The following is a 144,179-nucleotide window of genomic DNA, read 5'->3' as shown; positions in this document are numbered from 1 at the left end:
CTGTTCATATCTGCCTAATGAATGTTAAGATGAACTCAGACAAAATGTCAGAAAGAACACAGTATGGAAGAAATCCAGCAGGGATACTGGGAAATGGCAGTTTTAACTGCTACAGTGTAATATTGGTTTTGGTGGCTGGTTAGACATATGTCCCCATAAGCATGTTCTGGTAATATGGGACAACATCTGGCATCATTTGAAGTATGAGTCCTCAGGCAGTCATTTGTAAGAAATCTTAGCCATCTCAAAATACCTTGTCTCATCTCATAATTTGTTGTTCCACAATTTTATGTCAGTCATTACTGTGCCGACCAACCATCAGCAGATAACTCACTTCAGCTATACATATTTCTCTTGCTTTCCACCTCAGAGCTTCCATGTCACTGCAAGCTGGGAAGCTTACAGAAATCTGTTAAGTGCTCTGCATGCATGGATACTCAACGATATGTGATGGAGGCAACAACTAAGGGAACATCTTTAACACATGCGGGATAGAACCAGTGAATGAAAATGGATTATGGCAATAGCATATATTATTCATCTGTTTGCTTCTGCCTTCTCCTTCCAGTATAATGTGAGTTCTATGAATATTCCTATGAATGTAAGAATGTAAATTTCATGGGTATTTTTGGAACACAGTTATGTGTTTAGTTACTATTCTGAATACATTGTGTTGTTCACTGTACCCCTTTTGCCTAGAACAATGTGGAAGTACTTATTCTGTTTTATGGAATGCAATTTTGTGCAATTCTAGAATCAAAAATAAAGCTAATTAAGATCTTTTTGAAAACACACATAGCAGGTGTTCCATGAATATTTGTTTTTACAATTAATAAATACACAGAGAACAGTGGTAGGTTCTAGAGAGAGAATAATAATTTGAGCTTTTTGATTTAGCTGAACCAGAAGACCTACATTGGGACTTGAGATTTCATAAGACAATAAGCTCTCACTTTTGACTGAGCTGAGTTTTAGTTGGATTTCCAGGAAGAATCCCAAGCAGCAAAATGGTAAAACCATTATAATCAGCACAACCTACCTCAATAGGCCTGTTTAACATTAGTGAGACTCAAGTGAGTTACTATATATGGAAGCACATTGCTGACTTCAACCTAGCAATTGCTACCCTTGTGGAAATAATAAATCTTAGCCTTAAAAGGAATCTTAAGGCTGGGAAGTCATCTTACTTATGAGTTATCAAGAAGTCATTCTGGCTGCCTAATTTTCACCCAGGGACAGGACACAATGAGTTCCACTGAGTAAACTTAAAAAGGGATGATGGAGAACCCAGGATAAAGCTGTTTTACAAGTTTGAAAAGAGAGGAGGGTAGTGGTAGTGAAGTGGGGAAAAAAATAGTGGGATTTAAAGATGACCGGGCTCAGAGCTCTTCCTTTCATCAAAGAATTCAAGAAAATATCAGCTCCTTGTTCAAAGTCATACAGCTACTTTTAGTGGCAGACTTGGGACCAGAAATCCAAGTTGCTTGGCTTTTAATCCTGTAGTCTTTCCAGTACCACAAATGTACAATTTTATTCTTCTGATGTTTTTTTCTCTTTGTTTTCCCTTCCTCTAAATTTTTGGAAATGAATTGTAGCTTTGGAGATCAAAATGTAAGACTCTTCCATTTCAATATTTGACCTATGGAACAATTTGTAGACAGGGAAGTAGAGAGAGTATAAAGAAGAAATTCTCTTTCCAGTATTCCAGAGTTTCCCTGCCCAGAAAATCTAAATAGTTCAAGCCATTGGCTGCCATCTATGCTTCAAAGGCCTGAAACCCTTTCTTCCAAAGTCTTTTGGCTCTGGGGGCTTCAAATTACCTTGGTCTTGTATTAATTCCTAAAGGCTTTTTCATAAACACTGAACTATGTAATAAAAGAAGAAAGAAATCAACTTTCAAAGTAAAAGGAAACACATTCATACAACTGTGTGAAATGTGAGGAGTACATTAAGGCATTTAGGTGGAAGAGAGGAGTTCATAGCAATGTTTGAAGATCTGGGGGTCCATTCTTCATGGAACCACTTCCAGGTGAAGGACCAGTCCTTACTAAAATTGTGAAGAAAGTTATGCAGGCTTTGATACTCTAGCCTCTGTCTTCTGTGACCTTTTTACTGCCATTGTCATCTTGCTGTCTGTGTTCCCACTCCTGGCTCTAAAAGTTCATATGTGAGACAATGTAGGAATGGTCAGAGGTTAAATGATTAGATCACATGATCTATAACCTAAACATTTGATGGGTTAAAAATGTGAATGGACTATTTGGGTGGTAACTACAGGCAGGTAGAATGCAGCTGGAGGCAATAGGTCACTGGGAGCATGACTTTGGAGTTTATATTTTGTCCCTGGTGCATGTCTTTCTCCCTCTACCCCCTCTGTGTGTCGCCTGGTTATCATGAACTAAGTGACTTTCCTCCACTATACCCTTTGTCGTGATATTCTGCATCACCTCGGGGCCAGAGCTACATAGTTGATTGTCCTCAAACTGAACCTCTGAAACTGTGAGCTCAAAATAAACTTTTCCCCGATAAGTTGTTCTGGTCAAGTATTTTAATCACAATGACACAAAGATGACTAACACATTTGGTCTCATGGGACCCTGAGTTCATTGCCAAGAGAAGAATTTTTATAAATATAAGCCTGGCTCTACCATTTTCTGGCTTCCTATATCACAATATGATCTCTCATTCTCATACAGGGTCCCACCTGATCTTGGATTTTCTGCCTCCAAAACTGTGAACTAAATAGACTGCTTTTCTTTATAAAATATCCAACCTTAGGTATTTTGTTATAGAAATTTGAAACAGATATTTCCTTCCAAGGACAGCCCACACCCAATGACTCATCAAAGATCCACTATCTTGGTAAGACTCAGGACAACTCTGAAGGCCCATTCTGGCTTCTGAATTTCCCATGGACTGACTGAGTCTATCACTAGTATTGTGTACTAGTCTACTTTATGTTGTTATAACCAAAATATGTCACACACACACACACACACAAAAGGGGGGGGAGGTTTATTTTGGCTCATTGTTTCAATTAATTGTTAAAAGGTTCCATTGCCATGGACCTGAAGTGAGACAGAACATCACGGCAGAAGGGCATAATTGAGGGACAATTGCTCATGTAGTGGCATCTGGGAAGTACAGGAAAAAAGGAAGAGATTGGGAAGAAGATAAACCTGTACAGAGCACACCCCCAATGATCTACTTCCTTCGGCTAAATCCCACTTTCCAGTAGTCCATTCAGGTATCAATGTATTAATCCACTGAAAAGGATTAATCCACTGAAGATGTCAAAACCTTCATGATGCAATCACTGCCTAAAAGCCTCACTTCAAAACTTGCTACATTGAGGACCATGCTTTTAATACAAGATTTTAGGGGGACATTCTAGATCCAAAATTATAACACTTCACATTGCAGCTCTCTCTGCCCAATTTGCTCCTTTCCCCTTCTCTCCTCAGGCATTGAATGCAAGGACACCTCATAATAAAATTCTGCACACTGAACGCCATCTCAGAGACTGGTTTCCAGAAAGCCCATACTGTGGAATGTTCCGTCATTTCCTTCTTGTTTTGGCTATGTGCCTAGGTTTCTGACTATCTTCCCTGGTTCCTTACAGCCTTGTGACACTTAATCCCACTTTTGCCAAAACTAACTTGACACCTTGTTTTTCTGTTCAGCATTTTCCAGAACTTTTCACTCTAGTCATTCTCTGTAGGTCTCAACACCAGAAAACACCCTCAGTTACCTGGTGAAATCTTCTACCCTAGATTTTATTTTCTGGGTCCATGACATTAGCACCTTGGGACAGAATGAGGACTAACTCTCCTACTTGGGTTGGACAAACCAAAAGAATATATGGTGGTGATTGGGAGGCTAAGTACCTGGAAGGCTGAGACAGAAAGATCGCAAGTTCAAGGCCACTCTGGGCAACTTAGCAAGACCCTGACTACAAAATAAGATTTTTAAAAGGCTGGGGTTGCAGCTCCAATGTAGGGCACTTGCCAAGCATGTGTGCGGCCCTGGGTCAGTCCCTGATAACACCCTCTCCCTACACACACACACACACACACACACACAAAGAATTTATAATGGTAGATAGTGAAATAACCATTGTATTTGCTGAAGTGGGGGTAATCACAGTACAATCTCATGGGATCACTGTTGTATGTGTGATATTTGACCAAAATGTTGTGTGACACATGACTCTATTTATTTTCTCACTGATATTTAATTATTTTAATTAATTTACAATGTGACCATAGGTAATTCACTCCCTCAGTTAAGTTATGGTATTTATAAAGTGTTCTAAAAACTATTTCTTTGGTTTAGTTTTTGGAAACAAACTTTTTTTAAATTTAATGAATAAATGTGTATAGATAGGAGTGGCCAGACTATGATGCTAAAATCATGGTTTGAGTTCCTGGATCCCACCTTGACCAGGATCTACCCCTGAGCTTTTCAGTTAGATGCCTATATGTTCTCCATTTTGCTTGTGCCAGTTTGAATTGGGTTTTAGATAAACTTGTAATTAAAAAGAAATTTGGTGTACCATGTAACTTTGGGAAATTCACTAAATGTCTGCAAGCCTTTTTCCCAAACAGTAAAATGATAGAACTATAAACCCTGTCTACCTTGTATGTAACAGATTCAATTATAACCCCTTGAGCACTTCTACCACAGTACAGGCCCACCTAAATCCCAACTACCAGCATCTCAACCTATTTGATCACAATTTCTTGGCTAGACCAGACTCTGCTCTACTCTTTCTTAGGGTAGGATCACTTCAAAGTGACTATTGTGTGCTGTCCCCAGGAGTACCTCAGTAGGATTAAACTCCAGTTGTCCAGAGCTGTAATCTGCCTATCAATAAACACACCCTGTAGACTTCCTTCCCTGCCTCACTCTCTACTCCTACATTAGCCTTTCCTGGATCACATCCTAAATAGACTATAGATTTTTGTCTCAGGGTCTGTTTCTAGGGGAGTTGAAATTAATAAATTTAGACCTTTCTAATGCCTTTTAAAAAAAACCCAACCTCATCATCAATGCATACAGCATAGAGCTGTGATAACGCAAGTCTAAATAACCTTGTTAAACTATTCCTCTTATTCAGTATACAATTGTGTTTATTTTAAAAATAACTCTCTGAAAATGTTCTCTTGAAACTGGATAAGTATTTATTGTGGCTTAGAGAGGCTTTTGCTCATGTGAGAATGAGAAGATGACTCATTTTAATGAGCCTGAAAACCAACTGTACCTAATACCAGACTGAGTAGCAATCACAGCCCGAAACAAAGAGAAAATCCATATGTTTCCAGTGTGAGAAGTCTGCTGGGTGCCACTGGTCTTATGACACCTGCACTTCCAGCTGGGGAGTATTACTGGTGGTGTTATCTTCAAAAGCAGAGGACAGCAAATACAGTACAAAGAAGAACCAAAAATGTGGGCAGATGGGGTTGGTAGCTTGCTGAGCAGGCTCCCTGCTTAAGGAGCTGGACTGGAGCCATCCTGCCCTCTGTTTCCTGTGCTGGTGACCCCAGTACTCATTTTGGCAGCCACCCATTCTTCACACAGTCTTCGGAGAACTTTCTCCCTCACCACTACCTTCTTGCCCACCCCCATTCTGTCACTCTCCTCCCAGATGATGCATTTAGATTTTACTTAAGTCAAGGCAGTGAATTATTGTCTGTTCATTGTTTGTTTGCATTTCTATAACAAAGGACCCAAACCTGGGTAATTTCTAAAGAACAGAAATTTATTTCTCACAATTCTGGAGGCCTGGAAGTCCAAGACCAATGTACTGTCGTTTGCTTTGGTGATGGTGTTCAATAGCAGAAGGCAGAAAGGCAAGCTGGCTGAAAACTGAGTAGAACTCCTTTCATAAAGGCACCTCATAGCCTAATCACCTCTTTAAATCCCCATGTCTTAATACTATCACATTGGCAACATTTTGGAGGGGGTACATTCAAACTATATCATAATTTAGCCAGGCTGAGGCAGGATGATCACAAGTTTGAGGTCAGCACCAGCAACTTAGTGATATTATGTCTAAAAACAAAACAAAACAAGAACAACAACAAAAACTGCACCATAATTTATATTTTTTCTTGCTGCTTTGCCTCAATTTCCACCATTATTCATGGACTCATAGAATATGAGAGCTGCAGATGCAAGTTTGAAGGGAAAGCTTCCCCATCCCCCTCTGAGAGTTCACTGACATGAACTGACAATAAACAGATTAATAAAAGAAAAAGGCATAGAAGTCTATTTAACACACACAAACAGAAAAATCATGAGTGTGATTACTTGACAATCCAGTGAGAATTAGAGGTTTATCTATTTTTCTTTAAAGGGTGGTGGGAAATGGGGGAATGTAGGTGACTTTAAGGAGTAGTACATGACTTTAGAAAAGTTGAATGGACCCAAGAAACAGAAATTTCCTTGTAAATGATTCTCTTTGGAATTTGAATGAACCTCAAAGACTGATGATATCTTGTGATAAAGATTATGGGGTACGTTTCTATTCCTCTGTCTCCTGTTCCTTCATAGATAAGGAAATTTCAAGGAGGGAATGGGTGTTCTCTTTTGTGAAATGGTTTTAAGACAGATAAGGGAATTCCAGAGGGAGTCCTTCCCTTTATGGGAGAAGGTTAGAGATTCCTTGTTTATAAAAGCTGGGAAGGATAGGGTATAGGCGGATAAGAGAGGTAAGATGACAAGTATTTAAGATGCAGTTAAACTGAAGGATTAATTGTGGTGTTCTCTAACACAGTAGAATGACTATAGTCTACAGCAACTTATGATATATTACAAAATAACTCAGAGTTACCAACACATAGAAATGATGAATGCCTGAGGAAGTAGAAATGCTGATCCCTCTGATTTGATCATTATATATATGTGTATGTAGTGAAATATTGTTATGGATCCCATAAGCTTGTACAAATATTATGTGTCAATAAAACAAAAATAAAATTGTAAAAGAAATAAAGTCCTTTGCTCCCAGAGGGGAGGGTACGAAGGGTTGAACCCAAGTCCTCACACATGCTAGGCAAATGTTCTACCACTGAGCTACATCCTCAGTCCATTTATTTTATTTTGAGACAATTATCTGAGCAATTTGTGAGAATTTGTGATCCTTCTGCCTCAGCCTCCGTAGTAGTTGGGATTATAGACAAGTGCCACTGTTCCTATTTTTACAATTTCTTTTAATTCAAAAGATCTCAGCATGTTAAAGCATCAGACTTTTGAGTTATTGTTTTCTGACCCCAAAATATGCTTCCTTAAAAACAAAACGATAATATGAAAACACACACACACACACACACACACACACACACACTAGATATGTAGAGATGGAGGAAAGGAAGGAAGGAAGCTAAGAATGTGGAGCACATGCTTAGTTTAGGTGTAAGATCCTGAGTTCAATCTCTGTCCCTCTGCCGCACACTTGAGGGAGGGAATAATCTAGCAAATTTAACACAAATTTAGCAATTGGGGAAGATGGGTGAAGACTATATGAAAGTTCTTTATTCTTCTTACAAACTTACTAGTAGTCTGACATTATTTTAAATTAAAAAATGAAAATGTAAACCAAGTATAAGAACACTATAGTAATTATTTGTGATTATGACCACATTTAGGCAGTATTTTTAAATCGTTAAAAATCTATTGTTACTTGATGTGGTGGCGCACAACTGTAATCCCAGCGGCTCAGGAGGCGGAGGCAGGAGCATCAAGAGTTCAAAACCAGCTTCAGCAAGTTAGTGAGGCACTAAACAACTCAGTGAGACCCTGTCTCTAATAAAATACAAAATAGGAGTAGGGATATGGCTCAGTGGTCAAGTGCCCCTGAGTTCAATCCCTGGTACCCCCCTCCTAAAAAAAAAAAAAAAAAAAAAAAAACCTACTGTTGTTTGTAAGAGTAGAACACCTAAAATATTTTTTAAAGGTTTCCTTTTCCTTTACTTTTCATTTTCACTGGCTCAAGATTCACATAACATAAAATTAACCATTTTGACATGAATAGTTCAGTGGCATTTAGTATTTTAAAATGTTATGCAATCTCCATTTCTATCTAGCTCCAAAACATTTTCATCATCTCAAAAGAAAGCCCTATTAAGCGTTATTTCTCATCCATTTTTTTCTCTCAATCTCTAGAAATTTGTGTTCTGTTTCTATGAATTTGCTTAATCTGGATATTTCATATAAATTAAATTATTCTATGTTTGTCCCTTTATGTCTGGCTCATTACCTTTAGCATAATGTCTTCAGTGTTCATTCATGTCATGGCATGTACCATTACTTTTTTTCTTCTTATGGCCAAATAATATTCCATGGTAGGGCTATGCCACATTTGTCTATCCATCATCCGTTGGGGTATCTATGGTTATTTTGTTTCCACCATTGTGAATGGTGCTATAAACATGGGTGGTCACATGTCAGAACACAGGAAATCTCGATGCTTGTTAATATCTACTGAGGACTTAAAATATAAATTCATGCCTGAAGCATGCCTAAGCTTAGATGTCTCAGGTACATGAGTAAATTCCGGTTTGTGCCTAAGCTAGTTTGTATTGAGTTTCTGTTGAAAGAATCCTGACTACTATAATATTTTAAAACATCCAAATGCAGTCTTTGGATCTCTTGGGGGGAAAATATGCTCATTAAGAATACCTTTTTGAAATAAGACCAAGTCAAATTTTCTGAAGTTCAAAGCTCTCTTGTCCCCAAGGAAACTTGAAATGAATAAGAATCTGAAACATTTCTGAGTTAGAAGAATGAGCTCAGCTAAGTAGAGAACATTCCTGAAGTGTGTCTACCACCACAACGGGATAATCATAACATGGAGTCTTGAACCAGAAGCTTTTTGTGTGCGCCAGAGTTAAAAGAAATTCACAGCACTTTTATTTGAAAGAATCATAATTTTTAAAACCAGATCTTTCCTAAATCAACAGGTAATCATTTTTAGCAATTCATCTGAACAGAAGTCCTCAACCACTCATGCTGTTCTTTATTTCTCCCTTCCCCATTTGCTTCCTGTCATCCATCTTTCATCTCTTGTGGTCAAAGGAATTTTAGAATTTTATTTTCAAAAGGCTTCTAGGAATTGCCTTTGGTTGGTTTGGTGAAATCCTGTACCACATACACTTCTTCAATAGAACATTGCTTCTTCTTGTTTCTGTTGAAGAAAAACCAAATAATAATGTGTCTTATCTGATGACAACCTATCTTCTACTTCAGTTTTTTTTTTTTCATCGCCTTCAGTTCATTTTAATTACTGGGGTCTGTGACTCACCTGGTTAATCAGGATGCTAACTTGATCTGAGATCTGTCCAGCTTCCCTCTGTATAACTGCTATAGTTGGTAGGTCAGCAATGGAGTGTGGATCTCCTGCCTCTCCAATCTCTCCACAATCTTAGTCTCCCCTCTAGGCTACAAGTAGTAGATTGAACCAATCAAATTCCTGCCTTCAGAAATGTGGTATTAGGGCAAGACATTCTAATTCAATGTGGGCGGTTTGCTGAAACTGAGGTGAGTTTAGGAACTGTCAGTCATTTGGGGGAACCATATTCGACTGTATGGTCAGCGAGCACTGTCCAAAGAGTAAAGGGAGAGGGGGAAAGGAGAGCAGAGGATGAGGGAAAAAAGAGGAGAAAGAGGAAGGAGGTGTAAGAGACAGGAGGTATAAGAGACAGGAAGACAGAGATGCAAAACAGGGAAAGAATGGCAGGGTGGGGAGAGAAGGAAAGAGGGATTTTATTGGCTCGATTAACTGAAAAGATAGGACTCTCTTTTCAGGAAAGACTTGATTAAATGAATCAAAGATATTATCGGGGACCTGACTTTTTTGCTTCTCTCTCTACTCTGCCAAGGTCAAGATGATTGCCACAGCCCTCAGAATTACATGATTGCTTTGCATCATCTAGAAGAGAGTCAGGATTCTCATTAAAGTTCATGAATCACTTTGAATGGACTGACAAAAGTCACTTGCCTCTTTCACCATCAACCACTGCAGCCATGGAGTTGGGGAACAGAATGAATTATGTTGATTTGGGGAGGTTAGGCCCCATGTTCCATCGAAGAGTTAGAACTGAATTCAGTGTCCCCAGATCTACCCAGATTTTGGAGGAGAAACCTCCAACTACTAATAAGGAAAGTATATACCAGGAAGGGAACATATGACTACTCATCATGTTAATCTTCCAGTTTGGCCAGACACCTCCATATAGTAATAATTCCTCCTTTTTATTTACATTAGCATGAGTTGACTTCTGGTAGTCAGAGCCTAAGAGTATTATCTAAGATATGCTATTAGAATAGTGAAAGAAGAAAAATGAGCAATAGTGTAAGTTTCAGGGGAGAGGTTGAACACAGTCGGGGTGAAGCACATGAATGCTCAGCTTACATAAGAGGACACGAGGGAGGGCTGGGGTTGTGGCTCAGTGGTAGAGCACTTGCCTAGCATGTGTGAGGCACTGGGATCAATTCTCAGCACTGCATATAAATAAATAAATAAAAATTTAAGTCCCCAACAATTGAAACAAAAAAAATTTAAAAGAAGAAGAAGAAGAAGAAGAAGAAGAAGAAGAAGAAGAAGAAGAAGAAGAAGAAGAAGAAGAAGATGACGACGACAACACAAACAGTTTAACTTGCTGGAGAATCTCTGCTTGACTTTCCATTCTTCAAACAAGATGGCAGGTATATGCCATCAGCTCTCAGCTGAGATGCTGTGTTCTTGCCAGTTATATGATTCCAGTATACATTTCATAAAAGATGACTCTTCAGTAGTCACTAGTTTAACCGATACCCAAGAAAAAGAACAGAAATGGTTGGAAGGAGAAAGGGCCTAGCAGTATTTACTGAGTATGTCTTTCTCCAACGTGGCCCATTTCTAGAGAACTCCAAAGATAACTTTCCTAAGAGGCTTTCAAGGAATATTCTTTTTTTCATTTTTGTAAATTTTAATTTGTTATATATATTACAGTAGAATGCATTATAATTCATATTACACATACAGAGCACAATTTTTCATATCTGATTATACACAAAATAGAATCACACCATTCATGTCTTCATACATGTATTCAGGGTCATGATGTCCATCTCATTCCACCATTTTTCCTACCTCCATGTCTCCTCCCTTTACTTCCCTCCCCTTTTCCCCTTTGCCCTATCTAGAGTTTATCTAATCCTCCCATGCTCTTCCCTCCACATTATGAATCAGCATCCTTAGATCAGAGAAAACATTCAGCATATGTTTTTGGAGGATTGGCTAACTTCACTTAGCATTATATTCTCCAACTCCTTTCATTCATCTGCAAATGCCATGATTTTATTCTCTTTTATTGCTGAGTAATATTCCCATTGTGTATATATACCACATTTTCTTTATCTGTTCATCTACTGAAGGGAGTCTAGGTTGGTTCCACAGTTTAGCTATTGTGAATTGTGCTGCTATAAACATTGATGTGGCTGTGTCCCTGTAGTATGCTGTTTTTAAGTCTTTGGGGTATAGACTGATTAATAATGGTGGTTCCTTTCCCAGTTTTCCAAGGAATCTCCATACTTCTTTCCATATTGGCTGTTCCAATTTGCAGTACCACCAGCAATGTATGAGTGTACTTTTCCCCCCACATCCTTGACAACACTTTTTGTTATTTGTATTCTTAATAGCTGCCATTCTGGCTGGAGGGAGATGAAATCTTAGAGTAGTTTTGATTTGCATTTCTCTAATTGCTAGAGATGTTGAACATTTTTTCATATATCTGTTGATTGATTGTATAGATTGTATATCTTCTTCTGTGAAGTGTCTATTCATTTCCTTGGCCCATTTATTGATTGGGTATTTGGTTTTTTGTTTTGTTTTGTTTTTTGTTTTTTGGGTGTTAAGATTTTTGAGTTCTTTATATATCCTAGAGATTAGTTCTCTATCTGACATGTGTGTGGTAAAAATTTGTTCCCAAATTGTATGCTTTCTATTCACCTCACTGATAGCTTCTTTTGCTGAGAAGAAGCTTTTTAGTTTGAATAGTTTTAATCCATCCCATTTATTGATTCTTGATATTAATTCTTGAGCTGTAGGAATCTTATTAAGGAAGTAGAGGCCTAATCTGACATGATGGAGATTTGGGCCTACTTTTTCTTCTAATGGACGCAAGGTCTCTGGTTTAATTCCTAGGTCCTTGATCCACCTTGAGTTGAGTTTTGTGCATGGTGAGAGATAGGGGTTTAATTTCATTTTGCTGCATATGGATTTCCAGTTTTCCCAGCACCATTTGTTGAAGAGGCTATCTTTTCTCCCATGCATGTTTTTTGGCACCTTTGTCTAAGATGAGATACCTGTAATTATGTGGGTTAGTCTCTGTGTCCTCTATTCTGTACCATTGGTCTACCAGTCTGTTTTGGTGCTAATACCATGCTCTTTTTGTTTCTGTTGCTCTGTAGTATGGTTTAAGGTCTGATATAGTGATGATCACTTTTTCACTCTTCCTTCTAAGGATTGCTTTAGCTATTCTGGGTCTCTTATTTTTCCAGTTGAATTTTGTGACTGCTTTTTCTATTTCTATGAGGAATGTCATTGGGATTTTGATTGGAATTGTCTTAAATCTGTATAGTGCTTTTGGTAGTATGGTCATTTTGACAATATTAATTCTGCCTATCCAAGAACAGGGGAGATCTTTCCATCTTCTAAGGTCTTCTTTGATTTCTTTCTTTAGCATTCTGTAGTTTTCATTGTAGAGGTCTTTCACCTCTCTCATTAAGTTGATTCTGAAGTATTTTATTTTTTTGAGGCTATTGTAAATGGGGTAGTTTTCCTCGTTTCCTTTTCAGAGAATTTGTCACTGATACACAGAAATGCCTTTGATTTATGGGTGTTGATTTTGTATTCTACTACTTTGATGAATTCATTTACTAGTTCTGTAAGTTTTCCAGTGGAATTTTTTGGGTCTTCTAGATATAGAAACATATCATCCGCAAACAGTGCTAATTTGAGTTCTTCTTTACCTTTCATCTGCCTAATAGCTTTGGCCAGTGTTTCAAGAACTATGTTAAATAGAAACAGTGAAGTAGGGCATCCCTGTCTTGTCCCAGTTTTTAGAGGGAATGCTTACAATTTTTCTCCATTTAGAATGATTTTGGCCTAAAATATTTTTATATTACTTAAAATACTTTTGTTTGAGGAAAGTTTTGTTAATTGATAGGATTCCTCCATACCTAGACAGAACACCACCAGAAAGTTAAGAAAGCAAATCAGTGGAAGAGCTGGAATATCACTGTCTGCCGCCACCAGCGTGGCCAAAGAAGCAGGTTCCAGCGAGGGGTGATGGGAGATTGGGTAAAGAGTCACACTTGCAGATCTTGAAGATAAGATAGCTGGGGTCTGGTGGAGCGCTGCTCTCTGATGGAAAAGCAGGTCTAAAGAATTACACCAGCAATCTTTATTATATATGTCTCTTAATCAGATTAAAGACTATGCAAGCATTATTCTTTGTATTCATGAAGGTTACGGAGTTAGCAACAGTATGCAGGTATTCTTCAGTTACATTCTACAGTTGCAATGTGCAATGTCAAGAGCATTGTGCAGCTCTCAAGAAAGTTCATTGTTTAAAGCCACTAATTTATGGGCCAATTCAGGAGCAGTGGAACTGGTGAAACATTGTGGTTACCTTAGCAAGGAAGTTCCTTCATTAGCAGGAGCTGCCGTGCCTGAGAATAAGGACGAAGCTGATAAGACTGTAGCATGGAGGACATCTTCATAGCAACCCGGCATCCTATGCCTTTGACGGAAACTTTCCCAGTCACCAAGTATTCCACAGCCATGAAGTCATCAGAGATCCCAATTTCAGACACTGGTCTCCCAGTCACTGTCACCGCTCTCCACAACTCCTTACAAGCCTGACCAGTTCGATGGTTTGACCTATATTAACCAATTATTAAAATGGATCTTTGCACACGATGTATCATTAATAAATACTGTAAAACAAATACAGTTGTTCTGGGTACATTGACCATACCTGGTGAAATTATCTGGACCCAGCATATGTGAATGTGGTTTGGGGGCATTTCACAGTAGTTCAGTGAATAAAGAGAGGCGTCATAACTTCTGGTGTCCTTTTTGCTATGAACTATTTGTGCAATCTGGGGAATGTTACATAAATTCTCTGAGTCTCAGGTTTCTCCAAGGGTAAAATGGAAGGAAAAATGCTTACCGTACTTGTTTTTCAGAGTTATTAAAAATATGTGGCCTGTGTTCTCTTAGGCAGCAGCTTGATGTCATTTAGGGCAGAATGAATGATATACAGAAGGAAAATATTCAGATGGAAAAAAAATGTCAGTGCTTCCACAGATATCCAAGTGAACAGTTTATCCTGTCTAATGTGCCCTTGGATGTTAATATAAAATAAAGTGCAAAAATACAATCCCCACCCCCATGCCAAAAAGCATAAATCTGCCAGAACCCTGTAGCAATCCTAAGGGAGATCATATTATTTCTAATGCTATATATTTTGACAACTCCCAGTTTATGATCTTTGACCCAAAATGCTCAAAAGTGTACATTATGAAAAATAATCTCTGCTCTCCAAAGCAAAACCCAATTCTAAATCAAACAGTGAAAGAGACATTGGGAGCCAGCCACCCACATCTAAATTTTCCAAGCAGAGAAAGTAAATATAGCACAACCTGCTTATTGGTGAACCTGGATGTTGTGATTTCCACTGAGGCACACTGAGGTTTAGGTTGTTCCAGGCAGAGCTCAATCTGGGATCACGGAATCTCTTCTTCTGGTAAAATAGCTTTTCAACTTGAAAATTTTAAAGGTGTATCTTTTCTGCATCAACCTAAATACTGTCTTCAGGGAGCCACATGCCTCTCATAAGAGTTCAACAAGGCTTGGGAAGCTAAAACCTGTCTTCTGCCCTGTAAGTGGACTGCCTCCCTCTCTTTCTATCATTCTGGGGGAATATTTAAGATTCAAACCATAACAATAATCCTCAAGCCTGGCTGATTGACCTCATTTCTCTATCCCAGGAAATACTTTGTAGACATTCAAAACATATTAATTTACTTGGTAGACACTCAATAAAAATAAATTCCCAAGAATCATTTGGTAAACACTCAATGAATATCTTTTCCCCTTCAGAGAATGAATACCACTTGTATAGAAAAGGATCTTCTTTTTCTTCCTTCTAATGAAGCAATATTTTTAGCCCTGATCTCCACAAATATAAGGAAGAGAAATACTTCCATTTGGATGAGGTATATTTCCAGGAGAATTGAGAAATTCTCAGATCACTTTGGTAAATCTGTAAGATTTAAACCAGATCAACACTCTTTCTTAAATCAATATACTTCTGTGGCCATGAAAAAGGTATTCACTTTCATATCCCAAAGGTTGCAATATATTGTTTATATATATATATATATATATATATATATATATATATATATATGAAGAAAAAATAATAAAAATCATTTAACTTTCAAACTTGGAGCATGGGCTTGGGTTGCCACCCTATATTAATTTGGTTTTAAATAAAATCTAAGTCTTTAATTGAAAGTGAATTAAAGTAGCATATACCACTTCTTGGTTTGTATCCAAAGGAGTTAAAGTCAGCATTCTACAGTGAAGCAGCCACATTGATGTTTATTGCAGTTCAATTCACAATGGCTAAGCTATAGAACCAGCCTAGGTGCCCTCCAGTAGACGAATGGATAAAGAAAATGTGACATAAATACACAAGGGAATACTACTCACCCATAAATTAGAATGACTTTGTGATATTTGCTCGTAAATTGATGGATCTGGAGACTTTCATGCTAAGTGAAATAAACCAATCCCCCCAAATCAAAGGTTGAATGTTTTGTCTGATACATGTGTGCTAACACAAAACAAGATCAGGGAGAGCACAGAAGTGCAATGGATTAGACAAAGGGGAATAAAGGGAAGGGGGGATTGGAATAGGAAAGACAATGGAATGAATCTGACATAACTTTCCTATGTACATATATGATTATGTCACAGTGAAACTCCACATCGTGTACATCCACAAGACTGGGATCCTCATTAGAATAAGATATACTCCATGTTTGTATAAATGTGTCAAAATTGACTCTACTGCCATGTATGACAAAAAAAGAACAAATTAAAAAAAAATTCTCATGTTTTGGCACCAAGAAAAAAAAAGAGGAAAGGAAAGGGGGAAAATGTAGTGGCTGAGTTATTATCCTTTGCCTCTCTGCATTCTTCTACTCCTGGGGAAAAAAACCAACCTTCCTTATCCCTTATTAGTGAGGGTTAGGGACAAAGGGTATGGAATAGATGGGATCACCTGTCCCACAATAGACCAATTACATTTTCTCTTTTAGGATTATGCCACTTGAATAGAGTTGCTAACATGTAAGACAGTTCTGAGACAACGAGATTCTTGGCAGAAGGTTTCCAGCTACTGTGAAAGAGTCTTAGAGGGACCTGAGTCTTGTCATTTGGTAGGCTGTTTAACTGTTCCTTTGAATGCATGAGCTATGCATTATACTATCACTAAATCTCTTCATTTACTTGCAAATCATAAAACTTTAACTGACCTGGAGTTGAGGCCCAGCTTTGCCCAAAGATGAGATGAAAAGATCAGTATAATCTGAAGGCATGCTTTCTCTTTTCAAAGAGGTAAAGGTGGAAAGACAGAAGATTTTCGAGTGACCAATAACAATTGGACTTTGCAAAGATCTTCCTGCCATGGCAATCTGTCTTCCTAGCCTCCAGATTTCACCATGCAAATTATTGACACCAAGGAGCCAGGGAAATGTACTTGTGACACACTGCTTAAGTTCTCATCCCTAAAATGGTGGACACCACGGCCATTATGTAGTTTATATTAATAGCTTCTAGATCTAAAATTTGAGTAAAGTTTATCTTTCTCTTATTCTGTACCATTCAGCAATACTAAGTTTGAATCCTAAACGAGTTTAACTAATATTTTCACATTCGAATTTGCATACAATTATCTCAAGAGGAATGACCAGTGGCAAAATTAGGCTCCAAGTCAAGGAAGAAAAAGAACTTGATAGCTTATGTCAAAGTGAAATGAACTGGGGGAAAAGAGGGCATAAAGAATATTTTTTGAAATGTGATAAGAATAACAAGATGAAATACTGTATTTAATTCTTGAAATTGTTCTCTGAAATAGGTACTTGTTTCAGTCAGTTTCATGTTGCTGTGACCAAAATACCCAACAAGAACAACGTAGAGGACAAGTTTATTTTGGCTTACAGTTTCAGAGGTTCAGTTCGTGGTAGGCATATTCCACTGCTTTCAGCTTAAGGTAAAGCAAAATATCATGGTGGAAAGGCATGGCAGATAGGAAGAAGAGAGAGGGAAAAAGGAAGGGATAGGGCCCCTCCAGGTCATGCCCACAGTTACCTACTTTCTCCAACTTGGTCCCACCTCCCAGTAGTCCATTTAGCTATCAATGAATTAATCCATTAAGTGGATTTATCCACTAGTTAGATATAGTTCCACTGATGAGGTCAGAGCCCTCATAATTTGTTTTTTAATTTTTATTTATGTTTTATGTGGTGCTGAGGATCGAACCCCATGCCTCGCATGTGCTAGGTGAGTGCTCTACCATTGATCCACAACCCCAGTACTAGAGCCCTCATGATTTAGCCATTGCCTAAAAGCTGGACTTCTGAACCTTTCTGCATTGGGAACCATGCTTTCAACACATGAGCTTTTGGAGGAACATCAGATTCCAACCATAACAATACTAATAAGATTACCATATTAATGTGTAAAAAGTAAGGTCTGAAGAGGTTAAATCACTGGCTCCAAATCATTTGTAGTAAGTGGCAAAGCTGGGATTCAAAACCAGGTTGACTGACTCCAAATTCTACACTGATCACCACTATGATAGTTCCTACACACCAATTCTCATGAGGAATGCTATTCTTTGTCTTGGGTCTTAAAGCTTATTTTTACCATTGTCGAAGTTTTATTATGCCAGACTTTTGGACACTGAACTACAATGACATAGCATCAAGGCACATATCCCAATATCTGCCCACCATAGTATAATGTAATCTCTCACTGAGTCACAAGAAAAGTTGTCTCACAAGTAGGTCATTATAATGAAAATCAAAATTCTTATAAAAATAATAAATAACATGTAATTTTAAGCATGAGTCAAGTTCCTAGGGGAAAAAGAAGCTTTCCTTGTTTGTACACATAAAAGGTCAGGAGGAAGAAGCAGCCCAGAATGGTAGAGTTGAGGCAAGGAGACATCCTCAGACAAGATGGACTAGGTTGTGTGGCACAAACAAGTAATTCCCAGTCTAGAGGACTTAAACAAGATTGATTTTTTACATGAACAATATAGTGGCTGTCCATCTGACTCTCAGAGTGACACTGGGAAGGGGAGGAGAATACAACAAATCCTATACTATATTTAAGGTTTCCATGTAGGCATGACATACTCTCTTTTGTTTATATTTCATTGGCCAGTGAAAGTCCAATGGCTACAAAGAACTTCAAAAGGTATGAGAAAGTTCACTGCTCAGTGCTCAAAAGATGGAGAAGCAGACATAGGGCCACCAAAATTAATCATTACTTGGTGGCCTGTGAAAAGTAAGAGTTGATTGTGAAGATGAAACAAAACTACCCACTACTTTTCCTTCTTATCCCTTTCCTTTGAAAAGGAACAGACCATATTTAAACGCCAGAGGCCACCTGAAAAATTTCCATACTTGATGATAATTTGGGGGAAAGACACTCTTCAGAACATATTTGGATGCTTCCATCTTGAAAAGGAAACTTCTTGAGTAGTTTTAAATGAGTAGTTTTAAATGATCATGCTTGATTACATCAGATAACTTTAACATTCTTTAGTGGTGATGAGACATGGCAAATGAAGATTACGGTTTTATGGGAAATGCTGTAAAAGCCAAAAGGAGGAAAATCCCTGCTGTGCAGCTGTGTCCAATACTCCCAGGGAGATAGGAAGGGAACCCTGCAGGATAACAAAGCAGGGAGGAAGGGACAGAATGAGCATAGCTTATGAATTAATGAGAAACATGAATGATTTTCTGATTCTCATTGTACTCCAAAATGTTCCACGGTCGAGGTTATTTATTGTCCAGGGCAGAGAATATGATACAACTTCATCTGCAATCACTGGAATAGGATTTTCACCAGGAGAGCAGAGGTAAGGACAGTATGAGCACAGCCTGGAGTTCCACATTGGATGCTTTTTTGAATCTGGACTTAGATCCCTTCCACACACACTAGTGGAGATAGATCCCAGCAGTGCTCTACCTCTGCACTATATTCCAGCTCTTTTGTTTTTAAATTTTGAGACAGGGTCTCTATACATTGTCGAGATTAGTCTCAAACTTGAAATCCTCCAAGCCTCACTCTCCTGAGTCCCTGGGATTACAGGTGTGGTTAATGCCCCCAGGTTGGTCATAGATTTTTTATTGCATTTCATAAAGCTAATGCCCTAGCCCTGGACTCTTTCTTAAAGAAGAAAAGAGAGAAACTAGCAAGGTTAATGAATAAATATTGATAAGTTACCAAAAAAAAAAATCTAACAGTACATGACCAGTGAATCATGATAAAGTCTACTGTCAGCACAGGGACATCTACTGGAGCATTTTCCCAATCTCTGTTTTTGAAACTGTTCAGAGAACTGCCTCCTGGGCCTGCTGACCACAGGTAATGAAGTGAACAGTGGACACAAAGTGAGCCTTAACCTTGCCCATTCACATTCTCCATACATATTTAGAACTTGGGTATTTAAAAGACAACTTTGTTTTGTTAAAATAAAAATCTCAAACATACGGAAAAGTTGCAAGATGTACAGATATTTTTCTAAGTCATATGAGAGTAAGCTACCACACAATGATCCAGTATCCCTAAACAATTTAATGTTTATTTTTTTCAAATATATTAGAGAATATATTTTATAAAAATAATAAATAACATGTAATTTTAAACATGAGTCAAGTTCCTAGGGGAAAAAGAAGCGAGCCTTTAAAATTAGAAAATTAAATTCAGCCATTAAAATTAGAAAATTAACATAGTCCAGGTGGAGTGGCGCAGGTCTGTAATCCCAACAGTTTGGGAGGCTGAGCCTCAGCAAAAGCAAGGTGCTAAGCAACTCAGTGAGACCCTGTCTCTAAATAAAATACAAAATATGGCTGGGGATGTGGCTCAGGGGTGGAGTGCCCCTGAGTTCAATCCCTGGATATCCTCAACCCCCTCCAAAAGAAAGAAAATTAACACAGATCTATCATTACCAGTTAATATTAAAGCAAGCTCAACCATCATCCCAATGATATGCCTTATCAAAAGGATCCAGTTCACATTCATTTATTGCATGTCTCTTTATTAGAGCTTAAACTATTTAAGGAAATTTTAAAAGTTATTCACAGTAAAACAAAACCATACAAGGAAGTATCTGGAGAAAAGTAAGCCTCCTCTCTCTGTGCTCCCTGGTGGCAATCCTTGTTACCAGTTCATGCTTCCAAACATCCAACATACACAAGCATACATGTGTACATGGTCAAAGAGGGATGTCTATGCCCCTCTAGCTCCAGGCAAAATAAGATCACACACAGAAGTTCCTCCTTGAAGAATATTAAGTGACTATGAAGAATTTTATTGTGTGCCATCAAGACAAAGGTTAAAACAGTTTCTAAACAAAAACATTTCCCCAGATTTTTTTAACACAAAAGTCATCATTCACACAGAAAAGATAAACATTCTTCAGTTTTCAATGGATTTAACATTTATCTCTCTTTTATAGACACAAAAGATCCTTTGTCACTTAGGCTTTTTTTTTTTTTTAACCCAGGGCCTTACACAAGCTAAGCAAGTACTCTACCACTGAGCCATAACCTCAGCCTTCACTTAGTTGTTTTAAGTGCTCAGACCATCTTCTAGGTTATTACTTAAATCACAAAATAGTAGTCAGAAAATTGCTTTTAAAATTGTTTTAGTATGTAGTATTCACAAGTAAATTTTCTGTTTTTCTTAATGTTGTATTGTGTACAATAATATACAATTATTATATAGTACATTAGTTTTAATGGCATCCAGATGAAAAATTCAAAATTTATTCTTTAATTTTAAATATAAGGCAAAACCTTTTCTTCGTCGCCCTCGCCCCCAAATATTGGGAGTTGAACACAGGGTACTTTACCAATGAGCTACATTCCCAGCCCTTTTTATTTTTTATTTTGAGACAGAGTCTCAATAAGTTGCAGAGGTTGACCTTGAACTTGCAATTCTCCTGCTATAGCCTCCTATAGCTGAGATTATAGCATGTGCCATCACACCCACCTGCAAAAAAATGGACCCAAAATGTGAAAACTCTGGTGTGGTTGTTTTATTTCATCGGCTCAATGGACTGAGAAGTCTTTTGGCAGTGATATGAGTAAACAAGATGAATAAAGGAAAACAGAGATGAGTGAAGGGGCATTCCTGGGAATATTATAGTTGCTACTCCCTGTCCCTTCCTGAGCACTGCCTTTATATTCTGTGCTACGAGACTCTACAGGTGACTTGTAATAAATATCCATTTCCACATACTTCGACATTTTTGCTTGAGCTAGTTTGAGTTGGTACTGTGGTTTGAATGTGTCATGTGCTAGAATTTTGGTCCCCAGTGTGGCATTGTTCAGGAGGTTGGGTCTTTAAGAGATGGAGCCTAGTGGGAGGTAATTTGGTCATTTGGAGGTATTACCTTTGGAAGCGATTAATGCTGTTTTTTGACGGAGTAAGTAAGCTTTCATGAGAGTGAATTGTTATAAAGTGAGGCCACCTGTGCTTTTGGCCTCTTCTGGTTGAAGCCTTTTCTTTCCCCTTCTGCTTATCTATCATGTGTGACCCAACCAAGGGACACCTCACTAAAGACTAAACAGATAAGGCCGCTCAATCTTGGACTTTCAACCTCTACAACTGTAACTAAATACATCTCTTTTCTTTACAAGTCACAGAAAATGGACTAATACAGTTGGTTTATGTTATGTGCAACAATTCTAAGGCAATGGATAGGGAAACTGAGGTTCACTCAAACACAAAGAAATGCTAAGGAACACAACAATTCCTAGATGGTTTCTGTTACTTCTTGGGTTCTCCAGAAGAACACTAAAATTGTCATAGAACTCCAAGTCCAGATAATAGATCCAAAAGGAGGAACATGTAAATCAGATCATAGTTTCCATAGCTTTTATTTAGTCAATTAATGAACTCCTATCAGAATAAACCTGTTCCAAGATGGACCTAATAGCATATACCTATAATCCCCGATAGTTGAGAGGCTAATGTGGGAGGATCACTTGAATCAACAAGTTCAAGATCAGCCTGGGAAACACAGCAAGACCCTGTCTCAAAAAAATAAAATAAAAATCCTGCTTCAGTTTTTAGTTATCCTACTTCTAACTAAAATGTCTTTCCTTCCCAACTCTTAGTTTAGTTCGAATTTTTTTCCAAAAAAGTTTTTAATTTAATACATTCTATTGACCACTTCCTGCCTTGCTCATCAGATGAACTTTTTGAAATATGATAAGGTGTATTATTTCCAACTGGTCCGAGTGAAAATATACTAATTAATTTCAGATTTTAGTAAAAAAAAAAAGGCTCAAAAAACCCATGACAGCTTATGCAAGAGAAATAGCACATGTAGTGATGATCGATAATGATTCAATTTTAATTTTTAAAAATTAATGTAGAGAACTCATAAACCCCAAAGCAGACATTTCTCACAACTTTCCCTAACACAATATAATCTGTTATTCTATTTGCTTTGGCACTGTCACACAATGTGGAGATTCCATCCCCATATTTTGGCAAAATTTGAGTAATGTAGAAGCCACACTTAAGGCTGGGCACAGCTTCTCACCCTTTTTCATTTTCCCATGTGTCTGATTCTGGCTTGCCTTTGGCAAATGCTCCTTTATAAACTTTTAGAGGAAGGTGATAATGTGAACTCAGAGACGATGAAAATAGTTTGTAACTATAATGGCAGTAGTGCTTGTAGAATAAAGGTCCCAACTGCCTTCTAAGGGGGTTTATCTCACTTCTTTTGACTCATGTCCACATCCAGAAATCTGGGAACCATAGAGTACTGAGCATCATATTCCAGCAATTTCAAGTTGCAAACAGTGTGACCACAATGTAATAGAGTTTCTTTAAGAATATGAAGAAATGATCTGAAATATTCTCAAAATAGATCAAGATAGTTCACAAAGACTATAGCCCAATGCCACACTATAGTTGTCTTTGTATTAATTAAGATATAGATGGAATAGTAAATAACATAGACCTGAGAAAGAGGCTTACACAAGATGGGGTTTGATTTTTCTATCACTGTCTTAGAAAAGATAGTTCATGGGCTGGGACTCAGTGGTAGAGTGCCTGCCTTGCACACATGAGGCACTGGGTTCGATCCTCAGCACCATATAAAAATAAATATATTGTGTCCATCTACAACCAAATGTGTGTGTATGTATGTATATGTATATATCTATACATATCCATACATATATATAAGACAGTTCATGGATGAAATGGTGACGATGCTCTACAAAGTCTTCACTGATCCAGCTTTTTCCAGTTTACTACTGATAATAGAATGTATAATAGAATAGAAGTAGAATGCAACTTTTGTCTTCAGGATCCAAGATGCCTGCTAAAGCTCTAGCTATTGCATTTGTATTCCAGGAAGTAAGAGTCAAAGAAGAGCAAAGAGACAAAATTTGCTAGTATGCTGACTTCAAAGATTTCTAGAAGCTGTCATTTGTTTCTACACCAAGTTGTAAAGGAGAATGGATAAATCTTCATTTATGGAAAGCACTTTGCTTCACTAAATGAGTCTATTTCTATGGAAGATGGAAAAAAGGAAACAGTGTTTTCATTTATAGACACAGTTCCTTGGGGACCTTTCTCAATCTATCCTGCTCAATGATCCCTTGTACTTTACTTTAGCTTCTGTGCAAAGTTTTCTCTAAATATTATGTAATAATATTACATAATAATCTGCTAATTATTATGTAATCTCTATTTTTGCAAAAAATAAAAATTTAGGTAATCTCAAATAATGGAACATTTACTGTCATATACAGTCATTCTTTGGTATTCCAGAACTCACTACAGATATCAAAATCTATGCATGTTCAAGTCCCTTATAAAAAATTGTGCAGTATTTGTATATAACCTATACACATCCTCCCATATAATTTAAATCATCTCCAGATTACTTAGAATACTCTGCAAATGTAAATGCTAAGTAAATAGTTTTTATAATATTATGTAGGGACTAATGACAAAAAAAAAAATTCTGTACACATTCAGTACAGACCTAATTTTTCTCCAAATATTTTCCATCCAGAGTTGGTTGAATCTGAGGATGCAGAGAATACGGAGGGCTGACTATAATACATTTTTTTTAAGGTAGGGGTAGATTTTCATCAAATGTCAAATGTAGCAGATGTCATTTTCCAAAAATTAGTTAACAATATTGCTGGGCAGATATTGTCTTTCAGAACTTTGTCACTTCATTAGGGGGTGTGTTTTACATCCTCTCACTTGGAAAGACCTGTTTAACTGCCTCTGCTAATAGAGTATGAATGGCAAAATACTCCAACTTGTGAGACTAGATCATAAAAAGTGAGAGTTTTCATCACCATTGAAACTCAGCCACCATGATCCCAGCTAACAGCCAGCACAAACTTGCAAGCCCTGTGAAGGCACCACCTTGGATGCAAACCCTCCAGCTCTCAGCAATAACCCCAGCTGATGCCAAGGAGGGAATAGGTGAGTCTTCTCCAGGAAGCTCTATACAAATCTTGTAATAATCAATTATCAGGGTTTGTTTTAAGCTGCAAAGTTTTGAAGACTACAAGCAATAAGCAACCAGTAAAAACCCAGTATGGTCCAGGTGACTAGTTTATCTTGGTATGCTTGAGTACCAGTGAGGATCCAATCATGAGATAGATAAAATAATTTAAACAGGGAAAGTTCAAAGAGTTATCCATTGTAATGGAATTAGACTAAAAGGATTAACAACTAAGAGGTAACTAGGGAAGACTGAACTCTTAGGAATTGTGAATATAGGAAATTGCCAATTCCCAGGGAAAGGGGAGGGAGGGAGCGAGAAAAGGAGGGAGGGAGGGGGGGGGAGAGAGAGAGAGAGAGAGAGAGAGAGAGAGAGAGAGAGAGAGAGAGAGAGAGAGAGAGAGAACATGTACAGCTGTGGCCTGCTGGATTGTGGGAAATTTATTTCTGGGATGCCACACTGCCAAGACTAGCTAGAAATCTGGCTTCTGGAGAGCAGGGACTGTCTTTTCACAGGAGTTGGATAAAGAAAAGCATCTGAGAAAAATGAGTCAAACCAATAGCTGTTTCTTCAAAATTAATAAGTAGAATTAATAACTTTCTATGAAGACTGGTCAAAAAATACATGGCAAAGCCACAATTTACCAATATTAGGAATGAAATGGGGGATATTACCATAGATTCTCAGGATGTTAAAAGGATAGAGAACATTGCAAAAAAAAAAAAATCACATCATTCCATCCATAATTTATATGGAATAATGCCTCCTTACAAGCTATGAAAATTTACTGAATAGATAATCTGAATAGTCCTGCATGTATTGAAGAAACTGGACTTGTATTTAAAAGTTTCCTATTAAGAAAACTTCATGGTTTCATTGGCAATTCTCCCAACATGTAAGTTAGAAATAACACAATTCTGCACATTCTTTTCCAGAAAATTCAAGTATTCATTCCTCTTCTCACTCCATTTTATGAAGTTGTACTTATCCTGATATCAAAACTAGACAAAAAACATTACAAGACTACAGACCAATTTACATTCATGCAAAGTGTGTAGTTTATTCTAAAGTTAAATATAAACCAACCATATGACCCAGAATTCTACCCTTAGTATTTCCCCAAGAAAAGTGCAAACCTGTTTCACATACAAGACTGTACATGAATAGCAGCTTTGTAGTTGCCCCAAACTGGAAACAACCTTGTTTAATATTGCCTGACAGATGGTTAAGTTCCCTTTCCACAGAAAAGGAAACGAAAATCATTTGTAGATGGTTTTAATTGTGACCTTTAATTTGCTTATGGCTTATTGTATGTATATCCCTTTGCTTTATAACGTTGTCACTTGTTGATTTGGGGTTTGGCCCTGTGATTTGCTTTGGCCAACAAGAACAACAGCAAATATGACACTGCGTTATGTAAAAACGTTCGTGTATTGGGACTTTTGATGTAGTTGAGAACACTCTATCACCATGCGAAGAAGCCTATTATAGGTAATGGGAGAGAGAGAGATCCTTTAGCCAACATGGAGGCATCTCAGTTGAGTGGAATCTAGTTAAGTCTCAGCTGAGCTGACCCTCAATCCTCAGTCAACCCAGATTCTTTATTTTTAAATACTTTTTTTTAGTTGTAGATGGACACAGTATCTTTATTTATTTATTTTTATGTGGTGCTGAGGATTGAATCCAGGACCTCACACGTGCAACACAGGCGCTCTACCACTGAGCTACAGCCTCAGCCCAACTATAGATTCTTAATATGTTTGCCTTGTCAAGCGACTGCACTTTGAGGTGTTTGTTAAACAACAAGTGCTAATAGGCACAGTTAATATTAAGTTCATTTAAGTCTCTGATCTGGTGAACCCCAAAGCAAATTCCTTGGGTCTCCTTCCTTCCAAAGAAGTGGTTCTCAACCTTGGCTGCACAATAGAATTACCTGGGAAGCATTAAAAAATATCAATGCCTAGAACCTACCAGGATTATTGGGTCTGGGGTACAGACTGGGCCCCTGAGATTTTTAAGACACACCAAGCAATTCTAATGAACACAATCTAATATTGTCCTACTCTGTAATGAATCTGGAATGAGTATAATCTTCACTTTTCTGCTAGGTCTTTCTAATGTATTTCCCTCTAAGAATAAGTAGCAACTATACCCTACATAAAGCTGATCCAAGATTTTCTATGAAATTCTGAGAAACTACAGCTTCACCAGTAGAGTCACCAATTAAGATCCTTTTTAGATGTTACTGTTGATAGTAGCTACTCTTCATGGTTCCAACAATAAAAAATCCAAAATGTGACCTTCAGAGTCACCAAAACTACCCTCACTTATTCACTGAATTGTTACAGTGGCAATGTTTAATCCTGAGTTTTATCACCAGCAATAATTTGAGAACTCAATAATTTGAGAATTTTTGGTGTAGTTTATTTAGCAGAATTTGGTATCTGATAAAACTGTTCTCATTTTTTTTCCTACATAAAATATATCAACTCTTTGAGAAAATGAGTCAGGCCTGTGTACATGTTCAACTTATCTATTATAATTCTGTGCCTGACTAGCAAAATGAGATTTTATAATTAAATATAGTGATTTAAAAACAAAATGTTCAAAAGTAAAAATCCAAAACAAGCCAAACCACCAAAAGGCTCAGTTTAACAGGAACCTTAAAATCAAACTGAGTAATAATCCCTACCCTATGATTAACAATTTAAGGGAACAAAACTTCTTCCTTAAAAAGAATGAAATAAAAAGAATTATTGAACTGTTTATAGACTATACTCAAACATATTAAGATTCATGACTACTCAGTGATGAGAAAAGACTGGGAATTCAAGTATGTATCAAAGGAATGTTTTATTTGGCTGAATAACCTAACGATGTTTTATAAAAAAACACAATTCTGTTCAGATGCTCTGCATTTTCCTCCCTGTCAGAATGAACAATTAAATGTCCTCTTTTCTCTTCCCTTTCAGAAACCATTTAAATTCTCTCATTATTTTGAAATTGCTCTGACTTTTTATCCTCTCACTCTTTAAAACATATGCTATATTATTAAGTTTGAATTTTTATACCCAAAATGTTAAGTTTACTATTAACCATATGCCTGGCCAAACACCTACTGCCGTTTAGAAGGTACCATATTTATAATTTGCTCCAAGTGACTATTTTGGTTTTATTTCCACTTACTTATATATAGCACATCTAATTTTCCTGTTCAAGTGGTCAGTTAATAATTTATAAAACTTAGCCCAGATGAGATCTAAGATTATTAAGGCCTTGAAGGTATGTTTTATTTTAATTTTAAAAAGAATTAAGTTTTCCTTAAACTCTATAGCAGCATATCCACCCTTATAAAGCATTCCAAAAATCTGAAGGACAGAAGAATTTTTTGCTGCTACAAATAGAAAAACCACTGTAGACCTCACGAATATTTCAAAAGCAATTATGAGCAATGAAAACTTGGAACTGCCTTTTCATGGAGTTGTCCTCTTAAAAAGAGTTAAAGCTACATTTTCAGATATTTTTTTCCAGAGAGCAATTTACTTGAGGTACATAAAGTGAAACAAATCAGTTCTATGCAAAATAATAAAAATATTTTGTGCTTTTATTTATAAATTAATTCCATAAACAAACTACTAAGCATGACAAACAACAAAGCTCTTGGCTTCCATCCTTTATAGCTAGAAAATAAATAACTTGAGTAGCTATCTAAATTTGCCTCTTGCTTTCACAGAAATAAATGTATTATTACATATCCTTATTTTCAAATTGTCACTAACCTGTGACATGGACTTAAGAGTAAATACCACTTTGTTTTTACACAGAATTGTAAAGTCTTTTAAAAAGAAACTAACTAACTTAGAGTAACTTTCTATTAGTAGGAACTAAACTTCATAAAATATAAAATTGTTATAAATCCTATAATTCAGGTAATTTAATTAAGATTAATCTGTGGGAATACTGGTACAAATCTGCCATCCACAATTAGGTACAATAATTATGTACAGAGAAAAATTTTAGTATGGTCAGAAAAAGTTTTCATATTCTTGAAAAGCAGTTTCTCAGTATTCATTCTGTTTCTGTACACATCTCCATCAAAAAAGAAACAAGATCATCATTTGACTTTTTGTTTTTTTCTTGCTTGAAACTGTTCTGTTTTGTTTTTTACAGATTTAACCAGCATTGATAAGGCAGGATCAATAGACTTCTTTTGTGATGTCTTTTCAAATTCACTCTCTTTTCTCTTTATTAAAGCCTGAGTGAGTTCTTCTTTTTGTTCTCTTTGCCGGGCTTTCTCCTCAAGAATTTTTTCCATAGCTTTTGTTTTCTTGAAGTTAGGGTCTGAAGGATCCAAATTGAACAAGTGGGAAGTATACATTGCCTGAAACCGTGCATCACTAACATTTACCTGCAAATTCAAAAGAAATAAATAAGTAAAATAAAAATTAGTAAACAAAAGGCCCAGACATGAGGCCAAATTTAGAAAGGTAGCGTGTTGTTGGTCATATAAAATACACATCTGAGCATTTTGCACTGATTTATTATAAGAATTTCAGTGAAGTTTTAAGGCCTACCTTTGGACCATAAGGTGAAGGGCTTGTCATTCTTATTGCATAAGGACAATCTACTTAAAAGGGAACTATAGTGGTCCATACACTGGCTTTAAACTACAATGACTACTTTGACTATAGGAATGATACCCCTTGTTTACAGCATGAAATAGATTTCTGTCCAGCATCAATTAGCCAATCAGGATGTCTCCTGCTGAGTTTTGTACAAAATTATTACACTCTGAGTACCTTTGAAGAAATTTTTAACTTGGTGTCAAGATAAAGTAGCTACTGAAGATGACTCATGAATCAAGATTTAACAACCTTGATGAGAAGGAATTCACCCCAAGACAAAGATCTAGTAAGATACAGGCCTCAAATTTATCTTCCACCTTTCTATAAAAACATTACAGTTCCACATTTAAGAGTGTATTCTTCACTTCAGCCAGGATTTTGAGTATTGCCAGGAATAAGGGTGACCAGAAAGAGAAACATGAATCTACTTGGAGATGGATCATAGTAAGGTCAGATGTGATACCAAAAACAACAAAGAAAATCTCATGAAAAATATTTTTATGCATGATTATTAATGTGTAAAGGTAGCTCTTATTATAGGAGATTTGACTACAAATCATTGTTTTTTTTTTTCATTAGAAAATCAATTCACCAACAACTTCAGTGAAACAAATGTAAAACTGACTCATACAAATTGGAGCCTCAAGAGGCCTCCCAAGTCCTTTTTCATGTTAATCAGAAGTTATCTATATACTACCCTCATTCTTTAAAATTTCTCTATCTTCTGGGTCTTTTCTTCTATGTTAATTGTTGGAAATCTTTTCAGAAGTTATCTATATACTACCCTCATTCTTTAAAATTTCTCTATCTTCTGGTTCTTTTCTTCTATGTTAATTGTTGGAAATCTTTAAATAGTTAATCTTATTGGCTGTTTGTAAATTTTCTGTAGAGGGCTCAAAGTCATGCATAAGGACTCTGTGGCCATTAGGATTATGTACTCAGCAAAGAGGAAAAAGAAGGAGTGATGGAAATAAGAGAACAATAATTAAAAAAGCATGGGCTACTGTGCTGGCACTATACACAGCCAGAGTGTAACCCAGTGTGACATGAATCTGTTATTCCTCTGCTGGGCTTAATGAAGCAAGCCTTTCCCAGCATGAGCATCCCTGAGTGTGGGTTTAACAATAAAAGCTACATATTTTTTAGATACAACATGGCTACCAAAACTAAGTCAACTATTTCACCTACTGCTTATTAACCAAAGAAAGAGTGATTTGATCTACACTGGGGATGACCTATGTTAGCTTGTAGCTTTGGCTCCATCATGAGCCCTTCTCAAGACATTATTAAGGGTAACTTAATTTCTACCTCCACAGTTGACTTTAGACTCAATTCTACCTTTAAGAAGCTAATAACTTGTATTCTTGGTTACCTCAAAGTCATCTTCTACTAATTCCTTCTTTTTCATAAGTTGCTTTTTCTTCTTTTTGCTCAGATTCTGGTGCTCCACAATCTTGTTATAATTAAAGTGTTTCTTGCTGTCCTCCTCCTCATCCATCATGAGCAAAGCCATTTCAGCCTGTGGAGAGAAGAAAAAGTTCAAATGTAAAAAAGTGGGTTTCTTTTATCACTGTTATTTTAAGACTATTATTTATATACTATGAATATAGAATAGAAAACCTCATCAAGATGCCGGCTTACTCACAGACAATGATATGAACCATCAGCCACAGGGTGGGGAGAGACATGATAGCTTGCTCTTTTTAAGCAATAACACTAAATCTACCAAAAGACACTAAATCTATTTTGTGATGCAAACTGTAGTTTCCAGATGTGCACTTTAACAACAGGAGAATTTCTTTTGCTTCTGTTGCCTTTACTTTTTCAACACTGACACTGTTTTTGAGGGTACAATCTTAACATTTGCTTCTGAAATCTAGTATGTCTGTTTTCACCAAACACACACACACACACACACACACACACACACATTTATCAAACATGGTATTAAGTTTTTTAAAAAATGAAAAGAATCAAACAAGTCAGGCATGGAGGAACACACCTGTAATCCTTGAGGCAGGAGGATTGCCAATTTGAGGCTAGCTTCAGCTGAGGATGTGGCTCAGTGATAAAGAACCTGTGGGTTCAATACTCAGTGCCTCCACCCACCAAAAATCAAGTAAACAACTTCATATACTAGAGAAAATAGAGTATGCTCCCTGACCTTTGCAAATCTTCCTATATTTCCACTTTGGATTGCTTTGACTTCCTTCATTTCTGGAACTGGCATTTACCGGTGAATTCTTTTCAGAGCCATTTTCCACAAAGATTTTCATTTCTTTTTAGTTTTTAAAATTTTTACTTATTTATTTATTTTACTTGTTGATGGACCTTAATCTTATTTATGAGGTACTGAGAATTGAACCCAGTGCCTCACACATGCTAGGCATGTAGCTACCTACTACTAAGCTATAACCCAGCCCGCTTTGTTTCTCTTTAAATAATCTTATGAGTATTACTTATATGCAATGAACAGAAAATAGAAAAATGCATTTAGATGCAGCATTTTGGCAACCTGTGACTCACTTGTAGACAATGATGTGAACACCAGTTACAGGGGCATGTTGGTTCCAATTCCTTCCTCAGCAAAGAATACATAAACTATGGACCTTTGGAGTCACTGAAGCATAAGATCCACTGCAGTTTTGATGAAGACTTATATAAACAGAAATTAGCATTCCACAAGCCATAATAGCAAAGTCTGTGTTACAGGGTGGATTCAGATTAAATTAAAGCTAACAGTAATATTTTTAGGTTTCAATAGTAAAATTTTCCTAGTTATAGTACAAATTTTTAATAATGAGAAGATTTTCTCTTAATCATAAAGGGATATACTCTGGGCTTTAGGCATTATACTAGTTGAAATACATTTGGCAAAGATTTTATTTATTTATTTATTTGGTATCAGGGATTAAACCCAGGGGTGCTTAACCACTGAGCCACATCCTCAACCCTTTTCAATTTTTATTTCATTTTTAATTTTCTTCCTTTTAGTTGTCAATGGAACTTTATTTATTTATATGCAGTGCTGAGAATTGAATAAGAATTGAACCCAGTGCCTCCTACATTCTAGGCAAGTACTCTACCACTGAGCCACAATTCTAGCCCCTTAATTTTTATTTTGAGATAGGTCTTGCTAAAGCGCTGCAGCTGGCTTTGAACTTGTGATCCTCCTGACTCAGCCTCCCAAGCTGCTGGGATACTGCTAAAATATAATTACATAAAATTTATGTATAAATTTCATCACTAAAATCATTTATTTTTAAAATTAGGAACAATAAAAATTCACATGAACAACTTCAATTAAATTGCACATTTCAAATATCTACTAAGCATGTAACAATGACCACATTTTACCTTTTGTCTTTCTGTTTCAGTTTCTTCCTCCAGAGATGTACCATCTTTTGCAGATTTCACTGATTTTTTCTTTATACCTGGCACGAAAACCAATGTAAGACGATTAAAAATTATAGAACTAACAACAATAATCTGTTTATGCTATGAATAAAAATGCAAAATATCTAGGAGTAATTTTAAAAATCAATGTGTCACCTTCTCAAAAGAAGAAATACATATAATCAACAAATATATGAAAAAATGTTCAACATCTCTAGCAATCAGGGAAATGCAAATTCAAACTACCTGAGATTTCACCTCATTCCAGTCAGAATGACAATTATCAAGAACACAAATAAATGTTGGCAATGAGGGGGGAAAAACGTACACTTATCCATTGTTGATGGGACTCAAATTAGTACAACCATTCTTAAAAGCAGTATGGTGATTCCTCAAACAAACAAACAAACAACAAAAAAAACCCCACATGACTCAGTTATCCCACTCCTTGGGGTTTATCCAAAACATTCAAAATCAGCATACTATAGGGATGCAGTCACATCAATGATTAGAGTAGTTCAATTAACAAAAGCCAAGCTATGGAACCAAACCAGGTGCCTGTCAACAGATGAAGAGATAGAGATATGTGATATATACACACATGGAGTTTTACTTAGCCATAAAGAAGAATGAAATTATGGCATTTTCTGTTAAGTGGAGGAAACTGGAGAACATTATGCTGAGTGAAATAAGCTAGACCTAGAAAGTCAAAGGTCCAACGGTTTCTCTTACATATGGAAGCTAGACCAAAATAAGGAGAATAAATAAGGGGCAGGAAGGAATCCCACAAAAACAGAAGGAAGATCAGTGGAGTATAGGGGGATGATGGGGAGAGTAGAAGGATAGGAAAGGAGAAGAATGGTGGAATGAAACTGACCAAAATATCCTATGTATATATATATATATATATATATATATGAATACAGCACAGTGAATTTCACCTATATGTATATCTATAATGTACTAATTTTTTTTATTTTCTTTTAGTTTAAACAAGATTAAATTTTTTAAAAAAATATGTTCTAATTAGTTATACATGACAGTAGAATGCATTTTGATACACTGTATACAAATGGAGCACAACTTTTCCTTTCTCTGGCTGAACATGCTTAGTGAAAGAGTTCTGCCTAGCAAGAGCAAGGCCCTGGGTTCAATCCTCCTCCTCCATAATCAACAAATAAACAAACAAAAAAGAAGTAAAATAACCAAAACATTCCTATTCTATGTAAGGAAGACAACAGAACAATATTCTTTGTACTTTTCAATGAAAAAAGAAGAGATTATTCAATAACAGGTGCTGGGCAATTTGTTTAATTTTGGAAAAAATTAATTAGGTTATAGTCTTACCTCATGATATACAGGAAAATAAAATGCAGGTGTATTTAGAAGTTAGACATTAAACACACACACCTACCCAAAAAACCCTATAGAACAGGGAACAGCTACTTGGTCATAAACAGAAGAAATATTCGCATAAAAACACTGAAGAAATCAAGAAGTGTGGGGAAGGACAAGGGGAAACCAAGCAATTTGAATATATAAACTCTTTAATACCACACATAGAAAGTCACTTGCAAAATGAAAAGAACTTAACTTTATGATAACAATTTGACGGGTCTCTATCTGTTAAGTTTAACAAAACCCTTTTGCTTTCTCTAGAGACAAATATGATCTTCAGCTAATTTTCTGGCTGTATTACTGGGCAAAACTATGTGTGGTAAAAGTGGCTCCTGATTTAGGTATCTCAATGCTCTTGGCTTTCGTGGATACAATGACTCTTTTAAAAAAATTTTTTATTAGTTATTGATGGGCCTTTATTCATTTATTTGTTTATATGTGGTGCTGAGAATCGAACCCAGTGCCTCACACATGCTAGGCAAGCGATCTACCACTGAGCCACAAACCCAGCCCATAGTAACTCTTATAACTGGTATAAAGTCTGATATGCAAAGATCTAGAAGTCATGTGTAGGAGCTGTTGAAAAGAAATCAGTTTCTATTTGGGACATTATAGAGATGACTATTGAATATTCTGTCTCCTTTCTCTATGTCTGAGCTATTCTACTGAATTGACTGCTGTGAAGACTTGCACTAGAGAGAAACATGCAATGCTGCCCTGATGTGCCTTCTGGCCTGAATCCCTGTGGGTGCCAAGTGTGACACATTTGAGTCCTTTGAGTTTGCCTAGCAGAGCCTAAGATCCCTGTTGGGTACTGTGCCACTTCATCAAGTGGTCTTTGGAACATCTGACATTCATTGCTCACTGATGTGATATGAATTAAAGATTATTATGTGATATGAATTAAAGCATTGCCTAGGATATACTCCTGCCAAAAATATTCAATATAAATCTAACCAAATAACTAGTCTAACTTCTAGCTTACTACAAATACAGAGGACAGAGGGACAAGAAACTATTAGAAAAACTAGAATGTGAGACCTTCCAAATGATCACTAGCCTGGGCTTTTGAAAAAGCAAATGTTATAAAGGAAAAAAGCACACGGTTCTTTAAAACTATAATCAATTAAAGAGATAAAAATAAAAATATTGTGTGAACCCTGACTGAATATGAGTTTGAAAAAAAAGCTACAAGTCACCAGTGTAACTGAAAATTCAAACATTAGATGCTATTAGTGTTTAATATCTTTTTGTTATATAGCTTTATGAAACACGATAAAAATATATAGGTAAAACAAAAGGCAAAATGTTTTGGACAACTAATAATAAAAAAAAATCCTTAAAAATAAATAAATAAATAAATAAAACCCATAAAGCACGGAAAAAAAAAATTGTGAGCAAATGATCTTTACTGTTAACTTTCAAATTTTCTGTTTATACATTTTCATATTAAAAATAAATGGTTGCCCAGACCTTAAACTACACTACAGAGCAATGGAAACAAAGAGATCATGGTATTGGAACCAAAATATACCTGTAGACCAATGGTACAGAATACAGGACTCAGAGACTAACCCACATAATTACAGTTATCTCATATTAGACAAAGGCACCAAAAACATATATAGGAGAAAAGATAGCCTCTTCAACAAATGATGCCAGGAAAACTGGAAATCCATATGCAAAAAATGAAATTAAACCCCTATCTCTCACCATGCACAAAACTCAACTCAAAGTGGGTCAAGGACCTAGGAATTAAACCAGAGACCCTGTGCCTAATAGAAGAAAAAGTAGGCTCAAATCTGCGTCATGTTAGATTAGGCCCCAACTTCTTTAATAAGACTCCTATAGCACAAAAAATAAAATCAAGAATCAATAAATGGGACAAATTCAAACTAAAAAGCTTCTCAGCAAAAGAAACAATGAAGTGAACAGAGAGCCTACAGAATGGGAACATATTTTTACCGCAAGCACATCAAATAGAGCACTAATCTCCAGGACATACAAAACCCTCAAAAATCTTAACAGCAAAAAAACAAATAACCCAATCAATAAATGGGTCAAGAAACTGAACAGACACTTTGCTGAAGAAGATATACAGTCAATCAACAAATATATGAAAAAATGTTCAACATCTCTAGCAATTAGAGAAATGCAAATCAAAGCTACTCTTAAGATTTCACTCAAGTCAGATGGCAACTATTAAGAATAAAAACAATAATAAGTGTTCGTGAGGATGTGGGGAAAAAGGCACACTCATACATTGCTGGTTGGACTGCAAACTGGTGCAGCCAATATGGAGATTCCTTGGAAAACTGGGAATGGAACCACCATTTGACCCAGCTATTCCACTCCTCCATTTATACCCAAAGGACTTAAAAACAGCATTCTACAAGGATATAGCCACATCAATGTTTCTAGCAGCATAATTCACAGTAGCAAAATTGCAGAACCAACCTAGATGCCCTACAGTAGATGAATGGATAAAGAAACTATAGTATATATATACAATGGAATGTTACTCAGCATTAAAAGAGAAAAAAAAATCATGGCATTTACAGGTAAATGGATGGAGTTGGAGAATATTATGCTAAGTGAAGTAAGTCAATTCCAAAAAAAAAAAAAAAACCAAATGCTGAATGTTCTCTCTAATATGAGGATGCTAATCCATAATGGGGATGGGGGCGGGAAGCATGGGAGGAGGGGAAAAACTTTAGATAGGGCAAAGGGGATGAAGGGAAGGGGGCATGGGGGTAGAAAAGATGGTGGAATGAGATGGACATCATGACCCTAAGATTTCACTCAAGTCAGATGGCAGCTATTAAGTATACATATGAAGACACGAATGGTGTGACTCTACTTTGAGTACATCCAGAGATATGAAAAATTGTGCTCTATATGTTTAATATGAAATACATAACAAATTAGAATAAAAAAATAAATGGTTGCTAATACTATGACACCACTTTTTTTTCCAACATAAAGATATCATGTTGAGAATATTAATCCTTAAAGGCTGAAAAAAGAAAAAATGGCTTTATGGCATTTGCTGATAAGTGGGATGGAACTGGAGATTATGATACTAAGTAAAATGAGCCAGAATTAGAATGTCAAAGAGTGAATATTTTCTGATATGTGGAAGCTAATCCAAAATGGGGGGGGGGGATAAAAAAATAAAACTGTAAGTAAATAGCAGAAAGGAGGGAAGGAAATGGGGAGAGGAGAGGAAAAGGGAAGTACTGGGGACTGAATTAGAACAAATTATATTCCATGCTTTTGTAATTATGAATCCTATTGTTATGTTAGAAGAACCAATAAAAAACATATTAACACTTAAAAACAGAAAACAGGTAATTAAGAGATAAAAGGAAACTGTCAATGAACAAAAGAAAATTATTTTTTCTATCTCACAAATATTAACTGATACCTATTATGTTACAAGCACTACTTTAGGTGCTGGTGCTATAAGCAGTAAACAAGACAGTCAAACCTGTCTCATCAAGTTTACTTTCTAGTAGGGAGGATGTGGGTAAAGGAGAAAAAGTTTGGAGACTGAATAGGGAAGCTGGTTTAGTTAGGGTGATTAAGGGAGTCCTCTTCAAAAAGGTGACATACAAATAATGACCTGGATAAAAAGAGGAGGTAAGACATGACAACACTTGAAGAGTAGAGTATTCATGAAAAGAGAATGACAAAGATGTAGCAGGAAGGTTTGTGAGGCTCTGTGGAGATAGGGTGATGGGGATAGACAGTAAGATCAGAGAGAAAGGAAGTTCATATCCAAAACTCACACCTACCCTGATCTCACTCATAACCTTATTTCCTATTTTTGCTAAAAAAAAAAAGAAGCAATAAAAAGTGAACTTTCAGAGGTTGCCACAGGAAAACTCTATTGTGCAGGACCATGTGTTTTAGAGCTAGAATGCCAGCGTAAGAAACTTAGTATCACTGTTCAACTTCTCCGTAGTTCAACATAGTCATCCAAAACAAAGATGGTAACTGTTATCAACCACACAAGACTATTAGGAGCATTACATTATTAAAATAAGTAGAGTGCTTAGAACAGAGCCTGGTACAGAGTAATCATTGTGTTTTGATTATTATTACTTGCATGAATGAACTGTATTGTTCTAATATAAGTCAGTCCCCTGCCTGTAAATGGATTTTATCTCTTCTTGCCACTTCAGACCCCATTCTAGTAATTAATCCCCTTTTCTCTTCCCCTCCCTATTAAATTATTCACATTGGCACACAAAACTCATGGATCTTTCAACTTAAAAAACAACCATTATTGCTTTTCTTTTCTTTCTTTTTTTTTTTTTAATAATTTTTCAGTTGTAGATGGACACAATACCTTTATTTTATTTATTTATTTTTATGTGGTGCTGAGGATTGAACCCAGTGCTTCATACGTTCGAGGCAAGTGCTCTGCCACTGAGCCACAATCCCAGACCCCAACCACTATTTCTTGACACATTATTTTCACCTGGCCTTTGGGTCACTTCCCTCTCTTTCCTCCTCCTTCACCATATTCTTGGGGTTCCTTTACGGGTTCTTCTGCATGTTCTTGACCTGTAAATATTGTACGACCTTGGGACTTAGTCCTCAGATCTATAGTTTACTTATGCAACTCTTAACATTCTTTCATCCAGTCTGGTTACTTAAAACATCTCTATGTTGTTAATTTTTAAATTTTTATTTCTAGCTCTAATTCCTCTCAATTCCAAACATTTATTTCAACTGCCTACTTGAGGTTTCTTTGGTCCACAGAATAAAACTATAAAAATATATTTGTAGATTTAGTAATTCAATGGTAGAGCATTTGTCTAGCATGTGTGGAGCCCTGGGTTCAATCCCCAATGCAGGGAAGAGGGGGAAAAAAAAAAAAGGAACATACTTCCAAGAACTTTTAGAAATCCTGCAGCATTGAAACCAAATTATTTAAGTAAATTACATTAATTAAGAATTAGCAATTCAGGAATGAAACAGATATAAATAATTTACTGCAAATATTTTTACTGGAATTATCAATGATGACTTGCACTTCTGACTCAAACTTTTAGCCCACAAGATGCTCTCATTCTGAATAAAAGGTAATAAAAAAAAGTGCAGCAATTAAGGACACCTGGCTTTGGAGAAGTTGGCTTCATTTCAATTCTGAAACTGCCACATTCTAGCTATGGCAGTTTTGTGCCTGTCCCTTTTCTATAAAATGAGATTTTAATAATGGCAGTTACCTTTTAAGGGTTTAGTAAGGACTTAATGGCAGTGAATTGGAAAAATGTAGTTAATGTCTGGCACCTGGTGCTACATAGGTGCTTGCTATTATTTTCATTTTATTCTTACTATACATAAATGTCTTGGATTCCTTGGTGATCATGCTGATATTGTGATTTTTTTTTTTTTTTCTTTTCACTTGTATGTCTGTGTTAGTAGTAGGGTTCAAAGGGAGTTGGAGTCAGGGTGCTGGAGTATGAAAGATCAATCTCTTCCAGTCTGAAGAGTTGGAAGGGAAGGTTCATTATCTACAAAGCCATGTTCTGTTACTCTTGAATGGTATGGTCCTATCTAAACTGCTGAACATGGTCTTCTTTGAATAAACTGTGCTCTGCCTTCCATTGTAGAGAAACCAACAATCTCTATAAGTGGTAACAACACTTATATTGTGTTTACTATGTGCCAGGCAGTAGTACTGTTCTATTTACACACACACACACACTCTCTCTCTCTCTCTCTCTCTCTCTCTCTATATATATATATATATATATATATATATATAATACACACACATATATATACATATATATGTTAATTTTCACAACAACTCTATGAGATTTTATTATTTATTATTATAATCCTTATTTTGTGGATGAGGAAACTGAGGCATAGAGAGGTTAAGTGATTTGTTTCAGGTTTAGTGAGTGAAAGAATTTTTATTTATTTATTTATTTTTTTTGGTCTAGGATCTTGCTGAGGGTCTTACTAAATTGCTGAGGCTAGCCTCAACCTTGCCATCTTCCTGCCTTAGCCTTGAGTCACTGGGATTACAGGGATAGGCCATTATGCCCAGCAAGTGAAGGAATCTGACTCAAACCTAATCATTATGGCTCAGGCTCTCTACTGATAATCACTACAATATCACTTGGCTATCAAATGTCATTCTCCCTGTAATAGCCTTTTCAATTTAAAATGCATTTCTGATTGGAGAAGATGGCGGCGAGGGGAGTGCATTACCCCTGTGTGCTGCTTCACTGTGTGGGAGTATGACAAGTCAGGACGGCTAAAGGATATCTTGTTAGGAATTTCCAGCAATAGTGGGGTGCGCCGGAACCTGGAGGAAGGATTTCCATCGCACGAGGATCGGCTACGGGGACTCAAACGCGAGAGGTTTGTCGCACGGAGGGTAAAACTGCTTATTCAGCAAATCGCCCCGCGGCTAGAGTCTGCAACGCGCGCTGGGATAGAGACGCAGGGTTACAGTGCTGCAGTTTCTGCCAGACGCGCAAGCACCGCACTCAGGGCTGAATTCTGGGTTCGAGACGGGGGAAGGAAGCGGTCCATCTCGGTTCTCCACACCGGTCAGACCACAGAGGAGGCCAGCAGCCACCATGTTGGTAAACTGACGTCACCATACCTGTTTTTGACTGACCGCAGCTCATTCAGCCATAGAACAGGTAATTTCAGGCTGCAATTCGCCTGTGGCTCGCAGACAGATTGCTAGGGTTCAGCGCCTGGGTGCTTCTTAAAATCTGATCTTATCGGAGTGAACACCGAACGCGGGGCGGCCGAGTTCCGGCTCCCGAACCGTCCCGGAACCGCCCTGGCTCAGGGCTGCGGAGCCTGCGGAGGCTGCTTCTTGGACCCTGCTAATATCAGAGCAAACACCAAGCACCAAGAAGCCGAATTCCGGCTCCCGGAACTGAGCCCGCGGGGACTGCTTCTTGGAGCTTACACTTATAGGAGCTTACACCGAGCACGGAGCGGCCGAGTTCCGGCTCCCGGAACCGTCCCGGAACCGCCCTTGCTCAGGGCTGCTGAGCCCGCGGAGGCTGCTTCTTGGACCCTGCTACTATCAGAGCATACACCAAGCACTAAGAAGCCGAATTCCGGCTCCCGGAACTGAGCCCGCGGGGGCTGCTTCTTGGAGCTTACACTTATAGGAGCTTACACCGAGCACGGAGCGGCCGAGTTCCGGCTCCCGGAACTTCCCTGGACCGGGGCTAGGAGCCCGCGGAAACTGCGTCTCGGTCCGGGTCCTGCTGAGGGCCGGTCAGGACTCACCCGTTGCTTGGGTTGCCCGGCAAGGGGAACAAAATGCTGCCATTCGCATAGGATACCAACATGGCAGAGATCTGATGTCAGCAGAAAGCGGTGGAGGAGAGATCTTCATCAATACCAGCGGTGACATAAGCAGTTGGTCTCCTGGTAAGGGGGGTGAGGCTCAGTCACCCGAGTCTCCTCAATTTGTCCTCGAGCCAGAGGGAAGGAGCCGGGCCGCCGCCAGCCCCCGGAGCAGGCCCAGCGGCTCGCCAGCGTGGTGACCGCGTGACCCCAATTGGAGAGGGGGCGGAGCGGAGCCGCCCCCCACACCCGCCAGGTGGGCAGACCCACGACCCAGTAGTACATGGGCGTGGTAGGAGGGGCAGGGCAGAGCCGCCCTTCGCGCTTGCAAGGTAAACAGACCTGTGACAGCCTGGCGGGTCAGGCCCAGTGGCCTGCCAGTGTGGTACACACGTCACCCCAACTCGAGTAGGGGCAGAGCAGATCCTTCTCCCACGCCCGGATCAGGCCCTGCCGGTGTGGTGGTCACGTGACCCCAATTGGAGTGGGGGCGGAGCGGAACCGCCACCCGTGCCCGCAGGGTGAGCAGACCAGTGATCAACCTGCAGATCAGGCCCAGGGGTCCGCAGGCGTGGTAGGAGGGGCAGGGCAGATCCGCCGCCCGCGCCTTCAAGGTAGGCAGACCTACAACAGACCGGCGGATCAGGCCCAGGAGCCTGCCGGCGTGGTACAAACACCACCCTAATTGGAGTAGTGACAGAGCAGAGTCGCCTCCCTTGCCAGGAACAGACCCAGCGTCCTGCAGGCGGGGTAGTCACGACACCCCAATTGGAGTAGGGGCAGAGCAGAGCCTCCACCCGTGCCCGAAAGGTGGGCAGATCTGCGACCGACCAGCGGGACAGGCCCAGTGGCCTGCTGGTACGACAGACACGTCACCCCATTTGGAGTAGGGGCAGAGTAGAGCTGCCGCCCGCGCCTGCAGGGTAGGCAAACCTGCAACCGACCGGCGGATCAGGCCCGGTGGCCTGCCGGCGTGGTACACTTGTCACCCCAATTGGAGTAGGGGCAGAACAGAGCCGCCACCAGCTCCCAGAACAGGCCCAGTGACCTGCCGGCGTGGTAGCCACGACACCCCAATTGGAATAAGGAGAGAGCAGAGCCGCCGCCCGCACCTGCAGGAAAGTTACGCAAGCAGTATGAAAAGACAAGGAAAGAAAGGACCACAAGCAATGCAGGTCAACGCAACTTTAGAAGAGGTAACAGCTGCAGCAGATGGAATGTCAGATAAAGAATTCAGGATATATATGCTTCAGATGATCTGGAGTATCAAGGAAGACATTAAACAGCAAAATCAGACAATGAAAGATCACTTCGACAACGAATTACGCAAACAAATCCAGGAAGCAAAGGATCAACTATACAGGGAGATAGAGGTTATAAAAAACAAGCAATCAGAAATCCTAGAAATGCAGGAAGCAATAAACCAACTTAAAAACTCAATGGAGAATACTACCAACAGAGTAGAACACTTAGAAGATAGAACATCAGACAATGAAGACAAAGTATTTCAACTGGAAAAGAACATAGACAGCTCAGCAAGACTGTTAAGAAACCATGAGCAGAACATCCAAGAAATATGGGATAACATTAAGAGACCAAACTTAAGAGTCATTGGGATACAGGAAGGTACAGAGCTCCAAACCAAAGGAATGAGCAGTCTATTCAATGAAATAATACAAGAAAACTTCCCAGACTTGAAGAATGAGACAGAATCACAAATCCTAGAAGCCTACAGGACGCCGAATGTGCAAAATCATAAGAGATCCACACCTAGACACATTATAATGAAGATGCCCAACATACAGAATAAGGAGAGAATTTTAAAAGCTACAAGAGAAAGGAAGCAGATTACATTTAGGGGTAAGCCAATCAGGATAACAGCTGATCTTTCAACACAGACTCTGAAAGCTAGAAGATCCTGGAATAACATATTTCAAACACTGAAAGAAAATGGGTTCCAACCAAGAATTGTGTATCCAGCGAAATTAAGCTTCAGGATGGAGAATGAAATTAAAACCTTCCACGATAAACAAAAGTTTAAAGAATTCGCAGCTAGAAAACCATCTCTTCAAAACATCCTCGCCAAAGCATTACAGGAAGAGGAAATGGAAAATAACAATGAAAACCAACAGTGGGAGGTAGGACAGTAAGGGGGGGGGGAAATAATCAAAGAGGAAAACAAACAATGTTTAGTAACAGAAATAAATAAATATGGCGGGAAGAACAACCCATATCTCAATAATAACCCTAAATGTTAATGGCTTAAACTCACCAATTAAGAGACACAGGCTAGTAGAATGGATCACAAAACAAGACCCAACAATATGCTGCCTACAGGAGACGCATTTGATAGGAAAAGACATACATAGGCTGAAGGTGAAAGGTTGGGAAAAATCATATCACTCATATGGACTTCAGAAACAAGCAGGCGTGTCCATACTCATATCAAATAAAATAGATTTCAAGCCACAGTTAATCAAAAGAGATAAAGAGGGACACTACATACTGCTTAAGGGAACCATACACCAACAAGACATAACAATCATAAATATTTATGCCCCAAACAATGGTGCAGCTATGTTCGTCAAACAAACTCTTCTCAAGTTCAAGAGTCTAATAGACCACCACACCATAATCATGGGAGACTTCAACACACCTCTCTCGCCACTGGACAGATCTTCCAAACAAAAGTTGAATAAGGAAACTATAGAACTCAATAACACTATTAATAACCTAGACCTAATTGACATATATAGAGTATACCACCCAACATCAAGCAGTTACACTTTTTTCTCAGCAGCACATGGATCCTTCTCAAAAATAGATCATATATTATGTCACAGGGCAACTCTTAGACAATATAAAGGAGTAGAGATATTACCATGCATCTTATCTGATCATAATGGAATGAAACTGAAAATCAACGATAAAAGAAGGAAGGAAAAAGCATACATCACTTGGAGAATGAACAATAGGTTACTGAATGATCAATGGGTTATAGAAGACATCAAGGAGGAAATTAAAAAATTCTTAGAGATAAATGAAAACACAGACACAACATATCGGAATCTATGGGACACATTGAAAGCAGTTCTAAGAGGAAAATTCATTGCTTGGAGTTCATTCCTTAAAAAAAGAAAAAACCAACAAATAAATGATCTCATACTTCATCTCAAAATCCTTGAAAAAGAAGAGCAAAACAACAGCAAAAGAAGTAGAAGGCAAGAAATAATGAATCAGAGCTGAAATTAATGAAATCGAAACAAAAGAAACAATTGAAAAAATTGACAAAACTAAAAGTTGGTTCTTTGAAAAAATAAACAAAATCGACAGACCCTTAGCGATGCTAGCGAAGAGAAGAAGAGAGAGAACTCAAATTACTAGCATATGGGATGAAAAAGGCAATATCACAACAGACACTTCAGAAATACAGAAGATAATCAAAAACTATTTTGAATCCTTATACTCCAATAAATTAGAAGATAGTGAAGGCATAGATAAATTTCTTAAGTCATATGATCTGCCCAGATTGAGTCAGGAGGATATAGAAAACCTAAACAGACCAATATCAATTGAGGAAATAGAAGAAACCATAAAAAGACTACCAACTAAGAAAAGCCCAGGTCCCGATGGGTATAGAGCAGAATTTTACAAAACCTTTAAAGAAGAACTAATACCAATACTTTTCAAGCTACTTCAGGAAATAGAAAAGGAGGGAGAACTTCCAAATTCATTCTATGAGGCCAACATCACCCTGATACCTAAACCAGACAAAGACACTTCAAAGAAAGAAAACTACAGACCAATATCTCTAATGAACCTAGATGCAAAAATCCTCAATAAAATTCTGGCAAATCGGATACAAAAACATATCAAAAAAATTGTACACCATGATCAAGTAGGATTCATCCCTGGGATGCAAGGCTGGTTCAATATACGGAAATCAATAAATGTTATTCACCACATCAATAGACTTAAAAATAAGAACCATATGATCATCTCGATAGATGCAGAAAAAGCATTCGACAAAGTACAGCATCCCTTTATGTTCAAAACTCTAGAAAAACTAGGGATAACAGGAACATACCTCAATATTGTAAAAGCAATCTATGCTAAGCCTCAGGCTAGCATCATTCTGAATGGAGAAAAACTGAAGGCATTCCCTCTAAAATCTGGAACAAGACAGGGATGCCCTCTCTCTCCACTTCTCTTCAACATAGTTCTCGAAACACTGGCCAGAGCAATTAGACAGACGAAAGAAATTAAAGGCATAAAAATAGGAAAAGAAGAAATTAAATTATCACTATTTGCAGATGATATGATTCTATATCTAGCAGACCCAAAAGGCTCTACAAAGAAACTATTAGAGCTAATAAATGAATTCAGCAAAGTGGCAGGATTTAAAATCAACACGCATAAATCAAAGGCATTCCTGTATATCAGCGACAAATCCTCTGAAATGGAAATGAGGACAACCACTCCATTCAAAATATCTTCAAAAAAAATAAAATACTTGGGAATCAACCTAACAAAAGAGGTGAAAGACTTATACAATGAAAACTACAGAACCCTAAAGAGAGAAATAGAAGAAGATCTTAGAAGATGGAAAAATATACCCTGTTCATGGATAGGCAGAACTAACATCATCAAAATGGCGATATTACCAAAAGTTCTCTATAGGTTTAATGCAATGCCAATCAAAATCCCAATGGCATTTCTTGTAGAAATAGAGAAAGCAATCATGAAATTCATATGGAAAAATAAAAGACCCAGAATAGCAAAAACAATGCTAAGCAAGAAGTGTGAATCAGGCGGTATAGCGATACCAGACTTCAAACTATACTACAGAGCAATAGTAACAAAAACAGCATGGTACTGGTACCAAAACAGGCGGGTGGACCAATGGTACAGAATAGAGGACACAGAAACCAATCCACAAAACTACAACTATCTTATATTTGATAAAGGGGCTAAAAGCATGCAATGGAGGAAGGATAGCATCTTCAACAAATGGTGCTGGGAAAACTGGAAATCCATACGCAACAAAATGAAACTGAATCCCTTTCTCTCGCCATGCACAAAAGTGAATTCAAAATGGATCAAGGAGCTTGATATCAAATCAGAGACGCGCCGTCTGATAGAAGAAAAAGTTGGCTACGATCTACAGTCGGTGGGGTCGGGCTCCAAATTCCTCAATAGGACACCCATAGCACAAAAGTTAATAACTAGAATCAACAAATGGGACTTACTCAAACTAAAAAGTTTTTTCTCAGCAAAAGAAACAATAAGAGAGGTAAATAGGGAGCCTACATCCTGGGAACAATCTTTACTCCTCACACTTCAGATAGAGCCCTAATATCCAGAGTATACAAAGAACTCAAAAAATTAGACAATAAGAGAACAAACAACCCAATCAACAAATGGGCCAAGGACCTGAACAGACACTTCTCAGAGGAGGACATACAGTCAATCAACAAGTACATGAAAAAATGCTCAACATCTCTAGCTGTCAGAGAAATGCAAATCAAAACCACCCTAAGATACCATCTCACTCCAGTAAGATTGGCAGCCATTAGGAAGTCAAACAACAACAAGTGCTGGCGAGGATGTGGGGAAAAGGGTACACTTGTACATTGCTGGTGGGACTGCAGATTGGTGCAGCCAATTTGGAAAGCAGTATGGAGATTTCTTGGAAAGCTGGGAATGGAGCCACCATTTGACCCAGCTATTCCCCTTCTTGGTCTATTCCCTAAAGACCTAAAAAGAGCATGCTACAGGGACACTGCTACATCGATGTTCATAGCAGCACAGTTCACAATAGCAAGACTGTGGAACCAACCTAGATGCCCTTCAATAGACGAATGGATAAAAAAAATGTGGCATTTATACACAATGGAGTATTACTCTGCATTAAAAAATGACAAAATCATAGAATTTACAGGGAAATGGATGGCATTAGAGCAGATTATGCTAAGTGAAGCTAGCCAATCCCTAAAAAACAAATGCCAAATGTCTTCTTTGATATAAGGAAAGTAACTAAGAACAGAGTAGGGACGAAGAACAGGAGAAGAAGATTAACATTTAACAGGGATGAGAGGTGGGAGGGAAAGGGAGAAAGAAGGGAAATTGCACGGTAATGGAAGGAGACCCTCAGGGTTATACAGTGGAGGGGGTAGAGAGAGAGGAGGGGAGGGGAGGGGAGAGGTGGGGAGGGGGGAGGGTGGATGATGGGAAAGGCAGCGGAGCACAACAGACACTAGTATGGCAATTTGTAAATCAATGGATGTGTAACTGATGTGAATCTGCAATCTGTGTATGGGGTGAAGGTGGGAGTTCATAACCCACTTGAATCAAAGTGTGGAATATGATATGTCAAGAAATTTGTAATGTTTTGAACAACGCACAATAAAAAATTAAAAAAAAAAAATAAAAAAATAAAATGCATTTCTGTTGTGAAATAATGATATTAAAGTCACAGAACACATAATGGTGGCTGAATAACTATAGCTAAGGGAGGATAGTAAGATAAGGAAAGCCTAATGTCAAGACTTTAGAAACTGCTTCATGTTTATTAAGTGTGTGCTGTACTCATGCAGACCTGTCTGTGGGCATGCCCAGATGAGAGAACATTCCAGCATAAAAGTGTTGCCAGGCTCATCTTAATGCTACTAAGGGATTTGTTTTGTACTTCTTCTAAGAAGAAATATTTATTGTATGTATCCTTTCTTCCTAAATCTTAATTAGTCCTATCTGAAATGTTTTTCAAGGAATGATTTTAACCTTTTCTCTTTGTGTATGCATTATGTAAGTATTATGTAAGTATCAAGTTTCTACTTTCTTAGGGCCTGAACTCCATCTCCTCTGCTCTCAAGAGTGCCTTCTAAAATGAATGGACATGCGCCATATGCAGAAGATCACTGTGTGGCAGGGTGAAAAATCAGGCTGCATATGATTAATACATAAAGGAGATAAAGATCTTCACATACAGCTGCAGAACATAATTTCAAAGAGCCCACAATGAAGTGTTCTGGATTTTATAACAACCTGGTGAAAAGTTATAAAAATAACATGAAAGGAAGATTGCAGCAAGGGAAGGGACCAAAAAAAAAAAAAAAAAAAGAATTTCCAAGATTGTCAAGGCTAAAAATGATATCCAATTTTAGTGTGATGAAAAATTTTTTTTGCTCACAAAAATTTACTGTGTGCTAGACTGAACTGTTTAGTTGAAATAATGCATAGAGATCCTTTCTGCACTTCTAACAAGGTCATATTAAGAGAGCACATCTTGGGCTGGGGTTGTCGTTCAGCAGTGGAGCATGCGCCTAGAATATGTGAGGTTCAATCCTCAGCACCACATAAAAATAAGTAAAATAAAGGTATTATGTCTAACTACAACTAAAAAATATATTTTTTAAAAAGGCACATCTTAATTTTTTTTAACTCTTTTGTCTCTCTGGAAAGTTCTCAGACTTAAATTAAATACAAAGTACCAAGGAAATGAAAGCTCCTGTTCTAAAATATTATCTTTATCAGGGAATCTTTGGGAAATTAAGAAGTCATAACTCCTAGGACTGCTGCAAAAAGTGCATATGAATCAATTCTAATAAGTCAAAGACCAACAGAGACTCCAAATCAGATGTTGAGTTTTATAATTAAACGAATGTTACGATCCCTTTATGCAATAAATAAATAAATAAACTGTCAGAATACATTTATAGAAAGAGATATATTGCAAACATATCAATCTGTGAAAAAAATCTATAAAGGAAATTCTATCTTCAGTTACTTACAGCATCAGAAAATTTTTCCATAAAAAACTTCTAGAACTTTTAGTTGAACAGTTCATGTGAGAAAAAAAGAGTTTACTATAAGGCAGACATAGTATCAGTACTGACCAGATGGTGAGCGGTAAGCCCCCTAGTGATTCACTTTTTGTATCAGATTCCTACATTCAAGAATACTTCCCCTTGGGGCTGGGGTTGGGGCTCAGCAGTAAAGCACTTGCCTAGCACATTCGAGGCCCTGGGTTCAATCCTCAGCACCACATAAAATAAATAAAGGTACTGTGTCAAAAAAAAAAAAAAGAATACTTCCCCTTAGCAGTCTGTTTATCTTCTAGGGTGATACATTCTGGCTTTGCTTGAAAAATCAAGCAATTTCTCTTCTTCATTTGGTCCTGGCACTAGCCCTGGCTCTGGTCTTTACAATGTACTTGCAGAAGCATGCTCAGATTCAGATACTACCAGCTACCACCTGGCCCTTGGACAATTCAACTGTTTTTTTGAGCTTCTGTTTATTCATCTATAAAGCAGGACTGAAATATGAATCAGATGACAGAATATAAAATAAAACTATTTGTAAACTGCAGAACAACATACAAGCAATACATTGTAAGCACTCAGCATACTGATGAAATGAATTAAATGCATGTACAACATTATATTCTTATGATGACATCAAATATCTAAAAATGTCAAGACAAAGGACATATTTTAATACTGATGTGTTTTATTTCAGTTCTACTTTTTCAAAAACCAAATGTTATTAAATAGTTTATGAAACTAAGGGTCAGGTATAGCTTAGTGATAGAGCACTTGCCTTGTATGTGTGAGTTTAATTCCTGGCACCAGAAAAAAAGGGGGGAGAAATAATTTAAGTAATTAGCAAAACAAGAAGTAACTTCCCTCCGTGTTTCATTTCAAAAAGAAAAAAAAAACTTAATTATCATAGAAGTACATTATATTTTCAAAACTCTGACTTGATATCAAGTTTGAAGTTTAGGGGAAAAAAATAAAGAAACAATTACAGAAGATCTATAGTATGCTGGCTCCTAACCCAATCCAAACATGAGATCTGGCATCAGTCAATGAACTCAATATTTTCATATCTGAAAGGTGTATTAAGTTTTGCTCTATGGGACTGCCTAGAGCAAATTTGTTATAATGTGTTTGTGCTGTTCAACCGTGAACTTGAACTATATACCCTCCCAAACACAAGTGAGCCAAATTCATTGCATTTCAAATATTATTGGAAAGTAGATCTATATCCTCCAAAATCTCATGTCTTGACAATTAATAATGAAGGCACTACTGTGATAAATTAATATACTTATTTAAGTCACCTGAGTTATTTTGTATCTATATATTTTTTAAAAATCACAATCCGGTAAATTTTGAACCAAAATCCAACTCTTGTATAACCTACTATAAAGGTCCTCTTAAGAAGGACATTAGAGGACACCAAATGAAAAATACAAGTTCTTTTTTACTTCCTTATAGGAATCCACTTCCCTAAAGCTAAAGGGAAGTTTCCATCTATCCTCTATTACTTTCTTGGATCATGAGTACAAAATGTTAACAACATTTATTCTTCTTATATCTTCCAGATACTGTGAAGTACAAATTTAGTTTATCCTGGGCAGAAAAAGATTAGAACTGAGTAAAAATTTCTCATTAAATCCATCTCTTTGTGCAAATACATGATATATATCTAATACAATTTTGTTAAAGTCCACTTTTACCTTCGGTAGTCAGATTAAAATATATAGTATGAGAAAAGATGACATTATTTTCCTATACAGACATAAATTGCTTAATGACAAGGCTCATGGTTACATTGTTACTGACATTGTTATGTGAGTATCACAGAATGTACTTATCCAAACCAAGATGATTACTATGTAATTAGGTTATATAATCTTATGAGACCACCACCCTATATGTGGTCTGTTGTTGACTAAAACATCATTATGTGATGCATGACTTTCTGTAAATAACTTCTAACAAATGCTGAAAGTAATGGGAAAAGACTGGATGATTTCAATACTCAATAATTATTGGTTTACTGGATGGATACACAAATGAATGAATGTATATAGCTTTTTTATAATTTGGCATTATTCAAAAGGGACATCTTCTGCTGGATGCTGTGGCACACACTGGTAATCCTGGCTACTCAGGAGACTGAGGAAGAAGGATATCAAGTTTGAGGCCAGCCTGAATAACTTAGCTGTCAAAAAATCAAAGAGTTAATTAAAAAGAAAAAAAAGAAGAAAGAAAGAAGAAAGGGCTAGGATGTAGCTCAGTGGTAAAGTATGCACCTAGTATGAGTGACACCCTGAGTTCAATTCTCAGAATCAATAAAACAAAAGGGACACATTCCTTTGGTAAACCAACCTGTGTGGCTTAGCTGGTTCTCTTCTTCGGCCGACTTTCCCTATTGCTGCCCTTGTTGCACATTCTATGGTTTTGCATTTGGACTGACCTTCAGATTTATATGACCCATCTTTCTTCATTTTTAGCCCCTGACCAAAACATTTCCTTTAAGTGTTATTCATTTAATGATAGTTCATTTAATCAACAGTCTTAGGCAGTAACTCTTCCCAGAATGATCTGTTTCTTGGGCCCCTACCTTACACGCCCACTCAGATTATCTGTACCTTTGTAAATGAATGAACAAATAGGATAAATCCTAACCAACCATGAAAATCCCTCATCTTCCTGACCCCATATATATGTATCTGCATTAGTATTTACTTGTCTTCTCTCCTGACAGAAAGAAGGCATCCTGACTCTTTCAAAGTCAAATCCCTCCAAATATGCTCCCAATTCTATCTTGCCTTCTCAAAGACTTCACCTGTGCATTTATCTCCCCCAGTTTCTGTACATTCTCTACTAGAGCAACCCGAAAAGGATTAAAGCAAATCTTCAAAGTTTGTATCTAAAAAACAAACAATAAACACCAAACCCAACCAAACCAAAACTCAATTTTTATTTACCCATATTCAGCTACTACTTTATAACTCCTGGAAAACGTTCTTCACTCTCAATCTCTACTTCCTCAACACTCACTTGTACTTTACTATTAACCTACTGAAACTACCTTTAAGATGACCCAATGTTCTCTATACCTCACTGGTTTCTATAGGACACTTCTCTGTATGAATACTGGCACATGACATTATCATATCTCTCCTTTTATGCACTTTTTCTCCACTCTTGGTTTACAAGAGGCCTGTGATAATTTTTTCCTAATTCACAGATGTTCCTTCTCAAGTTCTTAAGCTTTTCCCTACTTTCCAGGTAATACTTCCTCCAGAATGACTGAGTAATAGTAGTTTTTGAAGGTTTCACCTGACCGTAGGTGAATCCTCTTATCAACGCTTTCTATTTCCAGTACCAATGTTTCAAGTACCATTTACATGCTACTGATTCACAAGTATATATTTGTACTCTCATAGCTCTGATTTCTCATACTCATGGTTAAATGTTAACCTTACACCTTTGGATATCTACTTGACATCTCAAAGTGATTTTGCCCAAAATATATCTATTTACTTTACTTCCCACCCAAACCTACTTTTCCTACATTCCTAACTCAGTAAGTCTCTGGTCTTCTCCCAGAAACTCAAATCTAAAACCCCAGAGTTAGGCTAAGATTCTTCCTTATTCAAATACATTAGCAAGTCTATATTAGAAATAAATCTAAAGCCCGATCTCTTTTTTCCTTCCAGTTCTATTAGTGGCATCCAGTCTAAACCATCATCATCTTTTGTTTAGATCTCTCTGCAAAAGAGGTCTCCAAGTTTTTACCAATGCCTTTTTTTAACCTGTTTTCTTTCTCACTTCCACTTTCCCCTCCTTTGCAATGCTCTTTCCCCAGTTATGCCTTACTCCTCATTCTACAATACTGAGCTCAAACATCATCACCTGAGAGAGGCCATTTTGCCTATCCTCTGTAAACTCCTCTTTCCCCGTTTCCTCCTATGTATATTCTCTATATTACTCTATTTCTTTTAAAACATTTACTGAATTTTCATAGTATGAGAACTTTTCTAAAAATAGACTCCTTGAGAGATTACAATCTTGCAATTATTTTTATTGGTATTTTTCTCTAACCTAGCAGAATGCCCAGCATCTGGTAGGCAACCAAAATATTTCCTGATACAATGAATAAACACAGAAAAACACTTTATATATATATATATATATATATATATATATATATATGTGTGTGTGTGTGTGTGTGTGTGTGTGTGTGTGTTGATTCCAGAAAACTGGCTACCCCAAGAAATCAAACTATTTAACTTACTCTTTGAATCCTATCAGGACTTCTGCAATTTGACCAGATTTCACATGCCAAATGAAGCACTTTGGACAGAGAACAAGGAAACTAAATGCTTCACATTTCTCCATTATAAACTTTGTTTTAGCCACAGGATAAGGCTAAAATCCCTCATCATCTAGAAATGATGGCAAAGGTATGTTAAAAAGCATAATATGCTAAGTTTCCACTTCCCTTTCCAATTCCCAAGCATCTCACATCCTATAACAGAACTATTCTGGCCCACTGGTCAAGAGGACAAGAAACAGGGGAAACTTCATAAAATCCTTCTCTTTACAATGCCAGCTTGGAGTTGTTGCATAAGTGAGCCTTTTGGGGTTCATGTGTGTGGTATAAAAATTAGGGGAAGGCAAAATGCATGACAGTAAATGGAAAATATTTATTTTCAGTGCCTCTGTACTGACTTGCTCAAGTATGGCCTAAACTTTACCAAACACATTGACATATACTAACAGGTAAGAATGAAAAGAATGAGTGGTGCATTTGCAATGGAAACAAGGCTCTTTGGATATTGGAAATGAGATACCAGGTAGTTTAGGGGTTGAAACAAAAAGGGAAGTAAGAAAAAAGCTGGCTTTTACCTATAATCAAGCATGATAAATATAAAAGATATAAAATGAAACACAGATGTTTACTGAACAGAAAAAGTTGTTACACCATAATTGCATATATAAATTTTAAAAAGTATATATAGATCAACACAAATTCATTTCATACTTTTAATTCTTCATAGTCTTTGCAGTGAAAGACCTAGAATGGATGTATTATAAAAATGTAGCCAAAGCACAAGAAGATGACTATTCCTCTATTTCCCTTTCATTCTTTTATAGAGTGCATTTGACTGGCTATCAGGATAATTTCTAGAAAGAAATCCCCACTAAAATATTTAAGTTAACCACATTATCAAAAATCTCCTATGATGTAATTATTCTTTACGTTGACCCTTCCCAATATGATCAATGGTTGGACCTCACAGGATGGTATTGCTTATAAGCCAGAGAGAACCATCCAAATTCTAGCAATTTAAAAAGAATCATCAGTTTACATTGTTTCCACCCATGTCATCCTTTTCTTTAGATTCCAAATGAATACTACAAATTTAGACTGGGCTTACCTAATCTTTTAACTTCTTCAGCAAAGTACGGGTCATTCAAATCAACATCAGGGGGAAGTTCATCATCACTGGTCTCTTCAGCAAGAGTCTTAAAGTTGAATGTAAAAATACACAATCACCTTTTTATAAGAACTATGTATACGGAGAAAAATTATACATATTTCTTTTGTATCAAGTAGTTTAATCTAAAATTAAGCTTTTAGCTGGGTGTGGTGGCACATGCTTGAATTTCAGCTACTCCAGAAGCTTAAGTAGGAGGATTGTAACACATATCTAGCAATATATATACTCATATATTTCTTTACTTATAGATCTAAACTATAGCTACATCAAAATGCTGAATACCATGGCACATAGCCATGTATAGGTTTCTTCAGAAATAATTTTTTGGTATCAAAACTGAAGTCACTGATGGAAAAATATTTTTAACTTTGAAATGATACCAGACTTAGTCCATAAAGGGAAAAAGGAAAAGTACAAGATAACCTGAAAGTCTGCACTACATGGAATCAAAAAGAATGACTGCTTAAAGTCTTGAGTGATTACTTCATTGACCACTTAAAGATCTACTTGAAAATCTTCCCATAAACTAAGAGCTTAATCACTTGGAGAGTTAATCCATTTAAAAGAAATTTTAAAGCCTAACTACTTTTAAAGGAAGTTTTAGAAAAGAGGAGAGGTACCATTATCAATGGGGGCATGGCTTTTACCCCATAGCTTCATTTTACTATCCATTTCTACAAACACTGACCAGGCGGTAAGAGGAGAGAAGGGAATGGGGTGAGAAAAGGGAAAGGAGAGATATATTGTTATGTTGTGAACTTGTGTGAATATGTAACAATAAATATGTAACAACAAATACAATCGTGATGTGTAACTACAATGCACCAATACAAAAAGGTGGAAGAGAAAAAAAGAATTTTTCAAACAATACAAACTCAATTTTAAAAAATGTGCTGGAGATATAGCTTAATGGTAAAGCACCCTGGGTACAATTGCCAGTTGGTCTGATTCAGACCAAACCAAACAAACAAACAAAACAACCCCACAGAATGGAATCTTTCTGTTTTATATCTAGATATTAACTAAACAATGTATTTGATGTTCACATTTATATGCTACCTAAATCAAATACATTGTTTAGTTAGAGTGCAGTATTTGCAGTGGCTCTGTACTGTACAACATTATGAGGCCTGATGCAATCTTAACCTGGTGCAATTGTGCCTCTTCTTTCTTAAAACTGGAGTGACAACATGGTCTACTCCAGTGGGTAGCTAGTTTGAGATAATGGATACCAAGAACTGGTGCCTTCTGGTACAGAGTTGGTATTCAATAAATATTTGATCATGATTATCACTGATACCTTCTGTTTCTTTTTCAGTCTTTTCTTCTCTTTCTTCTTCTCTAAAAATTGTTCCCAAGGGGTCAGTTTATCCTTTCCTTCCAATTTGTTTTTGACCATTTCTTCTGCACTTTCTTTAAGGCCTAAGGAAAATTCCAAATAAGTTAGTTTAAAATTATTTAAAAGAATATAAAAACAAAGCAAATGTAAGTTATGCATATTTAACAGAGTAACAAGATAATATGCAACAATGAACATGTATAGAACCTGAAGATCACAAAATGACAGGGAGCCAACAAACTTTCCTAATAACCTTAATAAATCTAATGATGGAATCAAAAGAAATCAACAAACTCAACAAAAAGTCAAACCACCAAGGAACCCCCCCTTTTTTAGGTTCAACCTTTATTTCTCTAAGTTGTTTTGAGCAGCTCTACCCCCATTAATATGGTACCTCTCTTTTCTAAAACTTCCTTTAAAATTAGTTAGGCATTAAAATTTCTTCTAAATGGAATAACTCTCCAAGTGATTAAGCTCTCAGTGTATGGGAAGATTTTTTCAAGTAGATCTTTAAGTGGTCAATGAAGTAGTCACTCAAGACTTTAAGCAGTCATTCTGTTTGATTCCATGTAGTGCAAACCTTCAGGTTATCTTGTACTTTTCCTTTTTCCCTTTATTGGACAAAGTCTGGACTCATTTCATCCACAAATTCAAAATACATTTATTGTGTATCCAGTGTGTTCTATACTTGGTGCTCTGTACTGAACTTGATGACTGCAACAGATCCTTTTCAACTCTGCAAGTTCTCTGTATATAGAAGAGTCTATCAAATTTCTTAAAGTTAAAAATATTTTTCCATCAGTGACTTCAGTTTTGATATTGAAAAATTATTTCTGAAGAAACCAATACATGGCTATGTGCCATGGTATTTAGTATTTTGATCTAGCTATAGTTTAGATCTATAAGTGAAGAAATTATATATATATACTGAATCTGTTATAATAGTTTGGCAATAAATAAAAAATTTGAAGCAAAATCTCAGGAAATTACTACTAATTAATTGAACAAAATTATCTTTTCTTGCTTCTGTTACTCAAATGTGAGCCTGTATTCCTGGAAACTAAATGTGACTAACTAAAATTGATTAGAAAACCAATCCCCACTATACCCCAGAAGCAAAGAATTATGACAATTTCCCTTCAAGTACTCTGGAAAGCCACATGGTTAAGATAAAAAGGACCATCAACTCCATATTCTATTTTGTATGATTTAGTTCTTTCAATGCTATAATTTGTTCTTGTATTTTATAACAATCTCGTTCCTATATTCTGCTGTTTTTGGTTCATGTTTCTAGATGTTTTATACATTTCTTTATTTTGTAGACCAATCATATGGAGGATAATCAGGAGATGAATTTCCAGCTATGCAGTTTCCTAGCTGTGCGTTGGTAGGTAAGTTATTAAATGTTTTTAGGCTCTTCATACATATCAGCAAAAAAAGAGAATTATATAATATCCTTTGGATTTCACAGGATTTAGGACGTATCTAGAAGATGATGTGGATTGACCATATCTCTCTTGAAAGGAACATTTCAAATTATTTTATTTATTTTAAAAAATGGATCCAGTCATTTAAATATTTGAAGTCCCACTCTACGCCAACCAAGTCCTCCAAAAATTCTACCCCTCCCCCCAAAAAAAATCTATTATCAAAGGGGACAGCAGACGAGTTACATTTATTTTACTCTGGCGATATTGAGGTCTTCCAGGATTGGTCAGTCCTGAGGCTGCCCCAACCCTTCTCACCCCACTCTAGTTTGGGCCTCAGGTTCCCTGTATGTAAAATGAGAATAGTATATATCAGAAGCATGCAATCCCTCCCTCCCAATGCACTTTTTTTCTCCCTCAAAATATCTCGTAAGGGGGTCGGGGTTGTGGCTCAGTGGTAGAGCGCTTGCCTAGCATGCATGAGGCACTGGGCTCGATTCCTGGCACCACATAAACCTAAAAACAAATAAAATAAAAAGAAGTCTGAAACAGCTGGAATGGATGCTCTCTAAGGTCCCTTCCTTGGCTTTTAAGCCAAGACTTAATCTCTAAATTTCTATGACTTAGAAAAGTATTAAGTTATATGCATACTCAAGGTTATGAAGATTTGTTCGTATGACACACTGTTGGTAGAATCTCTGATTTATTGGATGCCAAATCAGAAACATAACTTTCATTCAAAAATATCTCTTATGAGAAAAAAAGCTCATGTTACTAAATAGTTTTCAGGAGAAATGTGAAAGATACAAAACCAATGTTCACATCTATGGATGATGCAATAAACAGCACATAGGAAATGTAAATTGAGAGCCTCATTTTGGAGAAAGCAGCAGATTTTTTTGATAAAACAAGATGATTTTTGATAAAATAAGATGATTTCAAATAACAAAATAAAATAATTTACATAAATCACATGTGAACCAGCATATAATCAACCTGATCTCAAATTTAAATGCATAGTACTATGTTAATATATGATATTTAAATAATAATCTATTATATTTTATTATTTCCTCATACATTTGGATTTTATTACTTCAAAATATTAAGAAAGAGATTTTTCTCTTTAAAAAAAATTGTTCTTTTTAGATATACATGACAGTAGACCATATTTTGACCAGAGATTTTTTTCAACAAGAAAACATTTCTTGGACTGGGACTATAACTCAGTGGTAAAGTGCTTGTCTCACAGGTGTGAAGCACTGAGTTCAATCCTCAGCACCACATAAAAATAAATACATAAAAGACATTGTGTCCATTTACAACTAAAAATTTTTTTTTAAAAAAAGAGGAAGCATTTCTTAATTAATTCTGATAAACAAAACTTAAACTAGTTCAGCACAATGGTAGTTCCATATTATCTATTTTAGGCAATTACATCATTGGAGCTATGGATACCTTGAGAATTTGATGAAAGCAACAGATCATGTCCCTAGAAGACTATGCTGAAAAAACTTGCATACTAAGTTCAACTTGTTTGTGGTTATTCAGTGATCATCTTGGTTTAAGGATCCAAGGGCCTCTGCAAAAAGTATTTACAGGGGCTAAAAAAGGGTCTAGAGAAAAATGAAAAAGTCCTTCAGTTTCTATACTAATTAGCAATGATATTTGTAGGTTCTGCATCAGAGTTTGTCAATTTTAGCCCTATTGACATTTTGGACCAGATAACTTTGATGTGAAGGGCTATCCTGTCCACTCTAAGATATTAAGCAGTATATCTGGTGATGTGTGCGAGTAGCCCTTTCTATGACAATTAAAAATGTCTCCAGTCACACAGAGGGACAAAAATCACCCATGGTTGAGAACCACTATTCTAGACAATATTAGAGACAATTCTACACAATATTTAAGCACAGTGCCAGACACATAATAAATACTTAACTAACAAACAGATCAATTAAGATCTGTCAGGAAGGAAGAATTCTTGTTTCAAGCCAAGTGTTTGATCTTTCATGTTCAAAAAATATTCACCCTGGTTAAAAATGAATCTCAAAAAACTTTAGGGTCAAAACAAATCGTCTTTATCCTGAAGTGGTTTGTTTGGAAAATATTTATTCCAACAAAAAGATGAATCTCAAAACTAGAGGGTCAAAATAAATGGTCTTTATCTTTAAGCGGTTTATGTCATTCTTTTTCTCTTTTTAACTGCTAGGTCTAGAATTCATGAAATATTTATTCTTAAGAAATAATATTTTCTGGTACTTAAGTTTTCTTTTAATAACAATAAATAAATAGTATCTTAAGTTAATACAATCTTAATTTTTTTGCCTGGCTCTCACTTAACATACCAAAATATAGGAGAACAACAAACACATTGCAATGAATTAACACACCATGATAACTTAAAAATGCTTTGTTCTCATTGTCATCATGAGGTCATTTAAATCTTTTGCCACAGATCACAGGTGTTTATGTTCAAAGTCTTAAAAATATGCCTACCCCAGAAGCCTGCTGGCAAATGCATAAGAACATTCTTCAGAGTTTTAGTTGCATTTGAGAGAAGCCATTTTGTGACCGAAAAACAACTTCATTTTTTTATAATTGTTTTTATCTTTGCACACATTTGTTCTAAAAAATTTAAAGTGTATATCCAAGGACTGCCAGATTAGTTAAAAATAACAGCAATAATCTTACAAATAAACTGTAAAACCCCCTTTCAAAGCCAACCATGAAAGTAGATGACTCAATTATGACAATAATAATTTCAGCATAATCCATTTTGAATTTGTTTGGCATTTTTCATACATATAAAAAATACTTGTAAGTATTCTTACAAATTCCACTAAAACAAGAATATACCCTTTTACTGACCTTACTTATATAAATGTTTCAAAAGTCTTCAAAGGACAGGGCATGAATAACTTAAAATATAGGTACTGCAATTGGCTTTTTTTATAAACACAAAGTTGAGGAAAGAAAAAATAGTGAAAGTAAGGTAGACAGCATGTCTACATCTTCTCATAAAACGTAAAGAAAGCAGTGAAGAAAAGCAGAATTTAGAGGCAGGTGACAAAACAAATGCTCTAAGACTTGATATTACATAGTCTGAGAACTGGAGTGACTGGAAGACAAGTTACCAGAGAAGAAAACAAACTCAAGAGTGCCCTAGTTGGGCGCAGTGGCGCATGCCTGTAATCCAGCAGCTCCAGAGGCTGAAGCAGGAAGATCTCGAGTTCAAAACCAGCATCAGCAAGAGAGGTGCTAAGCAACTCAGTGAGACCCTGTCTCTAAATAAAATATAAAATAGGGCTGGGATGTGGCTCAGTGGCCAAGTACCTCTGAGTTCAATCCCTGGTACCAAAAAAAAAAAAAAATTTGGCCTACCCCTAAACCCAGACCTGTAGATGAGAAGCCGGGATGGGAAATAGAGAGAAGGTAGTGGGCATTTTCTTAAGCTCACCTACTTAAAAAACAGTTGAGAAGACTGACAAAATTTAAAGTACAACAGTAACAGAAGGGTTCTTAAAATAGCGCAAACAGCTTAAAACCAAATCATGAAAAGAAAGCTGAGCCAGGGTCTATAGCCATCATGTGGAACCCTGAGCTGACCAGTCATTCCCTTAAATCAGCAAGGTGTCTTCCCCCGTCCAGACAGGTATAAATTAAACCAGAGGGCAGTCCCCTGCAGTGGGACCTCTTAAGAATCTGGCCAGAAAGAATTTCTAAAAGGACTACTAGTACCCCAAAATTGCTGAAACCCCTTCTCCCAATCCCTCATTGAGAACAGGGGGAATAGACTGGTGGTGACCTGGCACAGGTGTGCCTAACCCTGCTCAACCTTACATAAGTGAGGGAAGAAAGGTCTGCACAGCATCTGATTGCCGGACTCAGACAGAGACAGCAACAAAGCAGCTTTGTCCTAGAACTAGGAACAAAGTGGATTCACCATGCTCTGATCACGGATACTGAAGGGGGGAGAAGAGCCACAAAGGAAAGTCTAGAGTCTGGTTCCCAGAATCATGTGCCATACCAGAGGAAAGCTGCCCAAATGTGCAGGGACACAGAGACCTGGCAGAAGAATTCCCAGAATCTATGAAGTAGGAACAAGCTGATCCTAACCTTAACTGTCTTACAGCCTGACCCAGGATCACAACTGGCCAAGTAACAGTGCATTGTTTAGATGCTTGCAGGAACTTGTATCAGACTTAGTAAACAGAGGGAATCAATGCCTGCCATTCACAATCTGAGGCAGTGGAAACTAGAGTCCAGGAGATCCTTCACTACAGTACCTCAGAGAGCAGTGTCAGTCAGGGGACTACTTCTGCACCACAGAAGTGGAAAACCTACAACCAGACAGAGTTCCTGTACTCAGATAGGCACCAGGATCTTCACTACCATGAAAAAGATCCACTAGAGGGGAGAAGGTATACAGAAACCCACAGTCATCACATGGGCACCTCAGAGCATGCATTACTGTATACGATAGAAATCACTGAATTACTATGTACGATAAAAACAGCTAAGCCACATGTCCAACTCCAATGAAATGCAAACCAAGATTCAACAAGACTTTTCTTCTTTTGTACTAAACCATGACCAAGACATGGTTTACTATAAACAACTCTAATGCCAACTTTGATCACATAAATAACTCTTTAACTTGAAAGATAATTATTAACCCAATTAACAGCATTGACCCTTCAACCCATTTGAGTGTATCTAATGATGTAAAGTATTATTAACTGGAATAAATTTTCATACCTTGTTTTTCTAGCTCAAGTTTATGCTTGTTCCTCTTATGCCATACTCAATCCTCTTGCATTATCTACTACTACCTCAAACACTCACCATTCATCTATTTCTCTTTTCTAGCTTAGTGTAAATTATTCTTGTATACCTTTTCTCTCTCTCTCACTCACAATTATTTTTCCCTTCTTTTGCCCTCACTATAAGTATTAAAATTCACAAATGATCTTTTTGACCTGTTTTAGAACCTTATTATAGCTTTATACCTGAATTTGAGGAGTCATAGAGAACAAATGCTATAAGTTTTTGTTTCTTTTAAGGCTGAATAGAAAAAGGATTGGCTCAGAAGTCATTAAAATAAATAAGGACCAATGGCATCTCTTAAAGTAGTTCTGGGATCAGCAGAAGCCACACATTGAATTAAAATATCATTATTTGGATATTTACCCAACTCTTAAGAAAGGTAAGTTCACAAAGTATTTTTCACTTAAAAGAAGTGAGAACTATACCAACAGATGGGTGGACATACAAACGATATGAAAAAGCAAGGAAACAAACCATCCAAAACAGCCCATAATGCTTCAACAACGGACTTTATTGCCACCATAGTGGAGGAAATGTCAAGGAATTTAGAAAGTTCCATAGTTTAACTATTGTATGAGCTAAAAGATAAAGAAAGGAGTGAAATTAGAAAATGCAGGAAGTGAAAAATCACTTTAATAAGGAGATAGCATTTCTGAAAAAGAATGAAACAGAAATCCTGGAAATGAAAGACTCAAGAAACCAAATTATAAATTCAACGGAAAGCACCACCAATAGATTAGATGACTTTGAAGATAGATTTTCAGGCCTTGAAAACAAAGCATATAATCTTGAAAATAAAGTCAACCACAAAGACTTTATTTCTAAGAGACCATGAACACAATATTCAAGAAATCTGGGATAATATTAAAGGGCCAAATTTAAGTTTCATTGGGATAGAGGAAGGCTCTGAAATAAAACCTAAAGGAATGCACAATCTTTTCAATAAAATAATATCAGAAAAATTTCCAAATCTTAAGAATGAGATGGAAATTCAAATACAAGAGGCAAATACGACTTCAAACACACAAAATTATAATAGAACCACTCTAAGACACATTATAATGAAAATGCCTAAACTATAGAATAAAGACACAACTTCTGAAGCTGCAAGAGAAAAACAACTTGTAAGCCAATCCAGATTTCAACTGCTTTCTTAACACAGACCCTAAAAGCTAGGAGGTCTTAGAATAATATATACCAAACTCTGAAAGAAAATGGATGCCACCCAAGAACACTATACCCAACAAAATTAAGCTTCAAATTGATAATGAAATAAAACTTCCATGATAAACAAAAGCTAAAAGAATTAATAACTAGAATGACTGCACTACAAAACAAACTCATGAAATATTTCATGAAGAAATGAAAAATAAAAATGAAAACTAGCATAAGGAGGAATTACACTAGAAGAATAGTCAATTAAAGGAGAATCAAGTTCAATTTAAAATTAAGAAGTAAATTAGAGTGGTAGAAATTAAAATAATCTCAATAACAACACTGAATATAACAGTCTAAATTTCTCAATCACAAAACATAGTCTGGCAGATTGGATTAAAACACAAGACGCAACAATATGCTGTCTGCAAGAGACTCACTTCATAGGCAAAGACATCCACAGACTGAAGAAGAAAGGATGGGAAAAAACATACCATTCACATGGGTCACAGGAACAAGCAGGGATAGCTATTCTCATATCAGGTAAGTGACTTCAAGCCAAGATTAATTAGAAGAGACAAAGAAGGTCACTTCATAATGCTTAAGGAAATTATACATCAACAACCTATAACAATTGTAAATAATTATGCCCCAACGATGGAGTATCTACGTACATAAAATTATTCTCAATATTAAGAATCAAAGAGACTAGCCAGGGACGGTGGCTCACACCTGTAATACCAGCAGCTCAGGAGGCTGATGCAAGAGGATCTTGAGTTCAAAGCCAACCTCAGTACTGGTGAGGTGCTAAGCAACTCAGTGAGACCTTGTCTCTAACTAAAATACAACTTAGGGTTAGAGGATGTGGCTCAGCGGTTGAGTGCCCCTGAGTTTAAACCCCAGTATCCTCCCCACAAAAAAAAAAAAAAAAAAAGAAAATCAAAGAGACCACCATACAATAATACTGGTGACTTTAACAAGCCTCTCTCACCACTAGATGATAAAAACTAAGCAAAGATTCTACAGAACTAAAAATACAATTAATATGAACCTAACAGACATCTACAGGATATTTCATCTGTCAAAGACTAAATTCACTTTCTTCTCAGAAGTACATGGAACATTTTCTAAAACAGACCATATTTTAGGTCACAAAGCAAATCTTAGCAAATGCAAAAAAAATAGAGATAATATAACTTGCATTCTGTCAGATCAAATGGAATGAAATTAGAAATCAATGATAAGATAAAAACACAAAGCACATTAACACCTGGAGATTAAATAGTACACTCCTGAATAGCAGAAAACATCAGGGGAGAAATAAAAAAAAAATCTTAGAAGTAAATGAGAATAGTGATACAATATATCAAAATATCTGGGATAGTATGAAGGCAGGTCTAAGGAAAGCTCATATAGTAAAAGAATAGAAAGATACCAAATAAATAATCTAACATTACATCTCAAGTTCCTAGAAAAAGAAAAAAAAAATAACCAATATCAAAATAAGTAGAAAATAGGAAGTAATTAAAATCAGAGCTGAAATTGAGATTTAAAAAAATGATCTATGAAACAGAGTTGGTTTTTTGAATGGATAAACAAAATTGATAAACCCTTAGCAAGACTAAGAAAAAGGGAAAAAACTCAAATTTTCAAAATCCAAGATGAAAAAGGACATATTACCACAGACACTACTGAAATCCCAAGAATCATTAGTAACTATTTTGAAAATTTATACTCCAATAAGCTAGAACATCTAGAAGATATGGACAAATTCCTAGAGACATAGGACCTACCCAAATTGAACCAGAAGGATATAGAAAACTTCAATCAATTTCAAGTAATGAAATTGAAGCAGCCATCAAAAGCCTTTCAACAAAGAAAAGCCCAGGATTAGGTGGGATTCTCATCTGAGTTCTACCAGACCTTTAAAGAACTAAAACCAATTCTCCTCAAATGATTCCATGAAATAGAAGAGGAGGAAACACTGCCAAACTTATTCTACGAACCTAGTATAATCCTGATACCAAAACCAGACAAAGACACATCAAGGAAAGAAAACTTCAGACCAGTATCCTTGATGAATTTATATATAAAAATTCTTTTTTTTTCCTAGAAACTTTTGTTGTTGTTCTTTTTAGAAAAAATTCTTACATTGGTAAACTGCATATAAGCACATTAAAAAGATACTGCACTATGATCAAGTGTATTTCATCCCAGGAATGAAAGGTGAGTTCAACATACAGAAATCAATAAAAATAATTCACCACATAGGATGAGATCCAAGATGGCAGGTCATCCCTCTCAAGGCAGCATTCTGTGTGGCTGCGTGACCTGAGACTCAAGTGAGAATACTGCTTTTCTGCAAGTGATATTCCTGCTTACACATAGGAATCACAGCCACTGTGCCCACGCAGGGCTCCAGATCTCAGCGTCAAAGTAGGTCTCCCAATTACTTGCCCATGCAGGACTAGCGGGTACCCAAGTGAGACTACTGGAATCAGCATCCACACAAAACTTTCAACCACCCACCCCAGCAGAAATCCCAGATGCAGCTCCCACATAGGACACCTGGTAGCTACCCAAGCACAGGATCTCCACTCCTGTATGGATACCCATCAACCTATGCGGGACTACCCTGGTTGTCTCCATTTTGGGACTCTGCAGCAACGAAGATAATCCCCTATGACCGTAGCCCACCTGTACTGGGGAACTACACACAGGCTCTGAAGACAGCCACAGCCAAACACTGCATGCCACAGATTCAGTCTCTGAACTCATCATCCAACGCCATTGTCCAACTCCCCTCAACTGACCCAACACCCCATCGTTGAAAGCAAATGCCTCCATTTTGGGTCACCTTCATCACCATCTTCAGTGGGGGCAACTCCCAATTTGGAACTATGGCTGGAAGGTACCCAGTTTCTAGCACCTGCTTCTCCCCATCAGCCGCTAACTGGCACAGTGACTGTCCAACAAAAACAGCTCTCAGGGCAGGTGCACAGTGTGCCCAAAGCACCACACACAAGAGACCCAGAGAGAAATGTCCTTATTAGGAAGCAGTAAGGGAGACAGTGAGAGTGATACAGTTTAGAGACTAACAGAGACCAGGAAGTAGGAGGTCTTCAGGTGAGATAAGGAGATTAAGACCAGGTGCTCATAGCACAGGAACAGGCCCAAAAAGAGACCCCTGAGGTGCTATCTCTTTTCAGGGACTGGTGGGTGCCACACACCACTTCCAGTTGCCCTCTACCCAGGAACAACCAAACCTTCCTAGTTACCTTCACCATCTTGAGGGGGAGATGCCAGCTAACAACACTTATCTCCACCTATTGGATGAGAAGGAAAGCAAGAAAGATACTGATCTCCAACTAAACAATCCTTGTTTCTTCCTTTGAGATATTTTCTTTCTTTTTTTCTTTCTTCTCCCTCTCTATACTCCTGCCCTCACATCCCCAACATACATGAAACCAAGTACTTGGCACAAATTAGGATATTGAAGTTTGAGACAACTGAATAGTATATTCCAGTTGTGCTATATATATTTTTTTGTTTTTTCTCTTCATTCTCCAATTTTTACTATTTTGACAGTTTTTATTTTTCTTAATATGTATTTGTTTTATGTACTCTACTGTCTTCCCTCTTACTTGTCTACCCAAAATTACTTACTCTCTATTCTCCTGCTACTAACCTACTTCTTTAGATTTCTATTTCACACTTACTAAGATATAATAACTTTTATCCTCACCTCCAACCTCCTCAGCATATCTTTCTACACCTCACCTCCAGTTCTTTATCCACCATCAGAAACTGTAAACCCATTTACAAACCTACTGTATATTGTAGATAATAATAGAATTCATCATTTCTGAACATTGTGACCAAATGTAATGTCTATTAGCAACTATTTGTTTTTAGGTGGTATACTGTTTATACTGGGATCTGTAAACATTGTCAATAACCTTTAAAGGAAGGTATTGGAATCCTACAGGGGCACTATAAGCCTACAACAGGGTAAACACGGCAATATCTTGGATCCACAGAACTAGAAGGGAAGACACACAATTAACATGAAAAGACAAGGGAAGAAAGTACCCCAAACAAATCAAGATACCACATTATTAGAATCCATAGCCAGCACAGCAGATGAAATTACAGAGGAGGAGTTCAGGATGTACATAATTAAAATGTTCTGTGAATTAAACCATGATGTAAGAAAGCAAATATAGGCAGCAAAATATTTCAAAAAAAGAGTTACATAAACAAATACAGGAGGCAAAAGATTACTTCAATGGGGACATAGAGGTTATAAAGAAAAACCAAACAGAAATCCTTGAAATGAAAGAAACAATAAGCCAAATTAAAAGTACCATTGAAAGCATCACCAACAGATTAGACCACTTCGAAGACAGGACCTCAAAGAAGACAAAATATATAATCTTGAAAAGAATGTAGACCACAGAGAGAAAATGGTAAGAAACCATGAGCAGAATATTCAAGAAATATGGGATAGCATAAAAAGATCAATTTTAAGAGTTATTGGGACAAAGGAAGGCATATAGTTCCAAAAGAAAAAAAAAAAAAAGAACAATCTATCAATGAAATAATATCAGAAAATTTTCTGAACAAGAAGAACAAATTGGAAAACCAAATTCAAGAGACTAGGAATAAAACCAAAGTCTTTGCATCCATTAGAAGAAAAAATAGGCCCAAATCTCCATCATGTCAGATTAGGCCCCTACTTCCTTAATAAGACTCCTACAGCACAAGAATTAATATCAAGAATCAATAAATGGGATGGATTAAAACTATTCAAACTAAAAAGCTTCTCAGCAAAAGAAACAATCTGTGAGGTGAATAGACAGCCTACATCTTGGGAGCAAATTTTTACCATTCACACAACAGACAGAGCACTAATCTCTAGGGTATATAAACTACTCAAAAAACTAAGCACCAAAAGAAACAAACAGCCCAATCAATAAATGGGCCAAGGAACTGAACAGACAGTTCTCAGAAGATGATATACAATCAATCAACAAATATATGAAAAAATGTTCATCATCGCTAGCAATCAGAGAAATGCAAATCAAAACTGCTCTAAGATTTCAGAATCTCACTCCAGTCAGAATGGCAGCTATTAAGAATACAAAAAACAGTCAGTGTTGGCGAGGATGCAGGGGAAAAGGCATACTCATACATTGCTGGTGGGACTGCAAACTGGTGCAGCCAATATGGAAAGCAGTATGGAGATTCCTTGGAAAACTGGAAATGGAACCATTTGACCCAGCTATCCCACTCCTTGGGATTTAAGTCCCAAAGGACTTAAAATCAACATACTACAGGGACACAGCCACTTCAATGTCTATAGCAGCACAATTCACAATAGCTAAACTGTGGAACCAACCTTGATGCCTTCAATAAATGAATGGATAAAAAAAAGCGGCATATATACACAATGGAATACTACTCAGCGATAAAAGAGAATAAAATCATGGCATTTGCAGGTAAATGCATAGCGTTAGAGAAGATAATGCTAAGTGGAGTTAGCCAATCCCAAATAACGAAATGCTGAATGTTTTCTTTGATATAAGGAGGCTGATTCATAGTGGTACCGATGGGGAGCAGGAGCATGGGAGGAATAGACGAATTCTAGATAGGGCAGAGGGGTTGGTGGAGAAAGGAAGGAGTATGGGGTTAGAAATGATGGTGGAATGTGATGATCATTATTATCCAAAGTACATGTATGAAGACACAAATTGGTATGAATATACTTTGTATCAACTAGAAATATGAAAAATTGTGCTCTATATGTGTAATAAGAGTTGTAATGCATTCTGCTGTCATATATAAATAAAAAATAAACACAACATATCCATATTTATAGAAAAGAATATAATAAAAATATTAGAAGACATAAAAAGAAGGCAACCCTAATGTCTAGAGGAAGGCTGTGTCATATAGCACATATAGGCTGAGAGGTAAAATTTTAAAGTAAAATAAAAACTAACCTTAGGAGCAATAATAATAAACAACAAAAATCACCACTCAGCTACAGCCAACAAATGCTCTTTGGTTGTACTTACTGTCATAAGAATACTTTATATCTACTATATGGAAACAACACAAACAGCTAAAATGAGGACAAGAAGTTGTTTCAGGTAGGATGTTCAGATTGGAAATTGCTTTCCATATAACTGTAAATTCTTTATCTCACAAGACATTCAATGAATATCCACAGAAGACATCCCCAAAGTGCTTGCTGGAAATATACATATTAATACTTCTTGTTGTTGACTGTCTAAGAGCTATTTCATTGGGTAGGAACTGTTTTGCATTTGTCTTGAATTTGAGCTTATCTTTTCTCTAACCTCTTCCAAACCTCCTTTTACTCTTCCTTTAAAATGATACCTTCCTGACTAAAGATATAGCTCAGTGGTAGTGTACTTATCTAACATGTGTGAGGCCCTCAATTTAATCCCTATTGGTAGGGGTGGGGGTCCCACTTATAAATATATTCAGTTTTCTGTAAATCAAACTTTCCCTGCTTCTTAGAATCAAATATTCCTAAAAAGTTGACTTCAAATACAAGACAACATTTGGGTCTCATTAAGTAGCTATTTTTTCCTGCACTGGCCTGCAGCTTATCTGTATGTTTTCTTTGCCTTTCAAGCAGTTTGCAATTTAACAATGTATTTAAGTTTTCCTACTAACAAACTAAAATTCTGGCCTCATTGGTCTGATGAATCCATTCTGCTCATTAATTTATGGCAAGGAGAAATGAAGAATTACTTGCTTGTTCTACTGTTATTTTCACACATGCTTATGAATAAGGTTGAAAACTTCTAAACGAATGGCTAAGGCATAATGAAACAAATGGATTTTCTTAGACCCTACTCAAAACAAGAGGCTCAGATGCAACTACTAAACTCACTCAGAAGCAGGGAGTTTTCATTGGGGACCCACACATTACTCCACTATGGTCTAGTATGGATCTTGAATTATTATGGGCTACTGGCCAAGGAAGCAGACAAAGTTTATAGTATGATCATGGTGGGAGGTCGCATCAAAGTCCACTAGTGCCAGGATCCTTAAGTTTGCCCTCAGTGAATGATGTACCTCTTCCCCCTACAATTCAGATGGGATAGATGCCTGTTTGGGATCTGAATTCAGGCAGTTAAAGGGAAGTAAAAATGTATTTCCCTCCCAGAGATTTTATAACCACAAGTCCACAAATCCATGGGTTTGGAATTCACACTACTCATTTGGGGTCCCAAATATTCAATCTAATTCAGTTTGAATAGTTTTTGGATGAGAAATGCCCTCAGGCACCTGGCAAATATTCTCTGAAAGATCCAAGACAAAGAGATACAATCAATCACTGGGAACCAGAGTAAGGAAAAACAAAAAACTACAATGCAGAACAATAAAGGCTATGAATTTGGAATTATAGACACACAATAAAAAATCAGCACTTAAAAAACACAAGAGGAAATTAAAAGATTATATCATGAAAAGCATGAATCAGGTTTTGGGGAAAAACACAGCTGAAATGATACAAAGTCAATGGCTAAGTTCAACAGTACACTAGACAGCAGAAAAAGAGAATTAATGAAGAGAAAACTGAAGACATTACACACAGCATGCTACATAGATTCAAAGGGAAAATATGAGTTTTCAGAAACAGAGTGAGAAAATATATCAAACAGAAGTTCCAGAAAACAAATAAGATGAAGAAAATACAATACTTAAAGAGAAAATGCTGGCGAAGTTTTCAGAATGTTGAAAGATTCTAAATTCAGGATTCAGGATTCTGGGTATCCAACTAATGACAAGCAAAAGAAACAAAACAAACAATCAATCGAAAAGATTTAGGTGAACTGTCCTTTAACTCAAAATCTCAAAGATAATAGATTTTAAGAGTTAGGGACCTAAGACTACTATTGAATAAGGTCACGCCTCTTTTGACATGATTCAAAAGTGTACACTGGGGGATTAAGATAATCCATTCAAGTTGGGTGTGGTGGTATATTCCTATAATCCCAGTGACTTAGAAGGCTGAGGCAGGAGGATCACAAGTTCAAGGTCATCCTCAGCCATGTAGTGAGACCCTAAGCAACTTAATGAAACCCTGTCTCAAAAAAAAAAAAAAAAAAAGCGGGGGGTGGGGGTGGGGGAGTGGGGAGCTGAGGATATGGCTCAGTGGTTCCCCTGGGTTCAATCCCTGGTACAAAAAAAAGATAGTATGTTCATATGTCACACTGGCTTCCTCACTTGCATCTCTTGTGAACTCAGTAAATGTGCCCCAACCCAAAAAGAGATTATCAGGGGGACTGGCTCAGAGGATCCACAACAGAAGATACTTTTCCCTCTCTAATCTTCAACATTTTCAGCCTCACCACCATCTAACTCCAGAAATAATTCCACAAGAAATAATCTCTTATCTTTTATTCCTATTCATTTTTCCTACCATAAAAAGCCTCTAATCATCAGTTTTCCCAAAACAATCCATGTTTGAATTCCTTTAAGGTTAACTATACATCTACACTATTGTCCCTGTTTGCCCCTCCAGCTCTCTACCACTAAATTCTATGGAATTCACAGTACATCAGCAGCAGGAGTGCATTACGTTTCCAAACAATGTCATCATCTTGCTCTAATTAAAACCTAGAACTAGGGGCTGAGAGAGGAGAGTGGTAGGTATGAGGACATGTTGATCCAATAGTACAAACTTTCAGTTATGTTGAACAAGTTCTGAGGATTTTATGTACAGCATGAATGGTGATGGATGTGTTAATTAGCTTGTGGGAATCATTACACAATAATACATATATCAGATCCATATGCTATATATCTTGAACATATTCAATCCTCAAATTTCAATTAAATATTTAAAAAACTATACACAATGGAAAGCAAAGGAATGAATGGTGAATGTGGATAACAGGTACCTTCGGAATGGAGAAAAGGGGGAGGACCAAACAGAGGTAATTCTATAAATCATTGCAAAGTTCTACCTTTTGCGATGGGCTCATTTATTATTAGAATAAATAAATAAAAGAGGTCCACAATGAGCCAATGGCAAGAGTCTTAATCCAAGGATTGTGAACCTAAGAATAAAAGGATAAGTTTAACAAATTTCCCATATCATTCATTTCTATTCTTCAAAAGACATTATACACAGTAAAAAAGAAAAATCGCCAACTAGCAAAAGATTATCTGCAAAATATATGACTGATAAAATGTCAGCTCAGAATATATAAAGAACTCCTGTGTATCATGAAGACAAACATAAGACAACGATAAAAGTAGCCAAAATACATAAAGTCATTTTACAGAAACCACAAAGTGATGACCATCTTCATTTAGTAGTTTAATAAAATGCCTGAATAATTCTTTTAAATACTAAAGTGACATGATTTCATGTCACTTCCATTTCCCATCTCATGTAAGAGTCAAAAGCCTAAATCATTTAGGGGTCTATAAAACTCTTCACGATTTGAATACCTCTCTGACCTCATCTTCCATTCTCCATACCAGGGCTCATTTTGCTTTAGCCATATTTGTCTCCCCATTATTCCAGGACATATCAAAAATGTTTCATCCTGGGGATGCTTTACATTTGTTGCTTCTTTGGCCTGAAATATTCTTTCCCAGGATAACTCCTGGTGGTCACATTTATTTATTTACTTCAATTAGGTCTGTGTTCAAATGTTACTTTCTCAGTGAAGAGTTCCCCGACTATCCTGTTTAAACTGTTAGCCATTCCTAACCCTGAACTCTCTTCTCTATTGCCCTTTTGGGCTTCATGTTTTTGTTTTCATAGTCCTTGATCACCACTTGAGATAATACATATTTTACTTATTCAATTTGTTTAGTAAATCCTTTTGTTTCCTCCCACAACCCATTCACACTAGAGTGTAGTACCCAATGAAGGTCTGGACCTTTATTTTAATTGGCAATATATCTTCAATAATGAGACTGGAGTCTGGTACATAATAGGAACTCAATAAATATTTGAGAATATACAAATTAAACCATAATAAAACACCATTAATTATATGTCTAACTAGCAAAATTGAGAAAGTTGGGCAATACCAATTAATGATAAGGATGAAGAGCTATGGGAACTCACATTACTGATAAGAGTAAAGATGGTACAAGCATTTGGGAAAACAATTAGGCATGACTTAGTAAATACAATTATGAGGATGCTCCACAATCAAGAAATTCTACATATATCCAAGAAATTCTAATATATACCTATATGACAAGCTGAAAAATATTAACAAATATAATATTCTAAAAGGCATTGTTAGTAATAGCAATAAACTATAATAACTGGCAGTAGACTAGAAACATTGTGATAGTCAACAAATGGAATTCCATGTATTGGTGAAAATGAATAAACCACATATACAAGAAAATACATAGACAACAAACCAGAATGTTTAAATGGCAAAGCACAAATGACATGAGAGTACAGAAGATGCTTTTATAAAGTTCAGAATTAACAAAAAACAACAGATTGTTGGGAAAACATGCATCTGTCGTAAAATATGTAGAAAAGGAAGGGAATGATTAACACAAAATGTAGGGGGATGGAATTGGGGCATCACCTATAGGACTATAGAATTGGTCATGTCTACGCGAATATCAGAAATTTCAGAATTATTTTTCTTCAAATTACACACACACACACACATATACAGATATATGTACACATGCATATATTATCATTTAAGTATATGATTGTTTCTAAATAAAAATTGAAAAATTAAAAAGGTAATGAATGAATGTATGCTTTTTTGGCACACATTTTGAAAACTGTGTGCTAAACTAGATTTCACCTTCCTATTGTGATTTAATCTTCACCAAAATGATAAGTATTTAAACCCAGATTTTCTGACTTCAAGTCCTCTAGGCCTTTTCCATCATCACATCAAACTGTCAATCCTATCTCAAATTTCATTATAAGTAGGTCTCACTTTATACACTGTATTTGAAAAACTCATCTGTAAGTTATTGACCTGAAATTCACAGGTACGTAATTATTTTTCTATCTGGGAAAGTTTCTGACCACAGAAGCTATGAATATATGATATATTGAGGCTGGGGTACCGTTAAAATGACATTTCTAAAACAATTTCAAAATTTTTTTTATTATAAAAGAAAAAATTACTTAATTCTCTCTAGCATTCTAATATTTTAAAATCTTCATAACAGCTAGTTACATCTTAATTCAAGAGTGTTTTTCTTGCTACAGTCTAAGTACGTTCTTCCACATTTCTGCAGATGAGTTTATATATGTTACCCATACTTTATGACCACAGTGGTTCCCCCTTATCCATGGACAATACTCCAAGACCCTGGTGCATGCCTGAAGCTTGTATAGCACTGAACTTTATATTACAACCAGTATGTTACTGAAACAATAAATCTGGTAACTGATCTGGCTACTAAATGACTAAAGGACTGGTGGTGTATGTAGTGTGGATATGCTACACAAAAGGATGACATATGCCATGTGCCAGATCGCACAAAATTCATCACAATACTCAGAATATGATGTGCAATTTAAAACTTAGGAATTGTTTATTTCTGGAATTTTCCATTTAATATTTTTGGTCTCTATGAGTAAGTCAAACTGCAGAAAGCAAAATTACAGATAAGAACTTCTGCACTTCTTTCTGGAAAAAAAAAAAGACTTTCCAAATAACTACTTAAAAAGGAGTGTCTTCCCATCCTTTTTCCTATTATGGTAGATGTATAAAATGACAATGTTTGTATAGCACACTAAGAAGCAATCAGATAAGGAAATAGTCTGGGGGCTCTGGCTGGACTAAGGGTTAAAGGATCAATATTTTGGCAAATTTGGCATCCACTAATGGTAAGATAGTTGGAACTCTTTGAAACAAAGTAATCACTTAAGGTGGTTACTCTTTCAACTTTGTATATTTAATTAACTGAGTATATTGTGTTGGCAATCTCCTACATACAACATAAAAAAAGTTAGACTAATGCAGAATCAAAATAATATTAAAATTTAGGGCTTCAATATTTCCATGGCTTGTTTTATAAGCAAGCACTGTTTCTATTTTGATGAATTATCTGGTGACATTACCCACTAAGGAAATCTATGACAGATTAAACATTCTATGGATCCAAAAAGACATCAGAATCTTGAAATACCAACTAGTAATATACATGCCTAGAAGTCTGAGTCTCCAACAGTAAATATGTTAAAAGTTTCCCTTTGCCTTTTTTTTTAAACCTTCAGAACAGCTTATTAATCAGAAGCCTTTCTCAGATATTGTCAGATGTGATCCTAGTTGTGAACTAAAACGTTCTCACACTTAAGAGGTTTTAATAGCACAAAGTGGGTTGTGTCAGGTAAATTATTACTGTTTTTTTTAAAAAAAATCCCCCAAATTCTCAAGTAAGATTCTCTGAGGGTCTTATTTATCTTTGTGCACACAATGGTAACCACATTCAGACTGGCAAGAACATTAAACTAAGAGATTAGGCCCCAAATTTAATTAGCATCCCAGAGAAGTATCCCTTAAATATTTTTAATGAGTTCTGCAGATAGATGAAGATTTGAACTAGTTCTTGCTCCCAGCTTTTTACCTTAAGCAAGTAGGTATCTCCATTTTTTTCTTCTGCAAAGTAAGGTATTAACCACTTTTACGAATTTAATGTAAAATTGTTCTTGCTTCCGAGGTCCATGTGAGTGATATGATTTTTCCGAACCTTTCACCTTCAGCTTGTGTATGTCTTTTCCTATTAGATGAGTCTCCTGTAGGCTACATATTGTTGGATCTGTTTTTTAAATCCAGTCTACTATCCTATGTCTTGATTGGTGAGTTTAAGCCATTCACATTTAGGGTTACTATTGAGATATGGTTTATACTTCCAGCCATGTTTGTTTATTTTTGTTATTTAACTTGATTTGTTTTCCCTCCTTGATTAGTTTTTCCCTTTACTGTGCTACCTCCCACTGTTGATATTCATTGTTGTTTTTCATTTCCTCTTCATTTAGTATTTTGCCCAAAATGCTTTGAAGTGCTGGTTTTCTAGCTATGAATTCTTTTAACTTTTATTTATCGAAATGTGGCATTTATACACAATGGAATATTACTCAGCATTAAAAAAAATAACAAGATCATGGCATTTGCAGGAAAATGAATGGCATTAGAGCAGATTATGCTAACTGAAGTTAGCCAATCCCTAAAAAACAAAGGCCGAATATCTTTTCTGATATAAGGGGGGTGACTCAAAATGGGATAGGGAGGAAGAGCATGAAAAGAAGATTGCCACTAAGTAGGGAAGAAAGGTGTGAGGGAAAGGGAGGGAGAAGGGGAATTGCATGGAAGAAGGAAGGAGACCCTCATCGTTATACAGATTACATGTATGATGATGTGAGGGGGAAAAAAAAAGAAGTGTGTCACATTAGATTGGGTAGAGAGAAATGATGGGAGGGGAGGGGAGGGGAGGGGAAGGGAGGATAGGAAGGACAGCAGGATAAAATAGACACTAGTATTGCTGTATGTATATACGTGACTGTATGACCTATGTGATTCTGCAACCTGTACACTCAGAATGAGAAATTATGCCCCATTTGATTCAAATGTATGATATGTCCAGATCATTGTACTGTCAAGTGTAACTAATTAAAACAAAAAAAAAAATTTTATAACAAGGACCTTCAAGAAAAAAATAAATAAATAAAATTGTTTTTAAAACACTTAGTAACTTCACTTAGCATAATCTTCTCCAATGCTAAGTGAAGATTATGCTAAGTGAATTAGCCAATCCCAAAAAAACAAATGCCGAATGTTTTCTCTGATATAAGGGGGGTGACTCAAAGTGGTATAGGGAGGGAGAGCATGGGTGGAAAATTACCTCTAGATAGGGAATAGGGGTAGGAGGGAAAAGGAGGGAGAAGGGGAATAGCAAGGATAGTGGAAGGAGACGGTCATTATTATACAAAATTCATGTATGAAGATGTGAATTTGGTGTCGACATACCTTATATACAAACAGATATGATAAATTGCAGTATAAAGGTGTATTAAAAATTGTAATAAAAAAAGAGAGCTCATATATAATGGCATAATTTGGCGTGAACATACTTTATATACAGAGTTACGAAAAACTGTGCTGTGAATGGATAAAAATTATGAATGTAATGCACTCCACTATTGTCATGTATATAAGAAATAATTTTAAAAATTACCAAGAAAAAAGTTAAATAAATAAAACACCTAATAGTTCCTGATATATCACAGGCATCCAATAAGTGCAAATTTCTTCTATCTTCACTCAAGTATATTTTAAAATATAATTCTTCTAAATTAAAATAATGCATCCAAATAACTTGAAAGGCATTTTAATCTCCTTGTATTCCCAGAAAAAAAATGAGCAATGGGAACCTAAAATGAAATGTTTTATGACAATGGAAGCTGACAATGCACAAAAAAAGTTTGGTTAAGTCTTAAACAGACTTCCCTAATCAATGCAAGTCAATTCTTGGGAACACATATGCCTTCAAAGTACATGCTTCAATTTACTCGTAAAGCATATCATTCCAAATACCAAAGGAAACTCATCCAAGTTAAACTAGTGGCACTTATCTTTAGGCATATATAAGATCAAATTTTCAAGTTCATGCCAAATAACTTCAAAGATAAAAGTTTTCCATGTTGCTGAGTGAGTAGACTTAATTATATGTCTTTCGATAACTCATTTAATGAGAGCTATTCCACACACCCTCAAAGATTAAAGCAAGGAAGGCAATGTTGTAAATGTATAAGAAATAACACAGGGTTCCTCCCACAAGAAACCAGCAAATCAGCAGTCCTAGGCACATTTCAAGCTACAGAAGTTTTTACCAGCTTCACCTTCGACCTCAAAGCTTAAAATTATTATTGCACTATCATCAATGAACAACATTCTGTAAGGGCCTAGCCAAAAAACACTGAAAAAGACTGGCAAATCTTTGAGAGCACAGGAATGCAGCATATGCTCCCAGAGTAGGATTAAGTTTTGTATCAAACCAAACATCTATATAAAAATACTTATGCCTAATCCTTTACATGGTTTCAAAATCTGAAGAACCTACTATAGAAACTAGATTTAGCTTTATGTATAATTTTATCAGCATTTCTGAGTCTTCAAAAACTAAAAAATAATTTGTTCCTCAGCCAGCACCCAAATTAACAGAACTCTTTCAAAAAGCAATACATGATAAGAGACACAAGATGTTCTACTCTTAGGAATTTCTTTCTCAAGAAAATTCAGTAAAAGGTTATTATGTTATCCAAAATAGCAAGACATTATAAAGAGCCTAAAACCTTACCACCAGGAGGGTGATTTATAGTTTATCAACCAGAAATGCAATGGAATGTGAGACAAACATGAAATTATTTTAAAACACATAAAAATAAATATGATAAATGAAACAAAAAAGTGAAATATAAAACTGGGGCCTTATATAATCAAGTAGTTGTAGAAAATGTATAAAACTGAATGTGTTAAGGTAGTAAATTTATGGGTTATATGAATCTTCTATTTTAGGAAAAAGACAGCAATAATGGAACTGTTGAAAGCAAGTAGTTTGAATGAATTCTCTCAAAATAACATATGGAACATGTGCAAAGAAAAATGACAATTTGTTAGCCAGACAGTTGGTAAATAGATAGGATGATGATGTGGGAAAACCAGAAATAGAATAGGCAAAAGTCCTGCTTTAAAGACTAAAGAACTTAAAACTTCAAAAAGCATAGCTGTGGGCTCTGGGAAAATAATATATGCAGCAAGTTATAAGTTCTCTCTTTTTGAGCAGACTTCCAAAAGAACACAACTTATTTTTCTAAAAAGTACTATGGTCTGGAAATAGTGGCACAAGGCAAACAGTACAATTAGTGTGATACATGTGTAAAGAAGAATGGACTTCATTAAAAGACATTCTAGACACTTGCAAGTAGAGTCCCTTATTGATGGATATATTTAACTGGGATTCTATGGAGGCAAAAAGAATAGAGAGACCAATTAACCTGAAACTTTTTAAGGTATGAGAATTTTAGCATCTTGAGAAACTACTAATGTAAAAATGCCCTTAGTTTTTAAATAGTCTTGGAAGACTTAAAACAAACAAACAAATAAAAAAATCCAAATCTTAATGTTACTGAGGAAAAAAAAAAAGATCTTACAATAATTCAGGAAACACTGAGAAATTTCCCAGCAACTCTATGGAGAAAATGTGCTAGCAACATTTTTACATAACTTTAGCTGCTTCTCATTTTTATTACACATTCCACACATGATTCAAATGTTTTTGCACAGTATGAAGTTTCAGCTTATACCTTACAAAGCCTTTATAGGTAACCTGTTAACTGGATGATTCAAGGAAGGAGCACACATTTAAGTTTTAAAATTCTAGCCACTTACCAGCTGTAAGACTTTGTGCAAGTTACAACAGCGCATTGTGACATCACAAAAATAGGAGGCAAACTGCAAATTCTTTTTTTTTGGGGGGGGGGGAGGCGGGGAGGTACCCGGGATTGTATTCAGGGGCACTCAACCACTGAGCCACATCCCCAACCCTATTCTGTATTTTATTTAGAGATAGGGTCTTGCTGCATTGCTTAGAGTCTTGCTAAGTTGCTGAGGCTGTGAACTTACGATCCTTCTGTCTCAGCCTCCCAAGCCAATGGGATTACAGACGTGCGCCACTGAGCCCAACTTAAACTGCAAATTCTTTCAGCTTATTTTTAAGTTCAGGTTTTCCATTTAATGTCCTCCTCTAAACTCAACTCAAAAATTTAAACATCTGGTTATTTTAAACTTCTAACTAAAAACAAAAAAAATTTTTTTTGTGAATAAATATATTTCAAAGAATGAATACATTGGCAATAAATGGAAATAGAGATAGCCAAAAGTAAATAGTGAACAGGTTTTGAGATGTCTGAAAATGTCTGGAACAGGGCTGCCTAACAAAAGGAATGTGCAACTGATTCAAAACATTTTATTTCTGAATAAAGAATGAATAACACAATAGCCATATATTCATGTCCTTAATGCTTGTGTATTTAAACTTCTCAATGGAAGAAAAAAATATATATTTGGGGTAGGGAGAAACAAAGGATAGGGAGCACATACCAGAAAATGCAATTACAATGTGAAGTGGAAGAAAGAATAAGTAGAATAAAAAAAGAGCTGCACCCCTGCTCTGTGCCACAAGGAGTGGGAATCAAGAAAGAAACACTTCTTTCACTCCTTTTGGTAGGTAAGATAGAGAAGTCCTTCTTTCCTTCCCTCTGGATTAGCCACCTCCTTCCCAAGAATACTCTGGGAGTTCTTGACAAGATACCCTTCATGATGTTCACAGTCTCACCATTATTAAAGCTTTAAGACCATGAGAACTAACTTTGTATGCCCTTTTTTCATACTTAAGCCCGTCCCATAAGAAGTCTCCAACTTTCAAATTATCTCTTCTAAAAAACAGTAGTAAACATTCCCAGTTCCCATTCTTTCTATATGACTGAATCCCCCTCCTCATTAGCAGTCATAGTCAGCCCTGAATAGTCATTAACAAAACCCCTTTTATCCATTTGCCTATTAATTTAGGTCTAACCAAAAACTTGTTCTCCTTTTAGGACACAACCTCTGCTGTGTCCCTTTAAGGAGACAAACTCTCTTGTGACAAAGTCTAGCCTCCATGCTACTCGATGCCAATTCTAGTCTACTAGCTGATCCAATCCTTAAGCCCCAACTTTGAATATCATGTTATCAGAGCATACCAGCTACTATACGTTTTTATTGTAGGTTTCTAAGTACTATAGTTACTACCCCTCATTTCTTGAAGCTTTTAGTTGCTGGCTCACTACCACTTTCTCCAATACTTCTGTCACTATCCTTGATGATTTCAATATCAACACAGATGATCTTTCCAATACCCTGGACCTCACAATTCACTGATCCCCTCTCTTATTTGGTTCTATACACCAACCTATCTCAGAAACCCACTTGAAGGATTATAACTAGATCCTGTCATTACCACAGATTACAAACTCACCATAATCCTATCTCAATCACCCTACTCTTCAAGAGTCAGTTCCAATTTTTCCATTTTACTCTCTCTAGTACCTGAAGACAAATAATTTTTCTGTCTTATACAGGAATACAATCCATTAATTCTCTCACCTTTTTACTATCCTTCACTTTCTACATAACTTCATTTCATTTATGACCCAAAATACACCATGATCATCATTACAATTGTCCTTTGTGTGTAACTCTAAATCCCCTTGCCCCTCTCTAGCTTTGTAATACTTGGTTGACAAAACTAGTCTGGTTTAATCTAACACTTTCCTTACTCCATGTCTGTACTATACTATTAAATATAGTTAAAGACCAGACCTCAAAAGTCAAAGGTTGAATGTGGAAGCTAGTCCAAACTAAGAGGGGTAAAAAGAGAGACGGAGAGGGAGGGATGGGGGGGAGAGAGAAAAAAAAGGGAGGAGAGGGTGTCCATTAAAAATAGAAGAAAGATTGGTGGACTAGGTGAAGGGACTGAGGGGCAGGGCGGAGGGACGGGATAAGGGATAAACAGTGGAATGAATCTGACTCAACTTTTCCTTTGTATACATATGAATTGTGAATCTCACCACCATGAATATAAGACATTAACTGGAAAAAAAAAACTGTAAATAGCAGAAAGATCAATAGAGGGAAGAGAACGGGAGAGGGAGGAGGGGACAGAAAGGGGACGTACTGGGGACTGAATTAGAGCAAATTATATTCCATGCTTTTATAATTATGTCAAAATGAATTCTAATATTATATGTAACTAAAAAGAAAAAAATGTAGCTAAAGAAAAACATGCAATCATGACAACTCATCTTCTTTAAATGACAAGGGCATTCTTATTACTGCTTAGCAATCCTATTTCCTTCTGCATTCTCTCTCTTTTTTTTTTGCAGTACCAAACCTGGGGCACTCTACATTGAGCTACATTCCTAGCTCTTTTTATTTTTTTGATTGAAGACAGGATCTAAATTTCCATGGCTGGCCCTATACTTATGATCCTCCTGCCTCAGCCTCCAGAACATCTGGGATTATTGGCAGGTGCCACCATGTCTGACTTCCTGCACTCTCTTTAACATCTTTTTTCTCTTGTTAAAATGGATGAACTAACTGTATGCACATCTACCAGAAGTTATTTTCTCCACTTGTACAAAAATATACCAACTCTTGTTACTGACTTTAGAACACAGTTCTCTGAATTATCTTTTTTTTTTTTCTCTCTAACTCATTCCCAGAAGCATAAAGCATGCAGTTACTTTTCCCATTTTAAAGAAAATTATTTCTTGCTTTCACTTTCCTTTCTGGTTTCTTATCCATTTTTCTGTGATCCATTATAGGAACCTATTCAAGAATTGTCAAACCATGAGTACATAGTAACTTAGAAAATGGTTGAAGAAGGATCTCTACTACTTACAGTGCTAATTAATAAATATAGAAGGAATGAAAGAAACAGAAAATTAGTATTTTGCAACCAACAATATACTCAAGTATAGGTTATCAATAAATACTAAAACCACCAGGTAAAATGCTGGAAGACAAGATATTCACACAGTATTTTCCCCAAACTACTTACTAATTACAAAGGAAAAAATGTGCCCTTACAATGGAGAAATCAGCCAGATGCCACTTGCCGTGAGTAAAGTTAATAGCACAAATAACAAGACAAACTAACATTATATATCTTTATGTGGAGCAATGGGACGTATATAATCTCATTTATAGAGGACTCTTTCAAAAATTATTAAATGAATTGTAAGCAAACAGACAAAACCAGATAGTGGGATTCTATTAGTCAACTGGATATTGGATCAGGGAAGAACTATAGATTATTGAAATAAAAAACTTTACTATTATATTGATATTAAATTCCCCGGTATGACAATGGCATTATACTTGCTGTAGAAGAATGTCTTTGTATTAACAAGTTATGCAGTGAAGTGTTTTTTGAGATGAAGTGTCATGGTGCTTGCAACTTTCTATCAAATATTTTAGAATAAGGACTTGCCTATACTTTCCGTCTCCAATTCTTCTACTCCTAGTCTTGATTTAGTCACTTTCATCCCTCACCATTTCACCAGAACCATTGATATCACCAATGATCATTACTTTGCCAAATCCAATGGTCATCCTTAGTCTTTATTTTATTGGGCTCTATTCTCATTAAAATTTTCTTAACTGTATGTCCCACAACCCTGAATTTCCTTCTGCATAGCTCTGCCAGTTTCTTCTCAGATGCTTTGGATGGTCCCTCCTCATTTCCTCTGCCTCTAAATGCTGGAGGGCATGAATATCTGTTTTTGAGCCTCTTTTCTTTTCTACCTGTATTCACTACCCTGTTCTTTCACTTTCAGAGGTTTATACAATGAAGATTCCCAAATTTATGTCTCCATCCCTGACTTCTTCCTGGAACTTTTATTTGATTCCTTACAATGTCTAGTTGGTATCTGACAGGAATCATCAAATTAACATTTGGGGAAAAAAAAGAATTTTGATGTTCTCTTGCAAACATGTTCTAATCATAATCTTCATTATTTCACCATTAATGCAACTACTCCCCATTTTTTTTCTTGTTTTCTGGCTTTAATCTATTAGCCAGAGCAGCCAAAAGTGATCCCATTAAAAATAACAACTAAGAACAGAGCAGGGAGGAAGAGCAGGAAGAAAAGATTAACATTAAACAGATACATGAGGTGGGATGGAAAGGGAGAGAAAGGGAAATTGCATGGTAATGGAGGGAGACCCTCATTGTTATACAAAATTACATATAAGAGGTTGTGAGGGGAATGGGAAAATAAACAAGGAGAGAAATGAATTACAGTGGATGGGGTAGTGAGAGAAGATGGGAGGGGAGGGAGGGGGGATAGTAGAGGATAGGAAAGGTAGCAGAATACAACAGTTACTAATAGGGCATTATGTAAAAATGTGGATGTGTAACCGATGTGATTCTGCAATCTGTATTTGGGGTAAAATTGGGAGTTCATAACCAACTTGAATCTATTGTATGAAATATGATATGTCAATAGCTTTATAATGTTTTGAACAACCAATAAAAAAATAAATTAAAAAAAAAATATCCTCCTCCTCAGCTCAAAACCTACAATGTTCTTCATCTCACAGGGGAGGTTCATACTCTTCTAATGGCCTACAAGACCTTCAAATCTGATTCCAAGATACCCTTTTGCCCTCTATTTTTTGCTTCTCCACCCTCTCCACTCCAGTTACAACGTTATTTCTACTAATCCTCAAATACAATAGATAAACTATAGTTTCAAAGCAACTCATGTTATTTTTTCTGCTTTCAGTCTTCCTATGCATGGCTCATTCTCTACTTTCTTAAGTCTCTGCTCAAATGTTTTTCTTGTTTGTTTATCATCTGTCTCCCCTCACCAGAATATAAGATCCACGAGATCAGGTGTTTGTGTATGTCTTTCACACAGATGTCTAGAATAATTTCCTGTATAATAACTAGTGCTCAGTAAGTATTTGATGGGTTAAACTATGAAAGCTGGGGCACTGAAGAATGTTGAGTAGAATAAAAGACCAGATATCCTTTTCTCATTAGTGTCTATTAAATTAGACTCAGCTAAAAAAAAAAGAGGCCTTTTTTTGTGATGCTGGGGATTGAACCCAGGGCCTTGTGCATGTGAGGCAAGCACTCAACCAACTGAGCTATATCCCCAGCTCCTTTTTAGGAACACATTGTTTGTTCATGTTCTAAATAAAATTCCATAGGTATTATTATTATTCAGCTTGCATTATCTACAAAAAAAGTATTGCCATGCGTATTAATTGAACTATTAATACAGATAAGGTTATGTAAGAAATAAAACTGATATAAACTTCATCTATAGGTATATCACAAACTCACTGAGGCAAATGCATTGATGAAAACCTAATATGTTAATTACATGCATAACCTTATCCACTAATTAAAGTGAGTCAAGAAGGATAACTTTAGCAGCACATGGAGATAGGAGATATTACTTTGCATACATCAAATTAACAACTTATAATTAACATTTTTATAATTTACAATTCTAATTAATAAGGTATTATTACAATTCCATAGGAAAATATATCAATAAAAAGAGGAGTTAGTTTCAGTTGTTATACCCAATAATCTGTTATCTCCCCTAATAAGTTATACTTCAGGAATTAAACTCTTGTTATAAGTTTGTATAACCCAATGTAAAAAGAAAAAGTTTAAATAGTTTGAACTAAAATTTCTTTTAAAAATCAAACCAAACAATGATTAAAGGTACTTATTTTTCTGAAGAATTAAGTATATTGGAGACTCAAGCAACAGAAGGACCAAGGAATGACATAATCTCATACTGACCCTCTGTGGTTTACTAAAGTATAACAGCAGAAAATCAAACACACAAATCCACCAAAACACACAAATGCCATAAACCATACTTTGAGATTTATAAGGTGCCTTATAAATATCTTAAATTGAATAAGAAAGGAATTATTAGTCCCACTTTCCAAATGAGTAAACTAATGTTCAGAAAGATTAGCTCAATGATCTCATATGATGTAGAGTATGTAAAAGACCCTTTATATTTTTATACTCACATGTACACATATGCATGTATATAATAAGGGTTCAGGTAATCCAGGGGCTTTCAAAAATATTAGTGTAGAATGTTTAAAACATTATTGTAAATTGAGGTGTTCACTTGTCTATTTGAGAAAGTTAATTTTTCTCCACTCAATTAAAAGAAAAAAGAATATATATACACCCAAGAGTGATGATAATTCCATGACACTGGCACTCGTGCTGATTGCTAAAGGCATTGTAAGCTGGTATATCACTTTTGGAAAGAAATTTGGCAATAACCTCAAGATACAAAAAATATTCATGCCCTTTATTTCTATTTCTGGGAAGCTATCCTAAGAAAATAATTCAGGATATGGAAAAGCTATAGATTATTTATAACATCCTAGACACTTGGCATGTGAGACTTAACATTTGAGGTTTTGACACTGGTAGTTTTAACAGCTTGTGAGAGAACCACAGGTTGATCTACAGCATATGTGCAGTTACTATGTGAGGGAGGAAGTCACATAACTAACTATAAGTTAGCTTGACTGCCAGCATCTGCTTCTCGCTGTGGCCTGGTTGTTCTCTACTAGTCTTCACATACATAAAAGTAGTTCTAGTGCAAGGGAAAAAAGAAAAAACATCTGTGCAAAAAAATCAAGTCGTTCAAATTAAAAGGCAAAAAAAAAAAAGCAGCAAGCCAATTACTTGGCTAGGGATGAAAGTGAAGAGATTTAAGAAAGGACTGATATTTGTGGGTTTAGAATCAACCTGTCATTTTTCTTTTCAATTCCACATATCTATTGTAGTGAAAGATTACAAATATGGCTAAACAGAAATAGTAAATTCAACAGCAATCTGTCTAAGCAGTGGTTGAATACCAGTAGTGGAATTATAGATGACAATTCATTTTACATTTTCATTTTATTAATATTACATCCACAAATGAAAAAGTTCAGATAAAAAGGTACTACTAAATAGAAGAGGGAACAGTTCCCATTTTTACTTCATGAGGTCAGCATTATCCTGATAGCAAGGACTTTTCAAGACAACTACAGACCAAAAGTTCTCATTAACATGGGCAAAAATTTGTATTCATGAATTCTGCATGCATGGATTCAACCAACTCTGGATCAAAAATATTTTCTTTAAAAAACTGTGTCTGTATTAAACATGAACAGACTTTGTTTCTTGTCATTATTCCTTAAACAATACAGTAAGACAACTATTACAGAGCATTTACATTGTATTAGGTATTATAAGTAATCTGAAGGTTAAAGTGTGCACGAGGATTTACGTAGGTTACTTGCAAATAATAGACCATTTTATTCTATAAGAGACTTCAGCATCTGTAGATATGGGTATTAATGGGGGATCCTGGAACCAATTCCCCAAGGATACTGAGGGAACAACTGAATGTAAACAGCAGAAATCTGCAAAAATGGTATCAGTTGCAAAAGCACATGATGATTGCCCCAAGACTATTGGAAAAAAATATAATGTGAGTGCTATAGAACAATTCCAGTTTATCCTAGCTTTGACATTATTTTAATTAGCATTATTCTAGTGTTGTACTACTCTACTACACCATATTTCTTTATTTACATAAAAAAATGTGATAAAAGACTATATATATAATACATGTTATATGTTAGTGAAACCTCATGAATAGGATAGGAGGGATTATGGGAGAAAAGACCACTTGATAATTACATATTTTGAAAAGAAGTATATGAAGTAATTTCAGATCACATTGTAACTAGATTCAAGTTTCTATATTCTAAGAGTACAAGAGTCAGGCCTAGGAAAAGTCTACTTTCATAAATGGGCAGTAATAATTTATAGTTAATAGATCAAAGAAACTAATTAAGAGTATGTTTGTAAGACTCTAAAATGCTAGTCCTGAAGTAATAAATGCCACATTAATTTCCTCACCAAAACAGTTCTGAAAAATAAGATTTCTAAACTTGCATTTCCAAAGAAGAGTTGAGTTCTTTACCTTTGTATCTAAAATGCACTCAAAACCCTAAATAAAGAAAAACCAGAACATATTTAGTATCTAATTTTTACCTGGAACCCACTTAATCTCCATTTCCATATCATTTTCTTTGCCTTTCTTTTCTTTTTCTTGAATAACTTGTAAGAGCTGTCTATATTTAGCAATTTGTTCTTCATCATCCTTCTGAGTTTTCTTTGTTTTTCCATCTTCCACATTGACTCTATCATCACCTAACAGAAAAATCAATATAATTTAATACACAGAAACAATTCATTTCTAATTCCAGTGTTTAGATCTCACAGTTACTCCAGCAATTTTCTAAAACAATGTTATCAGACATACACAGAATATATTTTTAGGTTTTTTTTTTTTATCTTTTTAGTTGTAGATGGACACAATATCTTCATTTTTACTTATTTATTTTTATGTGGTGCTGAGGATTGAACTCAGTGTTTCACACATGCTAGGCAAGCGCTCTACTAATGAGCTACAATCCCAGCCTCGCAAGCACAGAATATTGAAATCAGACTTCAACTTCTGACAAGCAAATGAATTAAATGAAAGACTTAGGTCTTATGTATAATAAAACTCAGCTGCAATATAAGGTAGCAGTGTTATAGTAGTTTACAAGTTAACTGCCCTTTTTTATCATATTTTAAAATAATTCTCTAATTATACAACATCCTTAGACTTCTTCTCTTCCTTTTAAGCTGCAAGTTAATAAGAACTGCAGACAGCGGACTTTCTGTCCTTTGCCATCCAGTACCTTAAAAAATATTCTAATCAAATGTTCTGAATATTTTGGACTGAATTTGGTAGATGGATTTAGCTTCTTAGGCTGAAGAAAAGAGATGAAAGAAGTTATAAAATCCAAACCTAAGAACACTAATTTCTTTCCATTTGACTGTAAGCAATCACACTTACTCTAAGGATCTTGTTAATTAATTTACTAATGATAAAAACAAATAAATTAGGAGTTAATTCAATTAATTTCACTGTGTGGAAAAACATTCACAATTCCATTTCCTACTTTCATAAAAATAGTTCGAATACAAAGGAACAGTATAAAATTCATGGGCAACAAATATCAAAGAAAACTAATACATGAAGTTTGTTTGTTCTACATTTCCACTGTAATTCTCCAAGTCAAAAACATAAATTAAGAACTTGGGTTTTAATGCAAAACATACAAGTCATACTGAATTGACTAAATGTCCCTAGTAAAGGAAAATTTAGAAGCAGAATAATGAAATCCCTTCCTTTTAAAACTTATGGCTTACTGTTCACCAAAAACGTTTGACATTACTAAGTAGACACCTGTGAAACATCAGTGTGAGTATACTCCTTACGTATTAAAAAAACAGTGATAAGGAAAAATTGAGTAATTTTATATATGTGTGTGTGTGTATGTGTATTTTTTTTCCCTCCCCTCTAAAAGAATAAAAAAATGGCAAAATGGCAGAGGACATTCTTTCCATCCTATCACACATTTTCACTCAAACAGCTGAAGTTCATTTTTTTCCTGTTGGTGCCACAATAATAATGTTGGATGGAATTCTGTCATGAATCCTGTAATTCAATGGATAAAACATCAGGAACACATTAACAAAATGGCAATGTATTTCTTTCTATTAAAAGCTTACTTCTGAAAACATAATTAGAAGCAACCTCCTTCCAGGTTGAAATTTTAGTGGTAAGACTCTGATGGCTTACTTTAAATTGATTTTTTCCAGCTCTAAAATGTGGAATAACTCATGTAGGTCTGGTTTTCCCCCCAATTCAAGGACAATACTTTGTGAAAGTCTTAGTACTATATAAGTAGTTTTTTTAAAAAATTTAAGAGTAAACTACTCTCATAAACAATAATCAGGAGCATCTAGTAACTCGAAAGCATTCAAGTATACTAATGTAGCTATCAGAGGAAATAAATTAAAGATAAAAGTAATTTTACTCTCAATTGAAATACTGATGAAAAAGGCACACCTTAAAAAATTTAATAAGTAGTATATTTCAAATGAACAGGTATTAATCTTTAAAGTTTTAAGAAATAAAAATATATAAGGCAAGGTAGTATACTGATTAATTCATGTACATTATTTCAATCTTTCCAACCATGAGCCCAGTATTGTTATGATCTTTCTTTCATAGATACAGAAAGAAAGAAATAGGGAAGACAGTTAGAAAACTTAATATATGTTATTTCACTATGTGGTGAAGTCAGGATTTGAAACCCATAAAACCCAAGTTCTTAACGAGAATGTACTGACAAATTAATCTTTATTTATTCATAATATTATGTATCTTAATGTCAATCATGTCATTTAAAAATTTAACTCAGTTTTCCCATACCAAAGAAACCTACTTGAAAAACTTGGATCCAAACTTCACAAATATTCATGGAATATTATATTTTCCCTGTATTTTAGAGCTGAGATAAGAAAAACTATCCAGAATTTTCAGAAAAGTGCTAACTGTCTAAAAGACATACAAATAAAAAGAAAATATAAATAAATATATGTCTCTCCACATTTATCAGGGAAAAGGACATAAAAGTTATTTGTAAATAGCACAGCACTAAGAAATAAAATGTTCACTTAGTTCTTCAGAATGCCAAAAAAATAAATAAGCAACAGCCACTGAGGCCTTAAAAATATGTGAAGTCTTTTGTGCCCAACATAACTACCATTGCAAATTATATATTTTCAAAGACTATTAAATACTTAAGCAATTATGTGGTTTTATTACATGATGTCTCAACAAATAAACTAGAATGATTAAACATGATTTTTCCATTCTATGTATGGAATACTATTCAAGACTAGTATTTTATGAAAAACTTTTAAAAATGAAGCATTATATTCAAAAGTCTAAAAGAAACAGTAATAGACCAATCACAAGATCTAAGAAAGTCAAGGCTTAATGGCTCCATGTTAAAACTAAAGAAGCATTTTTGCATTTATTTATCAATAGTCTATAAAAATAATATATTATGCAAAAGGAAAACCAAAAAGCAAACTATAAATTATTAAGTTAAAAGATACTCATTTTTGCTAATTTAAAACACTTATCTACATGTTTAACATTTATGGTTCTTCACTTTCTATCAGTGCTAATCCTCTTACTCATAATTTTTCATAGTTGGGAATTCTTCTATTAGATAAAAAGAATGAATATGTGAAGGGATCTGGCATATGTTACCAAGCAAAATATGACATGAAATTACAACCAAGCAATCAAAATTTTCAAAGACAGATCTAATACAGGAAACATTTATTTGGGGCTTTGGTTATTTAAAGCATACAGAATTTATGATTTAAAAGTAACCATTAACCATATCAATCATCAAAAGAAAAATCTTAAATGAATCAAAATAATCTGAGAATTTTTCTGTTTCTATAAGGCAAAGTAGGTACTTGAGATCAATCCTTTCACTGAAAACATAAAGTTGGATGAAATATTTTTAAAATCTTTTAAAAAGCTCTAGAAACTTAAAAAAGAAAGAAATGTTTCAACCAACTGACAAGTTAGTGAAGAATTACCACATCAAAATTAAGAAAGGAATACTGGAGAGATGATCCCAGTGTTAAAGACTCAGTTTACTCTGAAAGCATTTCCTACTTCTTGATCCATAGAAGCCTTAAAACTTGGAGTAATGTTTTAAGGTCCTAGACTGAGAAAAGTAAATGAAAGTTCACTCTCTTAAGAAAGATAACCTCATGTCAGATATTAAACCAGCACACAAAGATAACAAGGCCCACAAGTAAATAAAGATAAATATCTTGTTAAAAAAATAGTAGCCAATGTAAAATATATATTGAAACTGTCAGACTATAAAAACATGCTTATTACTTATAGAAATAAAAGAATATGTTAAAGCTATCTGCAGTGAGTATAAAACTTATAAAAATAATGTTGTTGACAGGAAAAATAGGGGAAAAGGACTTCCAGAAGTTGAAATATATAATAACCAAAATTAAGAACTCAATGGATAGATCTATTAGCAGATTCAACACTGCTGAAAAGACAAGCAGTAAATTGGTTAAAAAAAAATCCAAAATGCAATGGAAACAATAGGTAAAAAATTTATTCATTTATTTTTATGTGGTGCTGAGTATCGAACCCAGTGCCTCACACATGCAAACACTCTAGCACTGAGCTGCAACCCCAGCCCCCAAAATTTACTAGATAGAGAAGACATAGTGAAAAGCTCTAATACATATTTAACAGTACCAAAAGGGTAAGAGAAAAATCACCTGAAAACATAATGGCTGAGAATTTTCCAATACTGATGAAAGATACCCAATCATAGATTTAGGAAACCCTACAAACCCCAAGTTCAATAAACAAAAATTAGTCAGCTTTAAGAAACATCATAGTGAAACTGGAGAAATAAATAAATAAAAATTAAAAGCGACTAGACAAACTTTTAAAAAGTCTAAAAAGGTAGCTGATTTCTAAAAACAAGACAGAAGATAACAGAATGTAGTTATCAATGTGGCAGTGGAAAGGAATGCCAACTTGGAATTCTTTATAAATGAAAGCAAAATAAAGCTGTTTTGAAAGACAAACTAACCTCAACAGTTTGACACCAGCACACCCTACAGGAAATTCTGAAGGCATATTCAAGAAGAATGAACATGATCCCAGATTTAGAAAGAAAAAAAGAGCACAGGAAGAGGTGAAACTTAAAGGTAGTACAAAATGGCAATATTACAACCTGTGGTATTTAAAAATAAGTAGCATTACAACACATGATGATAATATCAAACTTGTTTAAAGATTACTACATTATTCTAGAAGGCTGGGATTGTGGCTCAGTGATGAACTCTTGCCTAGCATGTGAGGCACTGGGTTCAATTCTCAACACTAGGTATAAATAAATTAATAAAAACAAAATAAAGGTTTAAAGAAATATTGCCTTTATTTATTTATTTGTTTTTTTCAGTACTAGGGATTAAACCCAGGATGCTCTACTACTGAGCTATATCTCAAGTCCTCTTAATTTTTTCTTTTTTTGAGACAAGGTTTCATTGAGTCACTGAGGCTGGCCTGGAACTTGCAATCCTAGTCAGCCTCTCAAGTTGCTCACAGTACAGTTGTGCACCACCATGCCTGGCTTATTTTTGCCTTCAGACTTCAATAAGTTAAGTCTGCAAGTCTTAATTTCAGAAGTGAATGTTCTAAACTTATTGAAATAAATGTTATGTAAAATATATTCAATTAATCCCCAATCTCTTTGTTTAAAAAGGAGGATTAACACAGCATTTTACAAGTTCATTGAGAGATTGTATAAATATACAAATCGCAACAAGTCTAAAAGGCCAGGTCTCTTTGTAAGGCTAGGGTTTTAAATAAAATGCTTATGGTTAAAGAAATTCAGGCTAAAAAAAAACACTTAAAAATTTTGTTTTCAAACACTATCTAAAGACGTATCTAATACTATGAATATGAATATGCTTTGCAGATGGCTTAAGACTCTCCCCTTTAAACTACTGCTAAGGATATATTTCCATGACAGTTACTAAAAGATCAGCAAGTACCTTGTATCTCCTCCTCTAACTCATCCTCATCTTCACTAGAGGAAGCTAAATAGGCTTGAAAATCCATGTCCAAAAGCTCTTCCTTTTTAAATTTTCTGTTGAGTGTTGTGATCCTTTCATGATCAGTCTCATCCCAAGTTATCTCCACCTTTACCAATGAAAACAAAATAAACAAATATGGAAATGTCAACAACTCACACTTGTTAAAAAATAAGAATACTGTTATTTTGGATGTTTAACAGTTGTAAGTTAAACAAGTAAAGATATGCTAAAACAAATATATGAATGACACGATTAATAAACAGTGGCAAGGGAATTAGTTTTAATGAACTTATATCATTTCTTTCCTATTTCTCTGCTACAGGCAGGATACTCCATTATTTGAAGTAAAAATCAATGTTGCACAATAAGTTTGATGGAGAAAACCAAAAGCTGAATGTTTTCCCTGATAAGCAGATGTAGATCCATAGTGGGGGTGGGACGTAGCGGGTGGGATAGGGATGAATGATGGGACTTTGGTTTGTGCAGAGGAGGTGAGCAGAGGGGTGGGGCTGTGGGGATGGGAAGGACAGTAGAATGAAACAAGACATTATTACCCTATATACATGTATAATTACACCACTGGAGTGACTCTGCACCATGTATAGCCAGAGCAATGAGAAGTTGTGGTCAATTTGTGTACAATATGTCAAAATGCATTCTACTGTCATGTATAACTAGTTAGAACAAATAAAAATTTTTTTAAAAAGATTCAGAATTATCCCTACTCTGATAATTAAGTCTATTGCTGGAACTAAGATAAATGGTAATGATACAGTAAGGACTAAAAAAAATCAAGACTTGATGGTTAGCTAAGGCCACTACTTCATTTTGAAAATAACATGACCTTACATTTTATGTGACTGAATTTTTCAGACTTTACTTTCCACACTATAGTAGGGTTTTACTATACTCAGTAACTAAATCAATACCATATAGTTCCCACTGCAGGTGGCAGATATAGACCTCCTTCTGCCACTAGCCCCTTCTTGGAGAGTACAGGAAAGGCAAAGGGAAACCATTGTGGCTGCTGCAAAGTAAAGCTGTGGGTAGAGGTTTAGAGTAAGGTAAACAGAAGAAATCAGTCCACTAAGCAACAAACTATTTCAACACACAGAAATCCTTTGGCTGTTTCTTATTAAGTATTAATGTGACAACTAACAGTCCTGAATTATTCTGCTTCTGTTTTGTTTTTTTTTTTTAATTTTCAATTATGCTAGGTGCATGGCACCTGCCTATACTCCCAGTTACTCTGGTGGCTGGGCAGAAGGACTCCAAGATTAAGGCCAGCCAGCACAATGTAGCATGACCCTATCTCAAAGTAATATTTTAAAAGGCTTGATGGTACAGTCTTTGGCTGTATGAGGCCCTGGGTTTAATATCCAGTACTGGGGGGTGAAAGGGGGTGGTTTGACATTATCAGCAGAAAATGTGCTCCTGTTGTAAACTTTCACTAGCTTTGCTTAACTGTCATTTGAGGAAATCTGTTACTTTCTTTCTCCTATTCAATAGGCTATTAATAGCTAACATATTACTTATTAAAAAATTTAGCTGTTTGGGGGAGTATTTTTAAGTGGTGCTAGAGATCAAACCCAGGGCCATGCTAGGCAAGTGCTCTACCACTGAGCTATATTCCAATCCGAAAGAAACTGTTTGACTAAGAGTGTGGGAAAGACAGAAGAAAAGAAATATTAGCAGGTGATTGACTCAGGCCTAAAGGTATAACTAGAATCCAAAAACAGGTTCAAACAGATGTAGTAGATAACATAAGCATACTTATGTCTCATTTCTATTTGTACTTGAGCATTGAAATGTTGATACTTTCCATTTTTCAAGATGCTATAAGTAAATAATACACAAATCTCTTCTTAAAAGCTAAGAAATACCGTTGATGTTCCCATTGCAGCAGATGTGAAATACTTTGGTTTATATGCTGTTAAATCCACTTCTGAGGCTACATCCTTGGGCTCATCATCAAAAGTAATACCATCTGGTATAAACCTAAGAAGCAAAAATAAATAAATAAATTTATTTAAACATATGTTTCAGTGATAAACAAGCAGCATTCAGATTCTCAACTAATTAGTTGTAGTTTATACATATAAACAATATTAAAGTTTCTACAGAACATCCATGCAGAAAAGGCAAACAGTGTTAAAAATAACCTAGGTATAAAATTTCTAAAATTCATAAATGAGTGAATACTTATATAGATAGAAACCTTATATTTAGGAGCCAGTTAATACAAGTGCAAACACACATGGATCCATCATGTTTCACAAAGACCAGACTACTAATAGCAGTCAGTAGCTTGCTTTATGATACTCTTGAAGATCAAACAGAATTATTAATGGTAAATGTTCTAAATATAAAGTATCATGCCCATTAGGTATCACTAAAAATAAGGAAATGTTTAAGGTTGATTCAAGACCAAAAACCTTAACAAAATTATACTACAATTTCATTTCACAAATAAGCAGCTTTTAAAAGTAAATTAGCTGGTGTAATTTGACAATTTTTAGGCTTAGGCTAAGGAATGGGGAAAAAATGTACAGAGCTAAGAAATCCATTATATTTAGGTTTCACAATTTATATAGGTGAGTGTTTACACATACATATAAAAAGCATGTGCTATACATTTTATTAAAAATTATTTGGGGGGGGGGTAAACGGATAATTAAGATTTATTAGGTTTATATAATAAAGTGTACCTTTCTTGACAAACACTTTAGTATGTAATACCATTCATTTACTGAAACAGCATTTACAGCAGTTCTATCCAACAGAATATTTCTGTGAAGAAGGCAGATGGTATCTGCTCTGTCCAAAATTAGTCCAGTTGCCTGAGCAAGTTTAATTTTAAATTTTTATATTAAACAAATTAAAATAACCAGATTTGACTAATGGCTACTACATTGGACAGTGCAGATCTAGAGATAACAGTCTATTAAGCAATTTCCTTTGCTCCTTCTTAAATGCTTTTTTTTTTGAGTTACTTCATCTGCTCCCAAGCTCTAAAAGAATTGCAAAGATATATCATCACACAAATACACCATCTTAAAACAGACATTTAATGTGTTTAAAAGCGCATAAATGTGGGAATGATTTCACTTTCTTCGGGGTGAGGTTCTATATGACAATTCAACCACAAAAAGCAAATAATTCTTCTAGAACAAAAAACAACAAAAAGTACCACCAGCTCAAGTATTTTACTTCTTATAATCATGCTGTGCTGTAAGATGTTGTTGGTATGACACACACTGAATTACCTTAGATCTATGAAAGAACAGCTACTTTCAAATTCCAGGCCATCACAATCCTCATAAATTTTACTTGCAGTTTCAGGAGAATCACAATCTACTACTGCATAATAGTACTTCAGTCGTTTGAACTGATAATCCCTTAATTTTTCTCTAGAGGTCCTAAAGGGAGAAAAAAAAAAATCATTAAACTTACTTATATAGAAACACAGAAATCTATCTGCCTTTAAAAAATAAAAATAACTATTTTAAGAAAAATATATTACAGGTTGGGTGATGGCTCAGCGGTAGAGTGCTTGCCTAGCACGTGTGAGGCCCTGGGTTTGATCCTCAGCACCACATACAACATAATTAAAATAAAGATATTGTGTCCAACTACAACTAAAATAAATATTAAAAAAAAGAAAAATAATTACAAGCTAGCCTTCAATCAATCTCTCTCCTTTATAACTTCTCCTTTATGAACATTAAATATTTAAGCTCAATTTAAAAATTTATTATCTAGAAAAGGAGTGTGGAAATTACATATACTTAACAATCTTAATTTTATTTCTAGAATACATATTTTGTTCTTTCTGCTACCACACACACTCTTTTCAAATAAATCCACTGGACCAAACCACCACATTATAAAATATGCTTGGAAAGCATTAGCTCTATTACAAAGAAATTCCTGATCTTGCAAAATGTTTGCTCCAGATCCATCTGTCTTCAAGTCTAAATAGCTTTAAGTTTAATTTCATATAATAGCATGTTCTTTGAAGGTTTTCATATGCCTCTCTTCCCACCAATCTATTTAATCACCATTTTAATTAAGTGTACATATAGCTCCACCTAGTGACTTTTTAAAGTTATCTTAATTTTTTTCTATACTACCCACTGTATATTTTTAATTTTTTCTATTTAATCTCAAGTAAGAAAACTTCTTAAAAAAATATTTATTTAGTATTATTATTTTTTTAGTTGTAGTTGTACACAATATCTTTATTTTATTTATTTATTTTTTATGTGGTGCTAAGGATGGAACCCAGGGCCTTACATATGCTAGGCGGGCACTCTACCACTGAGCCACAATCCCAGCCCCTCAAGTAAGAAAACTTAAATAATTTAAAGGTAAATAGTTTCAGTACAACTTATATAGAAAGTAACATCTCAGAAAAAATGCAAAACTTACTAATTCAGAGTCATGAGGGCGGGAGAGACTTTAACTCAGTTTAATCATGGAATGTTTTTCAAGAATTGCAATATTTCACTGGGTTAAGTGGCACTCTCCTGTAATCCCAACCACCTAGGAGGCTGAGGCAGGAGAACTGTGAGTTCAAAGCTACCCTCAGCAACAGCGAGGCACTAAGCAACTCAGTGAGACCCTGGGTCTATATAAAAGACAAAATATGGCTGGGATGTGGCTCAGTGCCCGAGTGCCTCTGAGTTTAATCCTGGTACCACCCCCCAAAAAAAAGAATTGCAATATTTCCAAGAATATATAAATATATGCACAAAATGTTGTTTGAATAGTGTACCACTTCTGACAGATTATAATCTGTTTTATAAGACCTGTTTGAATCATATATGGTTCAAATGTAAACTTTAGTCCTATGAAAGTAACCAGAATTTTAAAATAATGACATGAATTTATAAGGCTTATGTTCTATAGCAACTTAGTACCAGTCTTTTTCAGGGGCATCTTCAGGAATACTTAGTAACTCTACTGGTCCTTGAACTTGTTCTTCTTTCATCCTTTCTTTTCCAAACTCTGAAGGATATATCTAAACACAAAAAATAAGATGGATGTAATTTTCACATTCCTTCCCATACAATATGTAGACCCGTCAAGGTCAAGAACTTTCAGAGTCACAACTTTACTCAATGAAAACAGCAATTCACTTTCCAACTCATTATAGGAAGGTAAAGCATCCCAAGGAATTTCCTTTAAATAAATCACCTTGGCTAAAAAGTAACAGACCTGGGGCTTGAACAAAAATTGAAAAAAAAAAAATAGTATTTCTTCCACACACCACCTTGAGCAAGATGACTCTAGGATTCAACAGAAAAATTAAGAAATGCAAAATAAGGTTCTAAGCTCAAGGAATTCTGAATAAAACATAAGAAAATGGACTGGTTAAACGGTTTAAATAAAATAGAAAGACATAAAACATAACAAAATCAACTTTATAATATCCAACTTATTTCTGTCATACTGTTTATCCAATGTGTTCTTTTAAAAAAATTATTCAAGGGCTGGGACTGTCGCTCAGTGGTAGAGCACTTGCCTAGCATGCGTGAAGCACTGGGTTCGATCCTCAGCACCACATGAAAATAAACAAATAAAATAAAGGCATTCTGTCCACCTACAACTACAAAAAATAATAATAATAAAATAAAAAACCTTTCAAATACTAAAGAAAAGAACTGCTGACACTCTTACCATATAAATTAAATATAGTTTGGGTATAAGAAAAAGAATTTATTTTCACTGGTATTTTTTTTTTAATCTTGGCTACTTTCAGAGTCAAGAAATATAATTATATTAATTTACATTGTTTGATATTGCCGAGCTTAATATACAGTTACCTAATGTTTTTTAAGCTGTCTGAAATACACAATTGACCAACAAGATAATTTGAATTTTTCTTACTACTTTGAGTTTTACCATAATAGGTTGACATAGAATGCATATATGTAGTCACATCTGATTTTTTTTTCTTTTGTAGATCTAAAAACTCCTATTTACCCACCTCCTAGAACCCAAGAATTCGCAAAATATAATTCTTTTTTGTCTTGTTTCTTTGGTTTGATTTTTAATTTTTTCCCATTTGCTTAATGCTGGAGTTTAGCTTGGGTTATTGTAAGGTGAAGATATGAACTAAGTTTTTTATCCAATGACTCGTCCATTTATCTCAACAACAGGTATTCAAGCAGAATGACAATCTCAGCCCCATTCTTGTTTATTCTTCTGGATGACTACTGGCATCCTTTTCTTAACTTGAACTGAGATTTTGATTGAAACTACAATAAAACTATAGAAGTGACATTTAAAAATATTTAAATAAGAGATAGACACATTGGCATACACCTATAATCCTAGCAACTCTGGAGGCTGAGGCAGGAGGATTGCAAGTTCAAAGCCAGCCTTAGCAACTTAGTGAGGTCCTATGCAATTTAGGGAGACCTTGTCTTAAAAATAAAAAATAAATATAAATGTTACAGTAGATGGGGTAGAGAGAGGTGATGGGAGGGGAAGGGAGGGGAAGGGGGGATAGGAAGGGTAGTAGAATACAATAGACACTAGTATGGTTGTATGTATAAATGTGGCTGTATAACCAATGTGATCCTGCAATCTGTACACGTGAAGAAGTAAGAATTCATACCCCATTTGAATCAAATGTATGATATGTCAAGATCATTGTAATGTTTTGAGCAACTAATAAAAAAATAAATGTGAACTACTTCAGAAACTGTATTAAAGACTTAAGTGTGAGCTCCTAACCCTTATAACCACCACAGAAAGTACTATTGTTATATCCATTTGCTAAATGAATAGAGCATTAATTAAGTACCCAAGATCACATAGCATTTATGAGAATGAACCTTTGACATAGGTCTATCATGAAGCAAAGTCTGGATACTTAATCATTACACTGGCTTACCATATTTATCATGTTTTAGCTTACTTCATATAGGTCTTAAAGTACTTATTAAGATAATTCCCAAGAACTTTACCTTTGTTGCCAATGCAATTTGAATTTCTTCCCTTAATTGGTTAATGTCAGTAATGAGGAATGCAAATTATTTCTTAATATTTATCTTATACCATACTGCTTTACCAAACCTGAATTTATTTGGCTTTTAAAGTGTAAACAATCGGGGCTGGGGATGTGGCTCAAGTGGTAGCTTGCTCGCCTGGCATGCGTGCGGCCCGAGTTTGATCCTCAGCACCACATACAAACAAAGATGTGTCCGCCGAAAATTAAGAAATAAAATATTAAAAAAAATAAAAAATAAAAAATAAAGTGTAAACAATCATATAATCCATCAAGAAAATTTTACCTCTTCCTAACACTTCAACCTGTTTACATTAGTTTCATGCCCAGTTGTAATGGACAATTTCCAGATAAATTATTTTCTATAAAAGAAAAAACAGCCACAACATTTTAAGTCACTGGAGGAAAAAAAAAGTCAAATCTAACTTTAAATATCTAGAAGTTTTACTTGAAAATGAAATTAATTCTCACCTTTACAGAAAATATAACACCTCCTTTAGGTTTAAAAGAATTGAATAGAGCCAGCAAATCTTTTGCCTTTAATCTATCCCAGTCCATGTTGCAAACCGCTAACCGATGTGTGATCTGAGAAAGGAAAAGAATTAAGTATTATATAATTTATATTATTTTTAATGGTTGAAAAATAAAAATTCAAAAATATGCTTTCTTTTCCCAAGTTATGAAATTATCAGTAGTTATCTAAGCTGTTTCAACATGTAAAAGAGAACTTCCAGTGAGTTAAACAATAGTAAAACCTAAAAAGAAAAAAAACCTACTTACTTGCTTCTCAGTTCTTAAATTAGAACATGGACATGAAATGATTTTTTTTTTTAAACTCTAAATTTGTCAAACTATCTGTCACCCATGCATGGGAGGGGCCTTATGTGACCCCATAACATTTCCCTAAGGTACAGTAGGTACAGAAGGTAAATTACTAGCTAAAACAAGTATTTTGTAAAAATTTCAAGTGAATTTTAATTAGTTATGTAGAATTTCTTCTTTATCTGCTTGGACAGACATCTTCTAATTTATATAAACATATTCCATATCAAGAAGTTTAAATCAGAATCATGAAAAATATTACTACGTGGTTAGGGGAGGGGGGCAATAGTGGCTTAGCAGTAGAGTACTTGCCTAGCATGCATAAGGCTCTGGGTTTGACTCCCAGCACCACAAAAATACAAACAAAACAAAACAAAAACTCCAAAACACACAAAGAATACTATTACCAAAAAAGGTTTTTCAACTTATTTTTTGTGATGTTGGGGATCAAACCCAGGGTTTCATGCATGTTAGGCAAGTGTTCTACTACTGAGGTACACTGACAGTTTCCTTTTCATTTAATTTCATGATATTGATTTTACTATTCATACAAGTTAATTGTAACAAGTTATTCATAAATAATCTTATTCAAAATGTTACCTCATCAGCCCGAAGAGCATCTTTATCTAATTCTCTCCAAGCATGCTCAAAACCAGGCTCTTCTGGAAATAAATCTGCCAAATCATCATCATCTTCAGAACTAGTTTCTACATTTCCTTTACCCCTTGCAAGATCAGGGCCACTGTCACTTTCAGTATCCTCTTCACTATCTTCATCTTCCTTTTGATCATCTTCATTTCCATCATCATCAGCTGAAGAGCCACCACCACCTGTGATTTCATCTTCAGATTCCTCATCACTTCCTATTTCACTAACACTGTCTGAATCTTCCTCCAGAGTGTCTTTGTCAAACATTTTACCATCAGTGTCACTTGCCACTATGAATGGAACTGTTGCAAAATGTTAAGGGAGGAGAAAAGTACACAGTGAATTAAATTGAATCCAAGTTATTGTGACATTTTATACAGTAAAAATAAAACTTCTATGAAAAAATTCAGCCTTACCTAAGTTATTTAATAGAAATTTTAAAATATATCCAGCTCATGCAAATAGACTTTGATATTTATGGCGGGCCTATCTTAGACAATCACTGGCAAAAATGAAGTAATTAATGTCCTCACTGTACTTTGAATGAAGATCAATAAACAGGTATCAAATAAAACCAATCAAACCTATATACACAACAAAAGAAATTACAACTTGGATAAATTCTAAAAAGGAAAGTTATATCATGCTTTCTGAAAACATATAATAGTGGTTTCTAAGTGAGATATAATTAAGCTACTATCTGAAAAATAAATAATCAAATTAGATTAATAGATAAAGGAATTTTGTTATAAACAGCAAAGAAAGCATCTAAAGATCTGCCAGTTGGAAAAAGTCAATAATCCTGTCTGGATTGTGGATAGCAATCAGTTAAGAAACAGATGGAACTAAAGATTCACATAGGAGTCATAATATCCAAAAACCATGCAGAGCAGGTTGGATGGACTTTTTCCTAAAAGAAATGGGAAACCATTGCTATGTTTTCAAAAGGAAACTGTCAGATTTGCATATTGAAGTCACCTTGACTGTTAATGTAGAAAACTGGCTGGAGAGAGCAAAAAGTAGATGTGAAAGGAGCTTTCTGAAGGACAGTACAATACTCTAGACAAGAAATGAAGATAGCATTAGATTGGTGGCAGTAGAATTGTAGAGAAGTGAAGACTTCCGAGTCTGTAAGGAGGTAAAAGTAATGATCAGTGACAGGGGTTTTTGATACAAGGAACAGAAGTTTCAGAAGTGTCAAAGATGAGTTCTGGCTTCTTGGCTTACAGATCCAGGAAGCTAACTAGCTAGCTAGCTAGATGAATAGAAAACTGGAAAATAATTAGTTTTTTTTTTTGGTGAAGGGAGATTATGAATTCAGTTTTGAATATATTAAATTTGAAGTACCTTTCCAAGAGAAAACATCAATAAATAAGGCTGCTAGTTATTAAGAGATACAGCTCAGAGTTGTGAGATAAAATTGACTCATTCATATGTGGTTAACAGAAATTGTGATTTCGATGAGATTACCTATAAAGAGAAAAATGATAACTTTTTTGCTTTTGAACTTTGTAACTAACTGTTATTTAGAGTCATTGATATATCAAGATGTTTTGTTTAGGATTCCTTTTTAGCCCTCAGGACTAAAAAACCAGCCCGTTCAGGCTTCTTACTTCTATAAGCAATCACTACTGTGTGTGTGTGTGTGTGTGTCTCCCCATACCCTACATAGTTTATTATGTTTAAGTTGATGCTTACATTTCTGCTTACTCATAGACTCAAACCTTGGAGAATTAAAAGCAAATTTAAAAGTTTAAGACTTGGGGCTGGGGCTATATAGCTCAGTGGTAGAGCACTTGCCTAGCATGTGTAAGGCATTGGGTTCGATCCTCAGCACCACATATAAATAAATAAAATAAAGGTGTAAAAAATACAACAACATTTTTTTAAAAAAAGTTTTTAAAAAATTTTTTTAAAAAAACTGAAACTTGGTTTCTCTTAGTCCTACACTCTTAACAGTATTTATTCATTATCTACTATATACAGAGCATTGAAAAAGGTGAAGGGAAATGAGATGATATGTAACATAATTCCCATCCTTGATAGGTTCATAAATAAAGGAAAAATTTTATTGATTTATGAATCCATGTTTTAAGCCCCAGAGACATTTAAGTTTGTCTGCAAAGAATATTTATAAAAAGGAAGACTTTGCACAGATATCATTTGACTTAAGATTAACTGAATGAAAGGCATTTTGTTAGGAGGGAAGGAAATGGGCTTTGATTTCTGGTTTCACAAAGTACACAGTAATAAAAATAACTGGCTAGCAATTTGAAAAAGAAGGTATTATCATGAGTTCTGTGTAAGGGCATCAGAAGAACATAAAAGTGAAAGTAAGACATTATGAGTTCAGCATAATTCACTTTTAAGCAACACTGAGAAATAAGATAATTATCTAATAATATTTCTCTAGCATCAGTCATTATACCATTTTTATAATTAAAGCACATCACTGAAATTTTTCACTAAATTAACTTTTAAAAGTTAGCTTTATTCTAAATACTCCTGATGTCACAGACGTGATGCAGTGGTTATGTTTTCAAAGATGTTGAAATAATACATAATTACATGAGCCCACAACATACAAATTCTTCATTTTATTTTTATTTATTTAAAAGAATTTTTTTAGTTGTTGATGGACTTTATTTTCATGTGGTACTGAGAATTGAACCCAGGACCTCATACATGCTAGGAGAATGCCTTACCACTGGGCCATAACCCAAGCCCCAAAGCTTCATTTTAGATAAAGTGGGGTTACAAAATAAGTGACTGTCCCTATTCTTCAGATCTAGTAGTTATTATAAACACTACTACTTATTACACTACTTTTTAAAAAGCTGTTTTACCATTTTCTCCCTAATTATATGAATATACACTGCAAAAAAAAATTAAGAAAATATGGCTTAATGAAGAAAATTAAGATGATCAGTAGCTTCTCATTCAGAGATTACCCAATGGTTATTTTGGTATATAACCCTCAAAATTTTTCTCAAAGTAGCTGGTGATATTAAACAATCTATTTTTAAAACTTTACACATCATAGATGTTTGTATTACTATAATTTTTTAATCAATCATTTAATGATTTAGGTTAACATTTTTAATTTAAAAATAATGCTGCAATCATATTCTTTGCACATACTTCCTATTATTTACTTAAAATAAATTCTTAGGCCTACAAGTGCTGGTCATGAACACTTTATTTATTTTTGCAGTTGTAGATGGACACTATCTTTATTTATTTTTATGTGGTGCTGGGAATTGACCCCAGTGCCTCACACATTTGAGGCAGGCTCTCTACCACTCAGCTACAGCTCCAACCCCTCGTGAACATTATATAATGACAAATATGAAATTGTAACTCCTTATATTATTTTTTTCCTTATTGACCTTTAAAAGTCCCTTGCATGTAGTACTTGCTGCAATGATACTTGGTGATTAATTAATGAATAAAAGAGGATTGTATATTCAATCATTTAATTCCAGATTGTGGAAACAATATAAATAACGCCAGCAACATGGTGAGGTAAAAAGAGTCAGAAGACATGAATTATAGTTCCAGTTCCATGTGTTTCTTACATAAATCACTTTAACTTGGCTTCTTGATATATCTTTCATTTCTCAAGGTTATTGATAAAATTAAATGAGAAAAGAATTTTAAGAATATTCTGTTAAAACCAATTGAAAGGATTAAAATGATGTTATATTAATCCAGTGCCCTAAACTAACTGGAACCTCAAGGATGCTAGACTACCTTAATTCACAAACTCAGCATCACATCAACCTTGCTGGTCTCAGTCCAATTTTACTCAATTTCAGTAATTAGATTCATATCTCTTTTCTATTTTGCATGAGGTTTGCTGTCTGGTTTTGCTACAAGTGAAATGGGACCCCATCCCAGAAACCCTCATCTCTACTATTTAGAATTCTGCCCACTGCCTAATACTTCCTACTTTCCCAATGTGATTCCTGTCTCAAGACCTTCCTGTCTTTTCCTAATGCCTATCTTCCTTAGGTACTATAATTGTAGCCAATCTGGCTCATCTGTACCACCAATTTTCAGTTACAACATCAACTATGAGCAACATCAATATTTAAAATTTCCTGCTGTCAGAGGCAACACAAAATTTTATTAAACAGTTAACATGTAAATACAAACTAGATGCCAGGTGTTTTCTTACCTAGTTCCTAATAGTCATTTCTATATCTATTACTCTTTTACCTCTTCAAGATTTTATCTAATCACAAATGTTTTTTCTCTTTTTCAACATGAATAATCACAACTTTACTCAAATAGTTCTCTATATGTAGAACACTTTGATCCTCAAACTTAAATCCTTTCCAACCCTCAATCAAAACAGTGCATCTTCTAGCACTTTTTATCTGATTATCACACCTTGAGCAGCCCCTTCTTATGCACTTCCATAGCTCTCTGCTAAACATCTTTTATGGCACTGTTATTTTATTTTGTTCTCTGGTTCTGATTTTCTTCCACTTTAGATTTATGCTGTCCAATATAGTGGCAAGGAGCCATGAATGGCAATTTTGCACTTGAAATATGGCTCATTCAACTTGATATTAGTGCAAAAATAGGATGTAAATGTCATTAATTTATAAAATATTGATTACAAACTGAAATAAATTTTTATATAACTGGTTAAATATGTTATTAAAATTAACTTCATCTGTTTCTTCTCAATTTTTTAAAAATATTTTTTAGTTGTCAATGAACCTTTATTTTATTTATTTATACGCGGTGCTGAGAATGGAACACAGTGCCTCACACATTAGCGACAAGCACTCTACCACTGAGCTACAAACCCAGACCCTTCTTCTCACTTTTTAACATGGCTATTAAAAATTCAAAAATTATGCACTTCTGTTGGATAGTGCTATTTTAGACTAGGACCACTTCACAGAGTTTAGAGGGCTGTTATCTGCACATGGGCATCTACAAAGGAGAAAGGGCTGAAATCAAAGCCATCTTTACTTATCAAACCATGTACCCTGCAGAGTGGCTTTGTTCAGGGGAAAACAACCTGTTGCTTCTCTCAAAAGTGTTATCCCCCACCAAACTGTGAGCACTGGAGAGCTATGTGTTCAGAGTATACCTTTTTCTAATTTGCTCGAAGGCATCAAATAAGCTAGCAAAAGCCTTAATATGGGGGACCACACCCCATGTTCTAGTTACCACAAATTAGTCACAAATATTTAAAGTAATTAATTAATACATGAATATACAATTCTCCTTACCTTCAGACACATCTCTTATGAAGTGATTACATATTAACACTTTATCTGGTTAGCACATATAGCCTTTACTAATGCCCAACACAAATCAAAATCATTAAGAATGGAATTTCTACATCTGCCTTCTAGCACTAAATAAAAAATAAATCTTGTTATTTTTTCTTTCATAGTTTTAGATTTACATATAAGCATTTAAACATTCCCAACTTACCATGAAAATAACTGTTTACTGTTTTAAAAGATCAATATAAAAATAAACATGATTAACATCAAAGAATCCCTAATTCTTTCCAACCAACCTGATTGTTTTTCTCTTTTTATCTTGGAACAAATGATTTTGGTAGATTTCCCAATTTCAGAGGTGCTTGAGCCTACTGTCCTTAGTTTTCCTTTGGGAAAAGAATCTGCACTACATTCAATGTTTTTTTTCACTTGTGTACTTTTATGTGTAAATTCTTCACTATCTTTTTTGGGACTTATTTCTAAATCTAACTTCTTAAATCTACATATGTTTTTCTTTTGCTGAATTCTTTCAGAATTATCTACATCATTTTTATTTTCAGAATCCTTTTGACTAACTTTTTCAGTTTCTTTTTTTTTCTTCTCAGTCAAATTTTTGGACTTTATTTCATTTTTGGTCTGGGTTTTTTTCTTCATTTTCTTTTGGTTCAGTGCTTTGTTATCTTCATCAGAGAGGTCGGAATCAGAATCTGAAAGGTCATAGAAACGTTTCAAGTCCTCTGTAGTACTATGGTTGATGGGGCGCCCTCTTTTATCAACAGCATAGTTCAATTTAAACTTTTTGTCATGAAACATGGCTCGAAATCTCTTGTCAATTTTGACTTTTCGATCCTTTTCTGGCATTTCCCAAAATCTGGGATCCTTTGAAACTCGTCTAAACCGCTGGTCACTCATTATTTCTTGTTTGGATGACATTTTAAAATCTCTCACTGAACAAATGTTTGAAGAAACCAAATACTAAAAAACAAATAAAACACATGTTACATACATCAATGAAATGTAAATAATATTTAGATATTACTTAATATTTAAATATCAATATCAAATACTTATTTAATATTAAATATTAGTTTAATGTTAAGTATCAAATAATATTTAAATACTTAATATAAATGTTTTTAAAACATTAACTCATAACATATTCTAAGTTAAATGTACATAAAATAAAAGTAAAAAGTCTTATTTAATCTCTCCAAGTTATTCGGGGTCATGCAAGAAAATCAAAAACATAAAAATATCCTCTTAGCTATTACAAATCATTTGAAGAAACAAATTTAAGGCAAACCAAGCAGAATCTCAAGGTTTTATGGAAGAGGGCAAATGTTTATTAGCCCATTGCACTCACTTAGAATTTCCATATTTTTAGCTGTATATCTATATGTATTATAGGCTGAAAGCTGAGGTAATGAAAAGATTCCCCAGCCTTAATTGGTCTCACTTGTTTCTTCAAACGGTCCCATTTTCTCTATTATTCTTTACCTCCTGCTACTCCCAACAGCATTTAGTACTACAAGGTTAGCTTACTAAGTTCCCTCTTTAAATTCAACCATCCTCCAAGAATCAGGTAAAGTCTCACTTTAATTAGTGGATACCACTTCTTTCTATACTTAATTTTGTGTAGAAGCGACTATGGCCCACATGAGCTGATCCCCCAAAGCACTCTAAGAGTGTGTGTGTGTGTGTGTGTGTGTGAGAGAGAGAGAGAGAGAGAGAGAGAATGAGAATGAGAGAGAGAGAGAAAATGAACTAGCATTGGTCCCTTGTAAAGTCTCTGATGATTCGGCTTACCCAGTTTTGAGTTTTGCAAACCGTCTGAAGTCATTGATTGTTAAGAGCAAAAACGGACTGATCAAATTGTAAGGTACTGCTTTCTTTCAAAAACGAAGGCCGGTTCTAAAGCTACGGTTTTTCTTAAACTTGAAAAAAAAAACCTTTTTATATATCCCGAGAAAAAAATAAATGTTTCGCTGATGCATTTATGAATTTTAGATACATTATAGCACTTAATCCTCTGAACAGCCTTACGAAGTTGGTACCGTCTCATCCAACTAGTAGAGGTAATGTAATAAAAGCATACAACAAACATCAAATATTCAGAGACCGGAAGTCGACTTGATCTCATCTCTGGATGCGTGCCCTCATCCAGATAGTCCACCCCACCTCTAACGCAGGTACACCAGACTGGACCCAGAACCAACGCCTCCTCCCATCTCCCAATCTTCAGGCGGAACCTACTGGACTGAGGTTCCCAAAAAGCAGCCTTGAAGAGGACTGAGAAGGCCTGAACAGCGAGGACGGAGAAGGAAGAAGCGGAGCTCCCCTCACAAATCCGAAGGGGATCCTGTCAGAGACTGGTGCAGCCGCTCCCGAGCCCTTCTTCTCAAGTCCATTCCCACTCACCGTGTCGTAACTCTCCACAAGCCTCACCTGGGACCCACAATCCTCCGCGTGACGCTCCGCCGTAACGGCACGCGAACTGGGCCAAACTACTTCTACATTCACCTCTTTCCGTTTAGTACTCTATGCACCGGCGCAGGCGCAAGACAAAACACGCTGTCCAGTTGCGTCGCAGCTGAAGATGCTGAGACAGGCTAGGCTCTGGCGCCTGTGGCGACGGCCTCTGGTGGCAAGGGTCCCAGCAGCGAACCTTGGCGGCAGAGAAGTCGCTTCCGGTGTGTTTCCCCTTGGTAATACCTCGCCCGGAGCCCTGAATATCTTTGACCGGAATTTGAAGAGAAAACAGAAGAACTGGGCGGCCCAGCAGCCCGAGCCAATGAAGTTTGACTACCTGAGGGAGGAGGTAGGTTTGGGGGACACCGCGGGCCGACAGTCCGAAGCCTGTGATGTTCGGATCCGGGAACTCTCGTTGGGCCTGGATCTGGTCATGTGACCTTGACCCGCAGCGTGTTCTTCCCGGCCTCTACTGTCACCAAAGAAAGGCTGGACTTGGATATTTTTTTAACGTGCTTTTTCATTCATTCATTCAGCAAAATGTTGCTTGAGTTGCCGCCATGGTTTCATTTTAAGGGGAAAAGGCGAGACAGGCGTAGACAACAAGAAATGTAATTTCAGTTAAAGAAGTAAGGTGAGGGAAACAAGTGGTATAGTGCCTGCGTTGGTCTGGCGCGGCGGCTCAGGCAAATAAATTACTTGCCCCTGCAGCGATGGGGCAGGGGAGTGGGGTAAGGTGGGATGAGCCTCAGAGGTAAAAGGAAAGACTATTGTGAAACCCCTGAATCCGAAAGGACCTTATGGAAGCTTTCAATGAAGTTCCAGTGGCGGAGGTAATGGGAAAAGAGGTCAGGGTGGCCCACGTTATTAGGGACTTTGGATTTTATTCTCTTTCTGTTCCATCCAGTATGGTAAGCTCCTGGCTACTAAGACTTGGAAATGCAGCTAGTCCAATTGAGATGTTTTATAAGTGTCAAATAAACACCTGATTTCAATGGCCGAATACAAAAAAAGGACATAAATTATCTCAATTATCTCAATTTTTTTTGAGTACGTTAGTATGATTTTTATAACATATTGGGTTAAATAAAATAAAATATACTAATTTCTCTTATTTCTTGTTACTTTTTTTTTTTAAACATGGCCACTAAAAATTTTTACATTACTTGCTTGGTACTCATGATTTTTTTGTAGCACTGCCCTAGAGGAGCATAAGGCCCGTAAGTGGTTTTAGCAGTGGAGTAATGTGATCTTATTTATATTTTAGGAAAATTAAGTTTAGATCTCCTGATTTGTCTGTTCTAGTCTGAGGGACCTCTTTCCCTTGCTGCCTAGGAAGACTGTGGACTGAGTTTATACTGAAATGGCACTGAACTCAGGGATCAGAAGATATTCCTTCAGGGGTGGAGCAAAATTGGAGTCAAGTTCAGTGAGCTTTTTGAAGCTAATGCACCACATTAATCAGGCCCCTACTTTGAACACAACTCTGTGCAGTCACTGGCTTGATCAGGTGATTGACAGTGTGTCACTTTTTAGGAAGCCTTACATGAGACAATGCTTAGAGATTGATAGAGTTTATTAGAGAGAAAAGTCAACTGTCAATAAATTTCATCTCTCTCAATTTGTAAGGAACAGTGCAACACTATACTGATTTTACCAGTTACTGGTTTCCTCCTGAAGAGTTCATGGTGGCATGTACATAATGTACTTAAAGATGTGTGTTCCTAATCCCTATTTCCTTCCAAGAAAAGCACCTGGATTACATTTTGAAGCCTTGTCAGTGTGCAGATTTATAATAAATGAGATATGAGAGTTATTTTATAATAAACAAATGCACTGATATTAGGAATGATCTACAAAGTGAATTCCTCTGGGAAAAGATTTGTGCTATACCTCCTTCCTTGCCACTCTTCCTGTCAACAAAGCACATGCACCCATGTTCTGAACTTTCAAGTCCTAATTGCAACTCTGGGATGTTTATGAGGGAGTAAAATGTAGGGAATATTAGACCCCTACATCTTTATTCCTGCCAGATGAAGATAGCCCAGTAAAATGACCTGTTTTAAATTGGAATGAGGATGGGGGGGGGGGGATGTTCATTCAGATTTGACTTTTTCTTTCTTTATTTTTATGTGGTGCTGAGGATCGAACCCAGGGCCTCGCGCATGCCAGGCAAGCGCTCTACCGCTGAGCCACAACCCCAGCCCCAGATTTGACTTTTTCTAATTTGCAAATATCTCTTCAAAAATTATTAACTCATTTAAGAGTTCCATAGATTTGTTAGTTTTCATTGTGTCTACTCTTTTCTGTAATAGATCTTAGTTAACTAATTTTTTCACTTTTATGTACTCATGCTAATATATCTGGGCATTAATTTGCCTTTTGTGTCCTGTTACTTTTCATTTTTGTGATCTTTTTTTTAAATATTTATTTATTTGTAGATGAACACACAGTATCTTTATTTATTTTTATGTGGTACTGAGGATCAAACCCAGTGCCTCATACATGTGAGGCAAGCACTTTACCACTGAGCTACAGCCCCAGCCATGCATTTTTGTGATCTTATGGAATGTAAAACTATAAACACACATACACATTCTTAAGAAAGTTTCATCTCGATTTCATTAAATTAACTTCCAAAGAATAATTTGCCTGTTTCTTGGAATATTTTGTGTTCCTATTCAGGATTTGAAATTTTATTGTTAAAATAGGAAAAGGATAAAGGGAATTACTTATCATCATGCTAAAACATAAGTAACCTATTGATTATGGAATACTGGGGAAAGAATGTTACTTCTCTGTTAAACCTACTTGACATATATACTTCATTGCTTCTTGTAATTTTTCAGGTTGGAAATCGGATTGCAGACCGTATATATGACATATCCAGGTAAATGATGGTTATTTTAAATTATAATCAACTTTAATTTATTTTACTTTTGATTTGGGTCTCACTGTATTATCCAAGCTGGCTTCAAACTCCTAGGCTCAAATGATCCTCCTGCCTTAGCCTTCTGAATAGCTGGGACTACAGGCACTTTTGGTTAAAAGCCATCCATTAAAGTAGACGAAGGTTGGGTGAATTTATTATATTTGTCTATAAAAAAGGGAATTTTATAAAATCACAAATTCCAACTGTATTTTAGATATATTTTTGCAAAGTAAGTGCCTTGGGATGAATTAATTTTTAAGGTTAAAAAAAAATGCTTCATTGTTTCAAATAGGTCCCCCATTTCATTTATTTCTTTAGTTCCATTATTTTAAAGAGCCAAAAGAAAAACAAAACAAAACAAAAAACTACTGTAATCATTTTGACTGGATTATAGGTCATTTGTGATATAATAAAGGAAACATTAAGTTTTCTACATCCATTTGAATTTACAAACTTATGTCATGGCTGAACAAAGCACAGTTAAGTCTATGAAGAGACCTGTGATTATGCCTAATAGCAGGTCTTAAACATTAAGTATTTGGAATTAAATTGTTAAATATACTTGTCTAACTATCCTTGCATTAATATTTTATTTTTACAAAGAGTGGTTTATATTCTCAATATTGATCTTCTGTTGACTTTTAAAAACTTAACTCTTAAATGTCTTTATTTGTGGGATCTGAGACTCTCTCAATAAGTTTATATAATCAGTAATATAACTAATTTAGCTAATTTTTGTTGAATGTTTGTACTGTCCTAATATTTTAAATGCACTATTTCATGTGACACACCAACTCTGATGGAAAGTTGTAATGTTTTCATTTTTAGATGAAGAAAGTGAAATATAGCAAAGTTAAATCAGTGGTGACAGGGCTAGTAAATTGCAGACACAAAATCTGAACTTTCATCTTTCTAATTCTAAAACCTGTGTATGTAACTATACCACATTGCCTATGTTCATAATCAAGATATAGGGCATTAGGTTAAAAATACAGAAAATGACTGACTGTCACCACAGGTTCTTTAACTTACTACTGGTGTTCTATAATTTTGACATATATTTTTAAGAAAAATTGAACAGGGACTCTTCTAGTTTTTTAGGGAAGAAATGTTACTAGTAGATAAAGTTTTAACTTTTTGTCATAAATTATCTTAAACATATGGCTTATAATTAAATGTCTATACTGATATAGTATGATATGATATTTTTTAAAGGGTACAACATGGTATGAAGGATACTGTTTTTGCCTTAAGAGTCAAACTGACCGAATTAAAATGTTGATTGCTCCTTATTAGTTAAAAGTACCCATGTTGACCTACTTAACTCAGGACACCTAGAACTTTTAATACTTTGAGCCTGATAAATTTTTAGCAAAAGTTACCTATTATTAAATGTTTTTATTTAATTTAGCATATTAATACTCAACAAATTTGAGAAATGGGATAATTACTAAGTCAATAGTATTTCATTGTTAATTTACATTTAATCTCTTCATTCTTTATCTGGATGTATTGTTAAATTAAAACACTGTCATTAAATCTGTTCTTTTAATCCACATCATGGAGCCACCTTGTGGTAAAACTGGTTCTTCATGAGGTCCTGTGAATGAATGAATGGATCAGATAGACTTTTTCTATACAGTATGCTCTCTGGTGGATACAGTTGCAAGGCAAGGCAGAAAAGACAGACCATATAATTTTCTAAGAATTGCATTCAATAAAATGTTTCTACTGAAGAAAAAATTGGTTCTTAATTATTTTATGGACTGTATTATAAAACATAACTCCTGTGTCTTATATTTTAGAGATTTCACCCTTGCTTTGGATGTTGGTTGTGGAAGAGGTTACATAGCACAGCATTTGAATAAGGTATATTTATTCAACTATTTACTTTTAAAAATGAATTGGCTAGGGCCTGGTGTTGTAGCTCAGTGATAGAGTTCTTGCCTCATATGGGTGAGGCAATGGGTTCAATTCCTAGCACCACATATAAATAAGCAAATAAAATAAAGGTCCATCAACAACTAAAAAATATTAAAAAAATGAATTGGCCAATCAATTCAGTTGAATCATATTAAGATTTAGATTTTGTTTATATCAGAATTGCTAATTCATTTTATCCAGTGTTTCTACTTATTATATATATTTTTTGAAAAGCCTATATATATTTCTCTTTGTTCTTAGTTTGTTCAAACATTGTGTTAATTCACAATAAAAATCGGGAGCTGGAGGCATAGATCAGTGGTAGAACACCTTCCTAGAATGCATGAGTCCCTGAGTTCAGTCCCTGGCACTATTTAGAAAAATTAGATTGACATTTTTATAGAAAAATATGACTAAGCTAAATTTTTTACATAGAAAGATGTTAATGTCATCAGTTAAAAATCTTTCTTTGTATCTTAATATAAAGAGACTATTAATATTCATGCCATTTTATTTTGCATTTATAATTCAAAGCATAAAGACATTCATTTATTCTTTTAGCTGCTATATATAGGACATTGTGCTAGACACAAAGGTTAAGGTGGGATTTCTATGTAAAATTTTCTTTGTAGATAAAAACACACACTTGGGCCAGTGTGGGATGGGAGGGGGTGTTTATGAGACTTCTAAAACACTGTTATTGATAATAGTATATGCCATAGAATCAGTACAGTCATTCAAATGTGGCAGGAGTTAAAGGAAAGGAAAAAATTCGCAGGGATCTTGGCTTTTCAGAGGCACAGAACCTGACATGTTATTTTAAAGAATTTCATAGCATTAGAAGTCAGAGCAGAGCAGAAGGGAAGTTAGAATGCTATGGGATGTGATACAGTAATGTTTAAGGAAGATTAATTTGAGGATGACATGCAGGAAGAAAAAGAAGGAGAGGATAAAGAAATAGATCAATTAGGAGGCTGCGTTAAAGGTGGTACAGGTATGGGAGATAAAGACCTGCCACCTATTTGGAGGCAGCAGATATACAAGATGGGATATATGAGACCTAGTAAACCTAACAGAACTTGATGACTCACTATTAGAGAGTCATACTTGGATTTCAATGTATATCTGTAGCCCTACTACTTTTTAACCACCCTCACCATTACTTATCAGTCTTAGCTACCATCACGTCTTGCCTAGATATTTTTTTTAATGAATTTAATTTTTATTTTATTTATTTATTTATTTTTATGTGGTGCTGAGGATCGAACTCAGGACCTCACCCATGTGTCACAGCCCCAACTCCATTCCCTAGATTTTTGCAGTAGCTTCCTTATTGGAAGCTTAATCTATTCAAACAGCAAAGTAATCCTTTTAAAATGTAGGTTATGTCATTTTTAGTCCATTGCTCGGAACAGTTGATTTCTCATCTAATTTAGTCATAGTCTAGAGTCCAGTCCATAAAGCCCTCAGTGGTATGGCTTTTTAACATGGCCCTGACATTTCCTTCCATGAGAGGAAATCTTATTTTTAGCAATCCTAGCAACCTTGGTTTGTCATGTAACAGGCCAAAGCTTTGTGCTACACTTGTTCTCTATGTTCTTCCCCAAGATACTCATGTAACTTACTTATTTCTGTTAAGTCTTTGCTCAAATGACCCCTCATCACAGATCCTTTCCCTGACTACTTTCTAAAGTAGTAGTGCACTCACTCTACTCACTTGTTTCCATAGCATTTATTAACCCTGATGTATGTTTGTTTATTTAGTGTCTGTCTTTTCATATTAGATTTGTTCATTTTTGTTCATTACTAATTCTCAGTACCTATAACATACAAGGAAGATATGTTAAATGATAAATGCATGAACAAATGTGAGATAATCTTAAAGTTAAGACTTTAGAGATTGGGAAAAATCAGAATGAAATGCAGCAAGGAGCAAGGGATGATTCCTATTTTGAATATGTTGAGTTTAAAGTATCAGAGGAATATATTATTGTTGAGATCTGGCAAGTAGATGGAAATGGGAGGCTAGTATTGGAGTGTTGAGATTAAGAGCACTGACTTGGAAGTTGGACAGATAGGGATTCGAAATCTCAGCTCTGCTACTTGCTGTTTATATGGTCTTAGAGCAGTTATCCAGTCTTTCTAGACCTCAGTTTCTATAAAATGAGAGCAGTAATGCCTATCTTAAAAAGATAGCAGAAGATTTGAGACAAGGTAATTCTGGCAAAGTAGAGGATATGGTACTTATTTAGAAGTCTCTTTCAGAGATTACAAGCAAAGCCATAGAAATAGGTAAGCTCTCTGAGGCAAGGATGTAGAAAACAACCATTCACAATTGGAAGAATGAGGAAGAGCCAGCAAAGATGCCAGGAATAATAAGAAAGATGAGGTTGTGTGGTTAAGCGATAGAACACTTACCTAGCATGTGTCAGGCACTGGGTTCTATTGTCAGCACTGCTTATAAATGAATGAATAAAGGTCCAATGACAACTGGAAAGTTTTGTTTTTTTTTTTTTAATTCTTAAAAAAAGAAAAAAGATAAGTATTTCAGGAAGATGTTGGGGGCGAGATAGTAGAGCTGGGGATTGAACCTAGGGCCCCACGCTTCTACGCAAGTACTCTATCACTGAGTGATATTCCTAGCCCATCTCTTGATGTAAGAAGCAGAAGTCCACCCAAACCACTTTAAATGCAGTGACAGTTGTTGCACAGAGTTCTTATTTATTTGTTTATTTATTTATTTCAATGTGGTGCTGAGGATTGAACTCAGTGCTTCATGCGTTCTAGGCGAGTGCTCTACCACTGAGCCACAACCCAGCCCCTGCACAGAGTTCTTAAAGTAATTTATGGATCTGGCCAGGCCTCACAAGGAATAGGGACTTTGAAATATCAGTATGAAGGCCTTTTTGTTCTTGTGCTTTCTGGGATTACATGGGTGCTACATGGCCAGAGCTTCATCCTTTTTTTTTTTTTTCCCTATAGGCCATCCCTAGTGTTCATTAGTGTATGTAGCCCCAGTACAAGTACCCTACATCAGTGAAGTGCTAACGTGTGGCTCATACCAGCTCAGAAAAGCCATTTTTCTCTTCCCCAATCCTCTGCTCATTGACATTGGGAAATCAGCCATGGCAGAAGTATTTACACCATGGAAATTGACAAATGCTTCAAATAAGTCTTCTGCTAAGAGTCGGGTATTAAGTGTATATCAGAACCCTGAGGTCTTCATGGTCTTCCAACTCAGGGACCTCTGCCCTTCTTTCTAAGACTCTTAGTTCAATTTTCAAGTGAAACAGATAAGTTGATTGGTCTCATTCTTCACCCCTCACAGAGTTGTGCTGGAGCTGGCTCATGAAAGTCAGTTGTGTCCATCTCAGCTCTACACCTAGCAATACCATATTGTTAGAATGAAATCCATCATTGTTGGAGTAGTTACAACATGGAAATCAGCAAACAGTACAACTCAGAGTGCCTTTCTTTCTTTTTCTTCTTTCTCAAGAGTCTGTCCTTAACCATTTATCTGCACACTGTTTATCCTCAGGTAATCAGCAGTGATCAGGTAATGATAGGGTTTTGTGGTACAGTATACCCTTGCTACACTATGAGCAGGGAAAAGCAGATGTGGAAGAATTGAAAGGGGCCTGCTTTTCTAGTAGAGGAGGGGATCCTGAAGAAAAAGCACTTAAGTTTCTAGGAGATGCCTAACAGTGTTGGGCTTCAAAGAGGTCAAGTGAAACAGGACTGAGAGCAGCAACAACAAAGTGCTGTGTTGGTGCTTGGGCTATTACTTACCTCCAGAAATAGGTTTACTAGAGCAGTGAAAGGGAAGTCCCAAAAATTATAAAGAAAAACCTCAGTAAGTAGAGTCTGGGTTATAAACCAAATAACTAGAAGATGCTTAGAATTGAGTTTGTTTGTTTGTTTGTTTGTTTGTTTTTAAGAATGGTGGCTTCTGCCAGTTGTAAGGTGAAGGAAAAGACTAGAAGACAGAGATTGAAGATTGGTAGAGGAGAAAATGGAAGGAACAGGATCCTGGAGAAGAGAGCTGTGTGGAAAGTTTTAATGTGGAACAGATATAGTGTAGTACCCTTTCCTTTTGAAAGGAAGAGAGGATAGGTGAAATAGAGAAAATGAAACCCTTTAAGCCCTAATACTAAGTCTTTATGTGTAAGCCCCTCTATCCTTTGTAAATTCTTTGAGTAACTATAAGCAGGAAGCTCATCCTGATGTCTGGCATAAGATTATGGAAATTTGTATATTAAACCATGGAAAAATTAATACAGAACCCTAACACAGTGGAGTAAAATAGGGATGTAGGTATTTGCACTTGTGTTCTTTATTTTATTAAATAAAGTTAAATGTACTTAATATAGTAAGCTGCTTGTGTTTAAATGTGTTTTTTAATATGTTATTAAAGGCATTTGTGTACCATACTATTGTTAGACAGAGAAATACCCTTATAAAGCTGAAAAATGAATCTTTTCAACAATTGTTTTATTTGTTACTGCATTTATATATTTGCTTGTTTTTGATCATCTGATCAGCTTTAATTTTTCCATTGCAGGAAACTGTTGGAAAATTTTTCCAAACAGACATTGCAGAAAATGCTTTGGTAGGTAGCTTTTAACACTGTTGATTTCTGATCTCCTGGTAATAGTTTCAGTTCTTTATTTCCTTCAAAATGAAAATAACTAGCTTTTTTTTTTCCTCTTCCTCTGATCATAAATGTGATTCACATGAAGAAGAATTAAACAGTATAGAAAATACAAAAAAAAAAAAAAAAAAATCACCTCTAGTTCTCCCACTCAGGGACAACAACTGGTGACATTTAGTCTGTATCTTTGCAGACATATTACTGTCCCCCTCCACTAATTTTATATGCACTATATTATAACATTCTACATTTTTCACAGAATGTCATTCTTTTTTGTTAATAATAATTGTGTCTGTACTATCTTTTTAAATGGCTACATAGTGTTTCAATATATGAATATCCTATGGCTTATTTAGCTTAATTGCTATTGAAAAGCAGTTATATTTCTAGTTTCTCAATAACTAGCAGTGCAGTGAATATCTTTATGTGAAATAACTGTGTGTGCTCAAATTATTTTTCTGTCTGGAAATGAATTTCTGGTAGTGGAATTTATGGATTCATTGATATTAAGTTTTTGGTTATACTTCTCCAGGCTGCCCTTTAGAAAGATTGAATGATAATATTATTTGAAAATATGTTTTCCTCCTTCTCTGTCTCAACACTGGGTCAGTTGTTTTGTCTGTCAATCTGATAGGCAAAAATTGAAAATCTCTTTTTTCAAAAAAATTTGGGGGGTGCCTCTCTTTGAGTACTGGTTTAGCCAAACAGCTGTTGGTATCTCTTGGTTATTGGTATTTCTTGTGAATTTCACAACTTGTTTTGTGACGTGCCTTCACCTTGTCCTTCATGGTTCTTATTTTAGGTGATTGTAAGAGCTTGTTTTTTAGGAATATTAAGCCTTTATCTTGTATATTGTAAATATTTTCCCCAGTTTGTTTGCATTGTCTATTGCTTTTTAAAAGTTTTAAATTAGCTTATCATCAAATATTTCAGTCATTTCACTTATAGTGACTAGCTTTTGAGTTGTATTTAGACTTTTAAAATATCTAAGTATGAACGTATTCACCCATGTTTTCATGTAATATTCTTTATGGCAATTATTTCACTGGAAGCTTCAACTTTCTGAGGTGGTTTTTTTGCGGGGGACGTGGTATGAGATGGGTATCCTGTTTATGTTTTTCTAATCAACTCATCAGTTTTTCTGGCTGATCTTAAATGTCCTTTAAGAGATATTTTTTAATACCTTCTATGTGCTACTTTTTTCCTAGAGAAACTACCAGGGAATATAACATTAACTTTATTTAACAATGATTGTGTTAGCAATTGAGCGTATATAAATATGTTTTTGTTTTTTTGTTTTTTGTTTTTATCTTAACCTTTAGAAAAATTCCTTAGAAACAGAAATTCCTACTGTCAGTGTTTTAGCTGATGAAGAATTTCTTCCCTTCCGAGAAAATACATTTGACCTGGTGGTAAGCAGTTTAAGGTTAGTAATCCATTTGTACTTTTAAAAAATATGTTACAAATAGATCATTTATGCTTTAATTTTACTCTTATGAGATAGAAAAAATAGATAATGGAGTAAATTCTTAATCACTTATTTTTAAAATTACAAACCAGGTTGTTTAATGTATAAACTTAAGATTTCTCTGATAAAGGATTATGGATACAGTACTTTCTGATAGAGATAATATGAGCTAGTTTTGCAGCTTTCTCTTTATCCTCAACTTCCTACAAATGGCTAAAACTTATCTGTGATACAGGGGATTCCTTCCCAATTTAACTTAGTATTCTGGAATTGGTATTGATGGGGGCAGGAGTTTGAAAGAGTATACTGGCCATAGTATTCAAGTATTAAAGCACTCTTATAGTCATTTGGCAAATAAGGGAAAACTGATGTTTCCTCAAACTTTAACTCTTTCTTATAGAAATATAGTCTACAAGGTTATTTTTTTTCCTTTGTGTTCTCTACCATGTACCTTTACACTTACTATAAAAAAAAAAAGTACTATAAATATTTTTTGAACCGATTACATGAAGCACTAAGCTAGATGCTTTGGGGAAAATACAAATATGAAATCAGACCAGATCCTATCCTCAAAGAACTTTTGAGTTCAATAAAGAAAAGAAAATATTTTCAGTGGCATCTTATTTCTCCTGTGTTTTATAGTCAAATAGATTTTCTTTCAAAGGTTTGTTGTGCTTGTCACATCCAATTTAAACCTTTTGATAACTGTTTTATGGTGACCAGCCATCATAGTCTGCCCAGGACTTTGCTAGTTTTAGCATTGATAGTCCTGTGTTCTAGAAAACCCCTCAGTCACAGGCTAACTGGGAGAGTTGATGATCTTTGCTGTTTTCTTGAGTGTGTTGTTGTTTCTTCCTTGTTTGTTTGTTTGTTTTTTATACCTACTGAGCAAATTTAGAAACATACTCACATTCTGTTAGGAAATGAAAAACATACAGAGTCTGTATCTATGAAAAGAACCCTGGACAGAGTCAGAACCCAATTTTCAGCATTAGCTCATTTGCCTGCTATTTGCAAGTAACTAATTCTGTTGCTTTCAATTTCCCCATAAAGATAAACACAAAGGAGTGGGATAGCTGGGTCATATGGTGGTTCCATTCCTAGTTTTTCAAGAAATCACCATATGGCTTTCCAGAGCGATTGTACTAATCCAAACATGCAGGAAAGTTAAACACATATTATGAAGTGAGAGAAGCTAATCTGAAAAGCCTGTATTGTATACTCTGTGATCCAACTAAATGACATTCCAGAAAAGGAAGAACTATGGAGACAGTAAAAAAGATCAGTGGCTGCTAGGGATTATGGTATAAGAGGTGAGTAGGCAAAGCACAGGATTTTTCGGGGAGTGAAAATATTCTATATAATATGGTAATGGTGATAAACATCATACATTTGTCTAAACCCATAGAGGGTACACCAAGAGTGCATCCTACTGTAAACTGTGGACTTTGGGTGATAATGATTTGTCATTGTAGATCTGTCAGTTATAACAAATGTGTTATACTGATAAAGATGTTGATAAGGGGGGAGATTGCATGTGTCAGGATGGGGGTATATGGGAAATCTCTGTACTGTCCTCTCAGTTTTGATATGAACTGAAAACTGCTCTAAAAAATTACAATAAAATCTTAAAATGCAGAAAAGGTAGGATGATATTTATCAGAAAACTCACTGAGTTAAGCTTTGAATAATTCTGTTTGCCTAGGGAAAGTTTTAGATTTGCTGATAATTTTATTTTTAGACTAACAGAAAATATCTTGATTGATTTAATTAATGAGCTTCTTTCTTCAAATAAAGCCTCTGAATACTACTATTTGGATGAAATGCCAAATAGAAATTACTTTTACCTTATTAAGTGATGAAGACTAGTTAGATAATCATATCAGATTTTTTTATGTACATACAGTTATTCACCGGCAGAAAAAAGATTTTGCCCTAGAAATGTTTATTATTTAAAGATTGTATGAAAACAGTTTTGCTAATATTTGCTAATATTGATATATAATTTCAGACTTCATAATTAACACCATGTTTTTGGTTTATCCTATTAATGATAATTATACTAATGAAGCTAAAACAAGTATGTTTCTACATTTTAGTTTGCATTGGGTGAATGATCTTCCTAGAGCACTTGAACAGGTAAGAAACCTTCCGTTGATTCTACTATTCTGTTATTTACTACTAGAAACTTATAGATGTTTTCATCATGATGTGACAATTGGAGAATGGAATCAAATCAACTACAATCTTCTGTGGGCTGGGTATGTTTCTGGTGGGCTGGTGTTCTTTGGCATGTAAATGTGTACATTGAAAAAAATGTACATTGAGGTAAAGACAAATTTTGAATATATGTGAAAAACTTAATAACTGTGCAAAATAATATTGACATAAAGACATTTTCTATTGGGTTCCTTCTCTCCCTTAATTGCTTAAAAATATTTTAGGGATAAAATCCTATTTATTTATGTTGTATCTTCTCCATGCCTTATATGTAGAGAGTGTTAGGGAAATGCTTGTCAACTAACATTTATCAGTGAAAAGGAGAGGAGTAAGTTAAAAAAAAAAATGGATTCAAAGGAGAGAAAGAGATCACTGTTGCTTGGAGTTGACTAGGAAAGTTCTTAAAAGGAATTACTTGAGTACTAGAGGTTAGGTGAGATTTGGATTGAGAGGGCATTTCAGGAAGACAGAATCAGCATAGGTGGGGAGGCATAAGAACCTCAGCAGCGTGAAGGAACAATGAAGAAAGCTATTGGAGGATTAGTTTGTGCTGGGAGATGAGGTATATTGGGACCACTTAAAAGAGGAACTTGGTTGCCAGATCAGGAATCTGAAGTTTACTCTTTATGCAATTTAGAGCCACTGGAGAACTTTAAGGAGAAAAGTGACATGTTTGAAAAGCTTGGTGGGCAGGATAATAAATCCTATAGCTGGGCACATACTCTTTGCTAGTTATGGTGTTCTATTTTATGTGGGAATTAAATAACTCTGCACAATAATATCATTTCTTAGAAAACCGATTCATGGAGAAATTTGGTTAAACTTCAGGGAGATTGTTTCAGTGATCCAGACTTGAAGAAACTAAACCTAAGTGACAATGATAAGAGTTAAAAGGAAGGGAGAAGTTTCTAGCATTCTGCAAATAGTCTAATGACTTGTTAGCTCTGAAGATCAAAGTGAGGAAAGAGTAAAAGTTCATCTTAATGTTTTGTTTTTGTTTGGTACCAGGGACTGAACCCAGCGCACTTAACCACCGAGCCACATCCCCATCCCTTTTTATGTTTTATTTTGAGACAGGGTCTTGCTCAGTTTCTTAGGGGCTAGCTAAGTTGCTAAGGCTATCTTCAAACTTGTGGTCTTCCTGCCTGAGCCTCCCATGCTGCTTGGATCATCTTAAAGTTTTGGATGAGGATATTAGGAAAAATAATTAGCAAAAGTAAGGTGATGGTAATGATTATATAAAGGAAATAGAAAATGAGAATTAACCAAAATACGACAATTAGAAAAGGAATTTGGTTTTGAGAATAGGTATTTTGCTTGTATGGAGTGGGAGCCATGGCAGTGATAAGTTTGCTAAGACAAATATCCATGACGATGGCAGTTCAAGATGAGTTTAGAGTTCTGGGAAGATGTCCAGGCTGAAGATAGAAATTGGAAAGTCATCCTTGTGAAATCATAGTTGATGATAAGACCTACAAGGTAGAGAGGGGCTGCAAAGAGCTGAGGAATAAATCATGTGTGTGTGTGTGTGTAAAATTTTAGTGACAAAGAGAAAGAAGTAATACTGAAGAGGTATAAGGGAAGAAGAAAAAGATTTTTGTTTGTTTACTACTTGTAATTACTTTATGATATATTAAATATAAATTTAAGCTAATGCTTAGAAGAGCTTAGTGTGATTTGAGTTCTTATTAACCTTAAAATTCCTCCTTGTCAAGCTGGGGATGTGGCTCAGCAGTAGCGCACTTGCCTGGCATGTGTGAGGGAGGCACTGGATTTGACTCTCAGCACCACATATAAATAAATTTTTTTGAAAAAGTAAGGTCTATCTACAATTAAAAAAATATTTTTAAAAAAGTCCTCCTTGTCTTTGTTGTTGAAAAACAGTCAAATCTAGTTACAAGTTATAATCTTAAGAGAAGAGAATCACTGGGTAAACATTTATGTGTCTGGAGTTCAGTCTGGCCAGTATTTTGCTCAAGTTAACAATTAAAAATTGCTTTTGCTTGGGGCTGGGGATGTGGCTCAGGCGGTAGCGCGCTCACGTGGCATGCGTGGAGCACTGGGTTCGATCCTCAGCACCACATAAAAATAAAATAAAGATGTTGTGTCCACCAAAAACTAAATAATAAATTGCTTTTGCTTTAAAGATAGAAAATAATTATGTTTTAAAGAATACCAATGTGTTAGTGGGTTAATGCTGTTAATTGTGATTTCTCTATTGATTACCTTTTTCTGCATAATAAACCATCTCAATTTAGTAGCTTAACACAATTATTTATTTAGCTCATGATTTTGTGGGTTGGTAATTTGGGCTGGATATAGTTAGGAAAATCTTTTGGACCTGGTGTGGCTCATTCACATGTCTGTGACCATCTGCCATTGGAAGCTATATGGTTTAAGATGGCCTCAGCTGGAACAACTGGCTGATCTCCACTTCATATGTCTCTTATCCTCCACCCAGCTACCTCAGGCTTGTTCACAATGTGGGACCTGGGCAGGGCTCCAAGAGAAAAGGTGAGGCATGCAAGGCCATTTAAGAACTAGATTTGAAACTAATACACTGTCACTTCTACTACATTCAGCTAAATTGAAGGGAAAAGGAAGTAGACTCCATCTCTTTTTACATATTATCACAAAATGTCATTTCAGAGGGCACAGACACAGAAAGGACTGTGATTTTTGCAATCTACCACACTTAATTTTTTTTCTTTCAGTGTTTTTCTGACTATAAAAGTAAGTGTGTCTATTATAAAATTTGAAGACATGCAATATATTTTTACAGAGATTAATATTTTTAATAAAATACCCCCAAAAGACAAATCAGTTCTAATCCATAAAAGCAATGCTGGAGGCATCAAAATAGATTTTACTATTACTAGTGAGTGTATTGTCTCTCTTTATAACTTCATCATACAGCAATAACTTTCTGAAATTTCTGATCATGTTAGATGTTATTTATTTTATTGTTAATTTGGGAAAATACTGATTTAGACATCATGTATTTATTCTTTTAACATTTCTACATGTACAATTTTAAATAGTTTTGTTATCTTGTATTTATTACAGATTCATTATGTTTTAAAACCAAATGGAGTTTTCGTCGGTGCAATGTTTGGAGGTGACACGCTCTATGAGCTTCGGTGTTCATTGCAGTTAGCCGAAACAGAAAGGGAAGGAGGATTTTCTCCACACATTTCTCCTTTTACTGCTGTCAATGACCTAGGACATCTACTCGGGAGAGCTGGCTTTAATACCCTGACTGTGGTAACTATCAAGAGAATCAAGTAATCCATTAATTGCTTAGTTCAAGGAAAGCTTTTATTGACAATTCTTATTGTGCATAAATACAAAATTGATTGATACAAGGCAGGAATGTAAAATTTTCAGTATTTGTTACCAGAATAAGTAACTCCAAAAAATGTACCTTAGTTAATTGAGGAGACTGTTTTCTAAACATACTACTCCATTTTTAAATTACAGCATTTTTAATTTACAGAATCTTTAAATCCATAGTTAAATATAATATGGGAGTTAGAGCATTACAAATAATAGAATAAAAGGTATCTACAGGGCATCACCATCTCTTAATTAAGACAGTGCCATATGAGGCAGCAATGAGAAACTGCAGAAACCAGTACTAGACTTATATTGAGTTAGAGAAGGTAGGATGTTCTACTCCATTAGGACTGAAGAGTTTTATTTTTTAATTTTTTTTTTTTTGGAGAGAGAGAATTTATTTTTTTAATATTTATTTTTTAGTTTTCAGTGGACACAACATTTTTATTTTATTTTTATGTGGTGCTGAGGATCGAACCCAGAGCCTCGCACATGCCAGGCTAGGGCACTACCGCTTGAGCCACATCCCCAGCCCAACTGAAGAATTTTAGAAAGAGGACCCAAAGGCAGGCAGTGCAGAAGAAACAAAGAGTCAGCATGCTACAGTGATGGGACATAGCATTGGTGTCCATTGGGTGTAATTTGAATCCTTACTCTTCCCTTTTACCAGTGAGGGAATGTAGGTAATTTTCTTCATTTCTTTGAGCATTCATTTATTTAATCTCTTTTCTTTCTTTCTTTTTTGATGATTTATAGTTGAACATAATAATGGGATTTATTATTACATATTTGCAAACATGCAATATAACAATATAATTTGACCAGTATCACTCCTTGGGCATTCATTTATTTAAAAATGAAAATGTATTTCTCTAATAGCTAAAGATTATAAACTTTTTTTTATATATTTGTTGACCATTCATATTTTTTTTTCTGTGAAGTGCCTGTTCAGTTCCCCTTAGGTGGCTGTTAATATTAAATAAGCTAAAGGATGTAAAATGGCTGGACCATGACAAATGCTCAATAAATATTAACTTCTTCCTTCTTCTTTCCCCATTTTTGTACTTTTAGCACTTTCCAGGAATAGGCTTCCAAGAGGGAGTCGTTTAGAAAAACAGTGATTGGCCCCTTCCATCTTCCTCCAATAGCACAGTCTTTCTAAAGAACTCATTACTCTTTTCATAAATGAGTTGAATAGCTTTACTGTGATTTTTCAAATCATTCAGTATTAGAAAATCTCTAAACCTGATTAGAAAAAATTGGAATTTCTTGAAAAAAGTTTCTCATTGCATAATTAGAGCTGATAGGCTTAAAATTAAAATAGCTATCTGAGATGATTTAGTGTAAATGTATTTCCTAAAATTAACCAACCAAAAAAATATATTGTAATATCCTTCCTTGTATTGACAGAAAGCAAGCAGTATAAACTAGCAGGTCTCTGATATTACAAAGAGGCTTCCAGGAAAGGGAAGAAATAATAGTCTGGAAGGCTAGGCTAGGAACTAAAGATAACCTTCAAGACTTCCCAGCTCTGTCTAGTGTTGATTTTTTATAAACTTTTAAATGGCCTGAGTCAGTAGAAATTTTGCTGAGATATTGAACAGCTGGAAATCAGAAAAAAATGCTTCGCGTGAGTTTGTAAACAAAGCCAACATTATTGACACAGGCAAGTGTACATTGAGGGTTCATTGTACTTTTGCATATATTTTTAATCACATATTTTATATATATGTATGTTATGTTAAACTATACAGATAAAGTAAAAGTCTATCATTTTTCCTTAATCCCCCAAATCTTGGCTTTCTTCTGAAGACAGCTTTCTCTTTAGTGTGGGAATGCCTCTACAAACTTTAATATTATTGAAGACCTTAAAGGATTTTTATTTATTTGACTACATATTAGAAATTAAAATTAAGTTTGTTTTAGTATTTATTAATACATATTAGAAATTAAAATTGTTTGTTTTAGTATTTATTAATTCATTTAGAACTAACAATAATATACCAATTACTTGTTATTACAAAAACCTATTTTTTTATGGAAAAGGACTATATTTTCTAAAAAGAAAATTGAGAATTAAAGAATTAAGAAATTAAGAATGTTGGGCTGGGGTTGTGGCTCAGTTCAGTGGCAGAGCACTTGCCTACCATGTGTGAGGCACTGGGTTTGTTCCTCAGCACCATATATAAATGAATAAAAAATAAAGGTACATCAATAACTAGAAAATATTTTTTTTTAAAAAGAATGTCATTACTTCACAGTTTTACAAATTTCTGTAATGTTTACCTTAATAAAAGAGAGCTAGATTCTCATGTCTGCTTCTGCATTTATATTTTTGCTACACTACATGCCATACAGCTTCTGAAAGAATCTACACCTCCATAGAATAAGAAATAAAAAAGGCAAATAATATCTTAATATTATCATGAAAATTTTTTTGACTTTATAGGCTCCCAAAAGGGTTCTGGAGATCCCAGGATTCACCAAGCCACTCTTTGAGAACTACTGCTCCAGAAGTAGCTTACTATTATCGGTTTGGTGTGTAATGTTCCAGATTTTTTTTTTCCATGAACTACTTTACTGTACTATATATAGCACTTATACATATGAATATTTCTGAAATGTACTTTTCATTCTTGGTATATTTTAGAGTTTTCTAAATCAATGTAGATATATTTGTCCTCCTACTCAACTTCTACATTTTATTTCCTAGTATGAATGTACCATGGTTTTATTTAATTATTTCCCTCTGAACAATATTTATGTTTTCTATTTTTTAACCAGTAGAAACAATACTACAGTGAGTGTTCTTCTCTTCAATTTATTTTATTTATTTATTTAGTCTTCCAACAAACATTGAGTACCTTCTATACACCAGACATTATCTCAGGTTTTGAATATAGCAGTGAAAACAGTAAAGATTCCTGCCTGATGTTTTGGATTTATAGTGGACCTCTCAGTAGACTTTAAAGGGTTCAGCAATCCTGGAACATAACATGCAAATTTGTTTTTCATTGTTCAGATTGGGAGGAAAGTACCTGTGGTTTTTTTCAGATCTTGAGAGAGATCTTGACTAAAAATAATTCAGAAACCACTGGTTTAAAGCTTTAATCTCTAATATATATTTTACTTAAAATATTTAAGAGATTACCTTCACAGTCTGTCCTCTTAAGAATTATCCCCTATATTGCTGTTACAAATTTGTAATTGAAGTGAAAAAACAATCTAGGGTAATGTAAAGCCTCTAAAACATCAGGAGAGAGTGTTGGGATGGGGTGACTGCAGATTAATTTGATAAGATCTGTTTTAAAAAATATATTTGTTTTTTAGGGTTTTTTTTTTTAGGTGAACATAATATCTTTATTTTTATTTGGTGCTGAGGATTGAACCCAGGGCCTCATGCATGCTAGGTGAGCACTCTACCACTGAGCCACAACCCTAGCCCATGAATAAGGCCTTTGAGAAAGCTGTGGTGATATTCTTTTGATTGAGATAGAGATAGTACTTTTAGATGGTGTTATTGAAAAGTTGTTTTTAAAGGGTGCTGCTTAATAATTAAGTATCAGCCTGGTAGGAATATTGTTTTTAATCTTAGAACCTCTTACCCCATCTCATGCACCCACCCATAGCCAGAGTCTCTTTTGAAATAGTTTGTTAGTGTAGAAATGTGTATAGATGGAATATTCATAGTCCAACTATGAATATAAGGTGGTCTTAATAAAAGCCCTTCACACAACCTGATCCATGCAAATGTTTTTTTAATTAATAAAGTATATATATATGTATATATATACATATATATATATATATAAAGAGAATGAGATAGAACGAGTCTAAAGTGAAAAGAAAGCTCCACCTAACTACTGATACCTTGACTCTCCCCCCAAAGATTTGTTAACTATATCCTATACTTAACCTTTCAAAACAATTTTTCCTATAGATCAGATTTAAACCCACATATGTAGTAATATGCACATTTTTCTTTTTAACATATTCACTCTTTTGTTTTCTTTTTCATAGGTATTGGAGACCTTCTCCTGCAGACATATCTACCTCATTGTTTTTAGTTGGTTGGTAGATATTCTTAATTTAGTTGGTCATCTATTAATGACATTTATTTAGAACTAGTTTCCAACTTCCTTCACCTTAGTTCTTAACACAGTAAAATTTTATTACATCACAGCCTTATACTGGTTGGACAGCACATCTTATTTTGGAGCTCTATATATTTCCAGTGTTGGGTAATGAACCTGGGGCTTCACTGCTGAACAGTGATCTACTACTGAGTTACACTCCAGTCTCCCATCGCCTTTTTGTAGCTATGCCATCTGGCCCTTGTGTCCTCTAAGGTCACCACAGCAAAAGAGACATGACAAGGAAAGGCTCACAAGCCCTTTAGTACCTGGCACCTCTTTTTTTTTTGGGGGGGGGGGCTTGAAAAGAATGTCTGAGGCTGAGAAGTATCAAAGATATCTGGATATTTGGGAAGCATCAGTGGTCTCTGCTACTGTATCAACAATGAACTCTGGTGTCAAACTTCATGAAGAAGGGGGAGACATTATGCAGTAGTTCATTTGAGAAATAAACTGTACATGAACCAGCAATGTGCTCATTTCCCAAATAAGCCAGTATAGTTTGGGCTGAATTATTAGAAGTATAATGAAGGGGCTGGGGTTGTGGCTCAGTGGTAGATTACTTGTCTGGCATGTGTGAGGCACTGGGTTCGATCCTCAGCACCAAATAAAAATAAATTGTCCACCTACAATTAAAAAAATATTAAAAAAAAAAGAAGTAGTAGTAGAATGAAAACATATCGGGACATGACTGTATTTGGCTCAATTCTGGTACTGCATTTTAAGGAAGATTGATATTGACCATGTCCTGTGAAATGTAGTCAGAACATATAAGGATCTGTAAGTTTTATCTACAAGACTGGCTCCCTTGCCAGAAAGCAGAACTATTTTGTCCTGGAAGAATTTTCAAAGACTTAAGAGAAAAGGGTCATGGTTTATAGAGTACAGAATTGTGTTATTCCATGTTGTTCCCAAGGAGAGAAATATAACCAGTTGATGGAGTTTTAGGAATAATTCTGTCACAATATAAGAGAATGAGATAGAACGAGGTCTAAAGTGAAAAGAAGTATTTATTCAACATTTTGAGATCTTCTTAAATCAAGCATAAGCCAGATAATAACTGTAAAGAATATTATAAAGAAAATTTCCTGCTTACCATGAAGACTTTATCTAGGAAATCTCTACAGCCCCTTTTCAACTTTGGATTTTTTTTTTTTTTTTAAATGATGAATGTCAAATGGATATTCCTTTTCCTTCTTAAATAGGATACGGATGAAATTCAAGTTAACTATCCTGGGATGTTTGAATTGATGGAAGACTTACAAGGTAATGCATTTTAAACAATTTTTAGACTCCTTTTGAGAGACATATTTTGAGAGTCCACTCTGGCAGGCATTGGGGTAAGCACTAGGAATCCATTGATGAGGAGAAAGCATACTATCTTCATGTAGCTTATGATTTCAAATGGAGAAGGCAGACACTTGACAGTTGTCACAAAGATAAGTGTTAAATTATAATTGCAGTCAGTTCTGTGAAGTAGGGGTATACAGGGCTCTGGCTGCTTCTAGAAGGATGGCAGGACTTTTCTAGTGATGGTAGAACATATCAGTGACTTTCTCCAGCAGAAGTTGGCATCTCAGGTTCAGGTACAAGGAAGCAGGTACTTGGATAGGTTTAGGATCAGGGTTTTATCAAGGATTGATCCTGATCAGAGAGACTCTAAGGAGTCTTGTTTGAGGAAGATGCAATTGGGCTGGGTTTTAAAAAAAATAAAGGTGGAAAGGGCAGGAAAGTAAGTTCCAGGTAAGGAAAACAGCATATGCAAAGGCCCTTTGTGAGAAAGAATATGACAAAAACTGAGAGGGCATTTTGGCTATACTACAGGGAAGAAGGAGGACATATGAGGACATATGATGAAACAGTTGATAAATAGGGGTCACAGAACTTAGGACCTTGTTAAGGTTGTTTGTCCTTACAATGCCCTTTGAAGTGTTTTAATAGGGGGAACACAACATAAGATTTATAGGTTGAAAGCAAGAATTGGCAGGTAAACTAATAGTGAGACTTACTGCTGTAAAGCTTTCCAAGAGGTGATGATGATTTATACTAGAGTGGTAGCAATGGAAGTTGGAAAAAGAAAATGCATCCAAGAGATATTTAGGAGGGAAATTTGACAGTTCTTCCTATGAATTTGATGTGTGGATGGATGAAGGACAGAAGTGTTTCAAACATAATTGCTAAGTTTTTAGCTCATAACCAGATGGTTGGTGCCCTTCACAGACAAACAGTAGAAGATGAATGTGGGTGAGCAGAGACAGTTCTGACAGTTCTTATATTCACGTTTTATGTTCATGTTTGAATATATCAGGTGTGAAGTGCTTTTGGAATATCAGAGATGTCATGTAAGTAGTTGGGTTTATAAGTAGAAGGCCACTGGCATGGTTAAAGTTGTTAGTCATTTGTGAAGCAATTTCCTGGAATAAAAGCATGGAATGAATAGGGAAAGTTCCTTGGTACTGACCCCTAGGAGCCTTATATAACAGCCAGGTAGAAGTATGAGCCTACAGAATGACTGAGAAGGAATAGCCAACAGAAATGCCAGAAAAGTTTTAGAATTCCTTGAACCAAGGGAAAGGGTTGCAAAACAATAGGAGCACTCAACAGCATCAAAAGCAAAATGCAGACTGAAAGAAAAATTCACTAGCTTTAAGAACTAGAAGGTTATTGGTGACTTTGGTGAGAGTTCCTTTTTGGAGTTAGGGTAGTAGAGTAGTAGTGGTATTGGGAGTAGGTTCAGATATAAGTGGAAGGCAAGGAGCAAGAGAGAGCAGATACCTTCTGCTCAAGAGGTCTGACTGAAGAAGTGAGGTATGAAAAGGTTACAACTTTTGGGAAAAGAGAAATAGGGGATGAGATGAAGGGTTGTTTTGTCCTGAGACCGAATTTATTTAACTGCTGAGTGTAAGAACCCGGGTTCTTCCATAGGAGAGATGACTCCAGAAGAGAGAAGATGATAATGGTGATATCAGGTTCAGAGAAGGTAGAATGAGATAAAAAGGATGGAGTTGACATTGGATAAGGGGAGGGACAGTTTTATAGAATGAAGGGAAGTGGGATGGTCCTAATGGATGTAGGTGTTTATGTTTGATAACAAGAAGTTCTAATCTCATGGGTTTATCTTTTTCAAACAGAAAGTGATACCATATGTTGAGAATGAAAGGATCAAAAGTTAGAGAATTGTGTGGAAAAGATTCAAAATAGTCATTGGAAAGAAAGGGGAGGTAAATCAACCAGGACAGTTACAGAGTTTGAAGGGTGCATTTGAATTTGGTCAGATACATCTATAGTAGTTGGCAACTGAAATTAGACACAGATAAGCAGATATAAGCAGGGTTAGTTTGGGTTGGGGTTTTGCTTGGTGAGAGTGACAAAGACTAAAGCAAAAGATATAGCAGTAATGTAACTGAAATGATTAGCCAAAGAATCTAGACTGGAGAAAAAAGGAAATGGGGGTGGGGGCAAATGAGCTAACAAATTGGGAGAAAGAAGCCATGCAGTGGCAATTCCAAAAGCAGTTAGAGAATGGTCGTGGTTGAAGTACCTGAAAATCCTGGAGGAATAGAAAGATATGGTCAGAAAATGGGATGTTTGATTTGGGAAGTAAAATAATGATAGTAAGTGATAACTCTCAGGCTGGGACATACCCCAGATACAAAGACAGAGGTAGGGTAATAGAAAATTTTACCAAAGATGAGTAAATTAAAAAATCTTAGAGGCCATGGAATTTGATGATTATTAACATTGAAGTCATCCAGGATGGTGGCAGGACCTGAGTTTAGGGAAAAATTGAGCCAAGTGTTTAACCCTTTGATGAAGCTGTTATGTTTGACAACGAGCAGGAGTGGGAGGTGGTTATGGCCAAATGGTATGGAACTCAGCAGGGTGTTTCAGAGGGTGGAGGAAGTAGCAGCATGAAAGAGGCTCTGGGGAGCAGCAAGGGCACAAACCCTACCTCCCAACTCCTAAAGAGGTGAGGTATGCAAGCCACTTGAGAAGGCTGCTGGAGAAGTGATTTTCTCAAAAGTGACCCTCAGCTGACCTCCTTTGTGAGACTTTGTGAAATGCTTTCTTTTTCACTAAGGGCATAGAAATTTTGATGAATGGGAGAAGCTAGAGGAATTAAATATGTATTCCATGAAACCAGAATTATACTTACATGGGGTAGCCTTTATATGGTCCTGAAAAATTATAAAATAATTTAAAATAGGATGATAAAAATACCTACCTATTTTTTATTTATAGATTTATAGTTTTGTTTTGCAAGCATTTCTGTGTTTGCTTCCTTCAGTTGTCCTCTTGATAACTACTTTACTCCTGTATTACAAGTGAGAAAAGAGAACACTTGACTGTTAGTGGCAGAGTTGGGACCAAACTCTTGCTTCCAGTTCTTGCTTTGGTGCTGTCTTAACTGATCCTGTTGGCTTATAGTTGTCTATTGGTAATAAGATCCGTTTGACGCATTGTCTGGCTTGAGTATCGTGCTCTGTCAACTTTGCAAGCAGAAATTGAGTAGCTGAAAACATCATTTTAGTCACCTTTTATGTATAGTGCAGAATTGGAATCCTATAGGTACATGCTCAAAATGTTGGAAGATCAGTAAAAAAAAAAAATCACAAAACCTTCTTCCTGAGTATTGCCCACAAGTACTAAAACTCACCCTGACATAATCAGGGAGCCCACTTTATCCAAAGCCTTAGAGATGGTAGTGAGCTGATTATTTCTCATTTAGGCTCCAATGATAAAACTGTTCTTCAAATAATGGTATTTATTTTTGTTCTGTTCTATAATAAATGCTGTACTCATGATTCATTTCAAGAAAGAAAAGAGACTAGAAATTAGACCTATCAGTTGGAAAAGGTTACTGCCCACTGATTTTAAAATATAGTTCTTATTCTGTGCTTAGTACAATTTTCAGATATCCTGTTTTTACAGGTACATAGTTTGAGGCACAGAAATCTTTTGTCTGTGCTCACATTAAATGTTATACTTTGAATCCAAAGTCCTTACTGCATACTTGATATGTGTATATTTTTTTAAAAAATGAAGTTGGCATATGTGTTCAGTAAAATTCACTAGTCTTATAGGTAGAGCTGCTTGCATTTTTAACCACTTTCCAATTTATAGAACATTTCTAGCTCCCCAGAAGTTTGCCTCAGGTCCCTTCCCAAGTGGTAAAATTTTCCTCTAACCTTTTTAAATGAGTTTGATATTTTGAGAACTATTCCTAATATTTACCTTCAAGAGACTTTGTCAGTTCTTTTCTTTTACTATAGAACTTTTACAAAAATCATGTACTTGAGTCTTTTTAAAAATTTTTTGGTGGTACTAGGGATTGAACCTAAGACCTCATACGTACTAGATAAGTGCTCCACCACTAAGCTACCTTTTCCAGCCCTTTATTTTTTTATTTTGAGACAGTGTCTAGCTGAGTTGCCCAAACTGACCCAGAACTCGAGATCCTCTAGCTTCAGCCCCTGAGTAGCTGGGATTACAGGTGTGTACCATGACATCTGGCACACTTTGGTCTTTTATGTCTATAATCCATAAGAGGATTAAGAGGAATTATCTAAAGATAACTTAAAAAAGTGATATGTAACAAATTGGATATAAACATTAACTGATGCATATTATATTCATTAACTTAAATTTATTGAGTGTGTACCATGTGCCAACCACTGAGTCAGTGGTGAAAATACATAGCTCCTGACCTTCAAGTAGCTGATATTCTAGAAGAGAGAGAGAGACAGACCCATCCACAGAAATAGATAAGCCTTCAACTGTAAAATGAGAGAAACATAAAGAAAAAGCCCTAAATATGTCTAGGGAAATTTTTGCAAAAAAGGCAGCACCTAAATTATAATGAATACACCAGAAGTGGTCTGCTTTGGTTGGGGGGCATGTATTCTACATCTAGGATACAACTAGCTCTAGCTCCTGTAAAATTATGGAGTCATAAGAAGATATGCAGATTCTTCACTCTCCCAATGAAAACACTATACAGTAACTTAGTATTGCTTGGGTATGTAGAATGGGGAGATGGTAGGAAACAATAGAGCATCAGAGATTTCTGTGAATTTTCAGTTGAGCCTTGTAGTATCTTAGAAGAATGTTGCCTAAAGATGAATAGTAAGATTAGTGTATTGAAAGCTCACCATACAGCATCATTAATGAAGAAGGTAAGACTATATATAAGGGAACTAAGGCACAAAGAGAAGTTACTATTCAAGATAATGTAGTTAGTAAGTAGTCAGGAATTATACAGGCAAGCAGCCTAAGTCACGTAACCTTAAATCTCAACCACTCTGCCATGTAAAATGTCAGAAGCAAATAGGATGGGGAAAATGTTTATGACAGATAGGAGGAGCCTAGGAGACTTCAGATATGCTCCTTTGCTGACTAGAATGTTACCTTCAAATTGGTTTTTGTGTCTTATATTGGTGTTATACTTTTTTCTCAATGGTTGCGCTTGTGTCTCATTTAAGCTACCATTATTGTTAATTCACAGAAAAAAAAAAAGTCCAGAATGTTGACTAATTTTACAAAACATGTTACCTATCAACTGATGAGTGCATGAGAAATTTTCGAGGCTTTCACAGTGGTTTTAAGGTAAGTTCACTTATTGTTTTTAGGCAATACTAAGTATTGTTTCTGATAAACTATCATAAGGTTTTTTTTAATTTTAGTAAGCAGTTGAACTTAACCTTAAAAACACTGTGAGAGTTTTAAACAGTTATTTGCTGGCTTGATTCTTCTGTTATCCCAAAGCCCAGAATATTTCTGAAGTAAGAAATATTTTTCCTAGGTAGTCTTCAATAAAGCTTCATCATAATGTATTATATGTCATTCCATTTTAAAGATGTCAAAACTGAGCCTAAGAGAGGTTAGATCACTTTGTCCCAGGTTATAAAGCATTATGATCCCAAAATATGGATTCTTTCCACCACTCTACACTGCTTCCACAAAGAAAGTAAGGCAGTGTGTTTCTCTTGTGAGGGAAGAGTGAACTACTATAGCAGCAGTTATCACCAATGCATATGGCAGTGATCTTTGCATTTCTCCATGGCTGATCTGGGCCAGACCTGGAGAGACAGCATAAGTCTAGTAAAGTTAACTAGTATATCCAAGTATTGGTTGTTTCAAAGGCACTTTAGAATGTCTGGTGCATCACATGTTTACATTAAAAAACAGTTAATCTGGCTTCCCCTCTTCTTGTCTATATCTACTCTGTAAGTAAGCCATGGGAAATTAAAGAGAAATGAAAATATATTCTTCATCAGCAATAACTCTTCCAATGTAAGTCTCAGTTTATGTTTACTTACTATGTAAGAGAATGTTTTAAAATTAAATTATGTAGAAGCCTTTAGAAGTCATCTAGTGTGGTCACCCTGAAGACCCAGAGTAATAGTTCTAAAATAGTCCAATTGCTTCTTGACAGCAAGAATAAGCTCCACATTTTTCTTGATGATTAATCTACTAGTTTATATCTATTGTTCTTCATGAATTGATGCTACTAAACTCAAAGGATGTAGGATGGACTTAGAATCAGATTCATTATTTTAGAGGTTAACAGGAACCTTCTGAGATTGCAAAGAAGAAAAAGGTTTAGTTATTGCAGCTAACTTGTTGATTGTTTTTAATAAAGCTGTTGAAAACTTAGAAGATTATTATTTTTAATCTATTGAATACTGATATTGAGTTCATTCATTTCTTGATTTGCGAAAGTAGAAAAAACAAAAGTAAGAAACTGACATTTGATAGTGTAGTAAAGTTTAATGTAAATAGTAAATAGAGATAGGCACAGTGGTGCATGTCTGTAATCCCAGCAACTCGGAAGGCTGAGATAGGAGGATCACAAGTATTAGACCAGCCTTAGTAACTTAGTGAGGACATAAGCTACTTAGGAGACCCTGTCTCAAAAAAAATTTTTTAAAAAGGTATGGGGATATGGTTAAGTGCCCTGGGCTCAATCCTCAGTACAATAAATAAATAAAAGAATAAATAGAATTTTCCTTTTTTAAAATTCTTTTCATTTTGAAGACTGGATCAAAATGTAGTCTTTTATAGTAATTTTGTTTATATATTTAAAAAATCAAATATGCAACATTAACTTTTAACAAATAGTAGAATAAGGGTTGGGGTTGTACCTCAGTGGTAGAGCACTTGCCTAGCATGTGTGAAGCACTGGGTTCAGTCTCAGCACTGCATATGAATAAAGATCTATCAAAATCTAAAAAAGTATTTAAAAAAAGAAATAAAGGACATTTAACAAAACAAACAAATAGGGCTAGAGTTGTGGCTCAGTGTTAGAGTGCTCACCTAGCACGTGTGAGGCCCTGGGTTCAATCCTCAGCACCACATAAAAACAAATAAACAAAATAAAAAGATATTTTTAAAAAATAGTAGAATAATATCCTACTCTTAACCATCAACTTTAATGAAAGAAGTCTAAAAATAAATTTTAAGATATTAAGAGAAGTGTCTCTGAAAAGAATGCTTACATTTTTGGCTTAGAAGGAATAAGGCATTGTGGCATTATCCTGTCCTTTTTAAAAGAATACAACTAAAAGGCATTCTTAGAAAGGCACTTATCAATCCTGATGACTCACCTGAGGGGCCAGTCACCTTGCTTTTGTCAAGCTAACTTATTTTTAGACTAGTGTTAGTAAGAAAAACACTGTGGGGTTTCCCTCCTAAAAATTGATTTCTTTACCTGTCTTAATATTCAAGATGCTTCGAATAATTGTGCTTAAGAATCAGGCACCTATAATCTGAAAGTGAAATGAGATTTAGGTTATTGTACTATACATGACAATCAGAGACTGAGGATAGATTCATTTTTGGATAAGATATGTTAAATCAGTGATATTGAGCTGTTCTGAGTATTTGCTGTTTTCTCTCAAATTGCCTTTGGTATATTTTTAGGTATGGGTGAGAGTAACTGTTCTTGGAATAGGAAAGCCCTGCTACACAGAGAAACAATGCTGGCAGCTGCAGCGGTTTACGGAGGTAAAGGATTGGCTGCTTTTTCCACCTGGGCCATGTCATGTTAATTCCCTTAACATTGCCAGTGCTTTTTTGTTAACTGTTAAGTACCATCAGACTTCATGTTCTTCCTCTCGGATGTATAGATGCAGTAGCTCTGTATCTTTTTCCAAATAACCCTTATCTGCTTATTGTCAGTCTCTCCATGTTAAGAATTTTTTGTGTAAGGCATTCTAAGAACCCTGCAATTGCCATATTTCACTACGTAATCGTACCAGATTTTGTGCCAATTTTTTTTTGCAAAAAAAGTGCTAGTATCACTTAAAAATCATTTGTGGGCTGGGGCTGTAACTCAGTGGCAGAGCATTTGCCTCGCATACGTGAGGCACTGGGTTCGCTCCTCAGCACCACATAAAAATTAACAAAGACAACTACAATTTTTTTTTTTTAATTTACTAAAACTGTCTTTGGATGCACAGAGTAGGATGCACAGAATACTTGTGAACATACATTAATGTGGTGGTGATGATTATGCAGTGAAATATGGTATCCTAGTATACCCATTTATCTTTGCAGGAGGTGAGTTTTATTGAGCAAATTTTTTCCCCACTTGCATTTTTTAAGACTTTAACTATTACTTGTCTTTATAGAAATGTACAGAAATGAAGATGGTTCAGTACCTGCCACATACCAGATCTATTACATGATAGGATGGAAGTATCATGATTCTCAGGTAACATTATTTCTGTTTATTTTTCATTTTTATTAACGTAGGGTGGGTTTTCTTATATGAAAAGATTAAGGGAATAAGGACTATAATATGTATTTCTAATATCTTGAATCTTTATCATTATTTTCAGGCAAGACCAGCTGAAAGAGGTTCTGCAACCGTGTCATTTGGAGAGCTAGGAAAATTAAACAATCTTATGTCACAGACGGAAAAGTCACAATAAATATTTTATTCAGTGTTACTGTAGTCCAGAATTTTCATCAGAAATCGATAGTCTTCACATAGAAAATTATTACATTTTGAAGCAAGGAGCAATCTATAAATCATTTACTGGCTGAAATCAAGTAATTAGAATAACTCGATACCACGTCTATATTTTGTAAGCATTGCAGGGTCACATTGTTTTTATTTTCATAAGGATGCTATTATCTAGGGATTTGGATCTTTTTTGCCTGTTCAACCTAAGAGAAAGAAAATGTTTTCCTTGAAAACCTACAAATATATATAAATTTTGATTTGATGGGAAAACATTGCTCATGCTGGCATTTTTGTACCTTTTCCTCCTCTGTTCTTTTGTTACTTCTGTGGGAGGACCATAGCCATGGAATGAGAGGAAGAACATGAGAGATCCTTTAGAGTTCTGGCCCATTTAGAATGAAAACAGACTTTTTGTCATGACTGCTATAAAATTTGAAGAAAACAACAAAAACAACAACCTTGATATTAAAATGAAACTGAAGACTGAAGGATATATAAAATACTTAAGCCAAAATTATTTGTCAGACTATTTGCCTTGAAGAGAAACAAGATTATGTGCCTTTTTAAGAGCTGCTGTGTAATTTTGAACTTTAGAAGAACATGTATTTTTTTGAATCCCTCCTTGCCCTTTTCCCCCTTTTTAAAAGCATGTGAATTCTAATCTTTCTTTGTTTTCACCTCCATGGTCAGGGTGGAACCACCATGGTTTTATATCCCACCCTACCTTAGGAAAGAAGAAAACATTTTAAAGAGTTACAGAGACAAAATCACATGTGTAAAAGTCTCTATGCAGTGATTAAATGAGCTGTTATTTTTAGACTTTCCTTTGTAATTTCAGACCTTTAGTAGTACCATGCTAATTCATGTTCACTGACCATTGTCATCTAAGTTTCAGAAGTATTTGGAAACAGTCAAGCTCACACATCTTAGAATCAATGGGAAGAAGATAGTGGTAAAAAGAGGAAGCAAGGAGGAAGCTGGAGAACAAACAAGAGTGAGTTCCAAGTCCATTTTCTTCAGTTAGTGGCAAGCTATTTTACTTGTCCCAGCCTCCTCTTCAGCCTTAGGTAATTTATTATACTATTTACTTATCTTTTTTCTCTCAGTCTCTCTCCCACATGCTTACCCTTCCTTTGTACCAAAGAAGTACCAGGCTCTTCATGAGTGGGGGCTGTTTTACCCTGCACAAAGCCTTCTAATTTGCACATAGTAGATATTCACTTATATTTTGAATTGAACTAAATTACATGAAAAACATGCCTTTCCAAAGATTAAATTATGGTTAAAAACCAAAGTTTTATAGGAGAAAAATTTGGGGAAAATCTGATATTTGAAATATCATGTTCTTGGTAGCTTTCTTGTTTTATTTTTTGTTTTGTTTTGTTTTATGTATATGTATGTGTATATATATATATATATATATGTGTGTGTGTGTGTGTGTGTGTATGTATATATATATATGTGTATATATATTTTTAAGTTGGACACAATACCTTTATTTTATTTATTTTTATGTGGTGCTGAGGATCGAACCCAGTGCCTCACATGTAGGCAAGTGCCCTACCACTGAGCCACAATCCCAGCCCCTATTTTTTGTTTTTAACACAAAATGAAAGAAAGTACTAATGAAGTAGAATTTGGGAAGTTGGGTTTTGTTTTTTGTTTGGGGTTTTTTTTTTTGTTTTGTTTTGTTTTTGTTTTTAGCTTAATTTTTGGAATTTGAAGAGAACAACAACAACCTTGGTATTAAAATTAAACTGAAGACTGAAGGATATATAAATTCTAGGTATTTATGTTTCCAAAAGGACACAAGTTGACATGCATTAATTTTTTAAAATATTTTTTTTAGATGTCGATGGAATTTTATTTTTATTTATTTATTCATATGTGGTACTGAGAATCGAACCCAGTGCCTCACACATGCTAGGCAAGCACTCCACCACTGAGCCACAATCCCAGCCCACATTAATTTTTATTTTTAAAGAATACATACAAAACTGTTAAGTGATTATTGCTGAGGAACTAGATGTGTCTGTGTCAGTCATTCTGTTTGAATGTCTGTCAGGGGATGGAAAAACTAGGAGGAACACTTATACCTGTTAGATTTTTACCTTTCTGTAAATTTGGATTTTTTCTTTTTTAAACCAGGAATATTACTTTTGTTTGTTTAATAGCAGTAGGGTATATGTGGACAGTGAGGTGAGACTGGAGAGGAATCTACTTGGGCTTTCTCAAAAATAAGTTCCATTAGTTTGAAAAAAAATAAAAGAATTAACACAACTAAGTGAGGACTCCTATTGTTTAATGTGATTGGCAGTAATGGAATTCTTTTAATGTGAGTGACAGAGGTAAAATTAGTTTTTTAGTTAATAGCTACTTGAAGTATTTTATCAAGCTTTAATTGTATGGAACTTGAGGAAATTCATTTTTCTGAACAGAAATTTTTTTCCAAATCATTAGATTTCATTCTTTTAAGCAACAAAATGTCTTATTAAAAATCTTTCCAGGGCTGGGGTTGTGGCTCAGTGGTAGAGTGCTCACCTAGAATGCATGAGGCACCACATAAAAATAAAATAAAGATATTGTATTCAAGGTGCTGGGATAGTAGCCCAGTGGTAGAGCACTTACTTGCCTAGCATGTGTGAGGCATTGGGTTTGATTTTCAGCACTGCATATAAATAAATAATAAAATAAAGGCCCGTTGGGGGAAAAAAATTATATCCACTTAAAACTAAAAAATAAATATTTTTTAAAAAATATTTTTCGGGCCTGGGGATGTGGTTCAAGTGGTAGCGCGCTCGCCTGGCATGTGCAGGCACTAGGTTCGACCCTCAGCACCACATAAAAATAAAATAGAGATGTTGTGTCCACTGAAAACTAAAAATATAAATAAATATTAAAAAATTCTCTCTCTCTTTAAAAAAAATATTTTTCAAAACTTGTTACATTTTTAATGGCATGTAGAAAATAAACATTTCTTAATAACCCCACAATTATTATCATAAATTCAAGTTGTATTTTATTGTTTTTTCCCAAACTGTCTGGCCCTAATAATGATTTGGTTTGTTTTGTGTCTCTGTTCCATACACTTCTTATTTGTTGTCAGTTTTCAGTCGTAACAGTTTAACAAAAATGAATTTAACTGAATCAGGTTTTGCCCCTTCTGATCTGCTTTAAGATTAGAATTCAGGCTGGGCAGGTGACGCACACCTGTAATCGCTGAGGCAGGAGGATCACAAGTTCAAGACCAGCCTGGGCAACTTAGCAAGACACTTTCCCCCCAGCTTTTTTTTTTTTTTTTTTTTTTTTTTAATTTTAAGGGATGGGGGTATAGTTTGGTGGTAGAGCACCCCTAGGGTTCAATCCCCAGTACCACAAAAAGAAGAAAAAAATATAATTCAGATTGGAATGTTTCTAGGACTTGTGTTTATGGTTGTCAATCTAGTATAGGACTGCAGTGTGTGCTCACTGTGG

General features: G+C 35.5%; 2 protein-coding genes across 6 annotated transcripts; one reads left to right on the top strand and one right to left on the bottom strand.

Moving 5' to 3' along the window:
* Positions 1-28,428: 28,428 nt before the first annotated feature.
* On the bottom strand, positions 28,429-110,149 carry Esf1 (ESF1 nucleolar pre-rRNA processing protein homolog). Of its 4 annotated transcripts, XM_058575657.1 has the most exons (15): positions 109,857-110,015; positions 109,410-109,537; positions 107,900-108,578; positions 102,304-102,653; positions 101,353-101,466; positions 98,786-98,886; positions 97,130-97,282; positions 95,747-95,861; positions 93,822-93,969; positions 88,353-88,511; positions 56,203-56,324; positions 54,840-54,927; positions 32,825-32,901; positions 30,840-30,986; positions 28,429-29,250 (listed from the first exon to the last, which is right to left on the bottom strand). In XM_058575657.1, the coding sequence occupies exons 3-15, from the start codon at positions 108,534-108,536 to the stop codon at positions 28,957-28,959; spliced, it is 2,505 nt and encodes an 834-aa protein (XP_058431640.1). In that variant the 5' UTR covers positions 108,537-108,578; positions 109,410-109,537; positions 109,857-110,015; the 3' UTR covers positions 28,429-28,956. The 4 variants fall into 4 exon arrangements, with proteins under 4 accessions (XP_058431640.1, XP_046289129.1, XP_046289128.1 ...); XM_046433173.2 differs by lacking the exons at positions 109,410-109,537; positions 109,857-110,015 and adding an exon at positions 110,022-110,149; XM_046433172.1 differs by lacking the exon at positions 109,410-109,537.
* Positions 110,150-110,199: 50 nt separating this feature from the next.
* Ndufaf5 (NADH:ubiquinone oxidoreductase complex assembly factor 5) lies at positions 110,200-140,975 on the top strand. Of its 2 annotated transcripts, XM_046433176.2 has the most exons (11): positions 110,200-110,421; positions 112,922-112,962; positions 114,810-114,873; positions 119,489-119,536; positions 120,901-121,004; positions 123,146-123,185; positions 126,333-126,530; positions 131,941-132,001; positions 139,658-139,741; positions 140,368-140,450; positions 140,578-140,975. In XM_046433176.2, exons 1-11 carry the CDS (start codon positions 110,200-110,202, stop codon positions 140,668-140,670), a joined length of 1,038 nt encoding a protein of 345 aa, XP_046289132.1. In that variant the 3' UTR covers positions 140,671-140,975. The 2 variants fall into 2 exon arrangements, with proteins under 2 accessions (XP_046289132.1, XP_046289133.1); XM_046433177.2 differs by lacking the exons at positions 139,658-139,741; positions 140,368-140,450; positions 140,578-140,975 and adding an exon at positions 137,241-137,294.
* Positions 140,976-144,179: the final 3,204 nt, after the last annotated feature.

This window comes from Marmota monax, unplaced genomic scaffold, assembly GCF_021218885.2.
Source record: "Marmota monax isolate L192 unplaced genomic scaffold, Marmota_monax_Labrador192_F-V1.1 WCK01_AAM20220418_F8-fsc00014, whole genome shotgun sequence".
Classification (NCBI taxonomy): Eukaryota; Metazoa; Chordata; class Mammalia; order Rodentia; family Sciuridae; genus Marmota; species Marmota monax.
The sequence above is the reverse complement of the archived record's forward strand: the minus strand, read 5'-3'. Positions and strand labels throughout refer to the sequence as shown.

Bases quoted from the DNA above. Each gene is read 5' to 3' on its own strand.
- Ndufaf5 (XM_046433176.2), top strand. From the start codon at position 110,200: ATGCTGAGACAGGCTAGGCTCTGGCGCCTGTGGCGACGGCCTCTGGTG. The intron at 121,005-123,145 runs GTTAGTAATCCA...TCTACATTTTAG, and splicing joins CTGGTGGTAAGCAGTTTAAG to TTTGCATTGGGTGAATGATC. The intron at 132,002-139,657 runs GTAATGCATTTT...GTATATTTTTAG, and splicing joins ATTGATGGAAGACTTACAAG to GTATGGGTGAGAGTAACTGT.
- Esf1 (XM_046433173.2), bottom strand. From the start codon at position 108,536: ATGTCATCCAAACAAGAAATAATGAGTGACCAGCGGTTTAGACGAGTT. The intron at 93,970-95,746 runs GTATTTCTTAGC...TCATTGGTAAAG, and splicing joins CTGCAATGGGAACATCAACG to GTGGAGATAACTTGGGATGA. The intron at 54,928-56,202 runs GTATCAGTGATA...TTCAACTTTAAG, and splicing joins GACTGAAAAAGAAACAGAAG to ACTCTTGCTGAAGAGACCAG.